The sequence below is a fragment of the Thamnophis elegans genome, chromosome 1 (assembly GCF_009769535.1).
Source record: "Thamnophis elegans isolate rThaEle1 chromosome 1, rThaEle1.pri, whole genome shotgun sequence".
Taxonomy (NCBI): Eukaryota; Metazoa; Chordata; class Lepidosauria; order Squamata; family Colubridae; genus Thamnophis; species Thamnophis elegans.
The window spans coordinates 35,197,525-35,341,703 of record NC_045541.1 but is presented as its reverse complement, the minus strand read 5'-3'; positions in this window follow the sequence as shown (position 1 = coordinate 35,341,703).

Genomic DNA, 144,179 nt, shown 5'->3' with positions numbered 1-144,179 from the left:
CTCCAGGAACAAACTGTACAATAATGCAACTAATAGACAGGGCACAATCTGTGCATCCTTCTTTCAAACCCTATTAGCATGGTCAGCATAATTGAGAGGAAACGCAGGGAAATTCCTGTGAGTTGTGGTGTCGTGGGAAGATGAAGAGTAAGTGGAAAATGACAGATGGGTCCCTGAGCCGAAAAGCCACAATCTCTTCTCCTCACAGAGGATCTGACAGATTAGGTGGGAAACGCCTATCAAGTTGCCCATGGAGGCAGCATCTACTAAGGACCTAGCACTTAAGAAAATTTCAAAAATTATTTCATCAATATTTTTTTTACCTTGGGTTATACCCATACAGTTAAAATATCTAAAAATAGTAACATTCAGTTGTAATGCTGATTATTACTTTCTGAAGAGGAAGGGGGCCATTTATGGTCATCAGGTAGGAGAAAGCAAATTCTGTTTTTTTCCTAAGTGATCTGAGGCCCACAGTCATCACCCCTTTCTCACCTTCTTCTTTCCGTCCACTAGAGATCTAAATTTATCAGAAGATTTTTGAAAATTAGGCCAAGGGCTTTTGAGTTTTTTATTCTCACGTCTGGTGATTTGACTCTTCACAGCCGCACACTCTTTCTCCCACTCCCCCTGCCTCCTATTTCTCAGATTGGATTTTATATTTTCTTTTTTATCATTTCTCTATTTGATTCTCTGTCAAGTTCTCCATATGTACATGCCATTTTTTTTCCTTCTAAAGTATAGATTTCTGCATCTTTCTCCTGGAACATCTTTCCAATCAATTAATATATGATCTGTTATAAAAGTACATAGCCAGAATTATTTTTAGCGAAATAGATGGCACTCTTTTTGATAGGTCCATTGTGTTTGCTTCTGGAGAATGAGAGAATCCATCTTTCGTATTCTAGTACAATTTAGGTTGGATGTGAGGATTAATATTGCTTTTATTAGCTAATAAACTTTAAGTCCAACATTGTATATGCAGCTGCCACTGAACCTGGCCTGCAAACATTGGAATCCACTGGGGACGGAATGGCAAGGGGAAGACAGTGATGAGATGTGTGTTGTGACACAAATCCCATCTCTTTGGTACATGTGTCATGACATTGCACACATATGTATAAGAGGTGGAGTTCACATCACAACATTGCAATACTTGTTTCATCATTCTGACAAATACTTTGAATTTTGCAGATGCTCCTGTCCACAAACTGCACTTAATGTGAAATGTACTAGGTACTTTCATGATGGGTGCGAAGAAACAGCACATATAATTAGTATGTTTATTGTGACACATAACTGCCTATTCGTTTTCTAATCTGATAAATCATCTTATTTCCAAAGGCTTGAGAGCAGCAAATCTTAGAAACTGCCTTTGTACTTAGCCCACAAGCTTATACCGATTGTCCCACTGCCTCAGATATTGAATGCAACATATAAATAGAATGACTACGGTAATTGATTATCTGACATCAAGTCCTTTTCAACTCCCAGTGACCACATAGATAGATTTCCTATATCCCTATCTATCCTTAATTTGTTTTTTTCCCAAGTCTCCCAAAGGTGCACTCATTACCTCTGAGTCCATCTACCTTCCTGCTGGTCATCTCCTTCTCCTTCTCCTTCTCCTTCTCCTTCTCCTTCTCCTTCTCCTTCTCCTTCTCCTTCTCCTTCTTCTTCTCCTTCTCCTTCTCCTTCTCCTTCTCCTTCTCCTTCTCCTCCTCCACCTCCTCCTCTTCTTCTTCTTCTTTCTCCTTCTCCTTCTCCTTCTTCTTCTTCTTCTTCTTCTTCTTCTTCTTCTTCTTCTGTCTCCTTCTTCTTCTTCTTCCATTCTTAGCTGTAGAGCCTTTTCCAAACATCTGAATTTTTGTATAATTTTCCAAAATAAGGTGAGCCCGGTCCTTTGGGTTAATTTGCTTTTTGGTTGTCCATGGTACTAATCTGCAGCATATTTCCTGACAGCTTGTTTCTTTACTATTGATGGATGATCCTAAAATGCAGATGCTATCCACCATCTTCATTGTCAATTCTAAGGCTGGTTGTTTGATTTGTAGTCATTAGTGTTGTCTTCTTTATATTTAATTTTGGTGCCAAAATTTTCCACTGTGCTCTTTAAGGTTTAGTACTAGGGCTTGCAGATGCATTTTCAGTCTTGGTACTATCATCAGCATAGGTTATTGATTTCCCCTCCTCCCAATTCCAAAACCACACTCATTTTCAATCCAGTTTCACTTGATATAGATCAGACATGTCAAACACAAGGCCTGCGGGCCAGATTCAGCCCATGTGGGCCCAGCCCTGCTGGATGCTACAACTTCATGGTGGCCACCCGAGCCAGAACATGGACAGTCTTAAATCCGTGGGGCCTAGACATAGCTATGGGCCACCCCAACCTGGGCCCCGACCCACCCCATTTAGACACGCTCACAGGAGACTGCAAGTGTGTGAGGGCTGGCATCTCAAGTGAAAGGCAAACAGTCAGAACATGGTAAGGCTGCAGGGCAAGATAGTTACTGGGGACACTAGACCCCACATGCTCACCGCTTCCTGTGTGCATGCCTAGGGGGCGGGGCTGAGGCAGCAGGGGTGGCCCTTTGCTGTCTCCAGGGAGAGGTAAGATCCGAATCAGCTATGCCCAGTGAGTGGCATTGAGCTGGCCACAGCCACCCAGCCACACCTTCTTAGCCACGCCCATCTAGTTACGGCGACCCAGTTACTGGCCCTTTGAAGGCAATTATAATGCTGATGCAGCTCTCAATGAAATTGAGTTTGACCCCCCTGATATATAGTTTGAATAAATAAGTATGCAGCTTTTTAGCATTCCTTTGACAACCTGGAAGCAGTCTCTTTTGCCATGTTCTGCCATGTTCATACTGTGGCTTCCTGACCTGTATATAAGATCCCCATAAGGACAATGAGTTGTTTTGGGATTCCTGTTTTTCTGAACACTTTCCACAGCTTGATGTGATTCAACATCAAAGGCTTTTCTATCATCATTGAAGCACACAGTGACTTCTTTTGGTATTTGCTTTACCAATTATTCAGCGTGGAAACAAAGACCAGCAATAATTGTGCATTGGTTATTTGCTTGGTCATTTTGTTCCTTGGTCATTTTGAAAGCCAGATTGGCCATCTGGCACCTCTTTTTTTTTCATTTAAGGCTATAATCCGAATTGGATGAGCCTAAGCTTTATTCTGCTAGCATGTGAAATGAAGGATATTGTATTATAGTTTGCAAGCTCTGTTAAGTCTCCTTGTTTTGGTTTGGAACATCGATTGACCTCTTCCAATCTGTTGGCTGTTGTGTTATTCTCCAGATTTGCTGGCATAGCTTGGTTAGAATGTTGACCGATTCTTTTTCTGTTGCTTGCTTTATTTCAGTGGATATTTCATCCGTTTCTGGAACCTTCTCACATGGTACTGACCAGAGTGCTGATCTAACTTCATCTTCTATAACTAGAGTACTAAAGGTCACATCATGGGAACTGTCTGGTTTTCTCCTTCTTTAGCTTAACTTGAAACTTGCATGAGCAATTTCTGATCTGTTCCACAGTCAGCAACCTGGTCATGTCTTTGATGTTATAAAACTGAGCTCTCCCATCTCCTCTTTTTTTTTTGCAATAAAAGTCAATATGATTTCTATATACTCCATCTGGTGATGTCTGCGTATAAAGGAGATGTTTGATCGAGATGAACTCAAAGGTCTATTTCAGCTCTATGATTCTGTGATCGCTGGACATTGTTTTCTCATGCCAGTGGACATCCCATGTCCTCAAAGGCTCATCCCCATGGAAAGACAAGTGATTATAACAGGGATAAACGAACAGAGGACTCCATCAGTCAGACATTGTGTTAATCCCCATCCACCTGGCTAACAACATTGCCAAAGCTTGAAATCTGCACAGATCTTAAGCTGGCTTCATTTACAACCAGCATCAGCTTGGGAGTCAAGCAGCTGAAGGCTGCTGTTGTAATTGTCCTGCATACGTAAAGGCTGAATGCTGAAACCTCACACAGGAACTATTATGTTGTGTTGTGTTGTGTTGTGTTGTGTTGTGTTGTGTTATGTTATGTTATGTTATGCTATGCTATGCTACACACACACACACACACACACACAATTAAAGTTCCTGTTGTCATGACTTTAATTGAGTGTGTCATAGGGTAACAATTTTGGAGCCAAGGATTGAACATAGGGAAAGTTGTGCTTGTTTTAGTGCTGAATATAAGCACTGAACTTGAAGTATGGTATAGGTTTTTTTGTTTTTTGGTTTGTTTTGGGGTTTTTTTTTTCTTACTACATGTGGTGCTGAATGGCATTTCAATTTCAATGCCAGATAAAATTTTGGCAGCCAACAAATTTATATGGGGTGGAATAAGTTTTAAAATTTTACAAGACTCAAATACAGTATAAAAGAGGACTTGTTTTTCCAAATGTTAAGTTAAATTGCTTTGTCATGAATACCAAAAGAGATAAAATCGCCAAAGGTATCAGAACCTTCTAGTACCAGTTATAGTATAAGGAAAGGAAAGAAGGCAACGATTGAAAGGAAATAAGTTTTGTTATTATTTGCATAGGCTTTTTTATTTTATTTTGTGTCTTCCGGAGTCAAGAGAGGAGGAGGAGGAGGAGGAGGAGGAGGAGGAGGAGGAGGAGGAGGAGGAGGAGGAGGAGGAGAAAAAAAATATGAAACACTTTAAAACAAGTAAGTCCAGTAATTTCACCATTACCTTGACCTTCAAAAATTTTCTGGTTTGTAACGCTGTAGACAGTCACAGCAAGGAAAAGATAATTACAGATATAGTACATTCAGATTCCACAAATAGATTAAAATCACAGCAAAAATTATCCAACAAAGGTAAAAAAAAAAAAAATCTTTCATGGCTGATACCTTTATAAATGCCAGAAGTTTAAAAAGTAATCTTGGAAAAGAATTAGGGATTTTTAAAAATGACAGAATTTCAAATGTTCATACAGAATCAAGACCATCTATTAGAATGCATATATAAACTGTTAATAACTGTTAATGAAACATAAAGATAGAACAAGTTAGCGTTTGTATGGTAACTGGATACAGAATTTTAAAGATGATACAACAACGGGAAAATCATACCAGAACTCCAAATTTGGAGAATACATATCAGCAGTGAAATTAATGCCATATATTTGCAAGGAAAGATTAATTAAATTCAAGCAAGAATGATTCCCTTATATATCTTTATAAAAGGCATTTACAGTATGAATTTTACAAGAGAATAAAAGTTGAACTGATGAAATGATTCAAGGAGAAATCAGGGGGGGAGTAAGATATTGGTTGCTCAATAGCTGGGGAAGGAAGAATAATTTGAAAGTAAACAGCATTTAATGATGTTTAAATGATTTTTTACTTTTTTCTATTTTTCAAATATATTTTATATATTTACATGTATCTATGTGTTGAGAGAGACACACACACACACACACACACACACAGAGAGAGAGAGAGGCAGCGAGACAGAGAGACAGAGAGACAGAGAGACAGAGACAGAGACAAACAGAGATTTGTTTTCCTGAAGGACTAGGCCTACTAGTGGCTAGGCCTACATCAGCTGCTCAGATTTATACCTGGTAGCCCATCCCCTCTGCCAAACTGTTTCTTTAATGGTGTAGAATACAGGAAGGATCACTCAATGTCCTACTTTCCATCTCTGTTCTGTTGCTTTGGGTGGGGGGAGGATTAATGCTGAAATAACCAAAAGCTCCTCTCTTTGGGACAATTACCTGCAAAAGTGTTTCCATGGGTTCTGGAAAGTTTTGTGTCTTTTGATAAGTGTTTATAGATAATGCAAATTATTCCTTATTGTTCCTGCCCCTCTCTCTTCCTGCTGCTATCTGCCTTGTGTCCCATTTTGCCAATTAACAGTTAGCAGTTTTAGAGTGGCATACGTGTTTGCTCTGATCTGGATCTAAGGATTGGCTGGAAGTGTGTTGGGGTGCAAATAAACTGGAAAATACCTACTGTCACTTTCTACCAAGATTAATCAGACACGGTTACTGGTTAAGGAAGGGGAGTGTCAGAAATATTGAACTAAATAAGATATTTGTGTAGACATGCACATTCCTATTTTTCATTCCTGTTCAGTGTCTGTTGTGGCCTGCGAGTGGCCAGCGGAGCTGGCATCAGACTCAGACAGTGAGGAGGTTGGGGAGGAACATGGACCAGTCCTGGAGTCTGGGGAAGGCTCTGATGAGGGCTCTATGTTGGAGACAGAAATGGAGTCAGGGCTGTTCAACAGTTATCAGCTACCTTTGGAGTTGGAGATAAGTGGGGCAGAAGAACAGCTGGAGCCTGGTCCCTATGTGTGCATGCGCAGAGCTGTCAGGAGAAGGGAACAGTTAAGGAACAGGAGTTGACTCAGGAGTAAAGGCACAGGTGGATGCTGAATGGCTCCTCCCCTAGGGAATAAAGAGGAGCAAAAGGAGAGTGTTGTTTGCAGGAGACAATTAGTTCATTTATTAGTGTGAAGATTTGCTTATCTGACTCCGTGCCTCACAGAGACTCCTTGACAAGTATTTCATTGTATAATGCACTGGAAGTTATCGGCCTGGCAACTATCCAAGGATTGATAAGGTCTGTTGCTGCAATTCACCCTTCAAAGGCTTATTGCCGGGACGTTTCTGCATGTGAATGCTAGCCAAATAAAAAGAGTTTTTTTGGGGGGGACAAGGAGTCTGTTTTGTGATTTTGTGAAGCCTAGGTTAGAACAGTGTCTATGAATGAAGTTTGGATGAGAGTTTTTGAAAATCTGATGTAAGGGACTGTTCTTAAATTTAAGATAAAATCAATATATGTTTGTGTATATGCCAGCGAGATTATTCTCTGCTACAAGAAATTCTGTTCAGAATGTACAGCAAAGTTCTAAAACTTAAATCGCAAGAAAGGAAGAAAGTCTCTATGTATTTCTCTTGGATTTTGGAAGGTTTTTTCCCTTTTTCTTCGCTGAGCAAAATGCTCCCAGAAACCAGCGTTCACTTCATCACTTCATATAAAATACAGAATCCTTAATTGGTCTGTGCTTCTCCAACATGTTTTTAATGAAAATGCAGCACATAACTCTTAGTTTGTTGGCTGGCGGAGCCCAATTTACAAAAGTGGGAGTGCAAGATAAGAAAAGAGTACATCTGCAAAGCAGGCTGTGCAATGAATCACCCAGTGCCAAGGTTGAGCAGAATATAATTGAGTCCAACATCTCTGAGCACTTTCACCATAATTAATGATAATCTGTAACAGAGGAATCTGAGATTCCAGTTCAGAGAACTGTTTAATTAGGCCAAGTAATGAAAGCAGAAGCAGTACAAGAATATGGCCTGTCTCATGATTAATGATTCATGCTACTGAACACAAAAGTGCCGCACTGTTAACTCTAACGGATGCTGCATCTCCCTGGCATTTACAAAATAGTGAAATGCATGCATTTTTGTATTTAAAAGATGTAACTGGCAGTATCCTTTTCTGAGCTATTTACATGATAAATATGGTTCCAGAGCTACCTGTCGTCTTCCCAGGTTCTTTTGCTCTGGGGTACTTTAAGATAAATATGGTACCTGCTTCAACAGCAACATTAAGATACAGCCACTGAATAATTAACACTTCTACTTTTCAAGTTAGTCACAGAGGACAGCTTTCTTTTGGACTTGCCTTCCCCAAGCTGACACTCTTTGAAATGTGTGGGACTGCAGCTCCCGGCATTCCCAGCTATGCTGTGGGATGGGGACAAGTAAGAAATAGGTTAAGAAATAGGCTCCTTATCAACTTGATGGCATGAATGGCTCCTCTTGGCATAGTGATGGGGTTCACGAAGGTAAGTCTAATGAATGAAAATGTTTGGCTCTGCCAAAAAGCACGAGAATTAAACACAGGCGTACCTCAGTAGCAGAGGGAAGATTGGCAGCATGCAAGTCACCACCTTCAGAAGCTAAGACAAACTATGGGTATTGATCCATTCGATGGTGATTTACTTCTTTCGCCCTAAAAGTGTAAGGAAAGGACTAAAGATTGAAGCTAGTTCTCTGCTATTCCTTAGAAAACAGCCAATTGTACAGAAATGATGGGAGTATTTATTGTGCCATTGAGTGAAACTGGATGCCTTACCTATCATGATCACTGCAGAAGCGTTATTTTTTTTTTAAAGTTTGTTAGGATTCTCCAAAGCTTTAGGTTTCAGCACCTACTCAGAGTAATAAAGAATCAGAAAACTTTATCTGCTTTATCAGAGAATGATAAAGCATTTTGGCTCACAGACTCTCCTCTTCTCTTCCCTTCCTTTCCCTTCTCTGTTCTTTTCTCTCTTCTTCCCTTACTCCTCCACTCCACTCCCCCCTGCCCTCCCTCTTCTTTCCCCTTCCTTCCTTCCTTTCTTCCTTTCTTTCTTTCTTCCTTCCTTCTTTCCTTCCTTCCTTTATTCTTTTAGAGTGGGGCAGTACAGGCAAGGACCACAGTGTGGGAGCGTGGTGTCCGTCCATGGGCATGTGCAACAATGTAAAACAGGTAAAATCTAGAAAGTGTTTTCTAAATTAATCTCCTGTTTTTCTTCTTTGTCACTGCATATCTTAATTGAACCTCAGTACTAATAATCCCATTGTTTTGTACAGAGTCACTTCAGTATAATATACACAAGGGAAGCTCTCATCCTATCCAATAAAATCATATGCTAAATGTAGCCATGGTTCTTGTTTTATCTCAGATAAAGTATTATCTTAGATAACTTCTGGGTAGATTATTGCTCATTTTAGAAATATTTTTTTTAAAACTGATACAACATTATTTCTCCTGGGTCTAGTGATATAGTGCATATTTATATACCAGAGTAAATCATTATATCAATGAATTTAGCTTTCTTTTCTCCTTGTTGAGTAGCCACATGCTGACATTAACTGCCTTACCTTTATCCACTATTCAAATACACACACACACACACACACACACACACACACACACACACACACCCTTCCTTTATGGGTGTTTTTTTTAAAAAAAAGATTTTAATCTAAGCAGTAATCAACTAGAATTTTAATTGAGCTACATTCTATTCCTATGGTTTTTGTTTGCAATGAGAGATGTAAAATATAGTGAAGATCTCCTCTTTACTGCACCAACTTTTGCTTAACTTAAAATATATATCTATTAAAATAGACAGCCTTCACAAGGCAAGGAAGCTCAGAATACAGTGATAATATTAGAAAATCTGTGTCATCGCTCCAGGTTTTGTTATTTATAGTCAGACAGTTTGAACAGCTAGCCCAGTATTGTGTCTTCCCATTGGCAGCAAAACTGCCCTGCTATTAAATACACCTTTCTGGATAAACACCAAAATGGAATCATATGGAATGTACCATCTTGGAAGACTAATCAGTTTATAATGTATGCAATTCCCAGCCCCTTCAGATTCATATGTCATGACTAAAAACTTAAATCATCTTTTCAGTGGAGATGCCAACGATTGAACACAAGATCCTTGGAAAGCTTACAAACAAGGACTGAAAGCCTGTAACAAACAAGGACTGAAGATGAAGACAGGAAGCCTTAAAATTTTGAACATGGTTCCCTGATTCATCAGGTGGCATTTCCTCATCACCTCATAATTTAGAATCAGATTTCCAGGACAAAAGTTTGCATGCTCTGGAGAATAGATATAGTTGGGATTCTAATGAATGGGAAAAGAACAATTCAGTTCTAGGCTTCTATAGTTACAGAGTTGCTCAGGCTTCCCCATTGTAGTTGTTTATCCATTTTAATGCATCTATTTATTACTATTAGTAATATTTTTCTGTCTGCAATATGGTGTACATCAAAAATGTAATAAATGTTTTTTTTAATAAAATAACATCATACAAGGCAACACGATCTGTTCTCCACTCTTATACCTTTCATACATTGGACTTTCTAACAAGAATCAAATTTAAAATATACTGCCTGCCACGGAACTATAACTCCCAGCATTCCTGAAAAGGATGAATGTTTACTGGCTCAATATGATGAAGTGATAGTTGTATTAAAAAAAATAATGATAAAATTGAACCACTGATTTTTACAGGTTTTGCTCGCAATGACTAATCATTCAGGCATTTCCTTTGGGGGGAAAATATAATCTCTTCTTGAAATAAACAAACAAACAAACCTCCAGCAGTGAGAGCTTCTTATTTTCAACTCCTCAAATATCAGATAGTAAAGAATATGGAACACACAAAAAATCAAGAACGGCTTTGCATGTTGCGCTGAAGTAGGGAAAGTGGAAGAACAGAACTTGGCAATCTTCTGCCTTGGAGAGTAGGTTTATAGATAGGCTGACATTTAAGAGGAGATGTACAAATGGTGATATAATCAGGTTCTGAAATTTATTATGGAAAGAACTGTAAAGAACAAAATAAAACAAACGTATGTTTTATGAATGAAAGGGGTACTCTGAATAGAAATAAGGTAAAAGATTAAGCTATAAACACCTAAGATTCATTGTTTGCCTGACAAGATTTTAGCATTACCTTCATCTACTCATTATATAGTATATGATGTATCAGGATTGGGATATAAGAGAGAAATAAAATGAAAATTCCATGTAAGAAACTTTATTCATTGCATATTACCGTATATTAACCAGGCAACAGTAAAATATTTTGAATTATGGACTGGCTGAGAAGGAACGAACAGAGATCTAGTATTAACAGAGTTGATTATAAGATACCAAACTTTCTTACCTTTACAATGATTGGTCTGAAATTTTTTAGGAATCCAAGAAATTGTTGCACAGTAGAACAGATCTTTAAGGCATTGAAAATGGGAAAAAAATCTGTGATAAAAGGTTATTCAATTAATCAATAAATCCTTAATATGAGAGAGAGGGGGGGGAGGGAGAGAGAGAGAGAGAATAGAGAGAGAATAGAAGGGTGTTCTGTAAAATAGTGCCAGCAAATAAGATTAGGATCTATTATTCTAATCCCAGTACCATTGTAATGCTTGTTTTGTTTTGTATTGTATTGTTTCTGCATATGCTATTATTCTGCTTCAGTCGGGAATTTCAGAGGTTTACAAAAGCTGTTAAAACGACAACCAACCATATAAATATCAATTCCACTTTAGAATTGGAATAGTAACCACAAATGACAATAAGCAGTACCCATACATATTCAAAAATACATACCTCATCAATTCCTCAATTTTTGAATGCCTGCCTAAGCAATTAGGTTTTTACATACTTTCTAAATAGGAAGCTGTTCTTTGCATATGAAGAGATCTCTAACACAGAGCTCTTGCTTCTGAGATCCTTCCAGTCATATCTTGGGGTTTTCCTCCACTCTCACTCACTGACACTTTCTTTCTTTCTTTCTTTCTTTCTTTCTTTCTTTCTTTCTTTCTTTCTTTCTTTCTTTCTTTCTTTCTTTCTTTCTCACTCTTTCTATCTCTCTCTCTTGGTGCCTTCAACATAGCGTCCAAGTCAATGTTATCTCATGATAACTGTCAGGATTAATTCTTGCAGTTTTCTTGACAATTTCAGAAGTGGGTTGCCACTACCTTTTTCCTAGGGCTAAGAGAGAGAGAGAAAGTGACTGGCACAAGGTCACCTTACTGGATTCGTGTCTAAGGCAAGTCTCCCAGTTTCTAAACTTGGTCTTCACCACTACACCAAACTGAGAGATGGAAACCTTAAATATAGTCTGTCTACCACCCCACCTTGATTGGGTAGACTCTGACTGGAGCACTTTTGCTTATACCTAGTTCTAAGTCATGTAGACTTCATAAGTTATTACTAGCACTTTGAATTTCATCCAGAAACAAATTGATAGCCAATATAATTGCCATATTACTGGAGTGTGAAATTATATAGATGTTCCTACTATATTAGCACACAGCTAATCCTGTGCCAGCTGATGTTTTAGTGATGAAGTAGCGGTTCTTACCAGTACCTTTCATTCCAGAATGATCATACTTGTCAGAACAACTGGAGATGGACAAATGGTCATCTAGACACAGCTTCCATCTGCTGTTCTAGTAGGATTTGTTCATCCAAGAAACCCTCATATTACAGAAAAATTCCTTCAGGGAAAATGGAATCCTATCTAGATGTTGTCAGCACCCCATAATAAGTTAACTTCTATGTTAAACCACTCCATTTTCTTTGGCTCTCAGACTGTTTTTTTTCCTTATCAGTTTATAATCTCCAAACACTGGGTCAAGACTTCTATTAGATCTTTACTGGAGTAAAGGTCTACAAATGTGTTTCAGTATATCGATGATACCCTACCTTAACCAATAAACTCATTTGTCCCATCAGCCTCAATTTTGATTTATTAAGTCAAATGGAAGAAAGGTTCATTTTATTTATTTGGAAAATTTATATTGCTGCCTACTTGCACATGACGACTCAAGGTGGCTTACAAAGATACAAAAACAGCATATAAAAGGAATAAAAAGAATAAAAAGAAAAATAATAAAATAATAACCCCCACTCCAGCACACATTCATACTAGCACACATTCATACTAGTCATTTAATGGGCTCAGTCGCACTTTGGGTTCCCCAGGCCTGCTGACAGAGCTTCCAAAAGAGTGTTAGATTGGGGGCCAATCTAATCTCCAGGGGGATGATGTTCCAGAGAAAGGAAGCCACCATGGAGAAGCCCTACTTCTGAGTCCTACCAGATTTGTCTCCTTAGGGGATGGGACCTGCAACATTCCTTGCCTCCCTGCTCTAGTGGGTCAGGTAGATGTGACCAGCAAGAAACGGTCCCTTAGATAACCTGGTCCCAAGCCATGAAGGGTTTTAAAGGTGACAACAAGCACCTTGAATTGCACCCAGAAGCAAATCAGCAACCAATGCAGTTCCTGCAGGAGAGATGATACATGTGTACATTGATGTCTGCACAAAATCATGTGGGCCCCTGCATTTTGCACTAATCGGATATCCTGGATGCTTTTCAGGGGCAGCCCCATGAAGAGCATGCAGCAATGGTCAAGACGGGAGGCAACTAGGGCATGAGTGGCTGTGAACAGAAATTGTCGGTTCAAGAAATGTTGGTTTGACTAAAGATTTGACTTCTCATCCATTGTATATTCTACTTTTCAGCAACTGAAATGTTGCTTCTGATACTAAACCCTTGCAGACAATCTAGAAGGATGCCATGGTCAATGATATCAGAAGCCACAGAGAGATCCAGAGGGTAAGTAGGATTTTGCTCTCCCTATCAAGGTCCCCATATAGATTATCAGCAGAGTGACTAATGGAGCTTCTATTCCTGTTTGGACCTGAGTCCCTACTGAAAAATTCCAGATAATCTGTTTCTTCAAGAGCCATTTGTACCTTTCACTGTCTATTTCTTCCGGACTACAGACTCAATTTTTTCCCTGAGAATATGTCCAGAGTCTGCCCTCTCATTGCCCTCTCGCCTCTTTCGCTCTGTTCAACTGATTTTGAAATCTAAGCAAATACTAATGTTTATAAGTTATAACAGTTCAATGTAATGCCAAAATTACTTTAAAAAAAAAGAATTTACAAGAAGGTTCTGAATCCTTCCAATTCAGTTTTGGTGATGAAAATAAACTCCTAGACTCAGAACCTGCTTAGAGTGGGAATCCAACTGTGTTTTTTTAAGTAAGAATTTTTTTAAGCAATTCAGTGATGCTTTTGTGTATTTTAAAAAATTAAAGGCAATTCTGAAAGATTTACATGGCCTTGTAATCAATTTATGTGTTTTTAACAAAGGTCTGTGACTATCTCATCTATCACTCTTCTGTGCAACTCATAATATACTGTTTTCCTACACAACATAGATGTTAATGTTTAAATAATTCTCAAAAGCACACTGATTTTCTCATAAAGAGTACATTGTGATTAATTTCAATAGGTAGACTAAAAATATTGATATTGGTCTTTTCCAACGGATAAGAAATGTACGGACAGAAGGGTAGCGTATATTGTACCTCAGGATCATCCAGGTTGCCTTTTTCCTCCTTTCTTGTAAAAAAAAATATTATAATGTCTAATTGTTGTCCTTGGTATTAGAAAACATTTGGTGGGATTCTATTAATAATTACTGATTTTATCTCCAAGGGTTTATATCCAGAAATTCGGACTATAAATTTTCTTTTCAAAGTCTCCCAGTTCTGAGCCACTTTCTCCCCACTTTTTGAGAAGAGTTAAAAGCAAATTCCTTCTTCTCTGTATTCATTATCTATAATTTGGTAAGGTATGGCAGAATAGCACTGCAGACTTCCCCAATTTAGACAGCAGAGTCTTTCAATGGGTCAAAAGAGTAGACTGAGGAGTTCACATAGAGCAAATTCACCTGCATGTGAAGAAAAGGATTACTTCTGAATAGATAGGAAATGTAACATTTTACATTTTCATTATTTATAATGCTTTTATTATTGTCCTTCTTGCCTGTACTTCAGGATTAATCTGAGATGACAATAGATCTGACTGAATGCCATATAAACATTACAAAAATATTTCCCAGATGTTAATGAAGCTTAAGCTTTACCTTTAAAGCTATTTTGAAGACATCATCCTCAAAGTCATCAATGATTTATTCTCAGGAAGCACTGTGAAGCCAATTCAATGCTTTTGCTGGAAAAAAGGCAATAGTATGAAAGGCATTTATATCGAGGCAATGGCATCTCTCTACTTGCTAGGAGTATATCCTGATATCCTAATGAAAAATATAGAGATATTTTCAGAATGCAAAGGGACGGAAGCGGGTGTCCCTCTGTGGCATAATGTAATCAGCTAGATATATTGTCTTTGTAAAATCAATAGCTATTTTTATTAATCATCTTTAGATATCATAATGCTCCAACTATATCTCTTTCAATGACTAATACAATAAATTTCCCATTTTGATGTGTCTTGACATTTGAGCAAATTAAATGGAGCATTAAGTAGGATCCTCTTTCGGGGAAAAAAGTGGCAGAATGATTTTTGACTTCTTATTAACTTCTTTGGCAAACTGGCAGCATCTTCAAAACATGGCTCAGGAGGCACTATTTATTATTCTTCCCATCTTTGATATATTCCTCCGGATCAGATGGTTTTAGTTTTGCCAATATGTACATAGATCTAGATTTATTTTCTCATCAAAAGCAATATCTTCTGGCTTTATTTTCTGGTATTTCTTTTCATATGGAGAAGACTGCTTAGTCATTAAAACTTAAGATGATCTTTTAAAGAGGCGTCTGTGAGGTTTTTAAATGCACATTCTCTCAGAATCTATTTTCCTTCTGTGTAATCACAGGCAGTATAACTATGGATCAGGTAGGTTAATCAGAGATCAGCTTCATTGTTAAAGTTATCTTCTTTGGACCTTGTTTCCCTTTGGAGTAAGATCTTAAAAATCCATAGGAAGGTGAAAATATCGTTATTGCGGTGCTTCTTTACATTTTAAATTCAAACCCTGAAATTTAAAGAACTGCACAGAAATAGTCATGGGAATACTGAAACTTCAAACCCAATAGGCTGAATCTCCCGGAAACACTCCATAGCCTTTCCTCATCTTCCACAGTGGCTATTCAACTACTTCCAAAAAGCCTGCAAGAGGACTTGAGCGTGGCACGACATAACCACGAACGTCAAAAGCGCGCCAACAACACCGCGGCGCTAAAACCGCGATGTCAAAAGCGCGCCGACAACAGCGCGCCGACAGAAGCGTGATTTAACTTAAGGTAAGGTTTAGGGTTAGGTTTAGGGTTAGGGTTAGGGTTAGGGTTAGGGTTAGGGTTAGGGTTAGGTTTAGGGTTAGGTTTAGGGTTAGGTTTAGGGTTAGGTTTAGGGTTAGGTTTAGGGTTAGGGTTAGGGTTAGGGTTAGGTTTAGGGTTAGGTTTAGGGTTAGGTTTAGGGTTAGGTTTAGGGTTAGGTTTAGGGTTAGGTTTAGGGTTAGGTTTAGGGTTAGGTTTAGGGTTAGGTTTAGGGTTATGTTACAGCGCGCTTCTGTCGGCGCGCTGTTGTCGGCGCGCTGTTGTCGCGCGGTTTTGACGGTGCGGTTTTGTCACCGCGCTTTAGTCACACGCGCTTTAGTCTACCGCGGTTTTGTGGTGGAACCGACTTGAGCAGTGGATTCCCCCCCCCCCCAGTGATCTTCCTTGATCCCTGGCATTTTGAGGCTGGCTACTTTTATCCTAGAGGTAACATCAACTCAACATGGTTATCCCCATAGACTCTCTATTTTAAAGCCAATCAAGCTGATGGCCATCCCCACTGTATATCCATATGGTCTGATACACTTTCATTGGATGAAGATGCACTCTGTTATTAAGAAATATCAAGGCTATCCATCAGGTTGGACTGGGGCATGTTTGAGGAAAAAAAGGCAGCTGGGGCTATGCAATCAGAGCCCTGCTTATTTATGTGATGCACATTACAAAAATGACTGGGCTTCAATTATTCAGTTGTAAATACTAACTAGACTTTTTCTTATATCCCACAGACATCCCTGTGAGAAAAGGGGGGAGAAACATGAATGTTCAATGTTATATCCCTCCATAATTTATCCCTTCTCCCCTCCTCTAAATCAGGAAGCTAATAAATGTTGTACTCTTTTTTGTAGTCTTCTACAATTTGAATAACTCTTCTGGTGATTTTTCCAGCAATATTGTAGCTACTATAATTTGTGATACCACGGATTTGTATAAAACCACTGCAATCTTTGTGATTTTTATCCCTAGCAGGAATAAAAACCTTTCTCAAAACTAACTCATTGTAGATCAGCCTTTTCATTGTTTTCCAAACAGATAAAAAGGGTATTTGCCTCCAAATATCTTACTTTATTACATCACAATACCATGAAACTGTTTTTAAGTTAGCAAAGCATATGTTGTCCATATGGAACCAAGCAGAGTTGTTGGTAATGCTCCTGTCCATGGCCAGGGGAGATTCTCTATTGTCAAACTTAGTTGAATCTCCACTGGTTGGAGCACTTTGGAGGTGCAGACCTCCCATCAGCTTTGCAGTTGCTACTAAAGAGAGCCAATTCATTCCCACAGCAACAAGGGGCCTATGTTTATGGGATTCAGATCAGTGGTGGGATTCAAGTAATTTAACAACCAGTTGTTCCTAATGATCAGCTGGGTGGGTGTAGCTGGGAGGTCATGTGACTGAGTGGGCATGGCCAACTTAATGTCACTCACTGCAAGGTGGGGCAGTGCAGTTGGGCAAAAGCAGCAGTGGTGATGGCCGGAGTCTTAGTATGGGAGTGAAGGACCCATGTTCACCCTCATATCCTGTGGACACCCCTGCAAATGGCCCTCCCAAAAGTTTTTACTACCAAGTTCTGAAGGTTATGATCTGCGGGATAGGAATGTATTGGGGTTTTTTATTGGGGGTCTTATCTTTGTAAGCCATCCAGAATCAGTGTGAGTTGGGTAACCATAAAAACTAAATAATTTTTTAAAAATCTATAAATATTGCTGATGAATTACACCTAACTTGAGAGGCATTCTTCTTTCTACTTTCAATCTGGGGATCCTTTGTAAAGTACTAATATTTTTTCAAAATATTTGTCATATCGGAGATGAACAAAATAATGTCTGACTTAACTTCAAATTCCTGTTGGTTTTTTAAATGATTGATAAGGAAAGGGGATATGCATATAAAATGCTTCTTGTGTGGCCTAACTCACATTCCATACATCATCAGTAAGGTACACATCAAATAGTGAACATATCAGTACATATCACTGCAACAATGTAGTCACTGCTACCCAGTCAACCTTCTTTAAGAACACACTCAAGTGTGAAAACAGTGTTTTCTCCTGTTGCTTATATAATCTGGAAGGTGATAGGTTTTTTGCTTGTTTGTTTATCTTTCCATATTAAATAAAAACTGGAAGCTATTCAAATTAATAATTTACTACCCACACAATATTCAAAGTAAGAAGGCTATTCAATAAATACTAAGCAAAACCAAGCACTCTGTATTATAGCCTAGACAGCTAACATTATTATCACATATTTACAGGCATTCAGTTCAAACACAACTAGTCAACAGCAGATACCATGGGAAGAACACACTTTTGTACTTCTAGAGATAGCTGCTTTAGAAGAATAATTGGGGGTTCCGACTTGAGCAGGGATTGTACAAGAATAAATACAAATGAAATCCAGACAGCTGTGAGGAAAGGAGAAATATTTATTCCCAAAAGCAAAAAAAAAATGCTTTGTGGGCAGCTGCAGAGAAAATGGGGTACAGAGACATTGTTTTAGAGAGGGAGCTTATTCTGGATGTGGGAACGTGTATATAATGATTCTGAGGTGACATTGAAGGGGCATTGGTGTTTGTCGCTTATGATATTTATTCTTGTGAACACGCAGTTCTGTTGAGAGACCATTTTAATTAAATCTATTTGTGTTTAAGAGCTTTTCCTTTGATATGTGGATTAGGTCTAGATAACTTATTTGGGGACTTAAGTAAGTTTGAGTAAAAGGTTTTCCCCATTTGCTATTTTTACTTGATTAACTTGGTTTCAGTTTGACTGTCAATTATCTAATGGAGACGCTGATTCTCAGTCCATTGTGGATTTGATTAATGTTTGAGAGAAGATGGAGACAGTATAAGGTATAAAATATACTTTGATATAAAACTTCCCTCACTGACAACCACTGACTGATAACAGGCCCAGTCTGCACCCCTACATCATGGAAGGGGAAGGTAGTTGGCTGGGTTTCTCTTCTATTCTTTGCCTGGATTTCCCCAAATCCTGCTGTAAGATCGTACAATTACTATAGGTCATGAACACAAAATGCCACAAGCATTTCCAGCTGTGATTGTGCAATCGCTTCCCCAAAGTCGCCTTGTAATGTGGCAATAATAATACCCCAGCTGTAGCCACAATCACGGAAATCACTGACAGTGTCAGTAATGTAGAAAACCCCATGTCAGCTTAACCGGCACTTGCCAAAAGGCATTCATCAAATTCACTGCTTCTCTCTCTCTCTCTCTCTCTCTCTCTCTCTCTCTTTTTTTTTTTAATCTACCGTTTTAAATGGTTTGGTTTTATTGTTGGAGTTGTAAAAGAAACGTGTAAGGTAAATAGGCCCTGGCTGAATCACATTCATCACCTCTTTCTTTCCCTCCCTCCCTTCCTCCTTCCCTCCTCTCTCCCCCTCCCCCATACACACACACACACACACAGTTAAAAACACAAAATGAAAGTTTTAACTTCAATAGTTCCAAAGTGTTCTCCGTAGCCACAATGGATAGACAGTCAGCATTTGAACAAGACATTGAACACAGATGACTGAGCTTCTTTGTGCTTTATGTTCTTCTCCAAAATGGGAAGGATAAGACATGTTAACTCCCTTACCAGCCAATTGGCTTTGAAATCAGCCAGATGGTTCTGAAAGTAGGAAGGAGAACATGCTGGAGGAAGAGAGAGAAAGGACTGTGGCACTTCTGTACTCGCAGCAAAATGCAAGTGAAGCAGTCAGTGACAAACAGCTGAGTCGGCAATCCCAGCTGCATTGGGGTGGGGAGGAAACATTCCCCCTTGAAAATAATGGGTTGAGTTCTGAGCAATACTCAGACTGAGCTACAGGACTTCTCCCCTTCCAGCCAGTTCTAATGGCTGCAGATGCAGCCCATTGTGCAAGCAGGAGACATCCAGCAGAAAGAACAATAAGGAAGAAATACTGTGAATTGGAGAATTGAAGAGGCTAAGTTAAAAACAAGATCACGGGGGCCCATCCTCTAACCATTTTTGAATGGCATGATCCTGTGACACTGTCTATGCCTCATCCTGAGGTCACAGTGGAGGAAGCATAAAGTCATATTTAGTTGTTCCAATGTCAAAGTAGCATTGTTCAATCCCCCCATATATTTTCCTATGGCCATGAATTAGATTGCTTCACTAACAATCTGATTGTTGATAGGTTCAGGTATTGCAATCCATCCAAATTGCTATTTGAGACTGCTGCAGGCACTCTGTCTCTGGGATCTGTCTATTGGGATCTATCCTCCATGGCCAGTCTGCCCTGGGATCCAGGTGAGTTTGGACATCTGCATTCTCTAGAGGTATCTGTCCATGCAACTGGTACTTTCCAAAGTCTTATGCAGACTCCTTTTACATGGGTAGAAAAGAATCCCAGCTCACAATTGCCAGTACAGAGGACAGATGTGAAGTGAAGAATGAAAGAGATACCTCAGAGAGGTTATTGTTCAACATACGTTCAGCACTCTTTCATGAGAAGACTAAACCCAGCTTCAGAAGGAGCCTGAGTGTCTATGGAAATTTTCAATCATCTCAGTCATGGTTGTCACAAAAGTGCTTTTTCAAAAGGCAACTGGACTTTTTTGTTTTCACTTGAAGACATTTCGCTTCTCTTCAAAAATCTTCTTCAGTTCAAGCAAAAACAAAACGAAGTTCAGTTGCCTTTTGAAAAAGCACCTTTGGGACAAGGAGCCTAAGTGCAAGACCACTGATGTGAAACACCTCTGAACCTTTGACCTGTCACTCAGGCAGCTTGATAAATAGATATACTTTCTGTTCTATGACCAGCCAGCACTTGGCCATAGGAAGGAGTGATGAATGGTTGATTTACCCACTGACAGATGACTTTGGGAGGGGAGAAATGAATTCAGAAGAGTCCAAGAGTCCTTTTCTTAATTTCTCCCTTATTAAAGCTATAAGGACAGCAACACTGACCAGCCTGTTCCTGAGTCATTGGCACAGTACTATTTCTGCCAGAATAACTGAGTTTGAATAATGCTTAGCAATCTAAAATAAAGCACACATTCAAACTAACAAAAATTATAGATTATTTTAACATCTTTTTAGTAATTTGTTTTAATAATTTCAAAACAAATAAGAATTCGTTTTCAAGAATTGCAATTGTTTGCAATTCTTTTTTTAAAAAAATAACCTAATTTCAACATTATTAAATGTTGTTTAATTTATCCAGGGCAAATGTGACTAGAGGGAGGCAGATTGGTATATTGTCATTAAGGTATTGGATAATTTTTCTTCTCCTTCTTCCAGCCAATAGAATGGATAACCTCATATATTTTGGATATATGCAGTCATTGCATTAATTTGGAATGATTTCAAAACTTCCTAAAATCTATCCACTTCTTTTTTGAAGCCTGCTACTTGGGAAGGCAGGAAGGGGATGAGAGAAAACAAAGACAATGACAACTTTAGAATAGATGTCACTTCCTACTTTTGACTTTTATGTCTACCCATGGTTTTCAACTGTCTCATTGACCCCATAGGGTGCAGAAATTTTATCCAGCATTTTTTTTCTCCTATAAGAATTGCAAGAGTACTCTTCGTCCATGATATTTCTTGGCATTAGGACTTCAAGCCATTCCATTTGCAGAAGAACCAGTAGAGGCAGAATCTCACCAGATTAGCTGGATTCTTATCAGTTCATGCAGCCATAAAGATGCTATAGATAGATCCAGCATAAATCTGAGCATTCCAATCTCCTTTTATGAATGGAATGATAAAAAGCAGGCTCAGGAGACCAAAGGGGCTCTCAAAGCTGATCAAAGGATGCCGTTAGTAGATGCAGTGAGTCTCTAGGCAGCCAAAGGGAATAGAAACAAACCCCTAAAATTCTGTTTCCTTACACAATAGGATGCCAAATTCATCCCCCACCACCGCCCCAAAATGAGTGCAATTTATCTCAGCTCCTGCAGATGCTGAAATGTTCAATGATGACATTCAGCTAATTAGTTGCAAAAATTGTAAACTTGACTGGTCATGTATCTGCTTGAACCTGCAAAGGAAAACGTCTCAAATGGATCTGTGCTGTGTTTATGGAAAGATCAACTGTCTTGTGGAGAAGTTCTGAAAGGATTTACACCAACACTGAGAAATGAGCTTTTCTATCCTGCTCAAGTAGTTGATAGCTGGCACCCAGCAGGAGCGTCACATGAGGAATACAGGAAATCAATACCACTATTTCATCTAAGCAGTTTCTTTACCAATCCCTGTATAAATAAAAGTGATAATCGCCTTAGGCCCTAGTCTTGCTTAACTTTACCCTATAGGCAGCTTTTTTCTGAAGACTATAACAGGGTGGCTCGAATCCTCTTTCCCTTGCCTCCGTGACCATGTGAATGAAACAGTTTGAAGAATTCTCTCTATTGCCTTTTCTCTTTTTGCTTTGATGTATTATTTACCGATAGAGGGGAAACAAGCAGCTTTAATATGCCATTGTTTCATAATTTTTTCTTCCATTCTTCTTGTGCAATACCCTGAGCATTTTAATTATTTAAAGAAGTAAAATACTTTTTGAAAAAAAAGAAAGAAAAAAAGAAAGAAGAACCTGCTGTTCCTTAGCTTTCACTGTAACAATCCCTTTGACCGTCTGCATACTTATGTAGGAAGCCAGTGAATCCCTTAAACTTCATCAGGCATAATCTTTATGATCTGTGCATTAGATTATGTTAGGAATGCATGTGAAGATTCAAAAGACTACCCTAGAGGAGCACTGCAAACTCCATTAGTTTTAGTAGAATACATTTCAGTTTTACGTTAGTAAAAATCTGGAAAAGCGAATATATGGAGAGTGCAATATAGCCAGAGATTCAGCAATAGAGGAATTGAAGAAGTGTCATCATAACACAGTAGTGAAACCCCTGTGTTGCGTGTAGACGGTCCCTAGCTCAGCCCCCTAGAATATCTAGGTAATGACTTCATCCAGGATTTTTTAAAATCTGAAATCCTAAAGAGCTTGTTTTAGTCTGAAAAATATATATGAGCAAGACGACCAATACTTTCCCTTGGGTTAAGGCAACTTTGTATATTCTTTCCAATACAGTCTCTAAAGAACAATATAATATCTAAGGTAAATCCTACTGTATTTAATAGCTGCAAGTGATGGTTCCATTCGGGTTTGAAGGGGCTTTAAGGACATCTCTAGGTTTGAATGGGACCTTGACAAAATGCCTATTTGTTGATCATTTTAGTATTGCTTGGCTTATCAGCTAAAATCAGCCAACAATTATTTTGCAACGATGTCTACTAGATGGCTTGGAACAATCATTTGATGATATTTCCAGTCTAATGAACATTTAAGGGTGAAGCTCGTAAATTAGGTCTGTGTTAGGACTGTGCTGAGGTCATTTTATATGGATGCATATGCCTGCCTCCTGAACAGTTTTAACTGTTAGTTTTGACAATTATTGTAGCTCATAAATCAGCACATAACATCTTAAAGTTATGTTTAGCCGAGAGTCATCCCTTCCTTGGAGGGCAGGCAAATTCCAAAAGGAAGATGGGCATAGCCAAGGCAAGAATAATTTTTTCACTTAATTGGTGGATTCTGATTCCATTCCATAAACTAATAAATTAAAATTCAAGCATATTATTCCTCGTATTTTTAACAATTCTCCTCTTTTATTATATCGCAAATTACAATTGGGGGGGGCAGGGCTCTCCAAGGTTCATGTGTACAGTTTGTTGCAATACATAAATAAGGCTCTGAGCAGATATTTGTTTATTTTGCCAAATTGTTGTCATTCTGACACCTCCCTTCTTTCTGAGGGATAGAATTGCAGAATATATTTGAAAATCTCCTCAAGAAGATCTGGCCTCACTTTTTTCAAATTGGCAACAGAGAATTGGTTGTTTTTGTAGCCCGATAAAATGCATACTTAGTTGGAAACAAGTCCCCCTGACTTCATGAGGTTGGTTCTCAGGTAAAGTAAATACGTACCGGACTAGAACTTTGTCACAAAGAGGTTATTTTTTTAATTTGAAAAAATAATATACTGTAATGATTAGCTGAATCTGATGCAAAGGCCACTTCCTCTTGGCTGTGGCTGAGTCAGCCCTGCAGGGTTTGCCAATACTGTCGAACTTATCTTAAACTAAGGAAACCCTCCGATGGACTTAAAGACAGTATTTAGACGTTGCATCTCCCGTCATGCGCCTCAAATAAATCTTCTTTTTTTTCTCCTCCTTCCTTTCTTTTTTGACCCGAGCCTGGCTGCTGGTGCACATGAAAGAAATTACAATAGCTTCTCAGTCACTGCTGCTTGGGTTCCTTGTGCACTACAGCATTTGTCATTGCCAAAACAGCAGAGTTTAATTAAGTGTTGTGAGCAGCCTAGTGAGAAACACACTTTAAATTAAACCTCTGTACGTGCGACTATTGGTTCTTTGCCTTTGGAACAATCAGCAGGGTATTGGCATAAATTCTGTCTCTCTAGGTAAAGGCAGCTCGGCGCACCTCTAGCAATTCATAAATGATCCAGCTTTCCTGGAACCATATCTTATTAAAAGCGCATTTAATTATTTCTTCGTTTTAAACACCGGTAGATGGAGGCAATAATTAATGTGACCGACCGCTAAACATTTTATTTACTCTTGATAAATTAATGATATTATCAGGAAGATGCACCACAAACCCAGAATTTTAAAGATTGGGGGAGGGGGGAGGGGGAGGGGCAACTTGCACAGAAACTTTGTATCTCATTTAGTGCACATGCATGGACGCACACGCTGGTAGAGTACACAAAGATGCACACAGAAGGATAAAACAATAATAGACAAAAAACTAATGTGTCATTCTCCTTGAAAAATTATTTAACACATTTCATAGAATTATTTTAGAACTGAAGACTAATGTGTGAGCTTTCTTTTTTAATGGCTAGAAATGGGGGAAACAAATGATATAAAAATTTCAGAGCATTAAAAAAGTGGGATCATTGAAAAGGAAAGGGAAAGAAGAAAGGCTGGAAGGGAAGGAAGGGCAGGGAGGGAGGGAGGGAGGGAGGGTGGAAGTTGAGAGAAAGTTTGTAGAAAATGAGCTTTCTTTCAGCTAAATGCTGCCAGCAGCAAAAAGTATCTGTAAATGGGAAGCAATTCAAACAATCTACTTAGGGCCTACATCTAAAGATATGTAACAAAAACGCAATCATTGACTGCTATCTCAAAAGAAAATGCTTTGGGCTGGAAAAGCAGCAGGGAGAGTAAGCTTAATCCTCTTCCCATCTGCTGCCTTTTTTTTATTATTTTTTCTTTTAACCTGAGATCATGACCCTAATCCACTTTTGCTTTCATGGGGTGGAGATTCAAACAAATTTCTGAGGTAAATGTTTCGAGTTCCAGGCAGAGAAGATGGGAAATGGCTAAGAACAGGACAGAAACAGTAAGCAAGGTAAAAATATAAACAGGCATTTCCATTTTACTTCTCCTCTGCTTTGAACATTCAGTGTTCATTGTTTATGGCTGTGTCCAGTGATCAGTAATTAAAGTTGGTTAGGGGAAAAATTCAAGGAACTTATGCTATTGTGTATAAATAATTGAAAATAAATTACATAAACATTTTCTCTGTACTATTTGACTTTTGTATTCATGATGGCAAGTAAAACCGATTTTGCGGCCACAGCAACATTAGAAAAAGGAAATTCACTATTACAATTTTTTCCTTCAATAAATATCGCTTGCTTGAATGAACCAGACTAAATTTGCCAGCACTGAAAAATGTTTACACATTTTAATTTTAAGTTTTGGCATGTGAGTAACATATGGATACCTATAGGGTTTTTTTTTTGTTAAATTTGTAGGCACCAACTCCTGTCAGATTCTTGATTTCTCACAATACAATATACAGTATGATAAATGACGTGTCTATAGTTAAAGAACCCCTTCTAATATATTAAAATAACAATAATCAAAGTAGCAATATACTCCTCACATCAAGATTTTTCATTCAGCAACCATTCAAGGTTACAAAGGCACTGAAGAAAAAAAATAGTTACAATTAATCCACAAAGTTACAGCCACTGTAGTGCTCCACTGGTCAAGTGGTCAAAATTCAGGCACTTATTTATAACTACAGTGTTTTAAGCAGGAGCTGTGGTGGTGCAGTAGTTAGAATGAAGTATTGGAGGCTAATTCTGCTAACTGCCAATTACCAGCAGTTTGGCAGTTCGAGTCCCACTGATCAAGGTTGACTCAGCCTTCCAAGGTCGGTAAAATGAGGACCCTGATTGTTGGGGGCAATATGCTGACTCTGTAAACCCATTTAGAGAGAGCTAAAGCACCATGAAGCAGTATATAAGTCTAAGTGCTATTTAACTCCATCCATCTGTTTATCTCTCATGTCTGCTCTTTGGACCACTCCGTAGTCTGCCACCCGCTGCCTACCCCTGCAGTCCACCAGCACCATTCACCATCTTCTTCCTGCTGGCGGTCATGAGATACATCTAGCCAAGGCAGTTGTTGACCCTTCATGAACACATTTAACGGTACAGAGTCAATCAATCAATGTTCAAATATGTCATTACTGAAGTAAGCATTCAACTTACAACCTGTGTTCTGGAGCTCCGCCCCCTCCAAGAGCCTGATGCATCCTGTGCTCCACTTAATGACATGAATGTTCATTTAATGGCCGCATTGCTAAGTGATCACATGGGTGCTTCACTTAATGGCTGTCACAACTACTGACCATAATAGACAGATTCCATTACAATCATGAATCAAGAACTATCTACATATGGACCTCCACATCAGGTTTACTAAATGGAAAGTGTAGTAAAGGAGAAGGAAAGATTAAGACAGTTCTGGGCTAGGGAAATAATAAGTTGGTGCTTCCTCCATGCTATATTATGGGATAAAGATCCCATTTGCCGAATAAGCAATTGGTAACAGAGCTGGAGAACTGGGGAATTGGTCTTCAACTGGAATACCGTTGTGAAACTATAGCAAAATTTAATTTAATGTAATGAAATTCATTTAACACAATTACTTTCACATATTTCACCATTTCTACTTATGCTGCATTAAAAATTACAAATGGAGGGCTGTGATTCTCCCCTGTAGATCCTTGAGAAAGGTGGACATTTTTGCTATAACTTTAAACAAGGAGGCTTTTTTTAAAAAAACAGCTATATGGTTAGATGGATTCTGTTTAACTTAAGTAAATAATATAATAAATACAAAGCTAAACCAACATTGCTTATTTTATTATGTATAGTTCAGGAATATATTAATATAATTTGCTTATCCATAGCTACCAGAGCTATCAGACTGATTAAGACTAAACTTACAAATTCACATTGGTCATTTTAAGCTCTTAAGGCTTTTACATTTTATCATTCCTTTTGATATACTTTCATTTTATATCTTTCTAATATAATTCTTATTATTACAATACAAATATTATAATTTACCTATAGATTTTACTGAAATTGTGATTTTTACATTTCATGTTAGGGGTTTTTATTTGTCTGACGGTATTAGCTCATAGTTTTATCTAAACTATGTAAAACTCTATTGTCTTCATTTCTATCATTATAATTTTAATCTTACAATCTTAATGACATTGATAGCATTTTATAGTTTGTAACTGTGATTTTAATCATTTCATACAATTTATCATAATGGGATATCTTTTTATCCTTAAATGTGTTATCCGAGCAATTTATCATAATGGGATATCTTTTTATCCTTAAATGTGTTATCCGAGCTAACAACCAAAACAATGACACTATTACTGCTACAAAACTTCTCAGAGCCCTGTGATTCATGTGAACCAAAACTGAAAATTGTATTGCAATTTTGTTAGCAAGACATTGGAGAAGAGTCAGAATAGAATTTTAAGAGTTTCACAGAATTCTCAAAAACTTATTTTATTCCAAGAACTTTGGCTATTTGTTTTATCAATCTGACAATTATTTCAAAGAAAACTCTGTCAAAATCTACAGCAATCAACAGTCTCATAAAGGAATAATAGTTTAGTATCTGGAACTGTGTCTATGAATACCAAAATGATTAAAGGGCTGAAGAAACATTAGCAAGTGAATTTTGTTAAGATGGAAAGGATTGTCCCTGTACAGCAATTCGTTGACAAGTCAGGAAAAAGAGAACCGCATGCTCTTAATTAATGCTTGTCCTTTTGTAACCTGGAGTAGACAATGACTATTTCCACTCACTGTCAATGATATAAATGATTGGAAAATGACCTACCGGGTAATTTTATGTTTTGGATCCATGTTACACTTTCAACTGTGGAAGTGATTGTTATAGTTTCTTCCTGAAGAAACACCAATTCTCCCCCCCCCCTCTGTCAATTTTCTGATTTCTATTACATGTTGGGAACCATTCCATTTTTCAATATTTGTTAACAAGCAGAAATAGGAAATAAAAATCTTTCTACTTTTATTTCAGCAACATTGAAAGCAAAGCAAAACTTTGCCATTTCTAAGCCTAAATCTAAGCAGACACCTCTCTTCACAATACACATGTACTTTAGCCCAGGAGTGGGTTGCTGCTGGCATTGCTGCTGGTTTGCTCCACGTGTGCATGCGCAGTTGATTGTAAATTGTTCTGCGCATGAAAAAAATTACTAAAAAACATACCGGCAATGGCAGCGGCGACTGGGGAACCGGTTCGAAGGCATGCGACCAATGCCAAAATACCACTACTGGTTTGCCCTAACCGGTGCAAACCAGTAGCAACCCACCTCTGCTCTAGCCATTCATTAGTGATTGTGATTGGCCATTATTAAAAGTACAGTCTAAAAATAATGAATAAAGTTCCCTGCTAGGGACAGAGGAACTTTTAAACGAATCTTTCCTTGAGACTATATCCCTGGTTAGATGTTCTCACAAACACTCAGAGATAACGCATGCACATTTGTCCTGATTAGACCCACCCAAAAATAGACAGAGAAGATCATGGATGCATGCAGATGCAACATATTTACTTCATTATACGGACAAAAATGAAGATGGCTTCTGCTGTCACTGCTGCTGAAGTGATTGGAAATCATTCCAAACACATTTTCTGCATGCTTTCTCCAACTTGCTATTCTGCCCTAAGAGAATGTTGAAAGTAAATTGTGCAGCGGCCTTGTTTCATGTCTGTTTCTCCTTCAGCACGGTAAGTTGCTGAAAACTTAACAGAACCAAACCAAATATGGGATGAAAGTAGAAACCAACGAAAGAAAGACAGCAATTAAAATGGCCCAGATCTGGCTTGGGGCTGTAGAGACAAACATTCCTAGAAAAAAAAATTCCCCAGTTCTTGCCTGTGGGAAAGGCATTTGGGCAGTGTCTCAGAATGTGGTCAATTGCTCCATTTTAAGCCCCCCTCCTCACTCTCTGCTCACATGAAACAGAATGGAGCCAGTTCGGTGATTGAAAAGAATTCCAGAAGTCCGGTTCCGCAAGATTCCCCCATCTTCTTAATGATCTCCATCTGCAAAATTTGCTGGAACTTATCAAAACATTGGGTCATTTATTAAAATCAGGATTATATTTAATTACAGACTGTCCGGCTTTAGCTCATGCTATCACGTGTCTTATTCCAGTTTGTAACTGTCAGGAAGTGGCAACCGTTAGCCTTTTAAGAGTGACACAAGACTGTGTTTGCTAAGACAAGGCTATTGCAATCGGACAAGCCGGTCAGTGCTTTTTGACACAGCCTGTTGAAAAAAAATGCTGCCAATCTTTAAAGGACTTCCATCCTTGGCTTACTTATGCATTAAACCTGTCAACTCAGTCTTCAGTAGAGCCAGGGTTAAATTTAAAAAAAAAAACAACCTTGTACCGTTTACCATGAACCTTAAACAAACTTGCAGCAGCATTTTTCTTTGAGTCGACTGACATTTTTCTTCATGTTTCATCAGTCGTATCGGTGGTACACCCACCAGGATTATTATCCAGACCAAAGGCCCAAAGCTCATTGTAGCAGGCATGTAATTCTTTACAATGTATGCCACGTTAACTGTGTTGGGTTATCTATTCAACAGCTGACTGAGCTGGGCTCCCAGGCTCTTCTCAACAACCATGTAAGAAGCAATGACAATTGTGCTACTTCATAACAGCTGCATGGAACTCTGACATACACTTCACAGCAACCAGTCATCTATATAAACCAATTTCAAGAGCAAAATTGCATGGTGCCTCCACTCTGTTATAAACACAATGATACCCACTCAAAGCTGATAAATGTACTGTATTCCTCTAGAGCTTTAAAGAACCAATTCTTTGCATCTTTGCATTCTTCCTAGCAAATTAGGCCTTGGTGTGCTAGTTCGTAATTTAGTTTTCTCAAGTCTCATACTTTGTTTTACATTTATATAAAAACACCCACACAAACCACACACACACACACACACACACACACACACACAACTATATACATAAATACACATACACACACACACAAATCTATATACCCACATCTAGCTAGGGCTAAATATTAATATTCCACAGCATTACACTAAAAGGCTCTTTTTATCTCTACTCTCACACCTCTTGCAAAGCTATTGTGAGAATCCGATGAACTAAAATGGAAAGCAAGGTATTAACGGTGGCAAGTAATTATAGTCTTAAACATTAACTCCCTAGCAATTTTCAAATTAGTGACAGCATCATTTCATAGGATTACATATAACATAATCCTTGCAATGGGATAAAAGGTAACCGCAAACAGAAACCCTTTGTAACAAAACAAAATGAAACAAAAATCCACCTTATTAGCGGGGAAGCTGGGAACATATTAAAGATTAATAAAAAACAAATTAAAAACATTTTGCCAAATAGGAAGTTGTTTAGTTTTAGTGTGGTACTTTGACATCTTAGCTAGATTTCTTACCACTCAGATATTTCAGTAGTAACTCCATCACAGCAATGCAAATTATAGCAATGCACAAATCTTAGTAAAATTTATGAGATTTGGATTTTGCAAATACTGTCAGTTTTCCATTTGAAATTCCCATTGAGATGGTAAACACTATTTCTCTCTTATATGCAGTGAATACCCTCATATGCTGTAGTCTTATGCACTGTGTACATAATATATACAGTAATGTCAAATACAGGAGAAAATGAGAAAATAACCTTTCTTCCGTTAACCCTAGCAATCCCAAAGGAAAAAAGGGAGAAATAAAACTAATAATTCCCCTGCTGTTAAGTGGAATCCCTAGATTTTGTGGTTAGCAAGATCTCTGCCCTATTTCTTCTGCTTCTACAGGCATATTTTAATGCCTATGAAGTTTCTATTATTTCTTGCTAGTTTACAGTTTCTAGTTACGTGTTCATCATTTATCAGTTTAAGAAGGAAATAAGTAGGAAGACAAAACATTTTTAACCACAATAATATATGTGACTATAATAGCAGTCACTTATATTAGTTCTTGCATTGTTGCTGTTGTATACAATAGCAACAACTGCAACAGTTTATAGTGTTTCAGTTAAAATAAGCATTTTATTATCATTAAGAGACAGGGGAGGGGCCTAAAGTGAAGGCTAAAGGAGGCATAATTTAAGTATGAGGGCAGGGGGAGGAATTTCCTGTGCTGAAGGAACAAAAGGTGTAAATAGAATTAAAAGAAACTTCAGGGCCAAAAATCTGCCCAACTAAGACTGGGGAGACCAGATTCAATCCGGTCTCAATTGAGAAACGTCCACTGACTTTTTTGGGCCACCAATTAACTTGCAGTCCAGGCTAATTATTTTTATTAGGAAAGGATTAAAGAAAGAAAAAATAGAGAAGATGGAAAAACATAAGTAACCTGAATTAATGTACAGGTACTTAATGAGTATAAAATGGGAAGCAGGGCTAGTAAAAATTTGTAACCAGGAAAAAAACACCTGTGTGATTTACTTTGATTCTCTTATAATTGGTCCTTCTTTGCAATGCCTCCATTGCATCCTGTGGTCCATCACATGCTGCTCCCAGGCAGTTTAGTTTCCAAAGTCACCTGATGCTTTCAGGAACATTTATGCAACATGAAGCAGCAACCTTACTAGAGAACTATAGAGAAATCACAGGACATCCTTGACACTGATTGGCCTGGGACACACTTTGGCTTTTTCTTTTCATTTCCTCTACCAATCATTTGCTAACAGAGTTAGTACTTATGAATGAAGATACCAGTAAGAACACTAAAAACTGAAATAGTCTTAAAGTACAACTCTGTGTGCTATTTCAAAGAAGAAAGGAGATGCAAATTTATACAGAGTTTGCTGTGACAATATACAGTTGTATTTACAATAGTTAATTAAAAATACAGAGTGAAGACCTCAGATCAATAGCAATAGCACACTTATATACTGCTTTACAGTGCTTTACAGCCCTCTCTAAGCAGTTTACAGAGTCAGCATATTGCCCTCAACAATCTGGGTCCTCATTTTACCCACATTGGAAGGATGGAAGGTTGAGTCAACCTTGAGCCTGGTGAGATTCAATCTGCCAAATTACAGCCAGCCAACAGTCAGGAGAAGTAGCTTGCAGCATTGCACTCTAACCACTGCGCCACCGTGGCTCAAAATATAATTTATCCTGTAGAGAATGGAATGGAATGGAATGGAATGGAATGGAATGGAATAGAATAGAATAGAATAGAATAGAATAGAATAGAATAGAATAGAATAGAATAGAATAGAATAGAATAGAATAGAATAGAATAGAATAGAATAGAATAGAATAATAGAGTTGGACCTTGGAGGTCTTCTAGTCCAACCCTCTGCTTAGGCAGGAAACCCTACACCACTTCAGGCAAATGGTTATCCAATTTCTTCTTAACAACTTCCAGTGTTGGAGCATTTAAAACATCTGGAGGCAAGATGTTCCACTGATTACTAACTGTCGGGAAATTTCTTCTTAGTTCTAGTCTAGGTTGCTTCTCTCCTTGATTAGTTTCCATCCATTGCTTCTTGTCCGGCCCTCAGATGCTTTGGAGAATAGTTTGACTCATTCTTCTTTGTGGCAACCCATGAGATATTGGAACACTGCTAACATGTCTCCCTTAGTCATCTTTTTTCCATTAAACTAGACATGCCCAATTCTATTCTCTTTCATTCTAATGTAGTCTTTATTTTCTTAATTTTTCTCTTTAACTTGCCAATCAGATTTGCCAACTAAATCATCTGCAGTCATTTGTCTTGTGTTGAAGAGATTCAGCTTTGGACTGAAGATGCTACAACATTTGTTCAAGTTTTTCCTCACAATTAACATAACTAATTAAGGTAATTTCAGAAATCTCCTTAGCCCAAAGTCAAACAAGTGAGAATGAAAGGCAGCCATTCATTTATGGACACAAGGATTTCTTTTCTCCCATTCCAGGTTGCAATCAAATTATATCATTCCCTAAAGGTTTTGGTGAACAATGGTTTTGCTCATTTATTTCCCAAGCTATTAGCAGTGGCTGAGATTTTATTTTTCCTCGGCAATAACTGCATCCATAACTATCTTGGAATCTTAGTATTTGGTGATTAATGAAAGCTTGGCCTATCTGCCTTCAACTTTTTCTTGTTGACGTTAATGAACATGCTGCTTCTGATGTGGAAGAAGAAGGAAAGGGAAATAAATAAAACACCTGGAGTAAGTTATTAAATTGTTCTCTGAACACATTTTGCATATGACTATAAGGTTGTGATTAATAGGTTATCGAATGTATTAACAAGGGCTCTAGCAAACAGCACAATGCCACTAGCCATTTCAATTTTAAATATTGCTGTAAGCAAACAGGTCACCAGAGCTACAAACTCTGGCCAACAAGGCCATCAAAGCTTCTGAGATTGCTGCTTTCCCACCCAGTGGGCTTTTTTCTTCATTGTAAGGTTAAATGCTCCCATCAGGCTCCCAATTAAGAATAACTATAAAAAATAATATAGGGAAGAAAATGTACAAAACAATGGTCAGTGTTGGTGAGAAATTGAAATAGCTCTGTGAACAGGTCACAATGCTTCTGACATAAAGGTGACATTTGGAACATAAAGTCCCTGGGTTATGATGGTTATTCCAAAACTAATTTTCTTTACAATGGGGTGGGGGGGAGGAAGAGGTTGTAAATATTGTGAGTGGAAACTGTTGAGTTTTGGAGGAAAATGAATGGATGTGCCTCAGAACTGGAATGTATGCCGCAATTCTGATCAAGCCCATTTAATGAAGACGTGTACCAATGACCTTAATATTAATTTATGTTTTTGAGAAAAGAAGCACTATATTTCATTTCAGATCACATAGATCAAGATTAGCCAATTTTGCTACTGAGGCAAAATACGAGAGGACATCTCCTTCTCCACCATGCAACACAAAATGCAATTTAAATGAACCCTGACTCTTCTTTTAGCACTGGATGATGGATAGCATCCTTCACAGTACCTGAGGTTAAGGCAGAAGACGTCAGGCTATAATGGCATACACAGATCTGTTTTGTATTTTAATTTTATTTATTTTGTCAAGCATGTATAAGATAACAGATATAAGTATACGCATGATTATGAATGCAGGAAATGGATACAAATAAGTGAGGACAGTAGGACAGGGACGGTAGACAAATTGGCTCCCTTATGCACGCCCCTTACAGACCTCTTAGGAATGGGATAAGGTCAACAGTAGACAGTCTAAGGTTAAAGTTATGGGGGTTTGGGGATGAAACCACAGATTCAGGTAGTGCATTCCAGGCATTGGCCACTCTGTTGCTGAAGTTGTATTTTCTGCAATAGAAGAAAAAAGCAAGAAAGGGGTTGGTGAATCTGCATAGGATTAGAGACCAAATCATCTCTTAATACTTAACTTTTGGGAAGACGTATTGTAAGTAAGCTTAACCACATTCCATATTTTTACTCTTGTGTAACCATGCACAGGATTGAGTTGTGAAATACTGTATCTAGTATGGATAACCAAGAAATTCAGATCTTGGTTACATGTTATATATGAAAAAGTGAACCAAAGCTGGCTATGCCCTCTGTGTCATATTGCTCAAATATAACGACACATCCAGTGGAATGAGATGGGGAGGGAAAACAGGCACCTTCAGCTGTCCTTCATCTTTAATGCAAATTTTAGCAGCCAGAGTCTCAATTTCCATTGAAATTGTGAATAGCTAAAACTGAATGGTGAACATGTGTAATATTCTACTAGCAGACCCCACAAAAACAAGGCAGCTTTATCTGTTCCAAACCATTTAAGGAATGAAGAGTTGTGGTTAATAGCTATTGGGGAAAAGGGAGAAAAATACAGATAATCACAAGCCAAATGGTTGATTACATTTACCTGGCCAGATCACTTTTGTTTTCTACCAATCAAGAACTTTAAATGAGTGTGTGCGTTCGACACATTTGAATCTGAATCAGCTTATCATGAGAAGTTGAAGAACTTCTTTATTCCCCCTTCCCCCCCTTTTTTTCCAGCAGGCTTTTTTGGCAAGCATTTTTTTCCCCAAGATCAACTAGCTTTAATTTTAAATTTCAAAAGCCTTGCATTTAATCCCTTGAGCTGGCCTGGTACCTTCCACCATCTGTTCATTGGTTTTGTTATACCAGCATACACCTGCCGAGTTTTGCAACATTTCAAGCTGACTGGGGACAAAAAAAATAATAATCATCAAAATAATTATAATTTTCATAAACTAAAGACTTCCATTCAGACACTACAAATTGTTCCAATGTGTTTGGAGTGTAAATGTGTGGGGAGAGAGAGAAAGGGAAAGAAAGAAAGAAAGAAAGAAAGAAAGAAAGAAAGAAAGAAAGAAAGAGGGAGGGAGGGAGGGAGGGAGGGAAAAAGGGAAAAGAAAGAAAGGTAGAAAGTGAGAAAGGAAGGAAGGAAGGAAGGAAAGAAGGAAGGAAGGAAGGAAGGAAGAGAGAGGGGGAAGAGGGAGAGGGAGAAAGGGAAAAGAAAGAAAGGGATAAAGGGAGAAAGAAAGAAAGATAGATAGAAAGAAAGAAAGAGGGAGGGAGGAAAAAGGGAAAAGAAAGAAAGGTAGAAAGGAAGAATGGAAGGAAGAAAGGAAGAAAGAAAGAAAGAGAGAGAGAGGGAGAAAGGAAAAAGAAAGAAAGGGAGAAAGGGAGAAAGGAAGAAAGAAAGAAAGAAAGAAAGAAAGAAAGAAAGAAAGAAAGAAAGAAAGAAAGAAAGAAAGAGAAAGAGAAAGAAAGAAAGAACAGCATATTTAATGATTTTTTTTCTAAACAAACTCAGCATATTGCTTCATATGCACTGGGTACACTGGAGATCAGTATGAAGATTTTGATATTTAAGTACAAATCCCAAGTCCTTTTGACATGAATTGTCACCTACTAATGGGGTGTTTATGTAAAGGCTAGTCTGTAACTCTCATCACATTTCAAAGGATTTGATATCATCCAACATAGTTGTTGGATAGTTTCATTCATACTAACTCTGTCATCAATTGTTGCAGAATAGTTGATTAGTGGGTAATTAGCATGCATCAGAATAGGGTTGCTACAACCATGCTATAAAAACCTTTGTAATAAATAATACATGACTGTATGTAGTTTATGTAGATTTTTCTCAGGTTGGAGCCTTCACCTATAAAGGATGAAAACAGCATTTATCAGCAGGCTCTAAGTCTTCAACTATAAAAGATGAAAACGGTATCCATCAGCAGCCACTAAAACAAATTTATTCACCCATGTATGGAATGCCATGAAATCCAATTCCGTCTTCCCTAACCAGCTAAGTTACCCAATAAGATGTGGTTAAATTACTATGGTTTTTTTTCTTCTACATTTAATCGAAATTTCCAAAAAAAAAAAAATCTGTACTATGAGCATAAAGTAATGCCTTGGGTGACCTCATGAGGCTAAAAAGTTGAGGCTACATAATTTGTGGGCATGTATAATTGACTTTTACCAAATGGACAAGAGGAAATTAAAAAGATCATCATATTTCATGCCAGGAAAATAGTGTTTTGTTTTGCAGCAAATAGGGTCTTTCTAATAGTTCTGTGTGACTTTTGCAAATTGCCATTGGAATTGGACAGAAATAATTCCAGATTTTTAAAAGAAAGATCAAATGCGCAAGAAATAAAAAAAAAGGATATATTTGTTCATCCACATGAAAACCTTTGACTCCTTTACTTTTAAAGATGTCAAGATCTCCAATGAATACTGTAAGGGTTCCCACATTTTTTCTCAACTTTAGCAGCTATGTGGCAGGCAAGGGATGTGGTGATTCAGTGGCTGAGACGCTGAGTTTGTCAATCAGAAAGGTCAGCAGTTTGGTGGTTCAAATCCCTAGCACCACATAATGGAGTGAGCTGACATTACTTGTCCCAGCTTCTGCCAACCTAGCAGTTGAAAACAAGTAAAAATGCAAGTAGAAAAATAGGAACCACTTTTGGTGGGAAGGTAACGGCATTCCGTGTGTGTCTTCGGCATTGAGTCATGCCAGCCACATAACCACAGAGACATCTTCGGACAGTGCTACCTCTTTGGCTTTGAAATGGAGATGAGCACTGCCCCCTAGAGTCAGGAACAACTAGCACATATGTGCGAGGGGAACCTTTACCATTACCTTTAGCAGGCGAGAGCAACCTAGTCCTCTCCTAATTAAAAAAAAATACTATATCTCTTCAATTTGGTCACAACAGATAGCTGAGAATTTTAAAACATCTTCAGAATGGTATTGAAAAGTATGAAAAATTACAAGAAAAGGATACAATTTAGAATCTCAAGACCATTACAACTTCTGTACCATGTGAATTCTATGAATCTGAATCTGAAGAAAATTTGCAGTGATTTGAACTGATAAAATATTCTCAATCAATGTAGGAGTTGCTCACATAAACATAATAATTCATTATCATAAGACACGTGTCATCAGTTCTTAATCCAAAACACACTCCATAGTTGTTGCTTGCAAAACCTGGAATATAGCTTTTTATTTTCATTGCTAATGTCTTACTGGTGCCCTGGTGGTGCAGTGGTTAGAATGCAGTATTTCAGGCAAACAGCCGGCAGTTTGATCCTGATGGAGCTCAAGGTTGACTCAGCCTTCCATCTCTCTGAGGTTGAGAAAGTGAGAGCCCAGATTGTTTGAGGCAATATGCAAATAATGCTTTACATTGTAAACCTCCCAGAGTGTGCTGTAAAGTACTATAGGGTAATATATAGTCCTAAATTCTATTTCTATTACTGCCTAAGGATTTTTGATGGGAGGGGGATTTTTTTTCCCCATGAGCTAAGATGCCAACAAATCTTCTGATCAAAGTTGTGAATGGAGTGGGGAGTGAAGTGGGAGAGGGATGACAAGAGTCTTGGAAACCATGTCTCACAGGGCTTCATGCATTAGGGAGGTATTCTAGTGCAGGGAACCTGGGCATATGTTGAGCTCCCATGTCTGTGGCTCAAAATCATGGATAATCACTAATTTTCAGCAAATAACTTTCCCTGTCATTTTGCTGGCACTCCATGATCAGCTGGATTTTTGCAACTCAGATCCATATAAGTGTGTGTGTGTGTGTGTGTGTGTGTGTGTGTGTGTGTGTTACATGGAGCCTCTCATGATAACTAGAGCTGCAAGGAATATGGAGCTTTTAAAAAAAAAATACTTAATCAGACTGCCAAATGGTAACTGAGGAACTATGTGCTAATTGGCTGGGTACCTGGATCAAACTACACAAACAGACACCAGTGCCAGAGTTCACCTTCAGAAGATGTTGTTTCACTCTTGCAGACAATCTTATGGATTTAGAAAGGTTTATCACGAGGTTTGGAAGGATTATTATTATTATTATTATGGGAATCTTTAAGCAGTTGGATTCTGGGCCTGGAGGGACAGAAGTGATGAAATAGGCATAAATAAGACAATATGTAACCCCTGTGATTGATATACTTGCACCCAAAATTGGTAGCCACATACAAAAGGGGAGGGTTCATGTTGTGACTTCATTAATTGTACATCTTTTTTTTTTTCATCATTGCACCTAGCAATAGATTTCTGAGTTCCTGAGGTCAATTCTACTTAAGGGCGGTGTAAAAGTAGACTGCACAATTTAAAGTCCCATAACTGCATATAGATATGCCTTTCAAAAGCCTTCGGTCTCACGGACCTTCCAAAGCTTGCTATCACACTTTTATGTAATGATAAAGAAACATGTTTATGCCATGTCTTTTATTCCCAGTCAATTCCACTGATAATAGAACCCAAACTGTAGCATGGGGTAAAGGGTATTCAAAAAGGAAGTCATATGATGGGTTACCGAGACCAGAAATTGTGGCTCAAAGCAGTAGATAAGAGCACATAGTCTTGAATTTGTTCAGCTTCCCTAGTAAAGAATGCTGGGCAGAAGATAGGTCAAGAGAGAGCTTCTCTTCAATGTGCAGCATCTCTGCCTCCACCTAGCTTTTGGGGTATGGCTCCACTGTGTCACTGAAATGTCCACTTTTGCTGTAAAGAGACAGCTTTACAACAAAAGTAAAGCTGTAATAGATATATAGATTGTAATAGATAGAATAGAATAGATTAGTTCTCTATACCGGGGTCCCCAACCCCCCAGTCTCTGGACCAGCACTGGTCCACAGCATGCCAGAAACTGGGCCATGTAAACAAGTGAAGCCCATCCATGGGATGCCAGCAGCACAGGAAACCACAGCCCTTCCAGTCCATGGAAAAACCTTTCTCCATGAAACCAGTCCTTGGTGCCCAAAAGATTGGGGCAGATGCTCTATACTAATGGTCTTTGATTTACAATCATTCACATTTAGCAACCGTTTGAAGTTACAACAGGGTTGGCTGCGGGGCTTATAATTGGTCCTTGCAGTTATGACCATCGCAAGGCTCCATGGTCACAGGATCAAAATTAGGGTGCTTGATGGTTGCAGTGCCCCAAGTGATTGCCACTTGCAATCTTCCCACCCAGCTTCCAACAAGCTTCCAACAATCAAAGGGGGAAGCCAGGTATGCTTAACAACTGCATGATTCACTTAACAACTGCCTTGCTTAGCAATGGAAGTTCTAGTCCCATTTGTAGTCATGTCGAGAACTACCCATAAATCCTTTTAATATATGCTCTACAGATGAATGAAGGTTAGAAAGTGGCACAGGTTATAAGTCAAGTCATAAGTTACATGCAAATATTCCTTGCATTCCATCTTCTGTTCATATTAAGGGTATTGGCCTGCAATGAAGTATGCAATGAACAGACACTTCTTATAAATTTGTTCTCTGTTACACAGCTTTTGCCGTACGATACAGAGAGGTGAGTCCTGCTCACTGGCATCGATGCAGGATGGCTGAGTATAAACTCCTGCACATCATTATTATTCTGATAGCCCCATGGTGCTACAAGTTCATTACATAACCTGGTTTTGCTTTTCAGAAACAGGGAATGCTTTTCGCACAGCTGCAGTCTAAGCAATATATTTTGTCCATTCAGAACAAAGATGTGCTGGCTTAAATAATAAACTATTCCATGAAAGTAGTTTATGAATCATTCTTCGTGAATGGCTTTTCATACGGTATTTCAGAAATAGCAATCCCTGTTCCCAGAAAGGAACAAAATGGATGTAGGCCATACAATTCTGCCAAAGATTGCACTAAATCAAAGCCAAAAGCCTAAATGCCAACTGACCCTATCCTCTGAAAAATAAACAGAGCCAGGACGGGGGTCAAGACCAAAGCTAAATGTAATTAAAATTATACTAATTGAATTTAAATGAAACTAGGAACAGTTGGTGTAATTGTTTACATAGTTACATGAATGAAAATACTTCCTGACGAATGGAAGGACAATTCTAAAGTTGGGTTCTGCCAAAAGCAGAATAGAGTTACCACACCATTCACGAAAGGCACACCAGTTAAAATACATTTCAGCACTAATAAAAAGCCCACATCTGCATTGAAGTGCATTGTAGAGCATAGAATTATGGCATATACAACTGCATTCATATTTTAGCCATCAAGAGAGCAGATGCCAGATTCTGCCAACTAACTGAACTGATCCTGACTTCTCCAAGATTACATCATCCAAATAGCCACCAGCTTTATATGCTTCCCTGTAAGAATTATTGTGGGACAAAAGCTCTTTGTGCTAGTCAGCCCTTTCTCCAGCCAGCACCAAATCCAGAAAGCAGCCAGCCCCCTGACCCTCACCTCATCTTCAGCCTCCTCCCCTTCTTCTTCCTGTTTTCAAGAAAAATACCCAAGGTTGCCACTGTTGTGCAAGGAAAAAGCCGGTCCTTCATATGAAACCAAGGTTGCATAGTGCCTCTGCATCTGTTTTGGCAGGGGACTTGGAGATTGGGGGTGGGGGTCAAGATGAAGCAGGAATTCCTGCCAAGGGGATGCCACTAAATCTAATAGCTCCAGAGAAAGTGTTCTAAAATTGCCAAGAATTGAACAGATTTAGTGGCAGAATAGCCTTGCTTTCCAAGATGGATAGAGGCCACATGATATTGTGGAGATATGTCCGTGTAATACATACCGTGTTTTGAAGGAGGATAATGTGGAAAGAAGTACCAACCACAACCCCTGTTGAAAAAATCAATTGTCCACCACTTCAAGCCATCAGCAGTCCTTCTAAAAAATGGCAACATGTTATGTTGCCCTGGTGAGCTATGGATGCTCTTCAGTGCTGTTTATCCAGCATTTCCTCCCTTGATTTGCTCCAATGGCTCCTTTGCCTGGGTGAGCTAAGCACAGGGACCTTCCCAGGGGTGGTTTCCGCTCAATGGTGGGATTCAAATAATTTAACAATCGGTTTTCTGCCCTAATGACCAGCTGGGTAGGCGTGGCTCGGTGGTCATGTGACCATGTGGGCATGGCCAACTTATAGTCACTCACGTCGATGGGTGCTTCGCCTTAGCTGTTGCAATGTAATAAGAGTTAACCAGAGGCAGTTTCTATTAGCAGGGCAATAAAGATTAGGCTAGAAACAATACCAGAATATTTCTTTCCTGCCTTCCTTACAGGATTAGCCCTGCAAAGTGGAAAAAGACAAAATGAGATTTCTTCCAACAACAGGTTCTCCGAACTGCTTATAAAGTTAACAACCGGTTCTCCCAAATAGGTGCACTGCCGAGAGAACCGGTTTAGGGGCGTGGCAGGCCTAGTTACTACCTACTCGGCCGAACTGGTCCAAACCTGCAGGAATTCACCTTTGGACCTTCCTTTCTGGCTTCTATGTGTTTTTGATGTCCAAAATGACAACCACAATGGAGCATTTTGAAAACAACTAAAACAGCCTAAAGAAAAGTTCATTAACAATGGATGGTATATTGGATATATCAGTTACATCTTTGATGGGGAGAGTCTGATGAAAACAGCCTTGTCATGTGGCAATGCACTTTTCTGTACATACATACAAAAGAGCCAGAGACAGTGATGTGATGCTGTGTTAATGTTTTCCTCATTCTGCCAATAAACAGCAAGCTCCTCTTAATGCCCATGTAAGTTACATAGTATGTGTAAAAGATGGGTAACTGTATAAATCAGAAAACAAGTATAAATGCTTAAAGTTGATTGGAATTTGATCAGAACTGTGAAGGGCTTCCATATAGGAAATAAATGGAAAGTGTAGTGCAATTGTATCTTAACATTTTGTGTTCAGCACTTAAAATTAGCATTCTTTGCTTGCTGTATTTGCTGAGTAACTATTAAAATAATTATAACCATATGTTATCAATGCACTGCTGTTTAACTCACTGATAACTTCTAATTATGCTCTATAGGCAATACTGCCATTAAATAGAACTGTTTAACAGAATCTTGCAGGTTGGAATCCAAAATATTGAATTCAAGATGATAACGTTCCTTTAATTCTTTATGTCTTCTTCTTAATAATTAACAACTATTTAGGAGTTTAGGAAAAGAATAGTTTTTTATTCTGACTTTCTTTTTGAGTTATAAATCAAGGCAACAAACATACCAATATTCTTTCCTCCTCCTATTTTCCCTATAACAACAATCACCCTGTGAGGTGAGTTGGGCTGAAAAAGAGTGACTGGCCAAAGTCACTCCATTGAATGTCATGTCTAAGGTGAGACTAGAACTCACGATCTCCTGGTTTCTAGGCCAGCATTTTAACCACTTCACCAAACTGGGTCTCAATTTTGGTAGAATTAAAATATAATAGAAAGAGAAACTAAAAGAAACTAAATTATGAAAAAATAAAAATGTCAACCAATAATCTATAACCAATTTTTTTTCAAAATGAAAGAATAAAGCCATCATGCCATACCCTTTCAGAAAAACTGATGGTTACTGAGCACAGGAATAAGTGGAGTCCTCCCACTATGCCCTCCACATATTCTTGGTTATATACCGCATTAAGTGATTTTCAGTCTTCTCTCAACTGAATGACACCTATGCCATTGCCCTTTATGGTATAAGGGTTCTCTATATAAAATATATATACACGCAAAGGAATGGTATCTTGAAAGTAATGCAGAGGAAAAACATAACTTATTTTGTAGGCTTTTCAAGGGTCCAGCAATGTTGTACCCTATCCTACTACATTACTAGTTATCCTAGTAAGGTAACCCAGCCTTCCCCACTCCAGATGTATTGGAACTACAATTCCCAGAAATCCTAAGCATTCTAGTCCCACACATCTTGTGGGTGCCATGCTGGAAAGCCCTTTGCATAATGTATGAGAAATGGAAGGAAACACTTGTGCGTTTCCTGCCCTCCCCATCAGCTAAAATCAGAGAGCTAAGCTGTCGTCCCATTTATTTCTTAGACAAAGAATTAAAATGAATAACTCCTCATTCTTCTCAGTGAAATATTTTGACAAATCTCACTGTAAAAATTGTATAGATTATAATAGTTGCCATACCCTACCCTACAATTTAAAGATCCTAAAGACACTTACAATTAATACATCATCTTGACATCAGGAATAAAATTGTTAAGTCATTTTCCACAACAGACACTTGTTACTTGGTAATACATGATGGATAATTGTGAAGCTATTTCATAATCCAACACAAGGCTTGGAGAAGAACATATCACATTTTGCATGTATTAGGCATTTATCATAGCTTAAGAAAGGCATTTTTTCATTTGATAAATCCTCACTCAACACATTATCTACACTGATGAAGTACATTCGTATACCTGAGGGTATATGTGGAGAAACAGAGTATTTTCAGATTACACACATACACAAAAAACCCTTCCTTTTCAGTATGTGATAGTACCCAATAAAATGCACAGTATTTAATTTATCAAACCTATAGATAGTGAATGAACAAAGGTAAAAATAACAGGCTAGTTATAAACTAGTACTATGATGATGACATTGTGAATTATTTAAAAAGGGCATATTCAATGTGACCACAGAGCCATCAATCATAATAGACATTGATGAGAAAAAGAGGTTTCAGTCACTTCCTATCTGCCATGAGAACAATTCTATCTCACAGGTAGCTATGAAGTGCCAAGTGACCCTGTGTCACTTGCATTGTTGCTCTAGCCTTTGAACGGAGAGAGTAGATTCTCTCAATATTAGAATCGAATGAGTAAATAAATTCTCAGTTCACTGCCACACTCCTTCAGAGTGCACACTTCAATTTGTCTAACAATAGAGAGGACAGAAAAGCAGAAATCTCTTAAAGCAGGAATGAATTTTTTATGGAATGCTCAAATCCTGCTGCAAAGAATGAGGTTTTAAATGGTAGCAACCCTTCTTTTAGCCAAAGTCCCCCGAGACAAAATCTTGGGGAAATGTTTTGTATTGAATTCACAGGGCTTTCCAAATACTTCCTTTCCACAGAAACATTCTGCTTTAAAACACACACACACACACACACACACACAAACACACATACACAGGTCCATTGTATACCCTGATCTTTAAGGAGAGAAAATTAAAGTGCTATAGTTAAAAGGAAGACGTAAAAAATAAAAAATAAAAATTATCTCACAAGGATATAAGATCATTCTACCCAACAGTTACGTAGAAACGAATGATCCCAAATAGTTCTTTTGTTTTCTCCTGCAAAAGATAAGGCATCAAAACATCACTGTTAAAATCGCCAGGCTCCAGTGTAATCCTCAACATCTGTGCCCAAAGAGTCTCAACAATTATTTAATAATGAATTCTGCCTGAGATTCTATAGGTCCCATACCTAACATAGGGAGTAGTAGTAGTATTACACTAAGCCATGGTTATTTGTTGGTCTTCATTGAATAAACCGCAGTTGGCTTTTCATTAAACGGCCAGTTGTTGTCGCAATGATTTGATTCACAAAGCATACAAGCCAAACCCAAATACATCCTATCATGGCTTAATGCCATGGGTAAACCTGGTATGGACAGATAGCTGTCCATACCAGTTATGTACCAATGATCTAACTGAGTATAAGGCAGTTTCTAGACCTCTTTGCTTATCAAAAGTGACCCATTGCTATAACTGCATCTCACCTATCCAAGCATCATGAGCTGACAGCCTGACATTAGCATGGGGGTGGGGGTGGAAGGAGGGAAAGTTTGGAATGTAAGGAAGACGGGAAGGATGAAAGCCCAGCTGGACCTTGTGAGAAGCTATAGCCAGCCAAGGTCAAGTAACAATATGCAGAGCTGGGAACCAAGCACCTGTTTCCTAAACAATATACAAGCATCTGATTGGACATTTGCAGATAACTGGGGAATGGCCATGGGGGAAGAAGGAACTTTCCTTTGTATTGTTTGCACAGGAAAACCTCAGATTCAGCTTGTGCTATTTTTGAAACCATTTAAGCTTCAGTAAAGTATACTCTTGGCAAAACAAAGGGCCAGGAGTCTTTCTTTGCTAGATGACTGAGTGGAAAGGTTGGCACCCATCTTGAACAACCAAGGAATTCAAAAGCAATCTTCAATATTTTGAAGGTTTTTTTCTGCTGACCATATGGAAGATCTAGTTGGTCAGTAGAATAGGGGACCAAAATAATACATGATTATTCAACACTCTCACTCGACGTGGCATATTTCTACTAAAATCATTGAGACAAATCCTTATCTAATTTGAATGGGAGAGTTTATTTTTATTTGTTTTCAAGATGTTATAAATTGTTTGAAGAAGTAGGTCTTCCTGGTTTTGTTTTGTTTTAGCCTTATAATCATCTTGGGGAAACTGTTAAAGGAAGGCTAGCTGGTTGGATTGAACTGCTGTAAGAACGTTTTGAAGCATATGTAAAACAAATAGTTTGTTAAAACAAAAATGCTTAAGAAACCTAAATCTAGTTCTCTTTCTCCACAAGCACCAAGAAGATGATAGAAATTCTGAACACTTAGGGAACCAGATACATCAGGTGCAGGCTACGCCCACCTCAGCTCCACGAAGGGAAAAAATGTCGTGAACTGTCACGTGATGCCAATGTGATGCCACGAGTTTGACACCTGTGCTCAAAATGGTCAGGAGCGTCCTTATCTTTTTTGCTGGTTTGCTACTTTCCTAATGAAGGGAGATCTTGCCTCAGTGACCCCAAGCTTCTCTTAGATTCTTATAATATGCTCTCAGGGGTCTCTAAACTTGGCAACTTTAAGACTTGTGGACTTCAACTCCCAGAATTCCTCATCCAGCAGGGACCTCTGGGAATTGAAGTCCACAAGTCTTAAAGTTGCCAGGTTTGGAGACCCCTGCTCTATCCTTTACTGTCTTTGAAAATAAATTCAAAATTACAGCTAACTTGAATGCAAACTATAGTGGCTTTCAATCTCTTTCTGAGCCCAGTCTTGGGTTACAATTTTCAACTATAAAGTACCAAATATTTGAAATCAAGATCTCTAAAAATCTTCTATTTGTCCACTCTATGAAAGGAGTCAAAATGAGAGACAATATGGTGTATCATCTGAAGTGTTAGCCTGGGGAGAATTATGTTCAAGTCTCAGCCTAAGCAATGGAAACTCATTGAGTCATTTTGGATCTGTCATTATCAACAAACCTCACGTGAAGTGGTATGGATATTCTTTTGAGTTTCTGGAGGAAGTGTGGAATTTAAATCAATCCCTATAGGTTGGTAGACTAATCTGAGACATACACATTTTCCCCCACAAAGGTCCCATCTTACTGAATTGTACAGATATATTAAAAATCATGCTGCTTTGATTGGTCTCTGAAGGCCCCCAAAGGATTTTATGATTAGTTTTGCTTCTTTAAAAGAACCTTGAACAATTCTTCTTCCAAAATAAATAAATTTTTAAAACTAGGATTTTTTAAAAAATAATGTAACAAATGAATCATAATAAAATTATTTTAATTCCTTCATTACAAAAGGAAGTGGCAGATTACCTTAAGAGTTCTTTATTTATAAAGGTGAATTGAAATGGTAACATTGTGAAAGATAGACTAATTGAATGCCTCTCAGTAGCTCAGCTTGGGAGCCTATGTGCACCAGTTCCTTGCTTCAAAGCTTGTTCATTCTCCTCCTTTGAGTTCCTTTCCTTAATCTTCCTTCCATTTTCATCTCTGCACAGCCTCACCCAGCTCTCTGGAGTGGGAAAAGAAGAGCCCCACCACTTAATTGCTAATAACAGGTAAATCAAAGGTAAAAGGGAAACTAATTAATTTTCTCATTCAGTTTTATTTTACTGTTAGTGTTTTGAGAAAATATAACAAAACCCCATTAGTGTTAAGGTAGGATCATGAAACAACATAATATAATGCAAGGAAGACATTTAGTAGTGTCGAGGAATGTTAAATTACTAATTAACTCCAAGTTACTGTATAAGAAAGCATAGCAATTTACAGGATTAGTGCAACGTGAAACGTAGAATGCCACAAGGGTCAGCTAAGGAGCATTTCTATCTATATCCTTCCCCCACCCAAGTGCAAAATTCTTCTCATATTAAAATGGACCGTCCTCCTTACCCAGAGTTCAATGCTGCTAATTAGCTGCTGTGGAAGTGTTTTAGTAGTCATTTCACCCCAGCTCTGTATTAAACTGCCAGCATCGCCAACTGCTCAAGGTTCCCCCTGCTCAGAGGATCCAGCTGTCCACCTCTTACCCCCATAGCATGCCATTCAATTGTTGCTTGCCAAGCCAAGCTTCTCTGCGAAGGGATTACCATTTTGTGTTCAGCATTCAATGAAAAGCAGGCTGCTGGAGGAATGGTAGGTTTTAGGACCAGGGTGCACCACCTTTCTGTTTCAAATATAGAACAATGCTTTATACGGGTAGTCCGCAACTTATGGCCACGACTGAGGCCAACATTTCCATTGCTAAGCAAGACAGTAGTTAAGTGAGTTTGGCCCCATTTTGTGACTTTTCGTGCTTGTTAAATGAATCAGTTGTTAAGTTAGTAAAATGGTTGGCAAGGGAATCTGGCTTCCCCTTTGACTTTGTTGTCAGAAGGTTGAAAAAGGTGATGACATGACTTCAGGACCGTGGCCCAACAAAACCGCGCTCGTCAAAATAGCGGCGACAAAACCGCGTCGCTAAAGCCGCGATGTCATCACCGCGACATCATCACCACGGCAAAAACAGCGTGGTGACAGAAGGGCACTTTAAAACAGCGCGGCGGCAGAAAGCCGGTTTAAATTAAGGTAAGGGTTAGGATTAGGTTTAGGGGTTTGGTTTAGGGGTTTGGTTTAGGGTTAGGGTTAGGGTTAGGGTTAGGGTTAGGGTTAGGGTTAGGGTTAGGGTTAGGGTTAGGGTTAGGGTTAGGGTGCTGAGTGCTTCGGAAGGCGCAGATTTGCCCTCCGCGGTTATGTCGTCGCGCTAGGGTCGCCTTTTTCCTTAGCACTTCGGACGGCGCGGATTTGCCCTCCACGCTTATGTCGGCGCAGATAAGGGCTTCGCGGTTTTGTCGGTGAACCCTTCAGGACAAATGTCATAAATACATGCCCATTGTCAAGTGCCCAAATTTTGATCAGGTAACTGTGGTAATGTTATAATAGTCGTAAGTTGAAAAAACATTTTTTTCAGGTCCATTGCAACTTCAAATAGTCACTAAATGTATTGTTACGTTGAGGGCTACCTCTATACATACTTGTGGATACCCACACATACGCTTATGCATACTCGCACAAATTTATTCATGTTTGTATACCAACACATATGCGTGCACACCCATACACACACACAATCTGAAATCTTTATCCTACAGAGATATGACTAATCAAACCCCAAGGATTTCTACAATCTGTTTAAACATTTATTTAACCAAGGAAGCAAGGAGAGCTATCTTTTAGTTTTACCTAAATATATAAGAAGAATGCCATAACTTTGATTAATAATGGATTAAATAAACCTTCCACACATCAAAGGCAGGAAGGAGTGCTGTCTCCAGAAGAGCAGGGCTATCAAATGCCACTTTGTTGTCTTAAATGGAGCTCAGATCTGCAGAGCTCCATAGCATTCTGCACATGAAAGTTGGAGGTTATATGTAAGGGGAGCATTTAGAAACAGAAGGAAAGGAAAGAAATTACTCTTATCTCTCCCAACCCCCACTTTTTAATTAAACAAACATGGAAGAGATTAAAAAACACTGGGGGGAAAAATGAGATCATCTTACAACTGCCCAGCCTTGCTGGCTTTATGACTAATTTATGTTTAACCTTCTTGAGAATTTACGATCAGAATACACTTTTCTTGTGAAATTCAAAGCTGCTGTCACTGGCAGCCAAAGAGTTTTAAGAAGAGGGATTGTCCCCACTCCCACCCCTACCTCTCTGAAAAAGGCTGTGGGATCATTTGGGGCATGTAATAATCAGCATTAGGATCTGGCCACCAGCATTAGGGATTTTTCTGACCTGAGAGACCTGTATTCTTCAGCTTCCTACCTGGGTCTGAATGAAAGAGACGATACAACTTTGTCACTTCTCTTCCTTGTGGTTTGCACATGTTCCTCCAAGTAAAAATATTTTTCATAACATTTTGGCCTTCTTCTCATTCCTACTTTGAGAGAAATGGCCCACCTCTTTTTTTATTTTTTTCCGGCTCATCCATTTGGAGGGGCAATTTTAGGAAATCATATATAAACCAGCTCTAATTCTTAGTGCCCTTTTCCTTAACATAAAAACCTCACTGGGTAGTTTATCTACCTATTTCTATTTTGAACAAATCAGCAGCAGGAATGAAGCAAATTCCTTTGCTTAAACTTGCCGTCATCTCTCCTGACTAATTTGACCAACAACTCAAGAGGGAGTCATGGTCCCTGTTGATTTCCTCAAAACCATCCTGAATTATACATGTCTTTCCAAGTAGGAGTCTTTTACATGAACTCTTTCCTTTCAGGATTGCACACTTATTGTATTGTATTCCTCAATCCACCTGGTATTTTTTTTTTAAAAAAAAAGACTTTCAAAGAATACAAACACAGCAATTAATAGGATGAGCAAAATGAAATCGGTCAATCAAAAACAGTTTCTCAGCTATATGGCTGCTCTGTTTCTATTTCAGAGTAAAACACAGTCTTCAAGGGCACTCTCTTTATCCCTCTCCCCATCCCCCATTCCATATATAGTCTGTCAGACTACAACAACATTCTGGCTTCCTTTTTCTCAGGTAGCCCTGAGTCAATCACTATATTTCAGTGCAACCTACCACTTGTTAAGTGTCCGCAACCCGCAGCTCCAGAGCCGCATGTGGCTCTTTCATCCCTCTGCTGTGGCTCCCTTTCCCTTGGGGGAAAGAGAGAGAGAGAGAGAGATGAAGGGAAAGAGAGAGAGAAAGAGAAATTGGCAGAGAAAAAGAGACAGAAAAATAGGGGGAAAGAAAGATAGAAGAGGGAGAGAGAGAGTGCAACAGAAACAGAGAGAGATAGTCATGTGACTGGGTGGGAGTGAGTGACATCGAGTTGGTGTTTTCTTTTCTGTGAGAAATGGGTCCAAATGGCTCTTTGCAGGGATGTGCAGTCAGGGGAGGCAGAGTTTCACCACTGTCATCATGAAAAGGAAAAAAATGTAAAAGGAAAAAGGCAAGAGCTGAGGTCAGGCTGAGCTAGTTGCTGCTAGAGTCACCATGGATGACTCTGCTTAGTGCTTAACTGTTTAAAAAAGCCTCTAAAAAAACGCCCTCTACAGGAGGAGGCAGGACAACAACGTGCCCATCTAGTCTGACTTTAGGCATTTTATGATCACTCTAGCAGAGTTAAGCAGGGGTTAAAAGCCGAAAAATTCCTGATGTAGGTGAGGCACATTGTTCTCCTGCCTCCTCCTGTAGAGAGCACTTTTTAGAGGTTTTTTAAACAGTTAAGCAGAGTCATCCATGGCGACTCTGGCAGCAACTAGCTCAGCCTGACCTCAGCTCTTGCCTTTTTCCTTTTACATTTTTTTCTTTTCATGATGACAGGCAAGAGCAGAGTTGAAATCCTCTCTGAAACAGCTGGAAAAGGTACGTATGGGTCAGAGGGAGGGGGAGGAATTCAAAGTTCATCCTCAAGTAGATCCCTCCCCAAGTGTAGTTTGATTGCAGGCAGAGCCACGTTGCCTTTTCAAACACACACACACACAGAGAGACACACACACAGACACACAGCTGGATAAAACTATATAAGCCCAGCTTTACTGATTACAAGTTTGAAAAGGCAACGTGGCTCCGCCTGCAATCAAAGGCTCAGATTGACTCCCCTCTGGCTTCTCTGCCTCTTCTCTCACCCTAGCCTGCAAGCAGGAAGTGAGTGGGTGGGTGAGCTTTATTGCGTTTCAGGCATTTCCAACCCAGACAGCAGGCTGCATCCAACTTCTGTGTTTGTGTTTGTTTGAGAGAGAGTGAGTGAGAGAGGGAAGGGGGTAGGAGAGAAAGTCCAATCCAACTTCTCTGTGTGCGTGTGTCTGTTTGAGAGAGGGGGGAGGGAGGGAGAGAGGGAGGAAGGAGGGGGAGGGAGAAGAAAAAGAATGAAGGAATGAAGGAGAAAAACAATGCTGTTGCTTTAAATCGGAACTGAGCATGCCTGGCTGTGGAATTCTGGGAGTTGAAGTCCACAAGTCTAAAAAAATTTGAAACCCACCACTGTGTCAGTGTCTCACCAGCCATAAACCTCACTGGCTCTTTGAGTGTTTAAGGTTGCAGACCCCTAACCTAAATCATTGCAGTAGGGATAAATTGAGGAGGTCTCCCATGTCAGGGGCCTCAAACTCACTGAATGTAGGATTATAAAGTAAGAATGAGTACATATTTTAATCAGGATAGGACGTCTTTGGAACAGTCAACTTAGCTTCTCTTGGAATTTAACTCAGCTGCACACAAAAAAAGTACTCTCTGGCTCAAAGAATTTTACTCAGATTGCCTTCTCCTTGAAGATGTAGGAGAAGAACAGGCAGACCTGGGGTGGAATTAAATGTGTCATTAGTTTAGAGTCCTTCAGTTCCTTCCAATGCTCCAAGTCCAACCCCTCTTGAATTCCATTGAACTTTAGTTTCCATTAGTGTTGAACTTTAGTTTCTTATGTATCAGCTTTAATAAATCTATGATACAACACTATGAATGGTCCTGATTCTTTTGAGAAAGTGTCAGAAAGTGGTTCTCTTTAGTCAAATTGAATAAAAACTGGTAGAGAAAAAGTGAAGACACGTTCTCTGCCTACTACTAATATCCTTTTTTCTATTTTGAACCTTTGCTGAAACTTGCAGTCACTATTACTGACACATTTGACCCCTCTCCTAACTCAAGACAGAAACACAGTCCCTATTGAGTTCCTCAAAAACATCCTGAATTAACATATTTTTTCTAAGTAGGAGTCTGTTACATGAACTCTTTCCTTTCAGGATTGCACCAGTAGGCCACTCAATTTTTCACCTGAGAAATGTTTTGTCTTTCTTCATTCACATGGGTTGCATTGCCATCTCTTCACACATTTTGGGAAGATGGGCTGATTCCACTGAAGCTATCTAAGGTAATGGGATTTAGTAAGCCTGAAAGCATGTAGAATCTAGGACTGCACTGTAGAACTTCTATCCATTGGAATTCCAAGATATGCAACCAGGTGAATGAACTCATTTGTGCTTCAATTGAACATGAAAAATGCAGTAGGAAGTAACAGCATTACTTCTGACAGAAGTACAAAATTCTTTGTCCTGGTAAGATAAACTCAAAGGCTACCAAAACTGTACATCAATAGTCATATGAAAGAAGTATTAACTTTAACTTTGTTCTGGAATGTTACACACAACTGCCTATTGTGATTTAACTGTTCTAAATCAGTATTTATATCAGAGATACAAAAGGCAATTTTAAAAGTATTCAACAGTCACCAAAGAAACTTTATTTTCCAGATCCAATTAATTTTAAAAGCGCAATCTTAAATCAGGTTTCATTTGTTTCCTCCAAAAGACGATATGCAGTAATAAAGGATATTATTCAACACTTGTAAGAATCTTATCACCTTAGCAAGAAGATTTCTTCTTCAGTATCTGCTTCGGTATCTTCTTCTATTTATATAACTAATGTTAAATGAAGAAAAATACATTTTTTGAATTTAGAATGTCTTTGGTTTCAACCTGTAAAACCAGATTAGTAAAACAATTAGGACCATCAAAATTGGGTAGGCCCATGGTAATGAATCTTTTCAGGCAGCCCCATCAACAAATTCAAAGCACAATCAGAAGGAAAAATGTGTAGGAAAACTTCTCTACTTGGTTCTAGCATCTGAACCCAACTCAAATTTTCTTCAGAAAACTGGGAGTTGCAAGATGCCTCCTAAATAATTTAGAATGGTTTCATCATTCCCTAATACTTATGTTCAGCCTATAACATTTTCTTCATCCTCACATTCTGGAAGAATATTTAGAAGTTCAATGTGTATATGTGTATGCTCTGTTTTTAATTGCATTATTCAAACTTAAAATGATTAAATGTATGTATGGTAGATAAGAGCATAACTTAGCAAACCAACAAATGGATAATCACTGTGGACGTGCTGCTCATTATTGATTGAATCAGTGTTTTCAACAGATTTCCCATATTTCTGCTTAACTTTGAGCACATTATAATTGCATCCGCGTTGAGTGGCTGCTTAAAAGCCCATCTGTATGTGGGGATATTACCATCACATTTGAAGCACAAAATGAGACAATTTTAAAGATCCTGCCATGCAGGCGTCTAAAATAGTGTTATCAATAACAGTGATAATAGCAATCATGCCATGTCTTTGTTCTGTGTTTCTGTTGAGGAACATCTCAATTTTTGTATGACAGCTGACAGGATGCTAGCACCATAAGAACCAGAAGACTATTCTGCCAAGTAAAACCAACTTACACTTGATTGCTGTTATTTGATCACCCACAGTCAACAGTGTAACAGTCCTTCAGTTAAGATTATAAAGTAAAGATACATCCTAAGTTAGCCATTGGATCACCACTGAAATTGGTAGGACTGATCATCAATCTGTAGTTCCCTTGTCTTCTTTGCAGGAAGCCTAATATAACTGACAAAATAACCATACTGATGTTGCACACTGTTGAAAGTCTATTAGATCAAGCATTTTGCCCACTTTGCAAATAATCTCAAGAAGATAGCTAGACATGGCATACTTATCTGGTTCAGCATTCACAACAATTTTCCTGCTCACATATAGGAAAAATGATAACATGGGCAAAGAGAAACCACGAGTCTCCAGGATCACTTGTGGGAACCCTACATTGTCAACACATTCCATATTTATTTTGCAATTGGGAAAAGTTTTCCAACTGTCTTTCAGGGATATCTGCTTTTTCTCCTTTTCCTTAATTCATATGGATTATCTTTTTTCCCCAGCTCATAATTGCATTTGTACCACAATATTCAAGTGTTTGGCAATTAACATGCTAGTTAAATAAATAATGCCATAGAATAATATTGATGCCTGGACCTTTTATGAGCTTCTTTTGGTTTTTAATGAAATGAACAATAATAGAACAGAAGGTATGAAGAGTGAGCTTGTGTGATCATTATGGAATTACAGGCTATACCAATTATAATACACATTAAAGAATACTGTCAAATTAGCAGCAGCTTCAACCAGCAGCCGAAGATCACAAAAGTCATTGGTGGACTCTGATACATTCTACTACAAGCTTCTCACCCTGCCAATAGCTTCAGAAACTGCTCACAGTAAAGGCAAAATATCATCTCATTATGTGGAGGAGAACTGAAACGATCCAATATTAAATCCTAATATTAATCAGATTTAGGAAACTGGGGTTTGATGCCTTAGTCTAGATTTTTAAAATGTTTTAGTAAAGGCTGTGTCAAATTTGATCATGTATCGGGCCGGATCGTAACGTATCGTGACGTTTTTTGCCTTTGCAGAGCTGGCCTGTGCATGACATTTCCAGCCTGGGGGCTACCAGTTTGACTGGCCTGCTGTAGTCTAACCAATATTATTGTAGTAATACCTTCTCCAAGCAAATGAACTCCAAATGTGTTGGGACTACAACTCCCAGGATTCTTGTCATGTGACAATTCTAAAGATTGCTCTCACCACTTATCTGGTGAAGAAGGCTGGTGAAGACTTCCTTGGGACAAACTAAAGAAGAAGTCATGCTTTGGGGAGGTTTCATGTCTTGCTGACATAAGTACCAGATGAGTGACAGTAGACTGTGATGGAGCGTAGTCCAGATCCCATCACAGTCTACAACTGCTACAAGAGGGAAAGGGGTACATTTCAGAGAAGCAAGAGGCAAATCAGTTTATTCCTAATGATGTGCAGTTATCCCCAAACATCTTTGGTTTTTTCATTATAAGAACTGAGCATAACATGCAGCTGTCACCAATGCATGGATTCCTAATGTCATAAACAAGTGTAACAACTATAGGATACCAATTTACCTCAAGTAGATTCATTCTAATCTATGCATGCTAGAATCTCTACTCTACTCTAGAATGCATCTTGTGAGCCAAAATAGCATCGACCTCATCCCACCACCTGGAAGATTAATGCAAGGTACATAACCATCCCCAAATACAACATAACATTGTTTCTAATTTAACAAAACCAAAAATATGTAAGCTGTTTAAGCAATCAGTTTCTAAGACAAAACATAGAAATGGAAAATCTCCATAATATGCAAAGGAGAGGATTTGGATTTTTTCCCATTCTTTCTGAACAGCTATGTTTGGGCCAAACAATGGAAAAACCTATATATGAAAAGTGCCTGCTCTGTGCTCCGAGCTCTGTTTTTATATATATATATATATATATATATATATATATATATATATATATATATATATATATATATATATATATATATATATATATATATATATATATATATATATATATATATATATATATATTATTTATTTATTTATTTATTTATTTATTTATTTATTTATTTATTTATTTATTTATTTATTTATTTGCAAGTGCTAGAAATGCAGAGAGGAAGTTATAGAAGAAACATCCTTGAGGTATACAGTCCAGGAGGTTTTCATGGTTCAAAAACCTCAAATTAGGCCCATAAATAAACTAACAACCAACATAAATCAAGCCAATCAATATTTTATAGTAGCTTTGTATATTCATTCCTAGCTAACTTTTCTAGACCTCCTGTCAGCCTAGCATGGTAGCCCAGATAGGAAGCATGCTCATATGAACTAATTCTGGTTTATTGTAAAGTTACATTAAAATAATCTTGGAAATCTAAAAAAAATATATCTCCCCCATCAACTTTAATGATAAACGTAATGGATCCCCTCGGACATATGTGTAGTCATTCCTGACTATAGGGGGAAGCGCTCATCTCCATTTCAAAGCCAAAGAGCCAACGCTGTCTGATGACATCACTGTGGTCATGTGGCCGACATGACTAAACACCGAAGGTGCATGGAACACTGTTACCTTCCCATCAAAGGTGGTCCCTATTTTTCTATTGCATTTTTATGTGCTTTCGAACTGCTAGGTTGGCAGAAGCTGGGACAAGTAACAGGAGCTCACTACATTATGCAGTGCTAGGGATTCAAACTGCTGAACTGCCGACCTTTCTGATTTACAAGTTCAGCATCTTAGCCAATGAGTCACCGCATCCCCGTCAATTTTACCGCCCAAGAAACTAGGGAAGGTCTCTTCTGAGACATTGGCAATGACCATATGACTGTTGCAAGCTAAGGTGCTTCTTACCCAACACTTCCCTGGCTGTGGCTCTTCCCCATGTCCCAAGGTCATTCCCACCTACCATTAAATCTATTCAAACTAGTTTCTTAAATATGACCTCTGTCTAATATTCATCAAGTGTAATAGAGCCCACCTTTTAATTATTTGGTAGCATGAAGGATGTAGAAGGATGTCCCAGGGACACAAGATTTCCCCTCAGAGCACAGAGAAAAATAGCCACCCACTGAGATGGGAGCTTGCAACCATTGTTCCCAGTGTTGTGGCCCACCAGCGTCCAGCAGAGCTGGAAGAATATTCGGACAGTGAGGAGGTTGGGGAGGAACATGGGACAGTCCTGGAGTCTGGGGAAGGCTCTGATGAGGGCTCTGTGTTGGAGGCAGAGAGGGAGCCAGTTATCAGCTGCCTTCAGAGTCAGACATCAGTGAGGCAGACGAACAGCTGGAGCCTGTTCCCAGTGTGTGCATGCGCAGAGTTGACAGATGAAGGGAACAGCTAAAGAACAGAGGTCAACTTGGGAGTAAGGCCACAGGTGGATGATGAATGGCCCTCCCAGAGGAAATAAAAGAGGAGCGAAAGGGGAGTGGAGTTTGCAGGAGACAATTAGTTCACTTAATTGGTTCATAACTCTGAGACTCCTTGCCAAGTTTTGCAGATATCGGCCTGTCAGCTCTCCAAGCTAGAAAAGGTCTGTGACTGAATCTTCCCTTGAAAGACTTTGCTGGATGTGAATGAGCAGAATACACAGTAAATTAATAAAAGAGGTTTTTGTTGGGATAATGAGTTTGCTTCATGCTCTCAGGAAGCCTTGATCAGAACACCCATGGATTTTGGAAAACATTGAGTTTAATAGCAGAGGGGAGCTGGAGGAAGAGGAAGGCCATAGAGTATATTGAGAATAACAGAATAACAGAGTTGAAAGGGACCTTGGAGGTCTTCTAGCTCAACCCCCTGCTCAGGCAGGAAAACCTATACCATTTCAGACAAAGAGAGATGTTATGGATCTGCAAGCATGTCCCCAAACAAACAGATGATATAAAGGGAGAAGCTGCTTTTTTTTTAAAAGGCTCTGCTGGTGGTAGAGACTGAAAATGTCACACTTCGTTCTTTTCTGTTGTGTTGGAATCATGCACAATCAGTTTTTGGATCTGTCTGGGGCTCAGATGTTGAGGCTTCCTGCTCATGTTTATTTCAGAGAGTCCCATGATAGCCTGGTATCTTTAATTACAAGCACCAACACTACCTAAGTTTACATTTTAAGGCATTTTGATGCAGGTATGCACAGGTGATGAACTAATTCATTCCTTTCTCCTTCTTTTGCAGATTGCGCAAAACTGCTCTTCCTCACTGCTTCCCCAGCATCTCATTGTGAACGTGGGACACTGAGCTCTCCTCTTAAATATTATGACAGAGAAAATCACATTGTGGTTTAACCTATCAACAATGGAACAAAGCAATTACAGTGCTAAACAGAGTCGGGAAGAAGACCCAATAAAAAGAGATCCAGGAAAATTTGGTGAAAATTCTTTAGGGGCCTTTCAATGTTTAATCATGCTTCTGGTCTAAATTAATATTCTGATTCCAATTCAAAAGACTGAACCACAAAGGTATATCTTTGGGGTATTTTTAATAACCATAGTACAATACTCCATGAACTGACAGCTGGTCTGAATGGTATTTTACTTCTTTTTTTGCTTACTCAAGTAAAGCAGTTAATATCAAGATAATCATCAAACTAACATTAGTCAGCCAGAGGGCCATTTTTTTCCAAAAAGCACTATAATGTAGTGTATTTTTTTAAATGTCCTTTTGTCCTTTTACCAAAGATCTTTGGGTTGAACAGTAAAAGAACAAAGAAGAAACAACCCTTCATTGGATTACATTGTTATGTTAAGCTTATCAGTCATGTAACCAAGCTTCTAATATGGAGGTTAAGAATATAAAAGCTTGAATATTTGGCTAATACGTGAAATAATATAAATTGTATTGCATACTGTTAATATTTTTAACCATATAAAATAGGGTATTATCAATATGGTCACATACATGCGGACAATAAACATGGAAGGCTATAGGGCAGAGATAACTGGAAGAGAGGGGGCAGGGTTCAACAATATAATAATGTCAGTCATGACCAGAGAGATCAAAGCTCCACCTTCTTTGCACATTGAGTTTGTTCACACAAGCGCACAAAAACGTGCACACACACACACACACCGTGGATGCCCCTGACATTAACGAATATGGGTTTGCAACAGAGGTGGGTTCCTACCAGTTCGTACCTATTCGGTAGAACTGGTTTGTCAAATCTACCGAACCGGTTAGAAGAGGTTCCACCAGTGGACCCGGAAAGCAGGACACACCTACAGAAGAGGTTCCAAAAAATTTTGAAACCCACCACTGGCAAGGATCTTGTAACTTGACAGCTTTAAGACTTGCATGCTTCAATGCCAGAGTTTCTGAATAGCTACTTGGACCGACCTAAGTACTAATTCATAATTTCATATCTGGTCACATGGGTAGCAAGCCACTCCCACAAAGGAGGCCACACCAACAGAGTAGGTTCCAACAATTTTTGAAACCCACCACTGGTTTGCAAATAATTAAAATATTCTAATTAATGATTAGGACATTGAAAAAGCAACATAATGGAGCATTATCTTTTTGAGCTTTGGGGTTGGAGAAGATTCCTGACTGACAATATCATGGATATCCAAGAAAGCAAACCAATGGCTCGTACAATAAATCAGTCCACAGTTCTGACACAAGGCACAAATGATCAAGCTCAAATTATCATATTTTAAATACATTGTGTGAAGCTCTCTCGACAACTCTATAATACTGGGGAAGATTGAAAAAACAGAAAAAGGGGATAACCAGCAGCAACATGGATGAGTACAGTTCAGAGGTGGGTTCCTACCGGTTTGGCCAGGTTCGGTCGAACTGGTAGTGGTATGCCAGCCTGGGTCACAGAACCGGCAGCGACCCAGGCTGGCCACACCCCTGAACCGGTTCCCCAGTTGCCGCCATCGCCACCGCCATCTTTTCTTGGAGTTATGTGCATGCGCAGAACAATTTCCATTGAACTGCACACGCTCACACAATACGCATCCAGCGTGCACATGCAAAGTGTGCACACGAGTAAACCGGCACTTTTATATACCGCTTAAAATAAACTCTACTTGTATAAAGCTTCCCTCCCCCCCCCCACCCCTTCCTTTTTGTTCTGGGCCGAGATTGTACTTGTCTACAGCTGAAATGGGAGGAAATGCACACGATCACATCTAATGCACTTTTTCCACTTGTAGTGATGATGGACATGCATCATGTTAGAAACCTTAAGAGTGCATATCTTCAGATCTAAAACAAACAGGAGTTTCCATCCTAGATGAGACCAATGGCCTATCTAGTGATAGGCCTAAGTGATATTCTAAATAATTGTCTACATTGTTTTCCTTTTGGGCTTACTTGATGTACTGTAGCAAATACTTTTTTACATTTCTAAAAACTGCCTTTGCAGAGAGAGGCTTTGGGATTTCTTGACAGGTTCCCTCGGTTCCTATTTGCCTGTATAAAGAAACAACTAGGAAATAAATACCTGACTATTAACCTTTGAAATGATTCCTGTTGTACTTAGGAAAAGTGATTAACAGTGCATGGTCCTCCTGAGCATAGCATCCAATTTTGACTAGGAATTCTAGGAATTATACTTTCTAGGCTGGCAGAAAGGCACTAGATTCTGCAATGACAGCTGTAAATAAATGCATTAGTGATCCGTGGTTAAATTCTTTTAATATTGATTCCCAACTATGCAGAGTGGTTGCCAATTCTTTGCAATGCTTTAATAGTTTTTTAAATTTATTTTTGGTTTATTTGTTTATGGGTTGTTGTTGTTGTTGCAATTCTAGAGTTTTGTCATCCAGCGTCTCTTTCTGTTTAGAATTTAGTATTTATTTATATTTATTGGCTGCCCAATGCATCAGTATATTGAGAGTTGCCTGTTTGTCCCCTGCATTTTGAAACAGCTGTACCTTTTGAGTGGTCTTCAAGGGCAGTCTCATGTAGAAAACATTGCAATGATCAAATTATAAGGCAGAAGTAACTGCCTCCCAAATAAGAAAAGGGTGCAACTAAAGGATCCTCAACAGTGGTGAAATTAAAAAAAAATACTATCGGTTCTGTGGGCATGGCAGCGGGAGGATACTGCAAAATCTCTATTCCCACCCCACTCCAGGGAAAGGATATTGCAAAATCTTCATTCCCACCCCACTCTGGGGTCAGCCATATGTAGCATTTGCCAGTTCTCCAAACTACTCAAAATTTCCGCTACCGGTTCTCCAGAACCTGCTGAATTTCACTCCTAATCCCCAAACTGTGCTTCAGACTTGACTGGGCACGTTCATCTCTCTCCAAGACCAATGATGCATGCATCCATGACCCAGGGTGTCCAAACAGCCAATCTTGATAGGATAGAGTCAGTACATCGACATCACTTGGGGTTAAGATATAGAATTGGTGGGATGACCACATTCAGTGGTTTCATGGCGATGTTGAACAGCAGAGGGAAGACCATTAAGTCCTAAGGTATCCCACACATTGAGGGCTGCATCTACAATCTCCCCCATCCAATAGCAGTTGAAACTGACCACTGAGAAGACAATGAACTACTGCAGCACAGTGTTTCCCATTCCTGATGTTACAGCTGGTCCAGAAGTATATTGCAATTGACAGTGTTGAAAGCCACTAAGAGATCCGGGAGCACTAGGACAGATGTGCCACCTCAATCCCGGCTCAAATGTCATCAGCAAAGGATCAACATCTCACAGTCTGCCCATTTTGTCCAACCCCAGCCAACAAAGGATGGTACTCAGAATTGCAGAAAATCAGCCTGGTTGTATTGCCAGTGAATTTAAAAACAGGGGGTACAAACATTGAAGGGCTGGGGACTGCATTCTGTTTATAGATCGCCTTACAAAAAAAACCTGATGACCTAACTAAAGAAGAGATAGCTTCAGAACAAAACTAAATTTAAATACATTTCCATTCAATGTAAAAGAAATAAAACACAATGAATGCAATTAGTCTTCAGGCATGTATTCCTTTTCCTCTTCTGTTGCATTAAGATTACAGTCCAGTGGAAGTTATGGGGGAAGATGAGGGAGATACTTTCAGGGGTATCAGAAACTTCAGGGACGAAAGCCTGCTGCATCCAGATTTAGGATTTTCCCTTCAAGAATAACTGGATTTAGTTTTACTCCACTCCTTCAAGCTTCAGCCACATTTTAGAACTTTTATCCAAAATTCTGGGAGGGAGCAAAGTAGTTTTTGGACTTTGACGTACCTTGATCATCTGTGTAACCATGGCACACCTTTTCCTCTGCTTTCGAGATCCCTCATTTTCCTACAGGAAACACAAGTTCTTATTTCCAGGAAAAACATCCATCTTTTTATGGGGAAATCATTACTTGCAGTTGCTGCAGTTAGGCAAGTATCACTTGGTTGATGTTTAAAAAGCCACCCAGGTGTCCTAATGACTATAATATAATCATACGATCCATAACCAAGCAGATACATATGGAGAAATCAAAGCCTCTAGTAATAGGCTCCCCACTCCACCCCTGCTTCTCCTTCGCACTTCCAATCAGTGGTTGCAAAGGTAAGGGGGGGGAATATGACACTGTTAAGTACAATATCTAAAGTGCTTAATCTAATTATGCCTATTTTGTAAGATTAATTATAATTAATAATTCAACATATGTTATCGTTTAAGTCAGTATCCGTTCTGATCTTTAACTTCAGAGAGCACACTGTATATGTACCACGTAATTAGGGCTAAATACTAGGGAAATCAGGCTAATTAGACCAAATCAAACTGAATTATTTAAGCGTTTTTTTATTTGAGTAGTATATTTTGTAATTAAAGGCAGATCTCCTCTTCTCACGCAACTCACTTGTCTTGGAGATTCAAGAGTTCTAACAAAAAAAAAGATATATTTTTTTTTGCACAAAAGGGCAGGAATGGGAGTTGAAGTTGAAGAAGCTAGAAATGGTTTCCAGAAGCCCTGGGTGGGGAAGATTTAAGGATATGTGGCTTGTTGTGAAGAGCCAAAGCAAAGGGCACCCTTCCCAAGTCTTGTTCTTTCTCATTATAGTTTCTGGAGCTATCAAGGGGCCACCAGCCAGGCGTGTTCTCCTCACCCAACATTCATTCATTTGGGGGGGGGATAATTCACTACATTCAAGTTGAAGGGGTCAGAGTGGCTCAGTGGCTAACACGCTGAGCTTGTCAATCACAAAGGTCAGCAGTTTGGCGGTTCAAATCCCTAGCACCGCATAATGGAATGAGCTCCCATTACTTATCCCAGCTTCTGTCAACCTAGCAGTTTGAAAGCATGTAAAAATGCTAGTAGAAAAATAGGGTCCACCTTTGGTGGGAAGGTAACAGCATTCCATGCACCTTCGGCATTTAGTCATGCCAGCCACATGACCACGGAGACGTCTTCGGACAGCGCTAGCTCTTCGGCTTTGAAACTGAGATGAACACTTACCCTAGATTCGGGAACGACTAGCACGCATGTGTGGAGGAACCTTTACCTTTACCGTCAAGTTGGATGATTACATTTTCTCCTTTTGAGAGATGATCTCCCTTTTAAAAGAAAATGTTAGAAGATCCTCCTATCTCAGGGTGCCTTTTATATAGCAGCTTAGCTTCAAGATAGATAGCTTGATGTATTCAAACTTCTGAAATGCTAAAGAAAGAGTTTATGGCTGCTTCTCGCCCAGGTTTAGTTTAGGATGCCTTTCTCTTTATTAACAATTATTTCCTCCCTTCCTCCCTTCTTTTTTGCATGTATGAAAATAAATTAGCATATGCAAATGCTATGGAAATCCATCCCTTCCTCTGTCCTCTTGTGTGGAGATGCCAAGAGGCCACCCTATGGGGGGGAAAAGGCAGGTTCTTGATAGTTTCCTTTGAGCGGAAGTTCATGCAATCATGCAGAAAGTTACATTTAATCCTAGGCATTTCTTTTTAAATTGGCTCAGAAGGATCTCTGCCTAAGATGCAGAAGGGTCCCTGCTAATCAGACAAAGCACAACCCCCAAATGTCACTAATGGGCCAATTATCTTGCTGATTTTGTATGCTATCAAAAGCAATTGTCAAGCCCACGTTTGGGGACATGTGCAGAAGAAGCTTAACTGGATCCTAATAAAAAGTCTCTAATGTTCATTATTTAGGCTTAGATAAATACATTTCCCTCCGATAACAAATAACAGCTTTTGGAGAAAGCATTTGAAACCTGAGTTTGACAGCCTTCGCACATGCACAGAAAATGGTTATTGTCTCCCCCCCAAAAAATACCTCTCTTCATATTAACAAAAAATAAGCCACCAAAAGCACAATGGGAGGGCAAGATGGTGAGATTGATCCAATCCTTTCTCACTCAAATCAGGGAACCAGAAGTCCTTCGTTTGGGGATCAGCTACATGAAACACTATTTCTGAAGGCAGAAGGCCAAAGACTTTCTAATCAAACCGTAACAAGCAATTCTAGCCAGGTAGCAGGCAGTGACCAATGAAATGCGTAAAACCCTTTTGGTGCAAGGTTCAAAATTATATCAGCAACCTACCTGAGTATAGCAGGCTTCTCGTTTAGTGTTGGCCTTGCAGGATAAACTATAAATCACAACCAGATGAGCTAATTCTATTTAATTGTAAACTATCTTGACAGAATTTTGCAAGTACTTCCATACAAAGTCTGAAAGTATATTTTCCTCCACCCCACAAATCTCCTTTACAGCCAGAGAAACTAGGGAGGGTCTCTTCCCCCACCTGCTATGCCGTTGTGGGCAATGCTGTCTTTATTCTGACCATTCCCTTGGCAACATCTCTTTGTCCCATCTCCGAAGGTCTTTCCCACATACATTACAATTGGAGCCTTCCATCTACCACAGGGGTGTCGAGCTCACATCATCACAGCAATGTCACATGACGTATTGGGATTTTTCTCCCCCTTTGCTACAACGGGTGTGGGAGTGGCCAGTGTGTGACACATCTGACCCATGGGCCAGGATTTTGACAGCCCTTATCTACCAGTACTGGAGGAGGGTATGATTGATGATCAGTCTGATGATGTAAAACTTCAGGCACCTACATCAAGCTCATGTGTATCAGATGGGAGAGGGAGAAAAACTGGTAGCTCATTCACTGTTTTATCCATGCACAGGTCTAACCTACTGGAAATATAATTAGGAAAAAAAATCCAGGCTTCATGCAAATTTGTACTCTGGCAACAGGATCTTTATTATTATGCTATTTCTATCACAAATCATAAAGTATGTTGAAATGGTGCCAGTTGGCTGCTGACTGATAGCTGAACTCAGATAATTAAGCCGTTAACCAGATACTTCAGTGGTCAACATGGTTATACATCTCTGTCCCAGCTCTGCTCCTCCTTCTGGCTTCTACCAGTCCCAGGGGAACCAGATGAATGGTCCTTGACATGATGTACCAGGCAACACAGACGACTGATTAGACAGAGACCGGAACCACAGGTTTATGCCATTATTCACTCTTTCTCAATTCAAGCATTTCCTGATTTAGAAAGGGTCAAGGCTGTTGACTTCAGACATTCTATATTTGAAGACAAATATTTTAAACAGTTGCAGCATTCTTGCATTGATGCCTCGAGAACAAAATTGGAGGAAAAGAAAGGAAAGGAAAGGAAGATCAAATAATATGCCGGATCTTATGGAAATGGCTCTAAATGCTTTTTCAATTCCATGTGTGCATGGAATTCATTAAATTTAAATGTTTTTTTCCCCAAAAGTAAAACTAAATGTCCTAATGTCAAGCTGTTTTGTTGCCAAGTGTAGAAAGAAGTTAACACTGACAATAGCTTGTGAAGTTCCTTTTAAAAATTGAAAGACCTATTTCTTGAAATGGACATTTGCCTACCTGTTGCACAAGTGCTTATAGTGCAACTCTGTAAAACAACACAGCACAGTCTGCACAGCGGCTCGTCAGAATATCCAAGGGTTGAAGTACTATGATGCTCATAGAATCCTATCATCTTGTCTTTTTTTTTTTTTTAATAAAAAAAGGCCATTGTGTATAAGGGCTGTGAACTGCATTAGAGATTTAACACAGCTATAGTTCTGCAAAAGTTCTGCAAAAGTCCCCTTTTAGATTTTCTGTATTTTTACCTACATTTCTCCAGAATGCAGTCGGGTTTTGTAACCATCACAGTAAAATATGAAGGGAGTCTAAGTACAAATAATAACAAAGTTTTATCTTTTTGTCATTTCATTTCATTTCATAAATGGAACTGCTGTTTTCATTAATGAAAGAATTAATATGCAGGAGGTATCCTACGTACAGTATATCTCACAAACCAGTGGTGGGTTTCAATTTTTTTAGAACCTCTTCTGTAGGTGTGGCCTGCTTTGTGGGAGTGGCTTGCTGGTCATGTGACTGGGTGGGAGTGGCTTGCCAGCCATGTGACTGGGTGGGCATGGCCAATTTGTAAAATGTGGTGGAACTCACTTTAACAATGCTCTTGCTTAGCAACCAAAATGTTGGCTCAGAAACTGGCATTTGAAGCACACAAGTCTTAAAGCTGCCAAGTTACAAGACCCTTTCACCCCTAACCCTTTAGAAAAAAAACCCAGGGGTGTTCAAACTTGAAAGCTTTAAGACTTGTGGACTTCAACTCCCAGAATTCCTCCTCTCACTCTTCATCTTGATGATGTCTGGAGGGGTGGGGGGAGGGAGCTGGAACCGGTTCTAAACGGCACTGTAGATTTGTGGAACCTCTTCTATAGAAGAGGTGAGAACTGGCAGGAACCCACCCCTGTCACAAACCTTGGCTCTTCTCATCACCACAGAGATTCATGAGGTATATTTTGCAGGAAGTTTCTGAAGACTCCCATCAGAATGCAAAACTATTTTTAAAATTCTGAGATTCTACTAATTAAGAGTCAAAAGAGCCACATAAGGATCTACCACTTCCATCAAAGTGATAAGATCAACATTACACCATTACGAACCAAATTTTATTATTTTGTAGCTATTGGCAAAATCACAACATGTATACAAAAATAGCAAGGCTTCTGTCATCATAGTGCAATGTAGTTTTCATAATTTGCCCCATCCTGTGGATACCACTGGCCAGAGACTATCTTGACACATATAACATTTAAAATAATAATTTTCCCAAAATGAATCCTGTCAGATTCATTCCAAGAACACAACATAATGTCCTTCTGGAATTCACAAAGCACTTCAGAATAACACCCATGCATCCAAAGGCTTCTCTCACCTTGGCTAAAGTCAGTGTTCCTAACTCTGCAGTCAGAAATGTACTCAGTAAACATGGAGTTCCTGGGAGAATTTTTTAAAAAAGAAGCCATGGAGAATATTGATTCTCTTTGCCAAAAACAAGCAAACAAACCCTGGATGATTCTCAGATTTCTGGAAGAACATCCAATGGAGAAATGAATCCACAACAGGAGTTTACAAACTGTAGAAGTGTCATTATGTCAGCCGGAAACCAAAAACTGCATTTCAAAATACAGTAAGTACCTTGTGTCAATTGTTAAGCATGGAGGTGGTAGTTTCATGGTTTGGAGGTATGATTGCTGCCTGAGACATGGACAACTTACCTTTATTGAAGTAGGCATAAATTCTGCTTTGCACCAGAGAACTTTGCAGGAGAATCTGTCTTTCAGCAGAAGCCAAAGTTAAAGTCTGTCATGCAACAAGATAAACATCTTAAACACTATGCAAGAGGATAGAAGAACATCATATTTTTGAATAAACAAGCCAAGTCCAGTTCCAAAATCCATAGAAAAGTTACGGCAAGACCTGACATTGGCAGCATGGTAGAAAAACCTCAGATATTCACAGCTGAAACTGTTTGTTATATAGGAATGTGCCAAAATTCCTGCACAGCTGTGTGAGAAACTAATCACCAATTACAAGAAGCTTTTGGTTAGTTATTATGGCTTACAGTCGGTAATGAGTTAAAAAGGTAAATACTTTTTCATTTGAGCACATTAAATTTTGGATTACTTTGTTTGTGAAACAAGGAAAACAAGCACCAAAGTTTGATGTTATTTGTTCACACACCATTCTAATAATATTCAGAGAAATATGCATAGATTCAGAAAATTCAAAAGAGAGTTTTTCTTTCATCTTAGAAAATTATATACATGATTTTGTCTATTCGCTGCCCTCTTCACTGGAATAAACAGGAATTTACTTAGATATATGGGAAACACTGGGTGAAAATGAAACAGCCTGGAAATCTTTTGATTGGTATGAGAGAAAATAAATGGTGTCATTGATACCAGGTATGGATTATGACTAACAATGTATTAAGTATCATTTGCAGAATTAGCCTTTCATAGGAATCCTGTTGCATGTCGGCTAAAAAGCAAACAATTGTTCTTTTTTTGCCTCCCTTGTTCCTGCTTGATTAGATCAGTTTGAGAATTTGACCTAAATCGGATGCCAACTCAGAGTATCATGGCTGCTTTCCAAGTAGTGGGTTTGGCCAAGTCAAAGAAATGACAGATCACAGAAATAACTGCAGAAATAAAGAAATAAATAAAACTAAAGGAGACTTAATTTATATTGAATTACCTTTGAATTAAAAGCAGCAACATGACTGCTCTGTTGAATTTATTAATTATTGTCTTCTGCTACATTAAAATTTGCAACTGATACTAATTTTTGGAAAAGCTATGAGGAATAACAATAAAATTTTCTAGAATAGGAGCCAAGCTTCAGATCTGAAATTGTGCACTCTTACAAATTATCAACACCCTACTATGGATTAAAAGGTTTCAAAGTGGTCTTTTTGTCAACAAGCCATTACAATATGGCCATAGACATACACTGGTTTTTGATATGACAAAAGATAGCCAGAGCAGAGATGGGGCCTTTCTTTGAGATGCCTTCATATCTCTCTCTCTCCCTCCCTCTCTTTCTGCCTCTCATTGATTTTTACTTGATCAAAGTAAATAGTAGGAATACATTTATTTGTTGAATGGAATATATATCATCTGCAGCCCTGTATTGTTTAGAGCTTGTCTGAGCTTCTGTTCACTGAGGGGTTCATTGAAAAGAACAATTTGAGTCCCAAATGCCTTAACTTTGTCCACGATTGGAAAAAAAGCAAGACCTTACTTCCAATACAGGTAGTTCTTGACTTACAACAGTTCATTTAATGGCCGTTCAAAGTTACAACGACATTGAAAAAAGTGACTTATGACCATTTTTCACCCTTATGACTCTTGCAGCATCCCCATTGTCATGTCATCAAAATTTAGATTCTTGTCAACTGATTGACTGAACTGATTGCTGTGATATCAATCACAGCACGATGGTTGCTGTGTCCCGGGGTCATGTGATCACTTTTTGTGACCTTCTGACAAGCAAAGTCAATGGGGAAGCCAGATAGACTTAATGACTATGTTGCTAATTTAACAACTGCAATGATTCACTTAACAACTGTGGTCAAAATTTTGTAAAATAGGGCAAAACCCACTTAACAAATCTCTCACTTAGCAACAGAAATTTTGGGCTCAATTGTGGTTGTAAGTTAAGGGCTACCTGTAGTAGAAACACTGTCACTTCTTGCATCCAATTTTTCACTCTTTTGCATTCAGACTTCATTTCCATCACATCTTTCCATTCTGACAGCACTAGTTGGCTTGACAAGAACTACCTTTCTTTACTTTCTTCAACAAACATCAATTTTTTTACAATTTATAATCAATCCTCCTTTAGCAAAACTTCTACAGATTTCACTGGTTTTTAAAATGCACTTAAGTGACACAGTTATGTAAAGGGGTAGGGAGAACAGTGATGAGTTGCCAAAGTTACATAGCATTAGAAGTATCCAGAAAAGAATTACAAAAAAAATCTGAATTTTACAGCCAGCCTTTATTCAATTATGCAACATCCAATATCTGTCAACTAAGTTCACCCTGAGTTCTTTCGCTTCAGAGAAATCCTGTGGTCTCTAGAATCTCACTACAGAGGGCAGCAACAGACAACACAGGCAATGTAGCATAGCTTTAGTAAACAACAGGAGGGGGGGAGATGAGGAGATAGAAGAGGAGGAATAATATTTTGGCTAAATCAAAAATATGCCAAGGATGCAATCAAAGGTTGCTTTTCAACAATTTCATCCTTTTATATTAATAATCAAATGTTTAAAATGTTGAGCCAGACTTTAGCAGATAGGAAGGGAGGGAAGGAAGGAAGGAGGGAAGGAAAGAAGGAAGAAATCTACACTACCCTGTGAGTGCTGCCACGTGTATACTGGACCCGTGCCCCTCCTGGCTGGTCGCGAACAGCAAGGAGGTGACGCGGAGCTGGATCCAGGCGATGGTGAATGCCTCTCTTCGGGAGGGCTTCTTCCCACCGGCATTGAAGATAGCGGTGGTGAGACCCTTCCTGAAGAAGCCATCGCTGGATCCAGCCATTTTGAATAACTACCGTCCAGTCTCCAACCTCCCCTTTATTGGGAAGGTTGTTGAGAAAGTGGTAGCCTCTCAACTCCGATGGTCCTTGGATGTAGCCGATTATCTCGACTCCTTTCAGTCTGGATTCAGGCCTGGCTACAGCACGGAAACCGCTTTGGTCGCACTGACCGATGATCTCTGGAGAGCCAGGGATGGAGGCCATCCCTCCATCCTAGTGCTCCTTGACCTCTCAGCGGCCTTCGATACCATCGACCATGGTATCCTTCTGCGACGGTTATGAGAGGTGAGGGTGGGAGGCACCATTTTCCGATGGTTCTCCTCCTACCTCTCGGACAAGTCGCAGTCGGTGTTGGTCGGGGGCAGAGGTCGACCCCTAGGCCCCTGAAATATGGGGTTCCTCAGGGTTTGGTCCTATCCCCCCTCCTGTTTAACATCTACATGAAGCCACTGGGTGAGATCATTCGACGGCACAGGATAAAATACCATCAATACGCGGACGATACTCAGTTGTATCTCTCTGCCCCGTGCCAACTCAGTGAAGCGGTCGACGTGATGTGCCAGTGCCTGGAGGCTGTCAGGGTCTGGATGGGGGTTAACAAGCTTGTGCTCAATCCAGACAAGACCGAGTGGCTGTTGTGTTTTCCTCCCAAAAATTTGGTTAGTATTCCATCACTCAGGCTGGGGGGTGAAATTCTATGCCCCTCAGACAGGGCTCGCAACTTGGGAGTCCTCCTGGACCCACAGCTGACTTTAGAACATCATTTGTCAGCTGTGACCAGGGGGGCATTTGCCCAGGTTCGCCTGGTGCACCAGTTGCGTCCCTACCTGAAATGGGAGGCACTCGCAACAGTCACTCATGCCCTCGTGACCTCAAGACTGGACTACTGCAATGCGCTCTACATGGGGCAGCCCTTGAAGAGCATTTGGAGACTTCAACTCATCCAGAATGCAGCCACGCGAGCGATTGTGGGTGTACCTCGATACACCCACGTTACACCTATCCTCCGCGAGCTGCACTGGCTTCTGATTGGTCTCCGGATACGCTTCAAGGTGCTAGTTATTACTTATAAAGCCCTTCATGGTATTGGACCTGGGTACTTGAGAGACCGCCTGCTGCCAATTACCTCCCAAAGACCCATTAGATCGCACAGGGTTGGCCTCCTCCGGGTTCTGTCTACCAGCCAATGCCATCTGGCTACGACCCGGGGGAGGGCCTTCTCTGTGGCAGGTCCGGCCCTTTGGAACGAACTCCCCGCAGAGATTCAGACCCTCACCTCTCTCCAGGCCTTCCGAAAAGCCATTAAAACCTGGCTGTGTCGGCAGGCCTGGGGTTGATGAGCTCCCTTCCCCTCTCGACTTGTGTGGCTGTTGGCTATTTTAAATGCTTGTCTTGTACTTTTGTGTTCCCTTTCCCGCTTGAGTTGTTCGCCGCCCTGAGTCCCGTCGGGAATAGGGTGGCATATAAATAAAACAAATCTCAAATCTCAAATTTTCAGGTAAACCTCTATTCCAGGCCTGTCAAACTGGCAACCCATGGGCCGGATATGTCACATGCAGGCTACGCCCATCCCGGCTCCACCAAGGCAAAAGGTGTTGTGATACATCACGATTCAGCCCATGACGCAATCAGGTTTTATACCCCTGCTCTGTTCTGATTGTGAAAAGAATTATAATCTATAAATTGTGGACTTTAAAATAATGTTATCTTTCCAATTAAAAAAGGGAAATGGGATCTTGGAGTCCTAGTGGACAACCATTTAAATATGAGCCAGAAGTGTGCAGCAGCTGCCAAAAAAACCAACACAGTTCTAGGCTGCATAAACAAGGGATAGAATCAAGATTACGTGAAGTGTTAATACCACTTTATAACGCCTTGGTAAGGCCACACTTGGAATACTGCATCCAGTTTTGGTTGCCACGATGTAAAAAAGATGTGGAGACTCTAGAAAGAGTGCAGAGAAGAGCAACAAAGATGACTAGGGGACTGGAGACTAAAACATATGAAGAACTGTTGCAAGAACAGGGTATGTCTAGTCTAATGAAAAGAAGGACTAGGGGAGACATGATAGCAGTGTTCCAATATCTCAGGGGTTGCCACAAAGAAGAGGAGTCAAGCTATTCTCCAGGGCACCTGAGTGTAGAACAAGAAGCAATGAGTGGAAACTAATCAAGGAGAGAAGCAATTTAGAACTGAGGAGAAATTTCCTGACAGAACAATTAATCAGTGGAACAGCTTGCCTCCAGAAATTATGAATGCCCTAACACTGGAAGTCTTTAAGAAGATGTTGGATAGCCATTTGTCTGTAATGGTATAGGGTGTCCTGCGTAGGCAGGGGGTTGAACTAGAAGACCTGCAAGGTCCCTTCCAACTCTGCTATTTTATTTTATTGAAGGTTTTGAAATTGGGGGCACATGTGATATGCAATCAAAGGGAAAGAGAAATGACAGACATAGCAGAAGTGGCTCCAGGAAACTAATGGAATAATTAGTCTTAAAAAGGGTGAAGAATGCATGATATCACAAAAAACAGACCATTGAAATGGGATTAGAAAATAAAAATGAAATGAACAATGTAAATATTCAAAATCACATTATTGGCATGTAATGTGTCATTAAATGATGTCAAATCAAAGGAGAAATTACATCTGTAGGAATGCGGAAGGATAAAGGCAGTCATTTTAAACATGCACACAAACTCTCTTCTTGAATTTGGATCAGGTATCAAATAAAAAATAAAATATATGAGGAAAACATAAGTTAAAGTCTAATTTGAAATGGATACTGAGCAGCAGTTAATTCCAACATTAGGAAACCATTCCAAAAGATTTTGCTTCAGAGTACTGTTTTTCCAATTCGTTCATGTAAGAATCCTCCTGATTTGTGCATTAAACCCCCTTTCAGAATTAGTCTGAGACTGCTGTTACAAGAATACTTTCCCAAAATGAGGCTACATAGAATCACAGGGCTGAGTTCCACTGGAGAAATGCAGCTTTGCGTTCTGTACAATTTGCCTTTGAAAGATAATTCATAGAAACTGACATGAATAATTTTCTTCATTTTACTCCCACAACAGCTATTTTATGTGGTAGGTTGAGCTGCTGGTGAACACCCAAAAGACACTGTATCTTTCCATGGCTAAAGAAGAACTTGAACCTTAAGTTAACCACCAAGACCTTAAACAAACCTGGTCTAATACCTTAACCATACTAGTAGAGTGATAGTCAAACAACTGTCAGGCTGTTGAAAAGCAAGCCAAAACTAGAGGACAAATAGAAGACCAAAAGAGAAGGAGTATCAAAGATGATGCTCAGGAAGACATTGGGAAGATTTTTTTAAAAAACAAATCTCCTCTAGAACAGAACTCCTTTTAATAGTCTTTTTTGCTCACTGGAACTTAGTAGATTGGCTGATTGGGCAAAGATACTTTATCTCGTGACATCACAAAGGAAGCCCTATATCCTGGCTTCTTGCAACAAAGTTGGTCTATGGATCCCAATAAGTCCACCTATTTACCAGACTATTTGAAGTTATTTGTTTAGACAGATGGTGACCATTCAACGTTTCACATCTGATCATTTAAAAAAAAGTCAGAGATCGAAGGAACACTGGATGTTGGAAGGTATGTCATTTAATATAATACAGTAATTTTTCCTCCTCCACACTCAATGTGTGGAATACATTATTATCAATCTCTTTGTTTGGATGTCATTGTTCTTATGAATGTTTTGTTCCTAATTTGTAAACTATGAAAGTTACATCAATGATTGAGATGGCATACAAATTGATAAAGAAATCCTGATATTATTTATCTTATCTTTATTTAAATTTATTGGCTATCCAACTCCAGTGGCATGTCCCTTTATGCTTGTGAAAAATTAGTGAAATTGAAATTGATGGAAGTAAGTAAAAAACGCATAGTCAGATAGAGAGATATACATGCATGATATAAATATTAGAATGCCTTCATAATTACAATAAAGTATTGTTAAAGAGAATTCTAAAGGGAGCTTTGTTCAATGTAATACATGGTAATATAACTGCTACACGAAAATGAAGTGTTACAGTTTTTCCACAGAGATAAAAGCAAGCATTTCGCATGCTGCAATGAACTGAATGTAATTAAGAAAAAAAAATGTAATGAGGTTTAATGTAGTTTGTAGACAAGATATTCCAGCTTCAGGCTCGATGATCACATAATATGTTCTCTTCTTGTGTCACTGTAAGAATGCATACATACCTCATTGCTCAACTCCCTAAAATGGGAAGGAATCTCCTGTAGGTTCTTAAAGCTAATCCCATTTCAAAATCAAGTGAATTGTTTAAAATTGTATTTTGTTCACATACATCCCAGTAATCAATTATATTTTCAAATCAAGCAGCATATTGCTGATTTAGGAAATGACGAAGTCTGAGTTTAAAAGAATCTTTACAATCAAGAGTGGACTGATGAGGAAGAGGCATCCCAGGTTCATTTGTTTTTTTAAAGAATGTCCTGCAATAGAGTTTCTAACAGCCTTGTAGCCTTATCTCTCTCCCCTGCAATGCTCAAAGATGTACAACTGAGCCAGATCACAGACTTAAAGAACCAATATGAGTGCCACTGACTTGCAGAATTGTGGTTAGGTCTAAGTAATTCATGGGTGATTTGTCCATCATAGGATTTGATTCTCATTCTATATTTCAACATGTGCACAAAGAAATTTTGGGCTTTTCTCAGCCTGTTTGGATTCTGACTAGTGGTGGGTTGCAAATCCCGTTCCAACTGGTACGGTTGGAACAGGGATGGTGACATCCTCATGGATGTGCACAGCGCGCGTGCACACATGCACATCACGCGCATGCATCTTAGCGCCTCCGCAATGCTCCAGCTGCTCTATGGAGCATCACGCAGACACTGTATGTGCCATGCACCTGCGCAGAAGTGCAGAAGCCTTTAAACACCAGTAAGGAGCTCGGGCGGGTGGGCAGGCCCTCCAGAGCACTGTACTGGAACGGTATTTGGGGCTCCGGGCTGGCTCCGGTATGCCCATACCAGGCATACCAATAAGTTCCTAATTCACCCCGCCCGAGTGTTGAGTGTTGAATGAAAGTTGTGTTTTTACTGTTTATTTTATTCACATATTGTTTATGTTTTTATATTGTACCCCCCCTTTCCCTATGAATGTAAGCCGCCCTGAGTCCCCTCAGGGAAAGGGCGGCCTATAAATCCCAAATAAATGAAATGGGAAAAAAAAAACCACCACTGATTCTGATATTAGCCCAGCATGTCTCAAAGTTGAATAGAGACCACCTCAGGGAAGGGATAAATGGGATGGTACAAGGAGCGCTACCAGTTCAGAGTGAAATATGCTGAGTGTTACTTTTTCCTCAATTCCATTAAATGTTAGGTAACAATCTGACATCTTTCATGAAAGAAACTCACCCTGTCCATTGGGACTCCGCACAAAGGATCAGGTATCTTTCTCTTTGGCCTTCAGCAAAATGCAGTAGGCAGCATATACCAGAAGGTGAATGTATATTGGCATCAACTTCAACAATGTTGGAAGACCAGAAACACCCTGGACCAAGCATAAGGAGGAATGAAAAGCTTATGGAAACCACTGGCCATCTGACCTGCCCACATTCTGCTAAGGGGAAGGGAGAAGAATTGGGAAGCTACAACAAGAAAGGAATTGTAAGAGTAATTGGAGGGGCTTTCTAGCATCTAAGCAGAAGTTTGTAAGAGGACAAAATCTAAATATGGGTGTGGAAACAATGCCAAGAATAGCTGTGCCAAATGTCTGCCAGTGTTTTGCAAGCTGCATGACTTTAAGAGCAATTTAAGAGAAACTGATTTAAATAAAATAAAGCAAAGCAATTTTTTTTAAAAAACCACTGTTCTGCCATAACAACCCAGGCAAAGGAAACTTCATTTTCTTTGTCTGATTTGATAAGTAAAAATACTTGCACACAATAAAGAATTGGGGGAAAGGGAGTACTAATCAAAATCAATCCATAATTCCATTTGCTGATTCCACATTCCACTCAGGAATCAATAATCAAGAGAGGTATTGCATATATTGCTACTCAAAGACTACTATTTCTAACAACAGAGAATGTGATGATTTTTTTAAAAAAAAATTGAAAAGATAGTACTTGTATCTACACAAACTCTTTTTTGTCTTGTGGCTGTAATGCAAAAGTAAGGAAGTTCACCCCATTAAAAATCCATTTAAAAATTTGACAAAGTTTTTCTTTTCTTCCAGATGTACAGTTTTCTTTTATAAAGTCATAACATATCATTGTTTTGTTTGATGTACAGATTAAAATTAAGGAAAGTAAATGAAATGTTCTTACCCAACCATATCTTGAATGAAATTATTTATTGTATCTATGTGTGAGTCATGTAAATATATTTACTATTAGGGAACTGTGATACTTCAAAATTTGAAAACTGCATTAGCCTGTTGGAAACTTAAAGCAGTTCTCTTAAATTATTGCCACTAAGCCCCCTGGAGTGATATTTTGTCCTAAAATCAGATATCTTTAGATCAAGAAAATTAATGGCAGAGACATGTCTTAAAGATAAAAACATGGTTCATTCTTTTTTTAAAAAAAAATAGAATAACTGTGTTAATTTTGTTTGTTTATATCCCTGTGTGTATTATTTTTTAATAAACAATTCAAGGTGGCCGATAGCTAATCTTCCTTCTTCCTCCTATTTTCCTTACAACAATTATCCTGTGAAGTGAATTGGGCTGAGAGAGTGACTGGCCTAAGGCCACCCAACAGGCTTTCATGTCTAAATCAGGATTAGAACTCACAGTCTCCTGGTTTATAATCTGGTGCCTTAACCACTATAGACCATCCTCTCTTTCTGTGGATATGTAATCAAGCCTTACACATAATGTTATTGTGTGATGGTTTTCCATACTCTCTGACTCTGCCACTAATTGGCAGCAATGGGGAAATGACTATACACCACAGTCCATCCTGCAGAGATCTACTGACATCATGAGAAAGAGGGAGACCAGAGTTGTAGAACAGGAGTGATTCTGCAGTTCTTAAAATGTTCACTTCCACTGTCAACAAAACTTTCTCATCAGCAAGGAATTTAGCGGTTCTCTCCCCCACCACCCCCATCCCCGCTACCATGCCTGGACTGAAACTGGATGGATACATGGATAACTGGATCAATAAATAAAATAAAAATGTGGAAAAGTGCTTGTCAATGGGCTTGTTGCAGTATTAAAAAAATAAAAAAGAACCCAACTCCAAAGCAATTCATTATTAATGCCTGAATATTCTTGCTAAACAGTTCTGATTATTTCACAAGAAAGAGGTCAAAGTAGTGGAGAAAGGAATTTAATCAAATAAACTCTCAATCTCTCTCCAAATAGCATTTTCATCCAGCAGCATGTAAATTCATCAGATGATCAGATGATGAGCTTTCAAACATACAGACAAGGTTAATCTGCTACCGACTGTTAAAACTTCTGGGATGGGCTTTTTTTAAAAAAAGTCTGAAGCAGCCATAATACTCCAAACTCCTCTTTTTCTTCTTCCTCAAAAAAAAAAAAAAAAAAAGACCTAATACATCTTTTTTATAATTCCAACTGGAATCTCTGAAGTAGTTTTGTCAACTTCCCAAAGGATGATCTGATTGGTTCTCACCCTGTCACTTGAAGAACATTAATAGAAGTGAAGTAGCCTGGCTAAAAATGGAACATTTTAATATTGAGCTGTATTTGTGGTAGAGTTCCATCATTTCCAGCTTAAGAAAACACTTATTCTGGAATAAGTGTTCTTATTCCAGAATAAGTGTTTTCTTAAGATGGAAATGATGGAACTCTACCACAATCTTGCTCTGATATCTTTAAATTTAATTCTGTAAAGGATTGGCCCTGGTTAAACAAATCATATGTTAGCCTGTCATCTTCTAGTCTTCATCAAAATCATTTGTGCGTAATATATAATGTTTTATTTTAATTTGATCTTGCAAAATAACTAAAGAACTACTTTATTTCGGAGTGATACCTACTCCCCTCCCAAAAAAAACTCTGGCTGTTTTTTCTGGTACAAATGTATATACAATTTTTTTTAAAAAATTGACTGTTTCAATTTGTTCTCCTTAGCATATTATAATGGAAAATGTTATGGGATAGAAAACAAAAATCAGCAGTGAAAACTGTTACAGGTTTTCTTGAGAGATAGATACAGCTTCTCCAGATATGCTTATTTGAAATACAATCAGCAGATGGATATCTCATAAATTCTAAAGACTCCACGGCCTGGACACTTGCTAGGGAATAATTCAGCCACATTTACTTCCACAGAAAAAGGCCTGAGATAGAAGACAGTGTCAATTCCTTCATTTCTGTATAATCCTTGGAGCAGCAGAGACAAGTAAATATGCTGAATCCTCATTGTTTTCACAAAATTTTGTTCCCCTGTGCTGCTTGCCAGATTTCTTCTGCTTTCGTTTGAAGAACATTTTCTGACTTGTTCATGTTGAACATAGATGCCTTCATTAAGGAATTCCCATAAGGAGTTAAAAATTATTCTGGCATTTTGTGCCCTCTGTACACAAAACACCTTTCTGGAAAGTGAGATACTATCTTCTATGGGAAAGCTTTCTTAAAAAGGGGGGGGGGACTAGGGGAAAAAAGTAACTGTCTAATTAGGAGCAAAATGATTGGCTAGTTCACGGACTCTGTGACAGTTATGACAAATACATACATTGGCATTGCCCTAACCTCACTTCACCATTTGCAACACGAAGTTGGTATTTTCAGAAATCTGCAGAACACTGGGCTACAAAGCTTCACCTTGTCTGATGCTATTTCATTTAATTTTTTATTAACTGCCTGAACATATGCCATTCTACAAGAGGGTAATAGTTACAAAATGTCAGCAGAAACATTTAAACTGCTAAAATGTAAATGATTTTATAAATTTGTAATGAAACATAATTGTCGTGCGGGGAGGGGTAGGGGGGAGAGAACCGAAAAACAGATACATTTTGCTGCACAAAATTGCATCTTATTGGTCAAAAGTAGCAGAACTGTAAACATATTTTAATGAGCATGACAGGCTGTGCTGAAATAAAATGAGACTCATGAGCTGAAAAAGTGAATTCTATCATATTTTCTTTTGTAGCATTAGGAAAGTTCACTCTTTCCTGGAAAGACCCCCATGGAACTTTGTATGTATTCTTAATTCATAACAAAGGTAAGGTTATTAAATTTATTACTTTCTTTTAAGGCAAACACACATACACACAAATACACACACATGTAAAGAAGATAATATAAATCGAAAGACATATCTACACATCAAGGCAGCTCATCTCTCAAACAAACATTATTCAAATGTGGAGAGAGAGAGATGGATAGATGGATAGATGGATATAGATAGATATAGATAGAGATAGAGAGTGAGAGAGACAGAGACAGAGACAGAGAGACAGAGAGACAGAGAGACAGAGAGACAGAGACAGACAGAGACAGAGACAGAGACAGAGACAGAGACAGAGACAGACAGACAGACAGACAGACAGACAGACAGAATGATAGAGAAAGATAGAGAGCTAGAGTGAGATTAAGTAAGGAGTGTGTGTGTGTGTATTCTCCTTTCAGCAATAAATCGCTGGGTCAATGATCTCAGACATGGTAAGAAGGAAGGAAGAGAATACAGCAAAATAACATATTTTCATTTACTCCCCCCTCCCCCCCCCCCCGTTGTTTCTTAAGCCACCACACACAGCAACCACCTTCCAGTTAGGTTTGCGGGCAACCATCTTTAAATGCTTGAGCTGCTCTGTGTGGCCATGTCAAGATATGCAATTCTCTACGTTTATTTACACACCATCACCCCAACTAGACATCACATTGCAGTGTCTTGGTCACAGCTGACCCCAGGGTAGTCCCTGTCTTTGCCGATCCAATTTGATCATGCTCTCCAATTGAACTGTAGTCGTACAAGCACAGGATGTATGCCCACGACTCCACGCCACAATAAAATTAGCAAAAGCTTGTCAGGGTATATTTTCTACTTTTACTGTGACAGACGCTGGACAAATATGTCTGCTTTTCAGAAATCCACAGAGATTTGTCATCTCCTGAATTGCTTATGGTTCTGTCATGTTTGCTGCTTAGCATTATTCCTATACTGATTTTTTTTAAAGCATGTAAAAAAACTGCAGTGTTTGATCTCAGGGAAATGTTAAATATGCCATGTGTTTTTCAGATGTGTTGCTCTGCACTGAATGGATGATGCAAAACTGTTTCCTTTTCTCTTTTTAATTGACTTGCTTTATAACTACTCCTGTTTCAGAGTTAGCAGCCACTAAAGATTAATATAAATATAACACAAAGGCATCCTATTTGGAAAGCAAAGGATTACAAAGAAAAGGTCTTGTTTGCAAGAAAGAATAGAAATTTAAGTTTCAAAAGCTAGATGTAAATGCAGCTTGTTACTTTCCACATGTATGGGGAAAAAACCAAGACACTTTAGAAAGTAAACTTAGGTGTTTTTTTTTAAAAAAAGAATAAAAACACTGTCTTTTTATTGACTGCCAGAAATAAATATACAGTATATTTTCACTTCCTAGTAAAAAATTAACAATTAATATGTTTTGTGTATTAATTTGTGTATTAATACATTTTCTAATTCTTCTCCCTACCCCTGTCAGTATAATTTCAATTCAATATTCTTAGTAGTCCCAGCATCAGATAGTTTCAAAAGCTCTGGGATCACTTCCTATTGCCTGGAAGACAGAAAGAAACCCAAAATCTAGTTAAATAAATTGTGCATTTATTCCTTTCCTTTTTGCACCATGATCTACATGTGGTCATTAATTATAAAGAGACTATTATAGCACCATATTTTTATTCAATATGATGTCCCGGTATATATCAAAGAAGTCCCATAATTAAAACAGAAGGGCCACAATGACAATTAAAATTAGAATCTATATGGGGAAAGAAAGTACAGTTCTGCCATTTTTCACCCTGTCACTCTCCGGACGATGGAAGATTCCAGTCACGTCTCAGTTAAAGCCGCCTAAATGCTTCCTCACCAATGCTACCTCAAAAACATTATCAGCACCTAAGCAAAAGCCTATGCAAGTATAATTTAATACCAAGCCCCGGTTTGCAAGTAATAGCGTATAAAGTGATATTTAAGTGGTGTTTTAAGCACACTTTGGATGGCTACAGCCACTTTTTACTGGTAAATGCATTTCCCTTTGAGTAGTGATTATGAGTCCTGGGTGAAGGTCTGCCTGTAAGCCTTACTTCCAGCTGCCAATCTTGGCTTCACCGGGAAGAAAAAGCCACATCATCGCACCTTCTTCCTCCCTCGGAGGCTGTCATAGCCAGAGCCCCAGCACTGCAAAACAATTTCTGCCTCACCCTTTCCTGCTTCTGCCTCTTCAATCAGAGACTTCTGCCTTGTGTACCCACTTACATCCTTGCCAACCAGCTCCCCAGCTGCACGCCACTTCCATGTGCCTGCCTGCTTCGCCTCGCCTCCCCGCCCCAATTTTAATACTTAGCTTGGTAAACATCTGCCTTAATGGGATGCAAAGCTTTTTCTGGGAGGGGAAAAGGGGGTAGCAATATGTATTTGCCACAATTTATTGTCTATAAAAGTCGCAGCAAGTGAATGATGACGGCTCAACTCTCTTGCCGGGTGCCCGGGTGCCTGGGTGCATCCCTTCTAATAACTTTCAACCAAGCAGTCGCCATATGAAGCATGCAATGGAGACACAGAAGGGGTTTTGTATAATAAAAGGGTGACATGGTCATTTTTTCCCAGTTTTGCATTACACAGGCACACTCATGCATGGTGCTTTTTAAATTCTTATTATATGTGAGGTCAAAGGGTCGAATGTCAGAAAGTACTGTTAATTTCACGGGGTTAGGGGAAAGTAAATTCAGAGGGAATACAGATCACTTAGCACAGAGAAGCAGCTCCTCTGAAGTTTGGTTTTTACATTTGTTAGCCGTATCCGTCAGCTGACGAACCATTGAGGCCACCGTGACATTGTGGTCCCTCTTATAATAGCCTGACATGCTGCGGTGGGGGAAAAGCACGGTTCCCGGAGCCCCTCCGGAGGGGCCAGCAAGAGGCTCCCCTGGAAGCAGTGAAGCACTCCAACTTCACACAACTGGAACTGAACAAAGCGGGTTGCCATTTGGGCCGTGAGGTTTAAATTATAGAGAAAGCAGTCAAGAGGCCTTAAAGTTCAATCTGACAAGAAATGTAAAATATATTTCTGTCTTCATTCTCTGGGAAGCGAGCATCTTGCGGTGGCTAGACAGAGAAGCTTTTTTCCCCTTCTTTTTTTTAAAGGGGTACTGAATGTAAAAATCATAAGGATCAAATCATAAATGTTAAATCTCCAAAGGAGGTTTGAGTCTGTTGCCAATAAAGTCTCTGAATATTAACACCTGAGGATCTGGGATGTTGGGGGGGGGGGGAGAGCCAGGAAAAGAAACACAGAAGCTTTATAAACATTGTCCTGATTGTGGCACTAATAATGTGGGAAAGAGGCATAAAGAGCAACGTTATTTCTACGAGGAAAGTCTATTTGCCACAAGCCGCCTAAACCATCTCCTTTTCAAAGGTGCACATGTTTGGTGTTTTTCAGCAGCTTTCACAAGAGTTGAAATGGAAACGCCTGACTGGAATTGGGGTGTGTGTTTGTGTGTGTAAAAGAAAGAATTTGCTTGCCAGAAGAATCCAGAAATAGAGAAAGACGCCTGATTTTTTTTCCCCTCCTCAAAGGAAGAAAATATTATCTCTACAATTATGCAACTGAGCGGGCTGCCACGGCCAGCTGGGCCCAGGTTTGGTTGGGCGATTTCAGTGTTATGTGTTTGTCTTCCATCCTGCATGGGGCCTGAATCAAAACCTCCAATTGGGCTCAGCTGCCCCTTTATAATTAAATTTTAATGACTTAGGCTGAATGTTTGGGGTTTGGCGCACATTTAGTAGTTTTAGCATTTAAATGGTCTTGAGTAGCCTCTGAAAGAAGGCAGCGTTGCCTTAACCTACTGGGAAGGGGTATTTCCTCGGGTGGTTTTGTTGGTCACGTGATTTTCAGCATCACGAAGGGCCAATGCAGCCTTTAGGAAGAGACGTCTGGATCACTGCTACATTCAAGGATCTTCAGGATAAAACCAAATATTCTTGATGGAGGCAAGCACCAAATGAACTGTCAGATTTTGCAGCCTAGCACACTTCTCCAGCCAAGTTTTCATCTCCCACCTCTGGAGCTGCCATGAACTTTGTCACTGTCACACAGTTGCTGTGAATCTTCCCCCACTTGTAGCTCCAAAAAGTGCCTGTTACAAGATGAGATGCAAAGCTTACACAGGGCAGACCTACTTGACACACTCCATGGAAATGATGGTGGAGATAATCCAGGTATGGGTATCCAAAAAATGAAGCATCTCTTGAACATCTCCTTTCCAAACTCCTTGGTAGAAGAACAAACCTCCAGCAAAGCAAGAGCTGATGTTCTTCAAAAAGGAGCATGCCAAAAGCTTTAGATCAATTACTCCTCCTAGAGAGGTGATATTATCATGCATTTTAAATGTTTCTGTTCGGGAAAGAAGCCATTTGAGTCATGGACATAGTTTTTCCTATTTAAACATATAACCTGTTTCCAACCCACATTAGTACCACAATGCACAAGAATGCACATCATTCCTTTGCCCCCAGCAATCCTGCTTAATTTTTTCAATATGGGACACAACCCACCTATTCCATTAAGACAAGATTTTACTAAAATGGTGGCACATGAACTGTTTTTCAGTGGAGAGCAGCTAAGGGATGGAACAAACCTTCTCTCTCCTGCAGTCTGAAGGCTTTTCTTGGCCTGCTGGAATAGGGAGAGAGAGTGCTTGTTTCCGAGCAGAGAAAGTTCATACCCTAACTTGTAACCATAGCCTATATCCTGGATTTCATAGAAATTAAGGATGCAGCAGTGTCATCCATTCTACTAGACGCTATATTTGTTCTACTTTTTAGGTTCTGGGCTTTGTTCTTTTCTTTTGCCATCTGGATGGTGCATGTCATAGGATGACTTTGTGATATGTACAGATCTTTCTAATGATTAATACAAGTTCCATGGCTCATAATTTGGACATCAGGATGTTATCATCTTTGAAAAAGCTTGGTAGCTTTGATGCTAGAGAATTGTCCATGTCAAAGAAAACTCAAACCACCAATGTTCTTTCACCTTGTACCCTCTTACAAAAGTGAAATCATGGGCTATGTAGTACAGATGAATTCAGTTTACCCCAACCAGGCACCTTCAGTTCCACTGGGAGAATATAGGATTCTTGATTTTCCCTTCTACTCTAGGTTTTATTCTAATGGGGATTAACTAAGAACAGAAGTCTTCTTCAGACTTGAAGTATTCCACATTATCCTTTTCAGTGCTGTGACCCAATATAAATGACCCTCGCTTACTTTACATGTGAATGCATCTGTGCTGCACATACTTATATCTAAGGATTTATTTTAACAGTGTTTGTCACATATAGCAATGGCCTTGTATAATTAAGAACTTGCCCTTCAGATCGCCTTTTCCTCCAACTATCTGGTTGCCTGAAGTTTAATCCTTCATTACCAGCTAAAACAAAATCACCAATTAGGCACATGAATACATCTGAATTAATCTCATTAAGGTGATGGCACCAAATAAATTGGAACTATTTTTGTGCTTTTACTGTGTTCCTATGGCTTTATCAGGCCCTATGGCCATATACAAAGACCTTACAGCTTAGTCATTTAGAGTCATTCGCTTGTGGACTAAATGTGGCATTACCATCGATGGCTGAAAATTGCTTTCAGCTTTTAAACTGCACTGACTAGTCTGTAGTTAATCTTAGATCATTCACTCGCAAAATTAAATGAGCCAGAACGATGGTCTCTCTTTCTTCTTCCCCCTCCTTTTTTTTGTAAAATAATACATCACAAAACACTTATTTGCCCTACCCAAAAGAGATTTCAAATTCATTTAAACTCTCATAAATCAGAGCTGGGAATTTTTAATTGTGTTTCCTAGCACAGACATAAACTCTCTTTCCTGTGCACATCATTGCTAACAATTTACATATGGAATATAGCATCTTGCCTAACAAATGATGTACCACCTCTATTCTCCTGTGATGTATGTGGGAACCACAAGATACTTGTTATTGCGAATCAAAGCCAAACTGCTTGGACTCATTTACATAAATCAACCCGAAGTCTTTTTTTTTTCAAATATACATGCCGTTAACACTATATAGTCTTTTTTGTAGTGCTCATCAAAAAGGCATAAACTTAGGAATTAAAACTCTTTCACAGCTTCCTGGGCCATCTAAGCAAGGACATTTGGACAGATATTGAATAGCAGGTAGCAGTAGCCTAGGTCACGCTATTAATTATATTCTCTAAAAAATGATTCAAATAATTCATTATTCTTGTGATATTACAGTTAGTGGAAATTAACTTGTTTGTTTATTAAATTTTAACCCTCCTTTGCTACTTTGTAAAGGGCAAACATACCTAATACTCCTTCCTCCTCCTATTTTCCACACAACAACCCTGTGAGGTGGATTAAGCTGAGAGTCACTGACCCAAAATCACCCAGCTTGTTTTTATGCCTAACTTGCTAAATCAGTGTTTCTCAACCTTGGCGACTTTAAGTCCTGTGGACTTCAACTCCCAGAATCCCCCAGCCAGCACAGCTGGCTGGGGGATTCTGGGAGTTGAACTCCACAGGACTTAAAGTCGCCAAGGTTGAGAAACACTGTGCTAAATGAAACTAAATATTAAGTAATTTGCTAAATGACAGTGAGAAGGGAAGAATGGGGGAATTGATTCCAAATTTACCTTCAACTACTTTAAAAGATAAGAATCCAAACTAAAACCTTTTAGAGAATGGGCCTTGTGATTCAGCTTTAATCCATCATGACAACAAAGGAATGTTCCCAAAAGAAAAGATCTCCCCAAAATCTACTTTCAACTGTTCTATGTTTTTTTTTAATCACATGTCATTTTTCCCCTCTCTATTCCTGTTGGATTGGTCTTTCATCGGGCAACTTCAGTCATTCAAGGAAAAAACAGAAACCCGTAGAAACATAAGAGATGACTTCATCTCCAAATGTCACCAGGATATTCAGCACAGTGAAAACATGGTGTGGGTTGGTTCAGTGGTTCTATGGAGGCCCACTGTGTATTGGGGTCACATCTTGGAAATGAGAAGCACGCTCCCTGGTCACATAAGCTACACAGTTGATGACAGATCAGGGGTGTGTGTGTGTGTGTGTCGGTCTGTGTGCATGTGTGGTCTTGTTTTCAGGAAATGCAGCATTAACCCAGTCAAAAATTACTTCATCTCTTAATCACAAGCAAAGCTGCCAAATGTTCAGAGCTATATTCTTTTAAACAATGCTTAAAAACTAGCAGTCTCTTCTTGAACCTCAGTTTATTAGTAAATTCCACAACCTGATATCAGCTCCCCTGAAATCAGCAGGAATAACAACCCAGTAAAAAGAGAAGGCTGTAATTCAGAATTTGTCAAATAAAAAAAAAACCCATCATGAAAATCTTCCACAAAAGGAGGTAAATATGATATTGCTTTCTCTCTTTATGAAGTGATAATATGGCTTATTTCCAGTGTTAATTGGAAAAGAATGCTAATTGCCATTATAGGCATAATGATGCCAGTTACAAGTACAAAAGCTGAGTATAAGAGTGCAGAATCAAGTGCAAGAGCAGAGAATCCAGAGGGAAAGACTTTAATGTCTTTGTAAAATTCCATCTAAAAATTTATTCCTTTAATCTGCCTGTTAAACAATCCAATTAATTGTTTCTTAAAGGAAGCTTCAGATGAATTCATTTGTTTTCAACTCTTCAGGAAGTCATTCACAATACATTTTGTAATGGCTTAAGTCTACTCATCCAGATGTAACTTTCTCCACCTTAGTCCCTTTCCTGGGATCTTGTTCCTCTGATATAATGAAACATCTTGAAAACTATTCTTCAACAAAGCACATCATGCATTTGGTGACTTTCTTCTATATGGCTGTGCAAGGAATGAACATTTTGCTTAGTTATACTGTTCAGGTAAGAGAGAGAGAGAGAGAGAGGGAGGGAGGGAGGGGGAGGGAGGGAGGGAGGGAAAGAGGGAGGGGGAGGGAGGGAAAGAGATGGAGGAAGGAGGGAGAGAGATTTCATTCATTCTTTAAAACAAAAGTAACTTTCCAACTGTCATTAAAAACTTATCTTTTAGTTGTTCACAACTAAGTCCCCTATTTTGTTTATTATGTAAAATATTTTCCCCTCTCTTTCCCTTCCTTTCTCTCTCTCTCTCTCTCTTTTAATAGCCTGAACCAAATAATTTCTCATTTTTACAGGCTTCACTTCCCTTTTCTCACAATGAATAAATTGCAACTTATTTCCATGAAATTCACAGATGACACAGATCTTTATTTTGCATAAAGGCATAAAGAAGTGTCTAATATCTTCAATATTCATCTGCTAAGTGGACATTTGCATCGGTTTAGAAGAGGGAGGGGAAGAAAGAGAGCCACCACCCTCCCGCAGTGACAGCTGTACAAAGGGATGACATCTGACAGCTGTGACAATGCTGAAGGCAGACTCCGATGACTCGTTGCATCCATGATCCAATTACAGCACACATCCCTCTGACAGACCCAGCAGCTTGACTTCAGCATTTGGAAGGACAGTATTGATCTCTTGTCAGAGACCAGTTGCCTGCCTGCAATTGTGCATTGCTGAACTTTGAAAAGCTACAGCACCCTCTTAAATGATAGGGGCAGGCAGGTTAGAGGATGCAGGTACAATGAGAGGGGCAAAGGCTATCTGCTAAATGCTCTAAACTTGAACAAATCATATCCATATGACAGTCCAATCATACGCAAGTAGCCAAGCTAATCTAGCTGGCTTGCTGCCTGTACTAATGGAGAGACAGCTCTTGGAGGTTTGCTGGGTGATCTTCCTTGATGAAAAGGCCACTGCAATTAGCACAGGCTGGTAGGTTGTGCTGTGTGACAGGATACAGGAGGCTGTAATGGCAGCTGCCAATAACTCAAACTTCTAGGAAACAGACAATTAGGCCTCTGATCCTGACACAGCTACACCTTCCACTCCAGACCTCTCTGCTCTCTCCTTACGGCATAGTCCACGGGGTCAGGATGTTACAAATCCCGCCAGACAAACACAACCTGGGCAAAGGGCCAATTCTTATTATTACCACTATTACTGTGATTCTCACTGTGTGTGTCCATATAGAGAGAGAGTGTGTGTGCTTGTGAAGCCGAGAAAAAGTGTACGTATGTGTGTGTCAGTATGCATACATGATTCAACTTAAGAGTGCACCCAATAGGATACAATCAAAACTTATTCCTGATTATAAAATACTAAAAAGTCTAAAGGGAAAATCACTCTGTGTAAAAAAAAAAGTTAGACCCAAATGTCAGTACTAAGATGATAGATAGATAGATAGATAGATAGATAGATAGATAGATAGATAGATAGATAGATGATAGATAGATAGATAGATAGATAGATAGATAGATAGATAGATAGATAGACAGATAATTTGTGCAACACAAATAGACCCACTTTCTACAACTTTAATGAAAACCCATAATGTAAAAAAAAAAATGGTGCACATTACTTCCTGCCAAAATAATAATTTCTAAAAGTTATTTTGCAGATACAAAGCCAAATAGTTAAGATTATGAGCTCTGTAATTTGGTACTCTATTGGACCTCTGCTTGTCATTTTCTTGTGCATATGAAACTCCCATTGAATCCTTGACATGTGAAGTATAAGTTGATTGCATGTTCAATCCATAAAGTTGAAAAATTTAACAGAAGACTCAGAAGACTCTCAAAAGAAAACTTCTGACAGTAAACTTCTCAAGCAGCTCCCTAACATCTATTTAAATGTTTGTGCATCTATATTTTGAACTTTCCAAGTGAACACAATTTTCATAAATGGTGAAAGGTAGACTCTGTTAGCCCCACTAATCAATCCATGAGAGTAGTAACCCAGGAAATCAAAACTATTTTTATTGAGATGGATTATAATGACAGAATCTTCCAAAGTGGATTGTGTCGTCCCTTCTCTTCCTTCTTATACTTCAGTGAATTAGGGAGATGTTTCTTCAGAAGGTGCCTGAGTTGATTCTAAATGGTATCTCGTGCTAGACCTTCAGCCACTGTTGCCAAAGTAATGATTCTCTCATAATTCCATCAAAGTCGTCTTATTTACTCTCTATAGAATATGTATCTCAAGTCACTTCACGATATGAGATGTATACATAAAAAAATTAAAAGAAAGATTTAGGATGGATAATTTACACAAGGGATTTGGCTAAAAAAGTTGCCTGTACCTTCAAAGTCCATCTCTCCTCTATCCAAGAAACATATCTGTTAGTAGTTGGTTATTGGAGATCACATGCCACCAGCATTTTTAATCCCCTCAACACCACCTGGATTCAATTACCCCAAAGTTCTCTTAACGCTTAAGAAGAAGGAAAGGACTTTGCGTGTCGTGTGATGACACTAACCCAATCCACTAATCCTGGAAACTAGATCAGTTTCACTTTACTTTAACCTCAAACAAGCCTGGAATTTGGATGAACCATATTCTCCAAACCATTTCTCCCATTTCTCCATCTGATTGGGGGAAGATGATTGTGACATCTTCTCAGTGTCATCTTGGAAGGTTTAGAAAATAAATTTGGTGTTTCAGCGTGCTGCTGGTACATGGGAATAAATCAGTGGATCAATGGAGCAATTGGCTTAGATACATATAGGGTACAAATACAGCTTCTGATTAGGACGATCAGTTAGTGAGGTCTCTAAGACAACAGTAGAGGACATGTGAAAGCTTTTTGATGAAACTGTTATTGATCTGCACCTAATGACAGACTGCTGTGGGAATTCCTGATTTATTACCCGCCCAGCATTACCCAGTTTTTTTTTCCTTGATCACTATGATCAAGTATGATCGCAAATGCTATGAATGTCTCAGAGTACTGAACTCTTATGAATCTCCCTAAAGTCCTTTCCTTAAAATCTCCCCGGTGTGGTTTTTGTTATATTTTTCTGGCAACCCTTCCTAAATCCTATCTGGGTGAGTGCCATCGTTTTCACATTTGAATCCCTGATCTCTATAGCCCCCACCCCACCCCCCACCCCAAAAGTAGTGGGCAGAAGAAATTTGAAGAATCTATTTTTTTCCTAATTTTGAATTTGGGGGAATGGAATGGGATTTATATCAATCATGAAGAACTTTATTCCTTCACTCTATGTTTCACACAGACGAAAAGTTATGGCGTCTCTAACTCTCTCATCACCTTTCCAATCTCCATTGCTATGCTTCCCTCTCTTTCTCTTTTTAGAAAACAGAGCAGTTCCTTGCATAGCTTCATTGGCATTGTTCCTTTTTGGTCCTCATTGTTTCCCTCCTTTAATCTCTGGAATAGGATTCAGAGTTAGCCAATACTTCATTATCTTGTTATGTGTTTTTTTCCCTACAATTTTAATAATTGCATTTCTGCATCTCTCTACCTCTACAGTATTGTTATTAGCTTTACTACACAATCCAAGAGTTTGCAAATCTTCTCTCTTGTAGTGCAGACAAGCTCCTTTGGAAAATTGTGCCTCTCAAGAATTTTCAGTCATGTTCCAAACAGACTTACTCACTAAAAGTAGAGAATAGTAGCAGAGAAGACAAATAAAGGCATATGTCTTGAGCCAAAAAGACAGATCCAAAATTCTTGAGTACATCCTTCTTATGTATTGTATTTATTTATTTACTCAATTTATCTAGAGACTCGTCTCACTTTTGTATGACCATAGGCCGCTTAGAATAAACAAAATACAAAATACATAACAGGAAACAAAAATAAAAACACGTCACAACTGGATATGACCCATGATGGCGAACCTATGGCACGTGTGCTAGAGTTGGCACGCAGCGCCCTCTCTGTGGGAATGCAAGCTATCACCCCAGTTCAGTTCCACTGTGCATCTGCACGCGCCTCCTGCCAGCCAGCTGGTCTTCAGGTCTCTGCCATGCGTGTGGGGCTGTGCAGGGGGTGAGGGGTTGTGCGATGTGCTGTGGGTGCATGTGGGGGGCAGGGCGCATGCAGGGGCCACATGCACATTGCATTTTGAGGATTCGCACAGACACATGCATGCTTTGGGCACTCGGTCCAGAAAAGATTAGCCATCACTGGCCTAACCTATCATCTATTCAACTAAGAGACAGGCTATAAGCCATGCCGAGGATCTCAAGCTCAGGTATCAAGTCAAGTTTTTAAGACCTTACGAAAGGCCAACAACGATGGGACCAATATTGGCACCCTTGCTGAGAATTCTGGATGTTGATGTCCAGATGAGGATGACAATGTATTCTACAGATTCATCAGTAGGTCTGTTGTTCATAGGTGAATCCTGGAGTTGCCCAAAACGACACCCTGCCACATTCCAGGGGAGGTACTGAGAGCTTTTGGGGAGAGGTACTTTGAGGTTTATGGATGTAGAATAAAACACAGCAAAAAGGGGGGGGTAGCTCCAAAAACACATAGCGAAGTGAATATTAAGAGTTTGTAGATGATGAGGTGAAAAATAACATTGAAGATGAAATAAAGCAGGGCTCTTCAAGTTTTTTTATACCATTTTTTTTAATTAAGAAAAAAATCCCAGAATATAAAACATGTAATATAAAAATGTAAAACCAAAAAAAAACCTCATATGTAAAATAATGTTTGATTGCTTAATCTGTATCGTGCAAAATATCCTAACTCGAAACCTATGGGCATCCTCGACTTACGAACAGAGTGGAGCCCAAAATTTATGTTGTTAAGTGAGACAATTGTTAAGTGAGGGACCCCCCCCCATTTTTTGACCCTTCTTGCCACAGTTGTTAAGTGAATCACTGCAGTTTTTAAGTTGGCAACATGGTTGTTAAATGAATCTGGCTTCCCCATTGACTGTGCTTATCAGAAATTTGGGGAACAAAATTGTATGATGGACACTGCAACCATCATAAATATGAGCAGTTGGCCAACATCCGAATTTTGAATACATGACCATATGGATGCTGCAACAGCCCTAAGTATGAAAAATGACCATAAGTCACTTTTTAAATGCTGTTGTAACTTTGAGTAGTCACTAAGTGAACTGTTGGGAGTTGAGGGTCACCTGTAAATGAGAGTTGGGCCAGAGGTAGGTCTGCAGATGATAAGATTCAAAAGAAAAGTTTGGGCTAAGTTCTGTTTGTGGAAAGTACATTTAATGATTATGAAGCTGGTATAGTACCATACAGTACTACTTTGGTGTTCATCAGAGCCACCTGAAAAACAGGTGAATGCAAAACTATGTATAGGAAGACTGCAACTTTACCTACCTACTGCAGTTTAGCTAATATCAGTTCAGTCCACAATCATTTTTCTGCTTTCATTTATTTTCACCCATTTGTGAAAATAGAGGCAAAAATTGAAGCAAGACAATTCTAAATGGGATCCACAATTGTCAAGGGAAAGTCACCTTGACCATACTTCATCTTCTTTTCTTCTTTATCAAGCACCACCATATGCAGGTGTTCTTTGACTTATGTCCACAGTTGAGGCCAAAATGTCCATTGCTATGATTTTTTTTGCCACAGTTGTTAAGTAAATCATTACAGTTGTTAAGTTAGTAGCTAGGTTAAGTGAATTTGAAGCCTAAGCATAGTACACAAAATTGTCTGCTACAACGTCCTACCTGTCAATAACTACTTCAGCTTCAACCGCAATAATACACAGGCAAACAATAGATACAAACTCAAGGTAAACCACTCCAAACTCAATTGCAGAAAATACAACTTCAGCAGTAGAGTGGTCAATACCTGGAATACTCTACCTGACTCCATTGTTACTTCCTCTAACCCACATAGCTTTAACCTTAAACTGTCTATCATGGACCTCACACCATTCCTAAGAGGTCTGTAAGGGGGTGTGCATAAGCGCACCAACATGCCTACCATCCCTGTCCTACTGTCCCCAATTATTCGTGCTGATTTCATGTAGTCATGTCCGTGTCCAACTTATACCTGTTATCTCGTTCATGTTTGACAAACTAAATAAATGAAATAAAATAAAAATAAATTTGGCTTCTCCGTCGACTTTGATTGTCAAAAAGGTACTTACATCACCCTGGGATAATACAACCGCCATAAATATCTACCAGTTGCTAACCACCCAAAATTTGATCACGTGACCACAAGGCTGCTGCAACAATCCTAAGTCATGCCATTTTTTTTCAGTGCCATTATCACTTCTAACAGTCACTAAATGAATAGTTGTAAGTCGAGAACTACCTGTAGGCATATGTGTAGATGGGCAGCACAGAAGCTCTTCCCTTTATCTTCTTGTTTAATGTATGGTTGACAGTGCTATGTTTCATGGTATCATCATTAATCAAGAATTATCCTACTATTTTGTCTCTTTTTTTAAAAGAAGGGGAATAAAATAACAAATGGAAACACCACCACACACACACACACACTCCAAATTTCAACTAGGATTGTTTGCTATTGATGGAAGAGGAACTAATAATAATAACTCTGGTTTTCTGAAAATAGTATTACCTCATTACTATCAGAGTAGTTTCTTTAAAAGGGCAGTGGTAGGGGGCTAAATAAAAATGAAAACAAGCCCATTGTTAGATGGAAAACCATGTGGAAAAGTTTTGAGCATGCTTCATTAATACCTCATTATTTTGTTCTGAGCTGAAGACTTCTTTTGATTGTGGCACTCCTTCCTGGCACCCCTTAATTGTTGACATTAAAAAAAATATGCTGAGCTGAGCAAAGAGGAATGTTGGCTAGAGTGCACACTTTACTTCTGAGTCTCAAAAATTAAGCATAACTGGCACGGTAGCTTAATAACCTCTCTCAAGAACCATAGTTCAATCCCTTGTGCCATTAGAAAGGTTAGGCATTTAAATCTTGGCAAATAGGCAGTTTATGAATGTCTCTGCACACAGGCAGTAGAGTCAATATAGAAAATCTAGAAAAGGACAAGAACTACTCTTCTTAAGAAAAGACAAGGGGTATATCGAGACTATCTTCCTCCTGGATAGGACCAGTGTGATTTATTATTTAATATTAATATTTTTATTTCATTCTTTTTGCTAATAAGTCAACAAAGGATGACAGGCCCATGTGAAAAGAAAAAAGCAAGAAGAAAAATCCAAGAACTAATGTAAAAACTACTCTACAAACAGTAAAAACAACAACAATTAAAAGGTCAAATTATGACACACAGAGAATTTCTTTTGGCATGGATTTCCAATAAGAAACATGTGCATTAGAGTCAAGATGTTGAATGCATGGAAAATATGTTTGAATGCAAACAACCAACATTGCAATCAATTTAATTCAAATTAAATAGTTAATTAAAAAGTAGTTGAGAACAAAAAAAAAGGTCAGAGTCAAGTTTATCTTTTTCAGATTTGAAATATAGTACTTTACTTTGTAAAGTTCTTCTTCCTGTATTTTGTAATCTGTGTTTTCAATACTTGGAACATCTAAAATATAATACATAGTACAACTGAATTAAAATCAAGTCAAACATTTATTACAGTCAAAGAATCCCATAATAATATCACTTTTTTTTCTTCCTTCACAGCTGGCCTTTCGCTAGGAACTTCTCGTTTTTCTTTTTTCTTTTGTTTTCAAGTAATACAAAGACATGCTTCTTCTCATTGAAGAAACTACTAAGAAACTACCAACTAACTAAGAAACTACTAACCTATCAGATAATATCTTTGTAACAGGAATTCTGTTATTCTGCATATAATTCTCAAATTCCAGTTATCCACCACCATTATTTTACAGAACTGATTCATACAACAGTCTTCCTCTCTGGTGTTAATATTATTAATATTACAAACCAAAAGCTTTTCTGCAGTCATTAAGAAATTATAACCTACAATTGAGACTTGGCACACACTGTAAGTTACCAAATTTGTGGTATGTGCTAATTCTGCTGACTGCCAGCAGTTCAATCCTGACTTACTCAAGGTTGACACAACCTTCCATCCTTCAGAGGTCAGTAAAATGAGGGCCCAGATTGTTGGGGGCAATATGCTGACTTTGTGAATTGCTTAGAGTGTGCTGTAAAGTACTATGAAGTGGTATGCAAGTCTAAGTGCCATTGCTATTGCTACGGATTAAAAAAAAATTGCCATATTCTGCATCATTTTACCCAATTGAAGGTTACCAGCAAACAGATACTGGAGTTTTATTAGTATATACGTAGATAAGTAAATCACTTTTCATTTAGATTAGTATACATTTGTAAGTCATTCATTAATCTAATTTCTGGTAGCTGTTTTCTTTAGATACTTTCATTTTTATGTTCATTTTTGCTTATTTGCAAAAACAAAGTTCAACATGCAAGTCAATTCATCTTCATGTATAAGTTCAGGAAATGTGACTTGGGGAAGTTCATATAAAGATAAGGACTAAAAGACTTGTTCTCCATCACTACCACATGAACATTTTCCCCTTTCAATACACTGAAAGGCTACATTTCTAGTTTAGGGCTTTATCTTTTTCCTATTTCACTGCTGCTACTTTCTGATTTTAGCACAATCTAATCAATTAAGATTATGATGTCTATCATTGAATGCTAGTAAATAAACTATGTGGTTTTGATATGATCAGATATTGAACAGCAACAAGAATACATGGTTATAATTTCAATTATACATGCAGCTCTTTTCACAATTGCTTATTTACCCAATGAATATTATTTGTCAAAGTCCTGCTGAATTACACAAGACTTTTCTTCGTAAAAGCTACACCTTGTTTTTAAATTGAAGAGTCAGTTTTGTGTTGCTTTTTCAAAAGTAAGATGGAAGGATACAACTGCTAAACTTTTTGGGTGATGGGAATGCTGTCTTTGGAATTTCCTCACTACATATATTTATTTCATACTATTACAACAACTTTTAGATAATGATCAATATTCTATATTTATCCTTTTAAGTGTTTCTCTAGATGACAGCTTGACTGAAAAACTGAGCTTTTGATGTTGAAACCACATTTCTCATTTGGTTGGTTGATCAGTGTTGTTAGATAGATGAATATTTAATGCAGAAATATAGAAATTATATAGAATGTAGAAATCTTATAGAAACCTATAAAATTAGCCAGTAAAAGAACAGAATTGAAAGTTGAAATTTCTAAAATATACAGAATCATACTGTTCACTACGATTTTCAGACCAAATTAAAGTAACACGCAGTAAAAATGTAATTTATACTTTTCTTTTTCGTAAGCATCATTTAAAAAAATGAAACTGTGCTTATTACAATATTGGAAAAGAAGCATAATCTATAGCCCCTCCCTAACCACTTGTAAAGAGTTTAGCATATATATATTTGCACTGATTTCCTCCCCAGAGCCTTCTCTCCTCCTCTCTTTGTCTTTTTATAGATTCCTTGACATCAATACACTACAACAAGCATGAACGTTATACACCAAACTCACTGTACTTGGGAACTGTTGTGCCTGGTAATGCTAAAGCTTTTTTAGTCCATTCCTAATGCCATGTGAAATTAGACCTTATTTGGAGTATAGAATGAGACAACTAAAACGTTCTCAAACAATAAGCTGATTTTGATTATGTATTAAGAACTGGGGTGTTTGTTGACTCCTAGGAATTGCTTGGACTTCCCTGTAGTTTTCTTGACAACATTTTTCAGAACGTTTACCACTGTCTGCTCCTTTGTAGGAGTGATTGGCACAAGGTTACCTAGATGGTTTCACGTCTCCTGGTTTATAGCCTGGTTTCTTAACTACTAACCCACACTGGCAAAGTTTGGGAGACGATTTTCAAATTGTTTCTACTACAACTCCATATAAATGTTTAACAGAGAGTCTAATAGAAGAAAGTCCTCAAACCTCCCCAGATCTTGGAGGGGATTGGAGTATCAATTTTAGTCTACTTATCATTTTATGATTTTAATTTATTTAGTTTATTTGTTTATTTAGTTTTAGTTTATTTTTAAAGCATTGTGGTTTTGGGGTTGTATTTGCAATTTGCCTTTTTGTATGTTGCCCAGGGTAATTTTAGTCAGCTGGATGGCCATACACACACTAAAAATAAAAAAATCACTTTCAACACACAGCATGAGCACCTGAAAAGTTCTGATCTTTACGTTCTGTGGAAAGCTGATTCTGTGATTTTCAGCAAAAAGTTCAAGTAGGTTTTAATCCCAAACAGTTGTGGCTGCTGCTGTTGTTCAAAAGAGGTCTGTACAGAACAACAATGACAAAAAGCAAGCACATTGTTATGAAAGGGGGGGGATAGCAGAGAAATCTAACGTTGGTGCAATTGTATTTATCCTTGGTTTTTCATCAGTTTATTTGTGCTCATTAAGAACTTTCTCTCCATGTGAACTGGAAGTTCGTTCTGCAACATTAACTTCTGAAAGCAGTTGGCAAATCATACTGATATGCAATAGAATGTCAGCCATATACTATCTATATCCAGAGTCTGGTATCAGACATGTTGCCAATCCCAGTGACTGTGCCAAACAATTTAAAAGATATGATAAAGGATTCCTTACATTGCCTTACAAATGCTACCACACAGGCTTTTGAACTATTCTTGCTCACAAATGATGAATAACGCTTACCTGCTTTGAAAATGCAGCCCCAATGTCCAAAACTAGGAACACTTTGCAATAATAGTCTACTTTCTCATGTGGAACAAAGAATTTTGCAGTACATTTATTTACCTTTCCTGTGTTTCTGCTTTGCATAAGGTTGAGTATACCATGAAGTGTGAAGAAGAGAAGCCCACCCTCATCTTTGTCTTAAAAGATCAAATTTGCCACAAGAGATTGGCATTGCATTAATTACAATTCCTATGGAAAGGAAGCTTTGCATTCACTGACTAAAAAATCAAGGTCAATTGGAGACAGCCCGTGACTGGAAGTAACAGATCTGGGGCAAAGGAAAGAACAAGCTAGGTATGATAAAGACATACTTGGAGAAGAAGACCTGAAGACAAGAAGATGAAGGAAAGCAGGAAGCCATAGTTTATGGGGTAGAAACAGAGTTTACTGCTAGAGATTCCAGTTTGATGATTGGTCTAATAGGAATTTACTTAGCCTACAGTCTTTACATCACCTGACTCATCCTAAAAGCTAGAACTCGCAAGAAGAGACAGGGATAGAAGAAAATATATAAACTGTTCCTGACTGTGGGTTGTTAGATGAGATAAAGTTAGAACATTCCGATCTAGGGGAAAAGCTACTGAGAACTTATTTCATAAGTTCTATTTCATAGTGAAACATCTCAAACGTAGAAACAACAAAGGAGGAAGATTTATGTGTCTGAAGTCCAGATCAATGGGAAAAAGACAGAGCATCCTAGACTGCTCTACTTCAGGCTAAAAATGTCACCCATATCTAACCCAATCAGGACAATACCACAATTTGTTAACTGACAATTCATATTGAATTTTTATGGGTCTTTTCAACTAGCACCTTGATAACTTGGAGTGGCTGGTATGCTGTATTCAGGACTAATGCCTACAATTTCCTATATTTGGTTCCACCAGAAAATTTTAAAGCTTTTTAAAACTATTTGAAACAGAGTGGTTTTCAGCCCAATTGGTTATAGCTTCTGGAAAGTCATCTTTCAAATATGCAACCTGTTCAACCAATGAGTTCTGTCTAAGTCCCTTAACCAGTTTACTTGAATAAATTCTACTAGGGCGCAAACGACTGCTTTTCTCACCTGTTTGGGATCACTCTACTCTTACACACTGGAACACACAAATGTATCAGTTCTGCTGGATTTGCACATTTCAAAAGTCCAAAATGAAATTATATTCACAATTGCCACCTGTTTCTCAAGCAGAATCTTTGAGTCCAAGAAGATCCCCAAATCACATACCAGTCCCAAAAGGTGAAGTAAAGACAATGGTGGTTGCATCCTTCTGAATTCTTAGCTGAAATGAAAGCAGGGGAAAAAAGAAAAGAAAAGCTCCTTGAAGCAGTATGAGTTTTCAAGCTAAATAGCCATGGTCTACTTTTGTTATATTCTAACATTTCACCAGCAGCCATGATTGGCATCTTCAGAGGCACAATGACCTACATTGAGGTGTACCTCCTGGCAGCTCACAGGCATTGAAATTGGCTACCTGGCGTCTTGTATTTGAACCTGACAGGTTCCTGGTCCTTGAGTGGTCCAGGAGTTCAAGAAAGTTGATTCGTGATTGGTTTCTCATCTGGTCCATTTTCAATCATTCCTTGGCTTGTCTTTCTTGATAAGCTGATTGAACAGCTCTTTGGAGCCACAGTAACATTCACTGTAGTAGGTTAAGTTATCCTTAAGCTATTTGATAATGATATATTTTTGAATATCAATATTGAATTTCCTGTTCTTTTTCTGGGGTACACAGACAAAAGTTTGAAGTTTTACTTCGCATTGCTGAAGGTCAGTGGTAAAGCAAAAGTTGAAAGGTATAATCCTTTCAAAGAAATTAATATACAGTAGCTGGGTGACATTTAGTCAAACATATTTCTAAATGGAAACAATGCCTATTCTAACAATTACAAATGTGAATTTGTAAGTGTTGCACTGATGCTTAACCATTTGCCATAGGCATTCTGGATTTTTACCTGCACCACCCACCCAAGCTCTGACCAGTTAGATGATGGCCACTGATTGACTCCTGCAAATCCCAGGGTTATTACTCCAAAAGTTAATAACAATGCACAAAACATTTCAGACTTTCCTAGATGAAATACATAGACATCAATTAATACCTTCGAATAAAAATGTTTGTACATATATTCATAGATGTAGGATCCAGTTATCTGCAGGGAGATAGTTTTTTCCTTACTCAAGGTAAACTACTTCAAACTTGATTGCAGAAAATACGACTTCAGCAACAGAGTGGTCAATGCCCGGAATGCTCTACCCGACTCCATTGTTACAGCGTCAAACCCTCAGCTTCAAGCTCAAACTGTCTACCATGAACCTCACCCCATTCCTAAGAGGTCTGTAAAGGAAGAGAATGTTGGTCCTTACCTGAACATATCTTTTCAGTGGAATGGCGGGAGGGGCTACAGCAGGGTTTAGTCAAAGCCTGATTGGTCCAAAGACTGAGGGAAATGTCTTAAAGTATCCTCCTTTCCCCATTGGCTCCCAGTTTCCTTGAGGTCAAATGAAGAAAGTTGTAAGACACAATAAACAACAGACCATCCACCGCCCTTCACCCTCCTGACTAGCTACGTAACTAGGGGGGATGTAGCCCCTCCTGCAATTCCACTGAAAAGATACATTCAGGTAAGGACCAACATTCTTTTTCCAGTAGAGATGGTGGGAGGGGCTACAGCAGGGACATACCCAAACTAGGTCCCAGGGAGGGAATTAAGACCCCGGGAAAGTCACCACTTGTTGGAGGACCCTGTGTCCAAAGGATGCCTCCGCTGAAGCAAAAACATCCAGGCAATAATGCCAGATAAATGAAGTCAGGGAGGAACAGGTTGCTGCCCAAAAAACCTCAAACGGGGCCCTTGTGGCCCATGCAGCCATAGTGGCAGCACTCCATGTGGAGTGGGCTGTAATCCCCGACGGAGGAGGTTGTCCTGAGGTGTCATAAGTGGTGGATATGGCTTGTCGTAACCATCTGCCAATTGTGGCAAAGGAGACCCTGGCTCCCTAAAGCCCTAAAAAGGGCTTCAGACCGTCGGATCATCGGTGTGCGCCTAAGATAAATTTGCAATGCATGACAGATGTCTAGCTGGTGCCAGAGGCGTTCCCTCTCATGAGAGGGAGCTGGACAAAAATTAGGGAGAATGACCTCCTGCACTCTATGGAAGGGGGAATTGATCTTCAGGAGGAAGGTTGGGTCCAGACGAAGCACCACCCTATCCTGATGGAATTGGCAGAGGTCATCCTTGGATGACAGGGCTCCCAGTTCAGATATTGCCTTGCTGATGTCACGGCAACAAGAAACGCCACCTTTAGTGATAGAAACTTCAAGTGCACGGTTCTTAACAGTTCGAATGGAGCTCCTGTTAAAGCCCTGAGAACTAAAGGGAGATCCCACGTGGGGAATCGATGGACTGGAGGCGGACGGATGTTAGCCGCATCCTTCAGGAACCTCTTGACCAGGGGAACCTGAGATAAAGGAACATGGTCATCCACAGCTAAGATTGATAACAGGGCTGCTACCTGTCGGTGTAAGGTGCTATGGGCCAGACCTTCACCTAAACCTTTCTGTAAAAAGTCAAGCACTTGGGCCATCAAAGCCTCACTGGGGGAAATGCCAGATGTTCCACACCATTTCATAAATGTTGACCACGTGGCATTGTAAATACGCATGGTTGACAGACGTCTGGAGGACTCAATAGTCGAAATGACCTTGGTTTACAGATTAACATCCCTCAGGAGGCGCCGCTCAAATGCCAGGCGGTCAAGTGGAGCCTCTGGGGCTCCGGATGGATTAAGACCCCCTGGCACAGGGTGATCTCCTTCTGAGGAATCCTCCATAGAAGAGAGGTAGACAGTTAGACAAGGTCCGCAAACCAGGGCCATCTGGGCCAATATGGTGCTAGCAGGATGATGTGTGCCCTCTCTACCACTACCTTCCTTAAGGTCCCCGGGATTAGTGGAAGAGGGGGAAAGGCATAAAGGAGGCCTGGAGGTCATCTGTTCCTGAGGGCATCTGTCTCTTCTGCATTCTGGGTTGGGAAGCAGGAGAAGAACCATGGCAGTTGTGCGTTTGCTGGGGTCATGAACAAGTCCACCAGCAGTGTGCCAAAGCAATGGCAGATTCTTCGGAACAGCTTGGGTATCAGCTGCCACTTGCAGTGGTCGACTGTCGCACGGCTCAGTCAATCGGCCTGGTGGTTGGCCGTGCCCAAGATGTGTTCTGACGTTATTGATGCCAGGTGCTTCTCTGCCCAGGAGCCAAGTTTCAGGGCCTCCAGCCAGAGGCACTTGGAGTGGGTGCCCCCCTGACAATTTATGTGGGCCTTCATAGCTACATTGTCCGTCAGGAGAAGCATGTGACTGTCTATAATCGAGTCTTGGAACTGTAGAAGGGCCAGGCAAGCTGCCTTCAGCTCCAGCCAGTTGATGTTGTGGCGCAAGTCTGAGATCATCCAATGACCCTGCACCAGCTTGGAGTCCATCAAGGCCCCCCAACTGTATAAGCTCACATCCGTTGTGATAGTGACACGATTCAGCTCCCAAATCTCTGACCCTTGACGTAGGGCATGAGAGAGCCACCACCGAAGAGAGAGATGAAGTCCTGGTGACAGGGGATTTGTCCTTAGGGAGTTGCTCATGCATTGTCACTGAAAGGGAATGAGCATTCACTGTAGTGGCCGGGAGTGAAGATGGGCACAGGGCACTATCCCTATGCATGACACCATCTTGCCCAACAAGCGGGCCAAGGTCAGGATGGAAGCGGACTGACTTGCATGAACTTGACATGCCAGTGACTGAAGGTTGATGAGCCGTTCTGAGGAATGATGAACCAGTCCCACAACAGAGTCTATCATCGCCCCCAGATGGAGAATCTTCATCGTGGGTGAGAGGTGACTTTTGGGGAAGTTTACGGAGAACCCCAGGGACTGTAAGGTCTGGATGGTCAGATGTAAGTCGTGGACTGCCTGTGTGTGAGATTGGGCCTGAACGAGCATGTCATCGAGATAACATTGGAGTCTCATCAGAAAGCCACCGATGCTGCCAAGACTTTTGTAAACATGCGCAGGGTTGAGGCTAGGCCGAAGGGAAGAGCCCTGTACTGGAAGTGACGCCCATTGTGAGAGAATCGGAGGTATCTGCGATGGGCTGGCAGAATCGGGATGTGCCAATAGGCCTCTGTTAAGTCTACGGATGCCAGAAAATCTCCCCACTGGATCCCCAAGAGGATGGACCTGAGGGAGGACATCTTGAAGGGCCTGCAAACCAGGTAGGAGTTGAGACGCTTCAGGTCCAGAATTGCCCTCCAGCCCCCCGAGTTCTTTGGAACAATGAACAGGTTGGAGTAGTGACCCAATTACTGCTCCGCCACTGGGACCGGTTCCACCGTCTGAATGTCTAACAGATGTTGTATGGCCAGACCCATCAGGTGGTGCCATTCTGGGTCCCGGGATGGGGGAGAGGTTCTGAAGAGCATCGGGGGCAGGGAAAGAAGACTCGGATTGGAGTCATTTCCCTTTGCAGAAGGGGCGCTCCCACTGTGAAATGGCCACCTAGACTGTCCCTGCTACTTCCCCCTGTCCTGGTAAAAAGGGGAATCCATCTTTGTCCATCTGCCAACTATGGAGCCACAGGAGATGCTTGGATATCACTGAGGCGGACAAGGCTTGGGACCTGAATTTAATGGCATCCAGGATGGCATCCACAGAAAACTGCGTGGCAGAGATAATTTTAGTAACGTCCTGGTGAAGGCACTCATCTTGGATTGGGATGTGGTCCTGCAATTGATGAAGCCACATCACCATTGTGTGGTTGAAGTAGGAGGCCACTGCAGCAGGTTTTATTTCCCAGGCGGAAGCGTTAAAGTTCTTACACAGGTAAGTTCCACACGCTTGTCCTCCAACTTCAATTTATCAGCCACATCTCCTGACACCACTGTGGAGGAATTGGCCAGCGCTGCAATTGGGGCAACTGAAGCACCTGGGAGAAGGCCTGCTCCATGTTATAGAAGTGGTGATCATTGCTCTCAGGGTTAGGCAAGATGGAAGGACTGGCCCTCTGGTTTTTGACCACCTCAAGGAACAGTGGAGGAGCAGGGACCTCTGCTTTATCTGTATTGGTGTTAGTGAACATGGCCAGGTTTGAATTGTTTCTCTTTTGTCTGAGGTGGCGAGAGGGTGACACACCAGCTGAGTAAAGTTAGACGTTTTCTGAATTTTTGACACACTGAGCCCCAAAGTTTCACCATTCCCTCAGCCTTCTGGGAAAACAGGATTCTCTGGGCAATATCATAACATAACTGGCCTACTTCAAGGCTGCCTTTGGTGGTCAGTTTGTCCTTGGGAAATACGTGGTGCAGCTGACTGTCATCTGGAACACAGAAACAAGCAAGAAGTGGGTCTCCAATGGAGAGAAATAAATGCCTAATTTACTGTCCTTCTTAATCCAGCCAATTTTCTCCCCTTAAGTCATTATCCCCAAGTTCTCATTATGGTGGCAGTGCAGGGATGAAAGACAAGTGCAGTGAAACCATGATTTCAGCACTTCTATTTACAATGGAGACGGCCTAAACAATTTCTCGTTAAGGGGGAGGTGGGAGAGAAACCTGAGCAGCTGACTTACTACATGGAAAATTAAAGGCAAATATAATAAGACCCAGTAATCCCTTGCTAGGCTCAGATACACTGTTATGCAGAAAATATTTTGAAGTAGGAGGATGATGATGGCAAGGATGATCATGATTACTTAATTGTACAACCCTGTGTATGCAATCCTGTTGGCGTGACCGTGAGGAAAAGATATTATAAATGTATTGTTTTGTTAATGATTTTTTGTTAAGTCAAATAGAGTTGCACAAGCTGAGCAGCAGTACCTCAGATCAAGGCATCCTTTATTGGAATTCTGAGGCAAAAATGAGAATTCAAAAGGTGTTCCTGGTACTCTGTGGTTTCAATTCTGGTCTATCCTACACCCTTGATCATTCTGGTGAGGAAGTCTCCTTTTCTTCCCTCTCCCCATATTTTATTTTTTGATGCACCAGAAGAATTAATAAACAGTGGGTGGGACGATGGCAAGTCTCATTGTTGACAGCTACCATATTAATTTCTTAGTACTGTCTCTGGAGTCTTTCAGGGAAATGTTGAGGGAATAAATAAGGGGCAGACACTATATAGTGTCATGTAGAGAGAATTAGAAAAGAACACAACCACCATCATCAGCATCTTCTTTTTTCCTTCCTTCCTTCCTTCCTTCCTTCCTTCCTTCCTTCCTTCCTTCCTTCCTTCCTTTTTTCTTTCTTTCGTTCGTTCATTCTTTTTTTTTCCCTCTCCCTTTTGGGGTCTGAGAATTGAGGCAAAATTGCATAAGACACTTCAGCTGGTTGGTTTCTCTAGGTAAATTGTTGCTGCAGTTATACAACAGGAACCTGTTGTGAACTTGATTGGTCCTGGGGTGTGTTGGGGAGCAGAGGGTTTCGGGATAATGTCGTCCCTGCCTGTAAGCCCATTAGAAAGGCACCGGTTTCTTCATACCACCTGGAGAAGCCACCCCAGCCCTGTATCAGCAGGGAAAGGTGGGACATTTTAACCTCCCTCTGATCTAAACCTCGAAGAAAACTGGGGGAAATGGAAAGAAAGATTATACGTTACTGAGGAAGACTCAAAGGGTTATGACACTGTCATGTTGCATTACATACACTAGCCTTTCCTAACAAGCAAACGAGACACTAGGAAAAACCCTTTCTGCATTGCAATGTGACTGAAAATTCAGGAGAAGCTTTATTTTGGAATAGTTCCAATTTTGGCAATTTCTTACAATAAGAAAAGCAGGCACAAATTTTCCTTTTATTTTTGTTTATTTTCCCCACAACTCTTAGAGAGAAATTCCACCTTTGTGAAGCTGGGAACTCTATGGATATAATGTTCAGAGGCAAAATGATCTCATAATGGGATATTCAACTCAAAAGATGCATGTTGAAAATCCTTATTTGACTCCTGCACGAGCAATTGAAAACTGCCGAGCAAACACACTCCCTGGAGCCCAGGCAACAGCAGTGGCTGCAGAAGCTGAAGCCTTTACTCATAGCCATCAAGGGGGGAAAGATTGTGAGAAGGCCCTGCCTCAAGTTTGGTAAAAGCTACAAGAAGTTTTCAGGTGAGGAAATGGTGTGGGCAGCTGATGACTTGATGAGTCCATAATATATCTCTGAATTCCCAGTTAGTAGAGATGAACTGTTCAAAAGCTAGCCTGTGTTTTTTTTAAAGGCCTGGGATGTTTTCTATATGTCAATTCCATTACTGTGGACCACATAATCTATCAATAGTTCAGCATCCAATCTGAAATATTTTCTGTGAACTCTTTTAAAAAAAAGCCTCCCCCAAATATTATATTATTTCCAATATCTATATTTTACATGCATCTAATTAATCCTACAGCCTCTGAGAAGTAGGATTGAAGTATTAATATTTAGTTCACAGGAGGGTGAGTTTATCCTGATTCATATTTTATTCTTTTATATAGTTGCTGCAAATTTGTTTTTGCTGTTTTAAATTGTATGTTTTAAATTTTATTCACAGAGAGAACATCATTATAGGTGGTATTCAAGTAGCATTTAGAAAAACAAAAAATAAATCCTGATGATATATAGGTAGATATCTCTAAAAATTTCAGGGTGTCTGGGTCATTTTTATTTAAGCTGCTGGATTTTTAGATGTTAAGAATTGTTATCTAATAGCCATTGCAATCAGTAAAGGATTATTATCAACATAGTTCCAAAACTCTGCATATATGGCAACAGCCATATATACACAGAAATAGTGTGGAAATATTTCAGGAGAAACAAATCAGAATAATGGCAATCCTCTCTCTAAATAAGGTTATTATTCCCTAGTGGGGAATATTTTTACATAACTTCATTAGTAACTACCGCTTGCCTATTGCTAGATAAGGAAGCCTTTTAGAGGAGATGAACTATCTACCGGTATAATGCAATGCCCCCAAAAAAACCCATATTGTTCAGATGATTCAGAAAACAGAAATATTATGGAACAGTTCACAAGGATAAATATCCTTTAAAATATCCTTTATAATTTTGTACTGCATGAAATGAGTATAAAAGAGCAACATTAATATAACTGCAAGACACCTCAGAAACATATTTCATCCATATTTCAGTCAACAAATAGTGTTTGTTGTAAACAGTGTTACTTAAAACGTGCTTGTTATAGGAAATCTGTATTGTTTATTGTTTATACTCAAATTTCCTGGAACTTCTGTGATGTTTATATAAAAACAAATTTCATAGTGAACCTGTAGAGGCAAAATGTAATATAAAACAATAGACAACAATTTTGGAGAAACTTTGTTTCTCTTCAGCCCAATCAACTTCAGAAGGTAAGTATTACATATACTGTAGCTGATTTCTCATAATATACAATAGATGCTTCTAATAAATAATTAAGGATCCTCCGCAAGCTAATCTTATCACATGCAGACATTTGTGTGAAACGGATAATGTCCAGTCTAGACATTCTATCTACCTTTAAAACTCCCATCATGTAGTGTTGCTTACATTCAGAAATAAATTTGGAGCACAGTTATCTGCATGGTGGCACAGCGATTAGTATGCAGTATTGCAGGCTAATTCTGCCCACTGCCAGCAGTTCGATCCTGACTGGCTCAAAGTTGACTCTGCCTTCCATTCTTCTGAGGTCAGTAAAATGAGGACCCAGATTGTTGGGGGCAATACACTGACTCTGTAACCCACCTAGAGAGGGTTGTAAAGTACTGTGAAGGAGTATATAAGCCTAAGTGCTATTGCTATTGCTATCTTTCAGGATTATCATTAGAACATCATTTAAACTGATTAATATCTAATAATGCTAACAAGAAGTCTGTAGTGCCTGGGTTTGAGGGGTCTTTGAATCCAAAACTCAGACTGCTTCCTTCTTTAGTAGCATTTTATATATAATAAGAAACTAAATATATGCCTATGGAACTTCTCGGCAGGAAATTATGATGCGTATGAGAAATACTATTAGGTATTAAGAGATAGATGTCAGCTTTGTGAGATACTCCAGACAAGAGTACCAGCTCTATCTTTATTGTAAGGTTATAGTAACAGAATCTTGCAACTCTGAAATCACATCTCTTTCTCACTTTCATAGTGAAGTCCCTTCTGAAATGCCGCACTCCAATTATTTCTATGAATTCAGTGTTGCCTAGTCTGCAGCAATTCTTCCTGTCTCCCAACCGTACCATTACATCCCCTTCACCTTTAGCCTCAGTTCCCTCTCCTAAATTTCCAGGGGAAACTGAGTGTGAACTATGAGAATGAAGTACAGCTGTCTCACTCCTTTCGTCTGCTAGTAACTCCCTGGGATGACATGAAGCATCCTACAGAACTGAAACTTAAGTGCGTGTCTGCTGAGGTTACACCAGATTGTAAAACAATTTAACAGCTTGATGTCCCTTTCTTATAGGACCTCTTATTTTATAATACTGCCACTTGCATTCTGAACTAAAATGCAGAGGTTTGTGAATATTTCCTCTTCCAAGCACTATTATTTGTGTCCTCTTCTAATTCTTGAAGGCAATTGTCCAAGAACAATCTGCACTGCATCCTCCATCTCTAGCCTAGAAAACGATATATTCACAGTAAAAAAAACCTGACCTTGTGTCTTTACGTTTCTTTCATTACTCAATATTTACTATGCAAACTCAGATACTCTGGGTTTTTTTTAGCTGTAACTTTGATCAAAATTTGGAAACAGAAACTAATTAAAATGCCAGTTTGAGAAGAAATCTTGGCTTTAAGACATGACAAGAAGTGTTAGCAGGCACATTATGTTTCTGTTATATTCCTCTATTTTCACACTCCTCTACACCCATCCCCAGCAATCCTATTCATTGCAGTTGTCCTCAGTTTCCCACCACTGGATTGGACCTTATCATTTCATTACATGGAACTTGGACTTTTCCCCTTCATATCTAGTAGTTATGACACGAAACTATAAATGAGAAGATGCGTTCTAGTTCCATTTTAAACATAAAAGCCCAGTCACTCTCTCTCTCTCTCAACCCAATCCACCTCAGGGGTTGTCATTGTGGGGGAAAGTAGGAGGATTATAACATATATATTCACCATCTAGAGTTATTTAAAAAAAATACTAAAGCAGGGCAAAAATATAAATAAACAAACACCTCATTCACTACAGGGATCCTAGTGCTAGAAGGTGTAAGGGCCTGTCTTCTTTTTGCCATCACCAACCATCACCAATTAGTCACTTCTGGCAATGGCTGAATTTTGCAAATTTCATATTCTAAAATAAAATAGCATAACACATATGAATGAATAATTATGCTTTTTACATTTCTGTGATATAAGAGTTTCTCTCCATTCTTCCACTTTTCCTCTAACCCCCCCCCCCCTTTTGTTTTTTGCTTTTTTTATATTTAGATCTTTGGTTGTATCTTAAGTTATTTTCTCACTAAAACCATCCACGCAATCAAGATTGCAGAAGTGCTCAGTTTTTCCTTGTGCTTCTGGATGTTCATAAGGTTTGTTCAAGCTATACTTTTCTCAGCTTTGAGCAGGAAGATCCCAAAAAAACCTTCTGTTATCCCAGGGCTAAAAGAAGAAATAAGTTGGTGTCATCATGTGCCAAAAGCCCATGCAACCCACTCCCCATGCACCCCTCTGTATATGCACATGTGGCCCTCTGCACTCTTCCCACCACCACCCCCTGCACATGTATGTGTGACCCTACACGCCCCATTTTGGGCCTAGTAGGCCTCCCTGCAGCCTCCTGGGAGCAAAAACATGTCAGGGGGCCGCACTGCACCCCCTGTGCTCCCCCAACCCCCCACATGTGCACGCACCCTCCCTGCCTCCACATGTGCGTGCATTTCTCACATGTGCCTCGGCCCCCGCGCATGTGTGGCAGAGACCAAAAAATGAGCTAGCTGGCAGGAGGCGCGTGCGTGCATGCACAGTGGAGCTGAGGTGGGGCTACAGCTCGTGTGCCACCAGAGAGGGCTCTGTGTGCAAAGGGTTTGCCATCACAGAGCTAAGATCCTCCCAGCTGAATGCACTGGATCATATCACGAAGTTCTGCTGGATAGAAGCAGCAAGAAATTGTAATTCTTCTACTACTGAAACCAGGCAAGAAGGAGCTCTTAGGAGGGTCTATGAACAATGGGCATATCAAGGTCCCTCCCTTCCTTTCTGAGTACATGGCCTTCGTGCACTGAAGGAACACGTTGGGCTCCTCTTCCAAGAGGGAAAGGAGGTGCCATCTTTTTCAGATCAATAGTCGTAAGGTCCTTTTACCTGGCATGCTATGTGGGTAACTGTAAAAATGCTGATGGGCCTAGGACAAAGCAATATGAGAGATCAAGCAATATTGGGTTTTGATTTGGTTTTAATTACATATGATTAAATATAATCATTCCCCATATCTTTAATGACTTTTTCTCTTATTGTCTCACATTACAAATTATAACTCAAAAGCTCCTTTAATATCGGGCTGCCTACAGCCTTAAGGTCAGAAGAATGACATCCTTCTAAAAATGGGGAAATGACTTTTCTCCCATAGAGTGATGAAGCCTTGGTTGGCAGCTGCTGCTGTTCTTTCCCACCCAACACTTGAGTGTTTTCTGCAACATTATTAAAATTACAAAAAGATTACAAGAATTAGTTTGATGTAGTAATGAAGGCATCGTACTAGAAACCAGGATACTGTGAGCTCTAGTCCCATCTTAGGCACCATGCCAGCTGGCTAACCTTGAGCCAAATGCTCCCTCTTAGCTCTAGAAAGGAACAGACAAGGGCACATCACTTCCAAAATCTTGTCAAGAAAACTGCAGGGATTTGTCCAAGCAGTCACCAGGAGTCAGCTCTACTGAAAACACACAAAAAAGCCCTCCTAAAAAAGAAAATAAATGAATGGGTAAATAGCATTGAAAACAATATATAATATAAGAGCAGAATGAAACTGTAGAATCCAACCTGAATTGAAGAATATGAAAATGTCTACAAAAAGCCAGCTCATCAATTTTTTTTTAAAAAAAAAAAACCTCAAGAGGCCATCATACTACTAAAATAGGCTTTTTGAGCTAATCTGTTTTAGAAATCAGCTGAGGACAAAACTCCCTCTGTCTCTATTAATAAATGTGTTTTGATGCTGTCTTTATAGCCACTTGCTTAAATATGATGGAGCCATGCTCTCTTCAGGTGGGGGTGCTATGCCTCCCACCCGAAGTCCCCATCACCCCACTGAGAACAATGCCTGCATTCCAACCTCTCTTCAATGCGAGCCTGCCCCCCCCCCCGCCACCTAATCCCATTCTCTAAGCACAATTCCTTCCACAGAGAACAATATTTAGCTGCCTGTCTGCTGAACCTTTCTCTGGATTGCAAAGACATACTCTCATCAATCATTCCTAGGGACTCTCCTGATTCATGGCTGCTGTCCAAATTAACAGACTTCCTTGTTCACTCTCTCAACTGGGCTTCCTACTTCCAGCCTTATTACACCATCACATCAGTTACTCCATCTTTGTTTCAGCAATTTCCCACCTGTAACTCAATAGTGCCAATGGAAAAGTTTTCTTAGGATCCCCTGTTACCTCTACAGAAACTCTGAAGGTATGAACACCCGTTTTTAACTTAATCTGCTGGATTCTTTTAGATTGCCTCTTGCCACAGACATTTTTTTGCCAAGAAATATTAGGATGGTGCTTTTCCTGAATTATTCTATACATCTCATCTCAGTTATCAATACCTTTCCAAAAGAAGTGACAGGTTCAAATGTTGACCTTTTTGATTTATTGCATTTGTATCCTGCCTTTCCGTCAAATGGAGCGAGAATTAACTACGAGTAAAAGAACTTCCAAACAAGGATTCTGCACTAGTTTGATCATAGCTATACATTCTACATTCTCAAAACTTCTGCAGCATTTGAGAGCTGAGATTTATTTCTAGTTCACTTGAATCCAATACTGCTGAAAAGCAAGGTGTGTGCATATAGGTGTGGGTTTTAAGATGAATGACTTTGTTTCCCTTGCTTCATTCCTCCATTTCCTCTTGACTTCAGGGTCTATAAGAGAAATGTCCACTTGTTGGCTTTGCCATTCACCCCTCATGGTTTCCTTTCTCTTCATTATTGATAAGCACTAGGCTTATTTTAAACAGAATGCCTGTCTCTTTTTGTGGAATTGGATGAGGAGAATTTTAGACTTGCAGGACCTTTAGCTACCTACAATACGGCAAATATCATTTCTTTATTAATTTGATTTCTTTATTATTGATCACATTTCTACACTGTTCATCTCACCAAAGTAATTCTAGGCAGTTTGTACTTTTAAAAAACCCAAAAGGTTGAATCCCAAAGGTTGCTGCTGCCCTATTGCCATTATTTGAGGGATCATTTCTCCCCATTTAACTCCACCCATCCCATCAGGCTCAGCAGCAGGGCATGTTATCAGTCCCATCTGTTAAAGTGCTTCCTCTATCAGGACCCAGATAGCATGGCTTCTTTGCCCCACCACCTGCCCTGTTGCTGTTTCCTTAATGCCTCTTGAACTCAAAGCAGTTTTTTGCCTCTTGGTCGATAAGGCTATCATTGTAGAATGGGTACTACACTCATCATTTAACATTTTGGCAGATCAACCACAAGTGCAATTCTAAAATATTCTAATGCTGACATCTCCAGATTGCTCAACCCCAGTTGACAAGAGCCTAGTCTAGTGGAGAGACAGATAGATATTTGCTTCTGTACATATTTCCTGGCTGATAGCAATGAGAAGGAATTTAGACCCAGGGAAGAATGAGCCTAAATGTTCCCTACATTTGGGAACACCCTGGAAGCTGGAGGAGAGTAGGATTCACAGTCCTTCTTCTGATTCCTCACAACCAAATCCCAAAACTCATCTTTTTTTCTCCTTTAGTAACCTCAGCAAATAAGGGAAGGGAGAATGTGATACTGTCTTTCCTCCATTTGCAATCATAGATCTTCCTCCAAGCTCCAAAAGGAGAAACCAATATCTTCTGTGGTCCATACAATGTTCCCCCAGCATCCATAGGACCTAGAATCAGTTGAGATATGGATCTGAGTTGACAAATCTGTCAGTAGTTTTTATACAGAGGAAACAATTGTAGCTGTGGTTTTGTTCTGTTAGACTTCTTAATTTACTCCTTAATGTTTTCAAGTCCATCCCATAACTTTATCAAGCATTGCAAGCATTAAATTGTGTTAAAGTGTTCATCAAGGCAATAAGCAACTTTAAATAAAGCTCTGTATGTAAGGCCTCCTAGCTTGCATCTCCTCCACCAACCTGTCAGTAGAAATGTTTGATTCCTACATGTTCTTTCCTGTTAACTGCTCATACAGGCAGTGACACCCAAATAGAGAAAGGACATGACATACATAAAATAAACAGAAACCAAACATAACACAAGAAAGTAACATTTACAATCCAGCTGACAAAGCCAGTCACTTCTCTTGAAATAACATGGCAGGCCTCCGGAATGTTATCCAAGTGTATATGCACACACAAACACAATGCTGGCATCTTAATAATATAAATTAATGTATCATATATTAATACAATTTAGCAACACTATGGGCACACCTAGATAAAAATATTGTCATTAATAAAGGAGCCACAAGAAAATGAATGAAATATCCAAAGGAGCCACAAAAACAGAAGTGTGTGTGTGTGTGTGTGTGTATGACCATGCCTGCCTGTCTCTATAAATACAGTATGTTTACCTGTCTTTATGTCGCTGTGTGTGTGTGTGTGTGTGTGTGTGTGTGTGCATATCCAAATGAAAATAAACTGCAAACATTTGAATAGCTTCACAGCAGGGATGATATATCTAAAGAAATTTACTGAAATATGCTAGCAAATTCATCCTCTTCTCTCCCATTAAAATGGCAATTGACTGTAAACCTCCCACCCCTCCCCACTGAGACTTTAATTGTAAAGATTCCTGTTACATATCATATTAGAATTTAGTTAAAATTGTAGAACACATTATTTCCAATCAGACAGCCAACCATCACTCACAAAGATTTTTTAAAAAGGTGATTAATAATTCATCTCAGATAAGGAAAAGATCTATATTTATACCATCTTCTCAGCCACCATAAACTACCTGACAATTGTTCAGTAATGATGCCCAGTAAATTCTTTAAAATGGTAATTTGTCATTCTGTCACTTCATTTGTGACCTAAAATTCCTCACTTGAGGCATCATCAAATAAATTAATCACTTTCCAGGATCCATTTCTCTGTTCTGCAGGTTATTATGCCCGGGTTCTCTTGTGTTTCCGTTCATTTGCATATATTTAATGGCTCAGCAGTGGTTCACTATGGCGCATAGCACACACATCTCATTACAGGTGAAATATTCTAACTGCCACTATCCCTGGGAAAGAGAGTAACTCTTCCAATTTAATTTTCCTGATGTAACAAAACCATGATTCTTCACACTGCAGTGTTGATGCCATCCATCAGTCACAATCAATAAAATCATCCTAGAAGTACGCCTTCTTCAGCATCATGCCTTCACACTGGGTATTATTTGAGGGAGGTAATTAAACTCATAATATGTAATGAATGTAAATGAAGAAAAAATCCTCATGTCCTCCTCTAACTATGCTTATTTTACGGCTTTGATTTAAAGTATTTTTACATCTTACAATCTACGAAATACACAAGGCCCTAAAGGGAAGCCATCAGAAGTACAGTAAGGCAATCAATCAATATGTATAATGACTAATTAAAAAGGAACATATTTTAGCTTTTTTTTTAAAAAAAATGCTATCCTTGATAGATCTTTTCCCCCGGCTTAAAATGAAGCATTTCCTCTGAGCCCTACTTATTTATTTTACTGATTTCATATTCCCCTCTAGATTTTGGATAGCACCTTTTTCTCCCACAGAGTTTTTTTTAGTACACATATCATCTCTTTTAAAACACCTGAGTTAACAAATGACTTAGAATTTGATCTGCACTCTTCTCAGGAAGTCAGAGAAAGAGAAAAATAGTATTTGCAATTTACCGGGCATGGCTTTCTGGTCTATGAATCAGAAAATAGTTCATTAAAGGTACTACTTTTACTTTTAAGAAAATCAGCCTCAATTATATACTAGTAGTAACTCACTTCCTATTCATAAACAGTGGAAGGTTTTTTCATAAACAATGGAAGGAATTAAGTCCACGCTTCCTTCTGCAATATCAACCACAATTAGATATATGAAATTATGCCCCCCCCCAATTGGTTTAGAAAGCTCAGTGGAATCCAGTTGGCACAAACATTATTTCTGTGTTCTGCCTTGTGATCCACAATCTACCTTCCAGGACTTTCCATGTCCTGATTGATATCACATGCACAGACATCGAAGATGGTTATTGCCAGTGGCTATAATATATGTGTGTATCTAAAGGGCAGCAAGTTTTTCTGAATGTAGAACAGAAAGAATTCCCTGGTAAAAGCACTTTTCACAGAATGAAAAATGATCCTGATTATACATTTCAAATTAGTAATTTGGGTAATTGTTTTAAAGAGACTCACTAAATCTGTACAGAGGAATTTTAGGGGCAAAATCATGAATTAACCATTTGTAGTTCTTATCTGATAAATTACTGTCGTTGCCTTTATTTTTAATAGTGCATTTATTCTGGAGAGGCTGCAGGTTTGTCTTTCATATGAAATTCAGCAGGCCATTCATCGGAAGCTGACCCATTAAACAAATAAGTTTGGTGCTGTGTTTTCAATACATCAATGTCCAGCCCATTTTAGGTAAGCCTGTAGTTCAAAGTGACCACTGCTGCTGCTCTCAAAGACAGGAATCCCACATCTATGCAATGAACAAAAGTAGGCTGTCAGAATGAATATGTCTTCACAAGGGAGCAAAGAAAAAGGATCGCCTTGATTTCAGAGTGTGGAATGGAAACTCTAGTTCTCCAACTGAGCAAAATAAGGATCCGAGGATGTTGGGCAGTGCTGGGCTTCAGGGCTTAGGAACTAAGGTCTAACATACAGATTTGATTTGATCAATTGATTTATTTGCATCATGCCTTTATTATTTTTACAGGTAGCTCAAGGCAGCAAACATATCCAACACGCCTGCCTCCTCCTATTTTCCCCACAACAACAACAACCCTTTTGAGGTGGGCTGGGCTGAAAGAAAATGACTGGCGCAAGGTCACCCAGTTAGCTTCCGTGGCTAAGTTTCAGGACTTAAACTCATGGCCTTCCGCTTTCAAGTATGGTGCCTTAACCATTAGACCAAACTGACTCATTTGCTGACATTTCCTAGTGTTTCACTAACAATTGTGGTTGGCATGTTTAGAGATATTCTGGACACTAAACACTGAAGCGCACCATTGCCCAACTGATACCAGCCATAAATGCCTATATCCCCAAATGCTTAAAAATACATGTACAGGCGCACTTCTAGGATACTGAGCCTAGCAATCTTGAAATCATTGTTGCTTTGTTGGATGAGGAAGAGAACGCAAGGTCTGAAGAGGCATGTCATAATATAGCCTTATATGAATCAGAAGTTATCATGAATGACCAAGGTTTAGTCAGAGAATAAGCATAACTACATGCAAATTTACCACATATCCCACTTTGGCCAGGATTGCCAGGTCTTGACATCCTAGCATGTTTTCAACAACATCCCAGAAAGTACGGCTGCACAGACCTATAAAAGGCGGGTTCCAGGTATAAGTTATTTATTACAGCTTATTCTGCATTAACCAATGGGTAAACACAAGCAAGAAGGGGATCGGTTCAAATGGCTAAGCATGTTCTATTTTTTAAACTCATTCCCTCATAGCCTACACAGGCAACAGGAGTTTTATTCAGTGGCCGAATCTCCAGTCTTCCATTGCAAGGGTAAAAAGGGAAGAGAAATTTAAAACAGTGCTAAATCCACCACTCTGAGGTTTTGCCTGAACACGCCTATTGATCAGGACTTTTATCCTGGTTTGATCACTTGAAACTGCTTTAAGCAGTTTCTTCAGACTTCTGGATTCAGAGGGGGAAGTTTGCAAATGGAGGGATGGGTCTGGTGTGATGAACTATATGTCCTCTGAGCTTGGTTGTTTCTTGCAGACATTTCATTACCCAAACTAGCACTACCCCGGATGATGTTATCTAGTTTGGGTAATGAAACATCTGCGAAAAAACAGCCAAACTCAGAGAACACCGAAGACTCTTTATTTCAACCCTGAGCTGTAAATATTCTCCTTTATTGGTAACTAGCTCATAACCTGGCGTTGCCCTTGTATTTATTTATAGGGGGAAAATGTCCGGACCAAACTTAACTTCTAATGTTGGATTTTCCCCTTTACCAGAAGGAGCACCCTTGTGGAGTACGGTGAATCCATTACCATGGCAACTCCACTGGGCTGTACATTATAAGCCATTTTACGGCAGTACAGTAGAAGCCATTTTAAGGCACAACAGGCTGCATCTTAACAGAACACACACCCCAAGGGTGTGTATATTCACACATGCAAAGAACTTAGGTATTAGCCAGAATAAAATAGAATTCTAAGGCAAAACTCCTCCAGGTCTTCATCTGAGCTAGTTCAAACTTGCCCCATTCTCACCCTGACCCAAAACCTCCACCACCCAAACCATATGAGTGGATGGGGTAAACCGCCCCCACAACTGCCCTGAAAAAAACTACTGTTGAATCCTTTGTTGAGTCAAGTGTCTTCTGCCTTGTCTGAATGTGGGATATCGTTCTTCTCCAATTTCTTGTCTTGCAGAGAAATATCAGCAGGGTTCCCTGAAGACGAAGTGTTTAAGTGTGCTTCTTCAACACACATTAGTAATATCTGGCCGGAGGCTGACTTTTGCATCTTGACAAAGCTGTGGAACCTCCACATTCCACCATTAATTTCTATCTTTCTAATTTGTGAGGCAGAAAAAGTGCTGATCTGCCCTAAGCTCTCTTTGTATAAATTCACCAAAAGAAGCAATTGTCTGCTGTGAGTAATGCTTCTATAGTTGGCCTAGGCAGCAGCAGGATACTCTTCAGCATTTTATCAGCAAATAAATGAGCTCAGTCCCACCTCTATATGCTTTGCTCTGAACTGATGGATTAGAACTGACCATCACAACTAACTAATTCTCTAATATTCTTTGTGTTTATTAATGCTAGCGTTTGGGGGAGGAGAGAAAAAAAATTCTAAACTTATTTTGAAGTTACCATCATTACTGTAACCTATATTTGTTTTTTTAATGGCCAGTCACTTTTTGTTTTTCAGTTCAATAGGAAAAAAAATGTTTGAGCACTTCTAGCCAATATTTCTCTTTTTCTGGAATCCAATTAGACCTGGCTGCTGATCCAAAATTGGGGGGAGGGGATTTTTTTAATAAACATAATAATCAATGCACCCAAACCTTGCTTATAAAATTGCCAATAGGAAAGAAGTAGAACTACATAATTTAGATTAGATTAATGAAATGAAACTTTTAAAAGTGGTTATTTGTTATTTGAGAAAAATTATTTATATATATATATATATATATATATATATATATATATATATATATATATATATATATATATATATATATATAAATATAAATATATAAATATAAATAAATACTTAAAAGGAAATAACTTTATCAGTCCTGGCTCACGCTGGCTGCGAGCCCAAAAATAAACATAAATAAAGTCTCTGGCAAGAAGATTACGCAGCAGAATGCAAAAACAAAGAGGTCTTACAGCAAAACCAGGTTTGCAGAAAGAAAGCAAATCACTTCTCCAAGTGTCTCTTTGAATCAGGGTTACAGAAAGCAAATCACTTATCCAAGTGCCTCTCAAAAACAAACCATGACCGATGAACGACGAACCGCAAACGAACGACGAACGAACTTCTGCAACCAAGGCATGGCACCATCCATCCTTTTATCTCCAGAAGACGACACTAACGAGCCCCAGCTGCATTGTTATTCCTGCATCCCTACTCAACTCACAGCAAACTTCTGCTGAGTCACAACTTATGTATGTATGTATGTATGTATGTATGTATGTATGTATGTATGTATGTATGTATGAAAATTTTAAGTGCAAGCACACTCCTTCCTTCTTCTATTTTCCCCACAACAACCATATGATGTGCATTGGGCTGAGAAAGAATGACTGACCCAAAGTCATTTAAGCCTGTGTCTAATGTGGGACTAGAACTCACAGCCTCCCAGTTTCTAGGCCAGCACCTTAAACACTAATTAAATTGGCATTTTTATTGTGATAATGGCAATGATGATTGTGATGATGGTGATGATTTGACTGTTTTATTGCAGCAGTCTCCAAACACTTCAGCTCATTGCCCTCTTCATGGAGTTTCATATTATTGCTTGACCGCCAAATATTACATGAAAATAATTTAATAAATGCTACTTTAATAATACTGTGAATAACAACAACAACAACAACAATCCGTTTGGATAGTTTGAGAGGAATCGACTTTGAATAACCTTGTTTTAGTAGTTTGTTGCAAGTTGTTTAGAGCTGACAAAACAAGGGACATATGCATGCATGTACTAATATTAAATACATAAATGTTCCAGTTGTGTGCCATTTACATCCTCACACTGGCAAAATAGAAAATTTTGCTGCATTTCCAGTTCATAAGCGAAGAGGCACAACCTGCTATAATACCAGAGATTAGCCATTAATGATTTCCCGTGGCTTATTTTTAATAAAAAGTTCCCAGTGGAGAAGAATTGGCTCAGATCTATGGATCTAGGGAGAGGGGTTAAGTGACTCCCACCACTCATAATTCTCCCAGTTAAGAATACTCACACCTTGAAGCTGCTGTTTGATCCACAGATAAACACACATGTACCAGATAGCTTGGGGGAAGACAATTTTAAACAGAAAAATTATGCGGGTTAGCCTCCTTCTCCAGAACCATAATCCTGAATTGGATCTTCACCTCTCTGTGGCTGCTTGTAATTTAAAAATACACACTGGACATGAACACCATGGATTTCCTACCTCCTATTTATTTGCACCTGGAATCAGGAAAGCAATCGACGGTAATATGCTAGTTAAGTAATTACAGTCAGACTCTCTAATACCTTCTTTTCATTATCCATTAATAAGGCCCCCTTTACATTCTGCTCCTCACCTCTGTGTCATTTTTGCACTGTGCTGATAAATAGAAAAAGGGTTGTGTGTCTCCCTTAAGTATGTAGTGATCCTTCTCATGTATCTGGATCTACTTGAGAAAAAATATCCAGTCAAATTTTAAATGCAGATGGGAGGGGAAACTTCCGCCTCACCTAGCTTGAGCATTTGCAGTCTTCCAATGTCCACTTGTAGGAAGAAGGCACTTCTATTTTTGCAAAACAACTAAATATTCCAAAGATGCATTTGTACAAAACAGTTATCTTGGCCAGAACAAGATGGGAACTGAGTTCCCAGATGGCTGATAACTGAAGCCAAGAAATTGATAAACCAAAGTATTCTAGAAACATGCAGACATACCCATACTATTCCCATCACACTCTTCTCCCTTATGCAAAACAGAGAAAAAGAATATGAAGCAGTAAGCCAAGAATTAAAAGGCAGGAGGTAAGGGGGCGGGGGAGGAAAGTTTAACTAAATCTGATTTACTATAACACCATTCACTAGACCTGTGTTCATTCTTACTTCCAAACACCACTTTGTATATTATCTTTTATTCTTTAAAAGTCTCAGCTACCTCTTTTCAGAGATCTCATCTCTCTACCCATCCATGATTTTCCATTCTTCTCCCCCCAGTACTCCCACCCTGAAGGTCTTCTGGAAGGCTCTAAAGACCTGACTTGGGTTGAGGCAGATGAAGCCCTTGACTGGATATATTTTTGTAATGAGTGGGCAGATCCCATCTCGTATATCTATTTTGCATTGTGTTTTGTTTTTGTTTTATATTCTGAGCCAAAGTCAAATCAAGTCAGTAAATAAAACCCATACATCTTTAGTGTACACTGCATGCCTCTTCTAGTTGGTAGGATGTGGGCATCAGCAGTGGTGGGATTCAATTTTTTTTTACTACCAGTTCTGTGGGCATGGCTTGGTGGGCGTGGCAGGGGAAGGATACTGTAAAACCTCCATTCCCTCCCCACTCCAGGGGAAGGTTACTGCAAAATCTTCATTCCCTCCCAATCAGCTGGGACTCTAGAGGCAGAGAAAAGATGGGGATGGGACCAGTCAGAGGTGGTATTTACCGGTTCTCCGAACTACTCAAAATTTCCGCTACTGGTTCTCCAGAACTTTTCAGAATCTGCTGAATACCACTACTGGGCATCAGTATATTGATTGCAAAACAGTCTCCACTTTAGAAACTTTAGCTTCCCGAAGCAAGCTGGTGGGGGTGGGGGTGAGAGGCAATATCCCAGGCCTGGATTGCTAATTTAGCTAAAATGAGCCAAAATGGATCACAGAATGCAGCATGGCTATTTGTAAAATTAGTGGACTAGATTATTTATGTATTAAGATAAGGAAGTAGCATAATCCCCTAATTTTACAACATTTTCCTCATTCAAGGACATTACAATTGGTCAAAGCCACAATAGGAAGTGGAGCCAGAATTTATAGACAATTATGGTGTATTCTAGAAACAAGAGAAGTGTCGATTTATGTATATATTTCTCTTTCATCCAGTGTAGTCCATGGGCAATAGATTAAAGTGTTGCACACACCTACTTCTTCACATGCTGCCTAATTTATTTTTTATTTTCTGCCGTGTCTAGGAAGGCCACTGGCTTAGAAAGTGGTTTTAAAAAACATCAACCAAAGCCAGCCTCTCATGATTAGAAGGAACAGTCAGATTCAGAAGCAGTGTATCATTAAATTCCAACTATTGGGAAGCAACAGAAAAACAGAGCTACACATGTAATCTAATGCTTTGGGGCTTCCTGAAAGCATCATGCGACCATTCTGAGTAGCAGAAGAGGCTAAAGTCGTAATGTCTGGATGTTCTTAAGTTGTAAGAATAGATTTTGCTATCAAACACAACTAGCCCAGATTCATGACAGTTTGCCCCAAGACTTTGAAGCCTAAATTTGTCAGCACATTAGAAGCTGACTGTCTCTCAACTCCTGGCAGCAGCCGCAGCTGATCAGTATGCATATTCACCAGTAAAACGGACTGCTACATCTGTTCTGTGAAAAAAACATACATTCCGCCTGTAATACAATCAGTATAATTAAAAATTAACATGCATTAATTGTTAGAGCTGATGTAAACAGCTGATATTCTACTTAGGGTTGTCTTCTGTATATATGATTAGGCAAAGCCAAATATTGTTTAAGGCCACTCTTGCAAAAAGCAAAAGAGAGACACAAAAAGAGTACAAAACTAATTCCAACTAAACCAATTTACAAAAAAAAAAAAAAAACATATGGCACAAGGAAACACCTAAGTGATTATTAAACCAGTGGGCTAACGAGAAAGGAAAAACATTGACTCTGCATTTGTCTGAATCTCATTCGATGAATTGTAATTTGAAGCACCTATGCATAACAAACCTAATGGTTAGAGAAATGGGATCTACTGCATGGCACAGCTGAAGCAAAACAGAAACCCGTATTCAATAGATAGAGAAACAAATCCCTTTTAAAATGTCTCTTTCCATCTTCAGGGCTGTCTGATCGGCAGGAGATACACTATACACAATTCCTAAGGGTGAATTTCCCAGATGTACCTGTACTTGTATAGGAAATATACATCCGGCTATACCACCTGGAAAAAAATGAGCTTATTAAGTTGTGGCTGCTATTTGAAATCACAGTTCTTGATATGCCATTGCAAAAACGATGCTCCCATTTTGTCTCAAGCAGCAAAACCAAACCTCTGCTCCAGCAAATGAATGTGGTTGCATTTTTTAGAATGACTGTCTCAGATCCTTGTGGCAAAGTTAGAGTTTGCCGGAGGGATGTCAGCTGCTTGTACCCTGAGGCTCTCCTTGGTGTAGAGATAACTGTGCAGAAAGCTGAGTCTTTGCTCCCTGGGAGTTCTCAGCAATCAGTGGAAAGGCAGAGGTTCTGCCAGGTAAATGCAGAGCACCATAAAAATGTCTCTTGTTTACACACACACACACACACACACACACCACCCGCCTGTCCTCCTGATAATGGTGCATTTGCAAAACATTTGTGCCTGGAGGGGCAAGGGGCAGAGAAGAATTCATTGTACCAGTGATATTTATGACTTGACTGAGGCCAAGAAACATCTCCAAACTTCTGCATGAGTGGCATCTGGAAAAGAGTCATTACATTTTTGAGGATGGTGCCTCAGGAAAAGCACAGTAAAACAGATTCGGGCTGATCATGAGCTGGGAAGATATCAAGATATCTTTTCGCGTTGTTTTCTTTCTGAGTGTATGTTAAATGTTTGAAATAGAAAAAAAAATGTTTCCTGAACAGGAGAGAGGGGGAGGAAAGAAGTGAACTTTGATATTGAAAGAACTGAGAATGTAAATTTAAGAGCTTCTGTACAGAAAAAAGGGAGGGAGGTAAAACCATGAATGGAAAGTTAAAGATGGCCCTGCATTTCCCATCAAATTTGAGTTGGTAAAGTCTGACAAGCCCATTTGGAAAGCTTTCATCAGATGTTTAAATTAACCTGCTTCTCAGCTTAGTTCTTTCTCACCCATATATTATATTAGCCATATTAGAGATCAAAAAAATCTGCAGTAGGTATTTAATTCCTATGATACTTCAAAGTGGGAACAAATATTCCCCATCAAAACTCCATAAACTTTGTCAAAAATGTTATTGGAAAAAAGGCAGTATTTTCTCCAAACGGAGATCGATTGCCAGTTCCTTTGTGAGATGGGCACCAATATCAATCAAATCAAATCAGTCAAATCAATCTATAAGAACCCAGCCATGTCGTTTTATTGGCAACAGTCCTGAAGTAGGTTGTCACTATCTTCTTCCAATATGATTTTCAGTTTCCCTGCCTAATCTTTAGTCCTGGGATAGCCTGGTTGTGCCCTATCCAAGTATCAACCAGATTAGACTCTGTTTAGCTTTTTGAAGGCAGACAAGGTCAGCTGCATGCTGTCACCTATTACTGTCTATTATTGAAAACTGAATGCCACCAAGATTCACTCATGTAACAATATTACTATGGGAGATACATTTCCTATGGGTTCCAAATACAATTCCAGGTACCAGTTGTTATCACTGACCTCCACTGACTTGTATTTGCCTACTGGTAAGAGCTGGGTGACTCAGTGGCTAAGACGCTGAACTTATTGATCAGAAAGGTTGGCAGTTCGGCGGTTCAAATCCCTAGTGCTGTATAATGGAGTGAGCTCCCATTACTTGTCCCTGCTTCTGCCAACCTAGCAGTTGAAAAGCATGTAAAAATGCAAGTAGAAAAATAGGGACCACCTTTGGTGGGAAGCAGTGGTGGGATTCAAATAATTTAACAACCATTTCTCTGCCCTAATGACCAGCTGGGTGGGTTTGGCTCGGTGGTCATGTGATCGTGTGGGCATGCCCAACTCAACATCTCTCAGGTAGATGGGCGCTTCGCCTTAGCTGTTGCAATGTAATGAGGGTTAACGGGAGATGCTTTCTGTAAGCAAGGCAATAAAGATTGGGCTAGAAACAACACCAGAATGTCTCCTTCCTGCCTTCTTTACAGGATTAGCCCTGTGAAGTGGAAAAAAAAACAAAAGGAGATTTCTTCCAACAACTGGTTCGCCGAACAGCTTGGAAAGTTAACAACTGGTTCTCCTGAATAGGTGCGAACCGGATGAATCCCACCACTGGTGGGAAGGTAACAACGTTCTCTGTGCCTTCGGTGTTTAGTCATGCCGGCCACACGACCATGGAGACTTCTTCGGACAGCACTGGTTCTTTGGCTTTGAAATGGAGATGAGCACCTCCCCCTAGAGTCAGGACCAGCTAGCACATATGTGCGAGGGGAACCTTTACCTTTACCTTAAGAGCTGGGTATGAAAAGTCTTGTTGTATTGTGGATCATTTCCAAGAATACCAGCATTCATCTCAGTGATTTTCCATGAGTCTCTGTAACAACCTACCTCTTGATTTCCCAGTCATTCTCTCTTTATTATATTTTCATAGAGCCATGAAAACAGGAAGGCATTTGGGAATGGTGCCATGCCAGGGTGACTGAATTTTCATTGTCATTAATGGGTTTTTTAATCCTACTGATATTTTTTAAGCTGCTTGGAGCCTTCAGGAATTGAGTTGAAGTAATAAATACATAAAAATACCTGCCTAACTAAATAGATTAAGTTATAGGAATAGGAAATGTGTTTTAGAAGAGAGCTGGTCAGGATATTTGCATTTTGAAAACCCTCATCAGGAAAAGATGCACACACACACAAAAAAAAGCTGAGTGATTTGCACCATAAAAATGTTTCTAAATCATTACATGAACACTTCAAAAAATTGGTAAGATGTACAGCCAACCTCTTTTTATGCACATTTTCTTCATATATAAAGAAATCCTGGCTTAGAATATTGTTTTATCAATCTGCACTGTGCTTCGAATGTAAAACTTTTGAGGCAACCAGATGTAAGTATGTAAGCTGTAGATTTCAACACCTGACCCCCATCTGCTCCCCCTGCAGACACCTATGAAGAGCACTTTATCTCTCTTTGCCAAGTGATTTGAAGTCCCTTGCTTTCTCTCCCTCTGAGTTACAGAAGTAACTAATTAGATTTTGAATCAAATGTCTATTCTCGATACATCTTTAATTTTTAATTCGGGTTCTGTAGATATTTCATTTTGAATACATAACATTAACATCTCATTTTGTAAGAATCCATCCGCAATGCTAATCTAGGGCTGTGTGTTCAGAAGGGGGAGGGCTCAAAACCTGATGTTGCATCGGGCCTCCAAATACCTTTGGCCTGAAAGGAGCCACCTACTCTTAGCAACTGAGAAAACTAATGGGACATACATCAATAACATGGGGGTGGGGGGAGATACAGGGGACGCAGTGGCCCAGCGGTTAAAGACATTGAGCTTGTCAGCTGGAAAGCTGACAGCCTGGATTCGAGACCCATGCACCGCATGATGAGATGAGCTCCTGTTACTTGCCTCAGCTCCTGTCCACATAGCAGTTTGAAAGCATGTGAGTGTCAGGTCTGCGACCATCTTTTCTTTTGGATCTTTGGCCTGCCACTCTTTCTATTAGTCTACTATGCACTTTCTATTGTGGGAAAATGGGACGGGGGGGATTGTATGGAGTTAGATGCTATGTAGCCATAACAAAAAAATTTCTAGAAAGCCAAGGTCATCCTTTGTCTTCGTACCTCTGCACCTGAACGGAACTGGATGGGTGGAACTGCCAGTATGGCACTGGAAGATAGGACCATGTGATGGACTTGTGGGTGTGGGGGCAAGATCTTGCACTTTTCAACGTGGTGGGGAAAACCGGGAAGCTTTGAGATTCGGGTTTTCCCAGATGTGCCAACATGGCTCTCTTAATTGGAACTTTGAGCAATACTTTGCCTTGGACTCTGATTTACTTTTGGATGCAATTTAGAATCCTGACAGTAAGTGGATAAATAGGTACTTTGGTGGGAAGTCATTCTATGTGCCTCGGCCTATAATCATGCTGGCCACAGGACCATGGAAGTTTCTTCAAACAATGCTCGCGCCCTTGGCTAAGAAACAGAGATGAGCACTGTCCCCCTAGGGTCAGTTAGGCTGGGTAAGGGAAACCTTGCCTTTACCTTTATCAACAGTAGAATACATTATGTGCATAGTACCTAAAAAGCATCAGTCTAGGGTAGAAGTCCTATGTCCAAAGTCCTATGCCCTAATATTTTAAAGCGGTTATGACTAGATACAAAGCCATACAATGTCATTTCAAAAGGTGTCCCCAAAATAGGCTACAATTAGAAGCATACACTTTGTTGCTCTTCCTGGATAAAGCACCAAATCAATGATAGCAGTCATAACACCACAAAGAGATCGTAAGATGGCTGGTTTATTTGGGGTCCTCACCAGCGTATGTTTAATTAGATCATTTGTATCTGTCTGACTTCCATTTAAATAAAGAGCAAACAATGTTCCTATATGGCTCTCCTCTCATTTTAAAAAGCACAGCAAATGCTCATGAGCCGTGCTGCTGAGCTGTTTCATATCAATATCAATCTAGTAATGCAGCAAATGAGTTCTGATTTGTGCTATTTAATGTCCTAATGGCTTGACTAGTTAGCTAGATAATTACACTGTATGATTTATCCAACCCATTTATAAATATTTATAATAATGGATAGATTAACCTTTGGGATTACTTTCTCGTAACCCTATTGGTTGGGTGAAGATCACTTGACCAAAGGTAGAGCGAGTAGTTGCCTGCAAATGAGCAACAGTGTGCATGCTGGATCCATCCTTCCTCCCTGGCAGTCTTTCTCTCACATCTTTGAAGTAAAGCCATCATCCCTGATCATACACACCCAATCTCATCTTCCTCGTACACAGATCCTTCACCCAGGCACAATTTCCAAAGAAGAAATGTAAAGGGTGTAAGATCTCCCATAGCTTGTGTGTATCACATGCTATACACATTTTCTAATCCATTGTTAATACTGGCGGCAGCAGCAGCTCATATTCAGCTAATTTGGCTTCATTATTTAGCAAACAGCACATCACCTTTGCAAGATTTAAGCTACACCTTGCAGGGTGAACAGCCTTTAATGTTATCTTAGAGTGATTCTTGTCCTATGCCCACCACTGTTTGGTAGTAGCCACTGAATCAAGTCCTAAAAATGCATTATTCCTTTTCCATAACTAATTTTTGATCATCTAATGAGAGGAAGCAAGGGGATAGTTTGGAATAAGAGGGGCAAGCAGGTCATGGCAGGAAAATAGCCCCAGAAACGGAAATACTGTGTAACCTGTAAAAAATGAAATGTTAATTTATTACATTTTTTCATCCCATTTTATACTTTTTTATAAATAACTCCAGGTGACAATCATACCTAATCCTCCTCTTATTTTCAATATGAAACAACTCTGTGAGGTGAGTTGGACTAAAAAAGAGTGGCTGGCTGAAAGTCATCCAGCCCATTTTTCATGCCTAAAGTGAGATTACAATTCGGAGTCTCCTGGTTTCTAGCTTAGTGTGTTTACCACTGGACAAAACTGGTTTGTTAACTATTCCACCAAACTTATAGCTGCATCACTGTTTCAAGCCTCCTCTTATTCAAGAAACTTGTTTTTCAAGGGGACTGGGGAAACCTTTGGCCCCCACCATTTCATTTTCACAAACTGAGTTTGAACTTCCTCTGAGAATGACTGTGTTCTCCCTACATCTTATTGAATATATTCAATGCTAATGTCACTTTGGGATTTTCTGACAGCTGTGAATTAGAGATTTAGGGAGGCAGTTGTGGCCTCTAGGCCATAGAGTGCCTATCTTGTGATGCATGCTTGCCATACCTATCATCACAACCAAAATATTCTCATGTTGAATCTACACCTATATAGAAAGAGTATTCAACATGAGAATATTTTGGTTGTGATGATAGGTATGGCAAGCATGCATCACAAGATAGGCACTCTATGGCCTAGAGGCCACAACTGCCTCCCTAAATCTCTAATTCACAGCTGTCAGAAAATCCCAAAGTGACATTAGCAAATTTTTTCAGCGAAATTTCTGAAAAAAGAAACTAAAATAAGGATGATTAATGAATTAAGCTTTTGTAAAGCAAAATACATTCACTTCCACCTTTAAAACTCAGATCAGACATTTTTTAGTCCAGTTCTATCTTCAACATCACACTTTATATTCTCCCTTCTTACATATCATACCCCAGGAAAAATAAAACAAGGTGACCATTCCTAACTACAGGTGGCAGAATATAGCCAATTGTAGCTGATCCTGAGATACCTAAAAGATCAGATCTGGCTAGCCTTGGATGGGAAACCACTAAGAAATCTCAAGTCTTTAAACTAGGCAAACCTGGAGGAAGGTAGTAAAAATCACTTCTCTATTATGAACAAGAAAACAGAACAAATGCAATTTTACATGTTATATTCTTGGCCTATATTGCTGTTCTTGTCTGAAAAAATAGCGATCCTGGACCTAAGATGCATGAGGTAAGAGTAGACAGGACAAAATGAAAAGCCCAGATGAAAATCTGTTTCCCATCTTTCTCACTTTCAAATTAAGGTAGTCAAATTCAGATTAAAGCAGTCCTAGACATTTTCTACTCCACAGTAAATATCTGTGTATATGTGTGTGCATGCACACACTAGTGGTGAGTTCCTACTGGTTCGAACTGGTTTGGTCGATCCAGTAATGGTTTGGGGGCCTGGGTCGCTGGAACCAGCAGCAACCGAGACCTACCATGCCCCTGAATCAGTTCTCCAAGTGGCGCCATTGGTGGCACCATCGTGTTTTTCAGTTCTGCGCACGTACAAAACAATTTTCATTGCACAAATTTAGTTTTTTCCCTTTTTTAACATTTTGCGCATGTGCAGACCTTTTTATGTGCAAATGCACACACGCGCAGAGACGCACTGGCAGTAATGCTGGCAGCAACGCAACCCTGACACACACACATACACACAGACATACACACACATCTCTGCCAGGAGATCTATAAAGAGAAGAGTAGGGGAGAGAATTTATAACATTAAGTGATTCCCAGCAGCATTGGCTAACCACAAACCATAACCACACACAGAAGCACACTGATATGAATATAAACACATTCCCCAGTTTTGTAGTTAAAAAAAAAAAGCAACAAAAGCAAAAAGCAAGCAAAAGCCTAGGAAGTGGAATATGGGGAAATGAGTAATACACTAAGGAAGGAAGGGAGAAGAAATGGAATAAAAAGAGTGGAAGTGAAGAACATAGGAAAGAGAGTTTTGTTTTGTTTCATGGTAACAGAAAGGAATGAAGTTGATCAAGCAAGCAATTCCTCCCAAATATCCACTAAATTTCAGAGATATCTTTGTGACAACAATATCTTCAGTCAACTGCATTTCTTCTGCTTCCTGTGTTTTCAGCATCTTCTACAACTATCAGCAAATGTAAAACTGCACGCTTCCCAGTGCATAAACAATCATGGGTGAGGGATTCCTTTTTCTGTCATTATGTCCTGCCCTGCCTACCTCTTGGAAAATAGCCATTGACCAAGCCAAATCCAGTTCCCTAACCTGAATAAAATAGTCCTATAGGAGTTCCTAAAAAAAAGTCCCCCAACTTTTCTGGGTTTGCTGCAGGGGTGAAATTCAGCAGGTTCTGACAGGTTCTGGAGAACCAGTAGCAGAAATTTTGAGTAGTTTGGAGAACCGGCAAATACCACCTCTGGTTGGCCCCAGAGTGGGGTGGGAATGGAGATTTTGTAGTATCCTTCCCCCAGGAGTGGGGAGGGAATGGAGATTTTACAGTATCCTTCCCCCAAGAGTGGGGAGGGAATGGAGATTTTGCAGTATCCTTCCCCCAAGAGTGGGGAGGAAATGGAGATTTTACAGTATCCTTCCCCCAGGAGTGGAGTGGGAATGGAGATTTTGCAGTATCCTTCCCCCAGGAGTGGGGAGGGAATGGAGATTTTACAGTATCCTTCTCCCGCCACCCCCATCAAGCCACCCCCACAGAACCGATAGTAAAAAAAAAAATGATTTTCACCACTGGTTTGCAGACCAGCAGAGGGGAAAGGAGATGGTTCCAGGTGAGCAGCAGGCAAGAGTGGCATGCGTGTGCACAAGGTCACATGCTGCTCGTGCAAGCATGGATGCATGTGCATGAGCTTGCCCATCACTTCGATGGCCTAATTCTGAACTGCTCAAGGGATGGTAGTGGGCTGTGGCCTGGGGATTGGGGACTCTATCCTAAAATATTCTAGGTTGATGAATTTAAATACAAAGGATGAGTATTATGCTTCTCAAGCAGAAACTAACTATTGCCTGATATGGGGGAGAGTCAGTTTTAAAAACAATAGCACATAATTGAAAGAAACAACAACAGACAAATCTCCTGATGTACAGCAACAAATGTAACAGCTGCTGGGAAACCAATGATTGTGGTTGTAATGCTAATAACGCCAAAAATCCCATTGAAATCAATGGTATGAATTAGTCAGGGATAGTCCATTCATTTCTATGGGACATAATTGAAAGTCATTTGCGCTGGGTAAACTCCTGTATATCATCATGCAAATTATGTCAAATATAAATGTACGATTTTACATATTGCAGATTAATCATTTTCAAATAAAGCATCTGTTTATATTTTAATACATAACATATTTCAATTAATTCATTAAACACACTATCAATGCAACAACTCACATTAATTAGAGAGTTACATATCACAAAACATAAGAAATACCTCACACTGCATACAAATGACAGAAAGAATCTGCAACATTATTTTCTTTCTAGTTGTTTATGCACAGGATTACTATTCTGCTTTTCATTAAAGTTACTGTAAAAGCAGCAGTCATTAAAAATGTTTATGTTACACAATGAATATCACACAATGCAATATAAAGGTATTAAAATAGTGAAACCAGTAAATCAGCCATAAAGAAATAAATATTAGCATAGCTCATAAAAATCCCCTATGAGGAAAAAAAATCACTGCAATTGTCAAAAGGCATGACACAGTCAGACAAGCTTTTAATCCACTTGGAAACCCTGACATAAAAAGCCCCAGGGTGAAACCTTGTGTGAAGTCCTTAGGGGAAACTGTAGAAGAGGAAAGAGCACATTATTTTTAAAGATGAACATAAAGAAGCACTCGGTACTTAAAAATCTGGCCAAAAATACCCTCCAAACCCACAATGAAGGATTAACCACTCTAGCACCTGAAAAAGCATATAATGAAATGGAGAATATTGATCTTGACAGTGGCTTCATATGAATGTAGACCCCCTCCAGCTTGGTGGCATATGCTGGCAATGAGCATCCTGGATCACCTCTCACTGATATGCACTTTAGGGGCAAGCAACAAGTGTGGCAGAGAAGGGCATGATATGCCTGTTACCCTCTTATTTGTGCAAAGAGGAGCATTGTTAACACATGAAATTGATCAGCATTGGTGAGAAGTGTTGGGCTAAACAATCCTACCTGTCCAGGAAAGGGTTGATTTAGCAACCGGTACCTGGTTCAAAGATATTAATTAGGAGGGCTGGGGTTCTAGAAGATTCCTATAGGAGATGACCAGGCTGAGCCTGAGGGAGGAGTCAAACAAGTCATCAGTTGTTTTTTTCAAATATTTATTTTATTTCTTTAAAAAAAAACACACACACACAAATATTTCATCATTTGTCAATCGTTAAGACATTGAAATACAATTTTTTTGTGTGTCCCCCCCCCTCACACCACCCCCCCCCACACCCCCCTCCTACCCCCCCCCCAGACTTCCCAGAACCCGTACACGGTATGGATTTTTAACTAACACAGTCTAAAATCTATTGAGAAAAAAGAAATAAAGAAATTAATGACATTCTACATTGACCTTAGCTTCTTCTTACTGAACTAACTTTTAACAGTTTAAATCATTTCTGATCTTAAGCATAGGCTAACTGGAATTTCTTGGTCCCGTATTTATTTTGTATATAGTCAATCCATTTTTTCCAGTCTCGTTTATATATCTCATTTGAATGATCTTTGAGATATGCCGATATTTTAGCCATCTCGGCTAAGTTTGTCACTTTCAATGTCCATTCTTGGATTGTAGGCAAGTCTTCCTTCTTCCAATATTGCGCCACCAACAGTCTTGCTGCAGTTATCAGGTGCAGAATCAAATTAGTCTCTACCACTGTAAAGTCAGTACATATACCTAGTAAAAATAACTGAGGAATAAACTTTATCCTTCTTTTAAAAATATTTTGCATGACCCACCATATTTTTATCCAGAATGCCTTAACCTTTTGGCAGGTCCACCATATATGATAATATGTAGCATCGAGAGAACCACACCTCCAACATTTAGGCTGTACATTCGGATACATAGAAGCCAACTTTTTAGGATCTAAATGCCATCTATAGAACATCTTGTAAAAATTTTCTCTCAGATTTTGAGCTTGTGTGAATTTCACATTTCTTACCCAGATTCTTTCCCATGTATCCAACATTATTGGTTCCTCAATATTTTGAGCCCATTTTATCATACAATCTTTAACTAATTCTGTTTCCGAATCCATCTGTATTAATACATTATATATCCTCTTTATATGCATCAAGCTTTGATCTCTTATTTGTTTAAGCAGATTATCCTCAACTTGGATAAAACCAATTTTTTGATCTATTTTCCACCTAGCCTGTAATTGCCCATACTGGAACCATGTTTGAACTACCTTCTCCTCTTTTAATACCTCTAAAGATTTTAATTGTAATACCCCCCTTTCCGAGGTAAGAAGCTGTCTGTAAGTAATTCTGTCCTGTTTTTGTGCTGTATTCATATTTTCAATTGCGTGTCTAGGAATTGTCCACATGGGTATCTTGTCATTTAATTTATATTGGTATTTCTTCCAAACCCGCAATAAAGCATTTCTTAAAATATGACTTTTAAAATTCTTATCCAATTTTTTGTTGAATAACAGGTAAGCATGCCAACCAAATACCAGATTGTGTCCCTCAATATTCAATATTCTATCATTGGTTAAATGAGTCCAATCACTAATTACAGATAATGCCACTGCATCATAAATTAGGTAGTTTCAATCCTCCTCTCTCACGTACATCTTGCATTATTTTCATCTTTACCCTCGGCTTCTTTCCTGCCCACACAAATTTGTTGATACCCTTCTGCCATTCTAAAAGGTTCGCATCTTTTTTAAGTATAGGTAACATTTGGAAAAGAAATAAAAATTTTGGTAAAATGTTGATTTTCACTGCCGCTATCCTACCCAGCAAAGATAAGTGCAATTTCTCCCATTTTTTCATCTCTGTCTGTATGCTATGCCATAGTGGTTCATAATTATGCTTATATAATTTCCCATTTGAAGTTAAAATGTTAACTCCAAGATATTTGACCTTTTTAACTACCTCACATCCTAGCATCACTCCTAATTCTTCCTTTTGTTTAATATTCATATTTATAGCTAATATTTTGGTTTTTCCTAAATTTATTTTAAAGCCAGACACTTGACCATATTGATTAATCGTATTCATTAAAACCATACTGGATTCCTGCGGTTGTTCCAATATTATGACCAAATCATCCGCAAAAGCGCGGACTCTATATTCTTGCTGCCTAATCTTGATCCCTTTTAAACCATCCAAGCCCCGTATTTTATTCAACAATACTTCCAAAGTTATAATAAACAATAATGGGGACAAAGGACAGCCCTGTCTTGTACCTTTTCCAATTTGAAAAGAGTCTGTTAAACTTCCATTGACTATGATTTGTGCTGTTTGCTGTTGGTATATTGCTTTAATTGACTGTAAAAAATTATCTCCTATCTGCATTTTTTGTAGTATCTTCAGCAGAAATTGCCAATTAACTCGATCAAAGGCCTTCTCAGCATCCAAAAATATAAACGCAGCAGGGATCTGGTTGTTCTTTCCCAAATATTCTAATGCATTAATAATTAATATGACATTACTTTTCATCTGTCTCCCTTGTATAAAACCTGTTTGGTCCGTATGTATCAATTGTTGAATAACCAACATTAACCTATTTGCTAATATTTTAGTAAAAAAATTATAATCTACATTCAGTAATGAAATAGGTCTATAATTTTTGGGTTGAGTAGTATCTTGATCTTCTTTGGGTATCAAAGATATAAACGCTGTCTTCCAAGATGGAGGGACTTTACCTTCCGTTTGAATCATATTAAATAATTCTCTAAGAGGTTCTACCATTTCTAACTGTAAGTTTTTATAGTAAACCGCTGTCAAGCCATCTGTACCTGGTGCTTTCGCTGACTTTAATTGCTTAATTACCTGCAGGATTTCCCCCGAGGTTATTGGTTGATTCAATTTTTGCCTGTGTTCTTCTCTAACTGAAGGTATTTTCTCTTTGTCTAAATATTTGTCTATGTCTAAACCATTAATTTTATCCCCTTTATACAGTTCTGTAAAAAATTCCCAGAAAGCCTTTTGAATCTCTTCCTGTTGAAACACCTCCTTCCCTCTGTAAATCAGTTTAGATATATTTCGAGTTTTCCTTTTTTTCCTAATCTGATAAGCTAACCATCTGCCAGGTTTGTTTGCATTACAAAAAGTATTGTGTTTTGCATATAATAAATTAGTAGCTACCTGGTCAGAGATCAACATATCAAATTGAGATTTTAATATGTTAATAGCTTCCTTAACCTTTGTATCGTCTGAGTTCATTGTTAACTCCAGCTCTTTTCTCTTAATTTCCTCTTCCAGTTCTGTTCGTTTTAACCCTTGCTTATTTCTATGTGTTTTATTTATATTCATCAAGACTCCTCTCATATACGCTTTGCTTGCATCCCATACAAATTCCATAGATGTACCCTTATTCATATTCAAAACAAAATATTCAGATAGTAATTTTTTACAATCATTAATATACTTTTCATATCTAAATAAGTTTTCATTCAATCTCCAAGACCTTCTTGCCTGCACTACCCTTCCCAACTCCATCCAAACTGGGTTATGGTCCGAAAGGACCCTAGCCGCAATCTTTGTTTTCTTGACCCTAGAAAGCAAATCATTAGTGGTTAGAATAAAATCAATCCTTGAAAGGGATTGATGCCTGTCCGAGAAGAAGGTGAAGTCATATTCCTCTGCATTTCTTTCTCGCCAAATATCTCTCAATTCAAAATCATCCATAATGTCAAAGAAAGATTTGGGTAACTTTGCTCGCATCTTGGTATTTAGGCGGGAAATCTTCTTATCTCTCTTAGTGTCTATCACTCCATTCCAGTCACCCAATAGTATACAGGAACTATAGTCCCACTGTACTAATTTAGCATAAAGATTTCTATAGAATCTATCTTGCTGTTGATTGGGAGCATAAATTCCCAAAAGTAATGTCTTTTTCCCTTCTAAGATTAAGTCTAAAGCAATATATCTTCCTAAGGGATCTGCTTCTATTAATTCAGCTTTCATATCTTTTCTTAAGTATACAACTATACCATTCTTCTTTTCCATAGCGGAAGCTGCAAAATGTTGACCAAGTTTTGAGTTGATCAAATATTTTTGATCAGTTGACTTGATATGAGTTTCTTGCAAACAAATTACATCGTTCTTAAACTGTTTGAGATAATGAAATATTTTCTTCCTCTTCTGTGGAGAATTCAGTCCGTTGACATTCCATGTTAAAATCTTAGTTGTCATCTTTGGTTGGTTGAAGCATTTTTAGAGCTTCCTGCATGGTCTGTTTAACCTTAGGTCTAGCTCCTCCCACTGCTTCCAGATTTATTATTGTAGTTCCTTGATCGATGGCCGATGATTGTTGATGCTGTTGCTTTTTAGCTTGTTTCTCCATACGTCTAGTAGTCATGCGGCTAGGTCTTGGTTCCATAGCACCTTGCACTTCTAGAGAAGAGAGATGCTCCATCTTGTCTGGTGGTTGTGTAGTTTGCTGTCTATCCTGTCCTTCTTGTGGTCTTTCTCTAGGTCCAGATGGTGCAGGGTGTCCGGCCTTCAATATATTATAATAAAAATCTCGGGCTTTCCATACCGAGTTGAGGCGGTACCTTTGCTTATCAAATGTAAATATGATGCCAAATGGTGCATCCCATCTATACTGTATCTGACGATTTCTGAGTTCTTCAACCAAAAAAGCGTAGTCTCTCCTGGCTCTTAACATTTGAGGTGGTATCTCTTTCAAAACAGCCAGGTCTTGACCGCCAATTTGAAGCTTAGTGTTATAAGACGCTTGCAGTACCATATTTCTAAGCTCTCTTGTAGTAAAATATATAACGATGTCTCGAGGAAGCTGCTTCTGCTTTGCCAGCCAGGAGTTAACGCGGTAAGCTTTGTCAATTTGCCAGTCTAGGTTGGTCCCTGGTCTTCCCATCAGGCGGTCAAAAGCTTCCGATAGGATCTGTTTCAGGTTCTCCTGTTTCTCCTCACGCAGCCCCCTTACTCTTAATGCGAACTCCATTTGTCGGTACTGTATCATAATAATTTCTTTTTCAGCGTTTTCCACTTTTTGTTCCACCACCTCTGTTTTCAATGTCAAGTTAGCATTGGCATCATTAAGAACCTCTACAGTATCTTCCAGTCCAGAAATATGTTCTGTTAATACAGTTACAAGTCTCAGCATGTCGTCTCTAATTTTACCAACCTTAGCATCAAATTTCTCATACAGCTCCTGTTTAAGTCCTTTTATTTCACTTTTAATTTCTTCTTTCATTTCTTTTATTTCCTCTTTTCTCTCCTGCTTTACCACCTCTCTATTATCTCTAAACTTATCTTCCATTTTAATTGTCTGTGCATTAAGAGCCTCGCTTAGATTACTCAGGAAAAATTCTTTCGTTAACACATCCCCAGCAGGGGGCGTAGGAAGTGGAGGCTGCAGCTTTGTGCCAGGCACTGAAGATGTGCCCCTGGAAGTAGAGGGTGACGACTTCAAGTTAATATTTGGTTTTGAGGCCATTTCAAAATTTATCTGCCTGCAGTTAATAAAACTCTATTGCCTGAATATGCAGCTTTAAGTAAAGAGGCTGAGTTCCCCTTTTATTTTGAAGTTTAAGGCTTGGCAAAACTTTCAGTGAGTAAACATTGTAACAAGACCGTTCAGCAGATTCATCACCATTTAACTTCCAGATAAGCAAGGTTAATGAAGGAGTAAAATTCTTGTAAAAATGAAACTAAATAAAAAGCTTCTGCTGGCCTATTGTGAAACCAAAAATATGATAAGCAATCTCTTTTGTTTTGAATTCTTGTGAGCATTAAGAAAAAGTGTTCGTTATTACCGGAGAAACCAGCCTGCTCAGCACCATTTTAAAAGCCTCTAAGTAAATAATTTTTCGGAGGAGAAAATGAAAAGAAGCTAAAATGTTGATAAACAATTATTGTCCACGCAAACGGATTCAGCTCGTGATAAGATTAAATCAAACAAAACTTTGAACAGAGTGGGGGAGACCTACTTTGTCCTGCACAAGGCAGTTTGACTTCCTGGGAGGAGCCTGCTGGTGGTGGCAGCAAAAAATCAGCTGCCTCCGAATTCCTGGCTACGTACCTGTTTAGAGGATCTTCCATCTGACGTCTTATCAGGTTTTCTTATCCTTCAGGCAAGAAGGAAAGAAGAAACTGTTTTGCTGGCAAATGCTCTTCGATTTTTGCAGCTTTTGTGCTTGCAGGGAAAGGGGGGCTAGCCCAAGGCAGAACGGCTGTCCGTGCTGGAAACAAGTCATCAGTTTTGAGTCCCTTCGCGCTCCCAAAGTCCAGCCCACTTTGAATGACATTGACTCTTACATATCACCAATTTGTTTTGACCATTAGTAGTTCAGATTCTTGTAAACAGCTTAAGTTTCCCTGTAAATTTACTTCAAGTAAGTGAAGGGAGAAAATATATAGAAGGACTTGTCTTTCTATGTAGTACTTGTGTTTCTGGCTACCTTGGTGGCCAAGGAGAAGTTTCCAAGCTGCTCATACAGAAGATCACCTATTTTGCTGCTTTTCCCACCCATCAGCTCTTCTTTTCCCCTGCCAGGAGATGTCCTGGATTCAGGGGATCTACGACAATTGTCAGCTCATGATGCATTTACCTGCATGTGATGACTCAGTTGATATCTTGGTAGCAACTCAAACATTTAGCAATTATTGCCAAGACATAGTTGCCAAAGGAATGACATATCTTCCACTGCTGTATGTCCATTTCAGCAACACAGTCTTTAACAGATTCCAAAATGTGTACACTGTAGAGCAGGGACAATCTGAAAGAATAAAACACATCCATTGCTTTGTTTTACAATATGCGTCTTTCTTGCCATTTACTTTAATTAATGGTATTAATTTAATTTATTTTAAAATTAAAGTAAAAATGAGCTTTGTGAGTTTTAAATTATACAACCCTATCAAAAAAGTTTTTTTTTTTAATTTTGCTGTTTTTACTTTATTTTAATTGTTAATTGTCACCCAAAATCATGATATGAAATGGGTGGCCATATACATATATTTGGTCCAATGCCCAATTTCAAACACATACCATATTTTAAAGCCAGAGCTAGTATTTCAGTTTGTTCTCTGTTTTCAGATAATAGCAAATTACACAGAAAATCTACCAATTCCTTATTGAACCAACAATAAAAAGGGGACTTGTTAATTCATAGTTCATTTAAGAGAAAAAGAAGAAGAATTTTGGTTCCCATCTAAGAAACACATGCAAACAGCTGTAATGTCTTTAAGAATATGTGTTTTTAGAAGATCAAGCTGAAGTATAATTTAAAATATTCCTTTTATGTTAAATAAACCTTACACCAAATACAGAGATGGCAATATGAGCCTCATCTCATGTAACAGACATTTTACATCAGATGAAGTGAAAATTCCATCAGGTCAGTAGGATTATTATCATTGTTTTCATTGAAGACTGGATGTCAACCAGGAAGTAATGGAAGATACTGTTATAACACAGATCAGATTAGATAATGATGCACGTAAAAAACAACAACCCTGTATCGAAGTCAATAGAAATGTTGAAGCTAAAGAACAGAATTTGTTGGCATGAAATGTTCTCTCTATCTGCTTAATGCATTAATGTTTTATTTTTAACAAGTAGAAAGTCAGGCAACACTTGTGAAAATGTCCAAATTCAGACTTTAATTTCATGAACTCACTATTTCCTTTACTCTAAAACTGCAAACTTGAATTAATGTATGGCTTTTCTTTCTTCTTTGTTCAGTGAATTAGAACAACAATCCATTATAGATACATTTTGATTAAATCAATGGGAACGATCACCTGGCCTGAGTGATCACTTTGATCTAACCTAGGCATTAATTTTTGCATACACTCATTATGCAATACAACATAACTAGTCTACATAGGGACTCACCAGTGCCAACAGTATCTGAAGTAAAATTAAAGGTCAGATTCTGGTTGTTCTATGTGGATCTATGCATCCATGTATGGAATATGTTTCCAGCTGAATAAATGAAAGAGAAAAAGAACTTCTAACACCATTCCCACTAATGCTGACAGGGCAAGCCACTAGTATATATAAAAAAGAGCAAACTTCTAACACTGATGATATTACCAAGCTGGGTAATGAAAAGTTTTCAAGAAAACAACCAAGCTCAGAGAGAACCAAAAATATTTCTTTATAGAGAAAAAATAGTATTGTAGAACATATAAACAACTAGAATTATTTTAACCTCATTGAGTTTTGAAATTTAAAACCCTTAGAAAGAAAACATCTGAACCAATCAACACATGTCTTTAAATGAAACAGTAATCGTGCAAAGCAATCTATCCAACAAGAGGTTTTAAAACATTGCTTTTAATTTTATGTTTTATAAATGTACATATATGAAAGAGAGAGGGAGGGAGGCAGGGAGGGTCATTTCAAATTTTACTTGAGCTCTTTAGCCTTAGGCATATGCCACTGGAGGATATGCTATTGTTTCTTCAAGCCTCCATAATGTTATTTCTGTTCTCCATTTTATTCTAAGAATCCCCCTCTATCGCTGGTGATCCAAGAAACCCAGAACTGATGCCACTGGAGAAAACCTTGTTTAATCAACAGAATTGTCTTGTTCCTTCCCACAAAGGTATTGCCTTCCCCTGTTGCTTTATGCACCACCAAGAATTGCAAATAGAAAGAATACACTGGCATGGTGTGGGGAGTTGGGGCCTCTCTCTACATTATAGTGAACTACAACTCCAAGAACTCCTAACCACCTTAGCATGAAATGCTGCAAGATTTGGAGAGACAAAGAGTTTCCGACCCTGATTTGTACTATGACATACATCCATATTGGGTAGAAAATAATATTTAAACTAAAACAGTAATATTATTTGAGTGAAGCTGGACTCTTAGAGATCTCATGGATATGAAGTCTTTTCTTGACTACTCTAGGAATCTGATTTACCTTTGCCCTCCTTCAGGATATTTTTCAACAACTATTTTTGGTGGTCTCCTATCCAAGCACTTATCAGGTCCAACCCTGAATAGTTTTTCAAAGTGGTCAGATGCTGCCATCTAGCTGGGCAATAGTCACTATTTTGGATTAGTCTGCACATACTTATTTCAGTGTAAGTAAATAAACATTTTATAGGCATGTGAGACTGAGTATAGAAGTACATATATCCATTCATAAAATATAATTCATTTTTATTTTAATTATATAGGCATGCACACACTCAACCAGCTTCACAATATACAATATACTACAATATACAGTAGGGTGTCTGAATTACTATTGTAAGTTAATATCCATGAGTAGATCTGCAAGACTTCATAGTTTCTGTTGCCACATAATGGAGGCTCTTTCATATTCTGCAATGGTATTAGCCTCTTCACTATGAAGAGATGAAACTACTTTTCATAGATAGGCAATTGTTTATTTTTTGACTTGGATAATCCAAATGACAAAGAATCTGGCAACTTCCCTAGAAAATAGTCTCTCTGCCTGCATGCTTGAACTTCAACAGATATATTTGTACAAGGCTAGTTAACTTAACTTCAAGTCCTGTACATATTCCTTTTTTCTAATCCTATTAATATCTTTTTTCATATAGATTTTTTAATTTTTAAAGGAAAAAAACTAAACCAAGAGTGGGAAGAGAAGAACATCTTGAGAAAGAAATATCAGAGGGACAATAACATACAAAAAATAGAGAGAAACAAAGATACACAAAAAAGGAATGATTTTCAATTGCTTTTACAGCAGTTATAGATTAAATTTCATTTCAACTCTTGCTCTCCAATTGCAATTGTAACTTCCATTTTTAAATAATCTACATATTCCTAGTCATCAAATCCATATGTCATGTTTTCATTTTTTTCTGTTTCCCACAAGAAGTCCAAAGAGACTTCCAATTGGTTTTAAATTTGGCCAATGTCTTTTCTCTAATCAGAGCCATTGGTTTCCCCAGCCCAATCAGCTTCATCAGCTTTAACAACCACAGTTCCATTGTAGCTACTGTTGAATCCTTCCCATTTTGTCTATATAGTATTGTCTTGCTGCCATATGATGTACAAGAACAAAATACCATGCAATTTTTCCAAATTTTTGTCCATCAACCCTAACAAAAAATATATCTGTCCTAAATTGTATACTGACCTGCAGAATGTTTTGGATTAACATATGTACAGCATCAGTCATGCTGATGTCTTAAATGACCAGGTATAAGGTTTTGTTTTTCAGACCAAAGAAAAAGACATGTGTTGTGAGTTTGTGTGTTTGTGTGTGTGTAACACAACCATGCAGTTTTTAGATTTCTTCCACATTAAGCTACATTTAATATTCATTTCACATTTTTTTCCTATTAATTAAAAGTAAACCGTATATTGTATGGTACATTATCCCTCTAACAGCCCCATGCGGTGATCATGAAGTGGAAGACTAATGGTGTAGACTTTAGCATTTAGTTTTAACCAGAATAATTTACATATCTGTAAGAAGAGTCCAAGGCATATGTAAATAAGCAAAAGTATGATAGCAAGACCCTTGCCTACTTGGCTACGGACAGGAGTGCCATGGACTGTGTATTTATTCCATCAGTCAGCTAATTTAATGAGACTTTACCCAGCATCTTTTTCTGCAGGAAAAAAAACCCACAAAAGATATTACTAAGGAGAGATATATGGCAGTAAGAAGAATGTGTTTCTTTGCTTTCTCTATTATATTAGTCCAAAAAGCAAAGGTGATCTCATCATTAAAAGTCACCTTTCTAATAGATAAAAAAAGATTTATCGATTTATGCTCAGGGTTCAGAATTTGGGACTGATTAAAATTTACTAAAGGACCATACATATGGGATGATTTAAAAACCCTAGCCAAACGCTATATGAAAACAAAACTAGAAAATAGAGGAATGGAGCAACTGCCTCTTTATCTCTGGATGCTACAAAAATGCATACACTGCAGAAATAAAATGAAAATGCATGAATGAAGCCAACCAGTGGTGGGTTCCTACCGGTTCGGCCCAGTTTAGTTGAAATGGTAGTGGTGTGGCGGCCTGGGTTGCTGGAACCGGTAGCAACCCAGGCCTGCCATGCCCCCGAACAGGTTACCCAGTCGCCGACGCCATCTTGTTTTTGAGCTCTGCACATGTGCAGAACAATTTTATTTGAACTGCGCATGCATGCGCAAGCGAACTAGCAATAAAGCCGGGCAGAACCCACCCCTGAAGCCAACATATTATACTTTGAATTCTAATGCAGCTGCCTATGTCACAACGACCATAATTACTCAAGGATGATTGACTGTTTTGTTTTGTTTGCTATGTCCAGTAAAAAGAGGACATAGAACTGGAAAATCAGAAAGGAACATCCACACAAAGTTTTCCATTTTCTTCATATGAAAGGAAAGCCACAATACTCTTCCGTTTGCTGCTTCTCTAAAAATGTTGTTCATGATGTTATATTGCTTGGTTGGTTAAAATTTTCTCTCTCTTGCCTTATCATTAGATATTCAGTGAAAAGTTGTAAGACGGGTCTTTTAAAAGTTTTTCGGTTAGTTTGCCAGGAATTAGACCTCCAAAAGGAGGAACAGCTACGGGGAAAAGAGGAAAGGAGCAACCCTGAACAATCAATCAACTGATCAATCATGATTGAATTCAGTGCTATTGTCACCTTGTTCTCCACTAAAATTATAGCTTGGAACAATTCTTCTGCTGCAATGAGTGTGTTCACTGATAGAAGTAATTTTGAGATTGTGAGAGTAACCCCATACCTAGCTTTAGAAAAGATACATGCCTCAATCTTGTAGCACCCAGCTGGAGAAAAGCACTTTTTGAAACTAATGTTGTTAATATTATTGTTGTTGGTTTTAGAATCATACAGATGTTTAGACTGGATTTGGCATTTTTATCCAGTGACTTCCAAGGATCTGGGATAGGGAGATATTGTTGTCTAATCTAATAGTCTAATCATCACAGGATGTAAGCTGTTCCAAGTAAAGTTGCCTTTTAAAATTGACTGATGGTGATGTTGTCAATGCTGATACTGTTTAAATGGTGCTAGAGTTCTTTTGGGATTGTATTCAAGGTGCCTCTAAGTTCTGATATTATTAATGGGCTTGAAAATAAGTGTATCTTATAATCATTGGTGTATTAATACTGTGCTTTTAATTTGTTGAAAGATTGATTGATTGCACTTAATAAGCACATATATAAACCTGGCCCTTCAGGTGTCCC